Below are 144179 nucleotides of genomic sequence, written 5' to 3'. Positions count from 1 at the left end.
ATAGTCATAAGAAATAAGGAGATAGGGAATAGGGAATAGAAAAGATGAGAAGAATAGAATAGAAAAGATGAGAAGAATAATAGTAATACAGTCCTACTAGGTAGTTTGATAGTCTTGTGGGAATTAGTTGTTTAGCAGAGTGATGGGAAAAACTGGTGTCTAGTTGTCCTGGTGTGCAATGCCATATAGCATTATCTTGAGGGAAGAAGTTGAAACAACTTATATCCAGGATGTGAGTGGTCTCTAGATATTTTCACAGCCCTCTTTCTGGCTTGTGCAGTATGCAGGTCCTCAATTGAAAGCTGGCTGATAGCAATTGTTTTTTCTGCAGTTCTAACTTTTGTTGAAGTCTGCGTCTGCCAAACCAGACAGTTATGAATGACTCAATAATTCCTCTGTATAATTGTATCAGCAGCTCCTTGGATAGTCTGAGCTTTTTGAGTTGGTGCAGGAAGAACATTCTTTGTTGTGCTTTTTTGATGACATTTTTTGATGTTAGGTATCCATTTTATGTCTTGAGCTATTATGGAACCTAGAAACTTAAAGGTCTCTACTGTTGATACTGTGTCTAGCATTGTAAGAGGTGGTAGAATAGAAGGGTGTCTCCTAAAATCTACTATCATTTCTACAGTTTTGAGAGCAATGTAACACTAGAAGATATCAGCTTGTCAAGAACTAGCACTGAAATATTTCAGAATTGTTCAGGGGTGTATGTTATCAAATTTACTGAGAAACTGATTCCAAATATTATTTATATTTAGACTCATATATGATACAGTAGAATTCCCTGAGCAAAAAGAAAGCTTCTTATGATGACAGTCTGAATAATGTTGCCTTGTTTTTGTCATTAGGTTGATTACAGATTATCTTTTCATAATTGTGGTTCTTAATTTGAGCTATGATCTGGATGGTATGGGGATTATTTATGTTGTGAGCACCTTGGACTATATTTAGGAAAAGCAGGGCATGCATTTTAAAAATAAAAATTTTGATGAAAGAATCTAGTAAAAATACTGTTGTGTGTCTTTGCCAAATAAAATGATTTGAAATTTAACAAACAATTTCTGCAATGTATTTATTAAAATATTTTTTATGTGAATGTGTGTGTGTGTGTGGGGGGGGGGTGATTGCAAAATACTGTATGGTCCTATTTCTTTGGTGCCAAACTTTCAAACAGTATCAGCTGTTATTCTATATAAAAAATATACTAGAACATGTTGCTTTAATAAAGAAAACTGAATTAGTCATATCACCAGAATAAAATAACTGTAAAAAAATCCCTTTACCTTCCATGGGGCAATCAAGGGAAAGCGGTCTAGCTCAATATGCTTTGCCTATAAAGATTCCATTCTCAATTCCAATAATTCCAGGTTGTACTGAGAAAGACTTATGTCTATAATTGTGACAAAGCTGCTTCCAGCCAACATAGAACATATGTGGGTGTGATCACGCTCACATGCATGTAAAACAAGGGTGTCAAACTGCTGGCCCACAGGCCGGATGCATCATAGCGAAACTGCACCCACCCCATTGCCGGCAATGGCAAAAAAGTCACGATATGTTGCGACAAGTCATGTGACGTTGCGAGTTTGGCACCCCTGATGTAAAAGGTATATCTAAGAATTGGGTGGTACCATGGATTTCTGACTTTTACTTATCAAGCAGTGACAGCACAAAAGGACTTTCCCTCCTGTAAATCAAACTGTTAAATGAAAAAAATAAAGGGGGAGGAGGATAACCAGGAGTGGATTTTTGTGTAAAAGCCTTGGAAGCTCTGAAATTCCCTCTCTAGAAGCAACCATGAAGGCCTCATCTGTTGTTGCCTGTTCTCTTGAAAGACTGCTTGGTCTAGGATTAAACCAGACCAACCCTGCCGACATTGAGAAAAGCCATTAAGAACTGGCTATTTTAGAAAGGAACCTATAATGATAGGTTCCTCCACTTATATTAAGTAATATTGCCTTGTATTAACAACATCATCCATGTTAATATCTGTCTTTTGACTAGTATTCCATTTTGGGGAAGAAAACTCATATGGGAGTCGAAAATACTATAATCCTTCCATCCTAACTGATATGCACCTCAGGGAAAGATTTTTCTTGAATCTGCTGTTTCATAGGCATATATGTAGAATCTTCATGTACTTCAATTCTATACTTTAGGAAGAGACCTTTTTGTGATTGAGAAATATTTGGTTAAAAAAAATCCTCCTGCAGAGAAAAATGATCTTGTGCAATTATTTGGAATACAATCCATCTCAATGAAAGTCAGTGGGAGTTTCAACCTTGACTTCAAATAGGTGTATACTGCAAGCAGAGTTATTTCACTGTCTGCTGTAGATCAATCCTATACAAATAGCTCAGTAAACTAAAGCCAGCTGTTTGATCAATTGAAACAACTGATGCACTGCATGTGCTTGTGTTAGAAATTTATTTTCAATGACATACACACAGCCATATTGTTTGAGCATCCATACTTCTTATCTAGTTTTTGTTTGGAAATGCATGGAAGAAAATTATGATTTCTGGTCAAAGATCAAGTACAGATAAAAAAAATCTGAAATTAGTTATAGCTATGTTATAAACATATACAATACTATTTTTTACAGTTGCTTTTCTTTTAGGTTATTGTATTTTATCAAGTTCCATCAATATTAACATCTTTAATTGATAAAAATTAAAGCCACTATGTTTCTGACAATCCATTGAACAGTATCCAGATACCAGCATTTTAAATATCAATGTTTAGAGTAGTTAAATAGACTTTTACTTTGGAATTATCATGTCATGAAGTTTTTACATCAGTATTACTTCCATATAGAAAATTACAAATGTATGTGTATTATCAATTGTTACAAATGCATACATACCGGTACTTATTATGCTTCATATATGAGGAGCTTTTATGAACATACATACCAATTAAAATATATGTACTTGTTACTTATGATCTTGTACATTAGAATCATGCAAGCTTAAAATTGACAGAAGAAATTTTCGGATGTTGTGTGAAAACGAACACGGTACCTCTCTACCTCACTGCTAATTAAAATAGCAATGTTCTTTTTTCCTAAATATTTTTGGAAGCATGCACAGTTTGGATGCTGTTGGATGCAATATTCACTCTACCATTGGAAATCGAATGCAGTAGATGTTTTGTTTTTCTCTGATTAATGCCATTTATTTAATCTTTATGATATTATGGTTAGATTGGCTTCTTGGGACTAGAAAGGGAAACGTCTAGTAGACAAAGATTATGGAATGATATGATGGCTTCAGGATATTTGAAGAAATGAGAAAACGCAAGGCAGAAAAAGGGGTTCTAAGTCAAGTGAAGCTCTCTTGGGAAGCCTGGTTATGAAATGGAAGCCTCTCTAGGGACCATATATATAAACAGTCTTTCTCACTATAAACACATTGTTCCACAGCTTTTTTGTCTAATCAATATTAATTTCTATTTATCTTTACATTTTGAATATTATAATATTCAGAGGTTTTTCTGGTCTTCCATGTATAAAGTACATGGAAGACAAGCTAAACCAAAGGTTATGGGGGAATATGTGCAATAATATATATTTTAAAAATAAACTCTGTTTTATTTCTCTCTGTAGCACACCATATTGCTGATTAACCACTGCTTTCATAAACTAGAAGTGGGCCATTTAAACAGTCTCACTGCTGCTTAATGTAGTGTATTGTGATCATTTTTCCTTTCCTACAGCACCTTGCCAATGTTTTGTTTTTATTAGAAATTCACCTATCCTTGTCTGCTGAGGAGAAAAGAAATTACACCATAGAGCCCTGCAGCACATAAAACAGCGGCGATTCCTCAATGAGACGAGCCTGAATGAGAGAAGTCTCTGCCTGCTTGCTCTGTAATGAAATGCATGGCTACAGGAGATAATAATAATTGCAGCAATAGCTCGTTACAGCTCCCCGATGATTTGGTACTGTCAGGAGTGCACTGTCCTCTTGACATCTCAGGAGGTGAGAAGCATCACTGACTGCAGGCTCTGATTGGTGCGGTGAAATATTGCTGGCAAAAATTAAAAGGTCTTGGTGTCAAAATAATTCATGATATGCATATCTTCCATTCTGATGAAACGGCTGATATCCGGATTAGCAAGATAATAAAACTGATCAGGCTACAGTTAAACAATTTAAGTTGGAGGGCTGTTCATTTTGTAGGTGTCACTTGTCAGATCAAGGGGTCAAAGCAGAATGAAAAGCTCTCCCCAGTAACCTTCTGATGATTTCGATCTGGAATGTTCTTCATGATTTGTCCAAAGTTTTCATCACAGCACTGCCTCAGAGCATTACCACAGCAGGCTGCATTCTGACATTCAAATCCCAGGAATGACAGGTTATTAGGAGGAGAGAACTGGCTGTACATACATTAAGCTCCATATCTCTGACCTGTAATTTGAACTGATAGTGATATTGTAATTGAGTGAGTAAAAAGGGAGGATTCTTATTAAAACACAGCAAGATGAAGAAAACGTTTATTTTCCAGAGATTTATAGATTCATAAAATAAGGCTTTTGATGATGATTTATTTTACAATTTTTGAAATGCTGAACTATGTGCTTAGTATTTATTTAGTTGAACAGCTATTTAAAATAACACTGCCTGCCATCTCTTGCCAGCCTGTTCTCCCGAACCTGTACTTGCACAGATGGAAAGATATTTTAGTAATATTGAAGTTCATGTAGTGGAATAGTTCAAAGATTATTGTAATAAAATGTACCTATGGAAAATATTGCTGCCATTTAATGGCCAGGTTGTTCACTATTCCAAATGGTCTTTCTTGGCAATTCCTGTTAGTAACATATTGAGCTTTGAGTCACATTTGCTAGGAGGGAGAATGTGAGAACAAACCTCCTTGATGCCTTTCTATGGACATATGGTGCAAGCAAGAATAGAATGAGATCCACCGCATAATTTATTGGACCATTAATCAGTGTCAGATCTAGGTAGTTTTTTGAGATGGGTATCCTTGGGTAAGTTGCCCCTTTGGTTCATCTGTCTCAAATAAGCAGAGCTACTAATTACCCATGGGTTTGCTCTCAGACTGGACTGGCTGCTGCTCCTCCCTTGCTTCTGTTACTATTTGCCATCCAAGTATACAGCTTAGCAAACTGCAACTTTTTTTCTTCGTAGTGTTTTCCCACAAGCACAGGGGTTAATTTTTATCAGATCAATTGAGTATTGATCCATTGTTTGTGACATGAATTGACTGAACTGCTTGTTACTTGAGCCTGATGTCATGAAATGAGAGAAGATAACTGGCTCAAAGTCATCAAACAGGCTTACATGCCTAAAATGGGACTAGAACTTACAGTCTCTTGGTTTCTAGTCTGGTGCCTTGTCCTCTAGACCAAACTACTTCTTGGCTTAGCAGAATGGAAAGTAAGGGAGATCAATCAGAATAGAGCTGGTAGGGACCTTGGTGGTCTTCTAGTCTAGGGCTTTTCAACTGGTGGTACTGTACCACTCGTAGTACATTAACACTTGGCAGGTGGTACGCAGCCCTGCCTAGCCAAGTGTAGTGGGGGAGGGAAAGAGCCAGCACAGGCAAGGACTTACAGTGAGAGAGTCCTCCGGAGCTGCAGAGTGGCTGGGGCGAGGCAAAGCCCCCAGGCTCACTTCTGGCTTACCCTCCACATGAGAAAGGAGGAGGGGGGGCGGAAACAGGAGAGGCTATAAATGGAGGCAGTTTGGGCGGGATAGGGAGAGAGAAAAAAAGAAGCTACCTTGGGAGGAGGTGGAGTCAGCTCTAGCTGCACCGAAGAGAAACAAGAAGGAGGAGGGTGGGGTGGGGGAGAGGAGAGGAGATCAAGCAGGCCAAGCAGGCCGGCCATGAGCCAATCTACAACTTCTGTGGCAGCCACCTGCGCTGGCAGCAACAAACAGGCAAGAAATGCAGCGGGGGAGGGGTTGCCCTCCACAAGGAATGAAGAAAGGTAGCAATGAAAAAAGGCAGCATCAGCTGGAGGTGAGACATGGAGGGAGAGAGGGAGATGGAGAGTGGAAGGATTCTTATGTGCTTTTGTGACTTTGAAGTTCTGGGATTTGTGTGCAATGTGGGCTTTGTATTCTTAAGGGGTGTTTGGCTGATGGCTGATGGCTGATGGCTGATGTCTGTGTTAGCTTCTATTGCTCTGCTATTGTTAGGTGTAAGTTTTGCTGCAAGGGATTTTGAAGTATTTTGCCTTTACTTATGAATGGAGCCATTTGGGGAGGCTGCCTTAGCCGGCAACCAATACTTACTACATTTTTTTTCTTCCTTAAGTGCCTGCTGCACTCCTTAACTTTCCTTTCTAGCCAGTAGCCAATTCTTAAAGGGGAATGTGCCTTTTTAAGCTAGTTCACTCAGCTGCTTGTCTTTTCTGTCTCTGGAGGCTTTTCCTTGTTTGATGAATATATGGAAGAGAGAAAATGGGGGGGGAGGTTCAAATTCTTCCTTTAGAAGGAGGTGGGCATGAGAAAGAGGGAGGCAGGGAAGGAGAGAGGGAGGGAAGTCCCGCCTTAGCACTTGGCCACCAGCAGCTCTGCCATTGACTTTGCTTGTCAAAAGGTTGCAAAAGGGGATCACATGACCCTGGGACACTGTGACCATCATAAATCAGTTGCCAAGCATCCAAATATAAATCACATGACCTTGGGCATACTGCAATGTCATAAGTGTGAAAAATGGTTATAAGTCATTTCAGTGCAATTGCAACTTTGAACAGGGTTTTTTTTGGTCATCAGGTTTTTGACACCTAGCTAGGTGGTACTCGAATATTGCCATATCCTAAAAGTGGTACAATCGATGAAAAGGTTGAAAAGCCCTGTTCTTGTCCAACCCCCTGCTCAAGTAGGAGATCCTATACCATTTCAGACAAGTGGCTGTCCAGTCTTTTCTTAAAAATCTCTAGTGATGAAGCACCCACAACTTCTAAAGGCAAGCTGTTCCACTGGTTAATTGTTCTCACTGATAAATTCTCCTTAATTTAATGAAGAAAAAGACTAGGGGTAACATGAAAGCAGTGTTCTAATATTTCAGGGGTGACCACAAAGAGGAGGGAGTCAAGCTATTCTCCAAAGCACCTGAAGGCAGGACAAGAAGGAAAACTAATCAAGGAGAGAAGCAACCTAGAACTAAGGAGAAATTTCCTGACAGAACAGTTAATCAGTGGAACAACCTGCCTCCTGAAGGTGTGAATGCTCCAACACTGGAAGTTTTTAAGAACAGATTGGACAACCATTTGTCTGAAATGGTATAGGTTTCCTGCCTGAGCAGCGGTTGGACTAGAAGACCTCCAAGGTTCCTTCCATTATTCTCTTCTCTTCTCTTCTCTTCTCTTCTCTTCTCTTCTCTTCTCTTCTCTTCTCTTCTCTTCTCCTCTCTTCCCTTCCCTTCCCTTCCCTTCCCTTCCCTTCCTTTCCTTTCCTTTCCTTTCCTTTCCTTTCCTTTCCTTTCCTTTCCTTTCCTTTCCTTTCCTTTCCTTTCCTTTCCTTTCCATTCCATTCCATTCCATTCCATTCCATTCCATTCCATTCCATTCCATTCCATGTTGCTTGTCCCCTTGATTAGTTTCCATCCATTGTTTCTTGTCTTTCTTCTGGTGCTTTGGAAAATAAGTTGACCCCCTCTGGCATCCCCTCAAATATTGGAATACTACTACCATGTCACCCCCAGTCCTTCTTTTCTCTAGGCTATCCATATCCAATTCCCAAAAGATATACCCAGAAGATACTCTGCCATTTCTCCTGGACTAATGTACAAGTTATGGAATGTCTGAATACTATATTCAGTCCTATCTTATCTGCTGTTGTTTTATTTAGGGAATAGTTATTTTGGTTTTTTTCTTACTTCTTATCTGAAGAAAACAGATATAAAGAGTACCTCACTTAAATACATTGTCAGTTAAATTATTAGCTTTCAGATTAGTAGCTTATCAAGATGTAAGTCTTTCTTTAATTACTTTGTAGGAAACTGGAATTTTAATGTTAAATATTTCTTACAAATAGAAAACTTGCATTTATAGGTTTTTAAGTAAGGAGTTCATTTAGTGTATTTAAGCCACTTAATTAGATTGTCCAGTTCCTGACTGCACTAATCTTGTCTTTATCTACAAGAAATTCACATGATCCTTCAAGGATTTTCTTGATAGTTCTTCTGAATACAGCTAAAATCCATTTATTTAAAGGGTAATGTTGTTGTTTCATTTGTCAGTTTTAGTGTCTTTTGGTTGTGAATGATTGCACTGTGCCATAAGTACTTTCTGAAAGAACAGTAATGAATGCAATAGTCTAATGAAGCGAAGGATTAGGGGTCAAAGGACAAAAAAAAAAGGAAGGGGACAACCTATTCTCCAAAGCAGTTGAGGGCAAGACAAGAAGTAATACAGTAGGTGGAAACTTATCAAAGAGAAATCCAACCTAGAACTAAGGAGACATTTCCTGAGAAATTAATCAGTGGAATGACTTGCTTTCAGAAGTTGTGAGTGCTCCATCACTGGAAGTTTTAAAGACTCAGACAGCCATTTGTCTGGAATAGTATAGGATCTCCTGCTTGAACAGGGGGTTGGACTAGAAGATCTCTAAGGTTCCTTCCAACTCTGTTATTCTGTGTTCTGTAAAATTTGTGAGATTTTCAAATACATATTGGTCTATTCTGATGCACTTTTCAATGAGAGGTATTTATTCACAGCACATCTGACAACATTTCTAATAAAAAGATAGGGACTTGTAAGTAGACTTTATCCTAAGGACCCACCAACTTGATCGTTACACTGGGCAAGTAAGCAAAGAAAGCTTGCTGATCATAATGAAAGGCTAATCTACATGGTTGAAGACAGTCCTTCAAATTACTCTCTAAATTACTTAAAGCTCTAAATAATGTCATAGGATCACACACAGATTCTAATGTCTGAGCATATGACTGCAGTCTAAATAATTTTGTCCATTACTCAGCAATTGAATTTCCAAAATTTAGGAAATGGTTGAATATAGAAAAATATGTTCAAAATTAAATTGGTCCTGGAAGACAGCTGAATGGATGAAAAATATTGTCCTGTCTTAGCGTTACCTCTGTCTGCTTTTTAACTATGGATTAGTTGTTCATGCAGCCTTTATTAACATGCATCAGAAAAAAAAGTCATTACAATACCTATGTGTGTAAAATTTTATATTCATTTTTGGATAAGATGTGATACAAGGAAAAACATTATCTGATTTTCCAACTCATGCATAAATAATATAGAAATATTTTTATTTGAATAAAATGTGTTAGAAAATTTGATTTCCGAATAACTAGCAACTACAGTCTGAAAATGAAAATAAAGAATGAGAAGCTCATTTATCATCTGGAAACTCCCCAAAATGGAACATGAGCACATAAAGCATTACTTGTGTTAGAGTAATAGATCTGCCAGGACATAATGTTTGCAGTAAAAACAAACAATTGAGACATAACAGAATATCTGATGACAACCATCTTTTTAATATTAGCCATAATTATTGCAGGAGTTATTTAAAAAACATAGTAGCAAATAAATTCTTCTATGAGGCATTTGCTTATCGATGCCACTTAATTATATCAATAATACCTGAACTGAATTGTCTGACAATTTGTTTTTACTGTTTGAAGAATGTAGCACTATTGCTATTAAATTTTTTTATACCGGATGTCTGTTCTGCTGATTATTATGTTTGAATCACTTTTCTGTTTGTATCTTACAGTAATTGTATTCCATTCCATTACTTCTATAAGGGTGCCAAGTCACTTTTTCTCAACTAAATTAAAATACAGAAACAAAACAAAATATAAAAAAGAAGATATTAACAATTTTACCTTTCTATTGCTTTCTTCCTTCATGAGAAATACTTTTACTGGCATTGCAAATCCTATGTAGTTTGTTGGAAAAGCTCTTGCTGTATAAAAATGTATGGAATAAAAACAGATGTATGAAATAGAAAGAGAGTAATAAAATTATTACAGAATGGGGTAAATAATCTTTGTGTCTGCACTTTTTTAAAAATCAGACTCAGAGAATTGCAAGTAACATTGTAATTGGAACATGACAGCAGAAGAAGCACGATCAGTATTACATATTTTATGAATGGGTAGGAGAATTAAGTAAACTAAATACATTAAGCTATTGCAGAGCTGGTGCACCAATTTTGTTTATTTATATATAACACACCTTTCCCCAATGTCACCGATGATTTCTGTCTTGAAACTAAAATTCATTAGCGCAATCAGGATTGGCAGAAATTATGGAAGACAAGCAGTCTTTCAAGTAATCAGGCATTATGCTATGAAAAGCTTGGTAGGTCATGATCAGCACCTTGAATTTCACTCAGAAGCCTATGGGTAGCTAGTGCAGCTCATGGAGTAGGGTGTTATGTGGATATATTGTGATATGTCCAGAACTGCCAATGCTGCTGCATTTTGAACCAACTGCAGTTTTTAAATAGTATTTAAGGGTAACCTCATGTAGAATTCATTGGAATAGCCCAAATGCGAGGTGGCCAAAGTGTGAGTGACCTCTTGGTCCAGATACGGGCAAAATTGGTTCACTAGATAACTTTATGCAAAGGCTTTTCTGGCTGCAGCTGCTAATTATTCAAGCAGGAATTGTGTTCAAGAAGACCAAAAAGACTTCCAATTTGCCTACCACTCCCAAAAGAAAAATGCAACTCCATCAAAGATTACAGATGGGCCATCTCTGGACATTCATTCATTCATTCATTCATTCATTCATTCATTCATTCATTCATTCTATTTATACTGTCTAAATACCCATAGCCAAACAGTCTAATCAAGTTTCTATTGAATTTGTTCTTTCTCATCCAGACATACACAGTTTTGCACAGTGGGATAAGGCTTGACAATAACATCTGGTAGCCCAGGATCGAGTTGTACAGTTAGCTATCAACAGCATACTTGCTGAGTGATATCAACAATCAGTCACATTGCTTTCTTGGATGGGGTAAGAAAAGAGATGTGTATCCTGATTTTGGAAAACTAATAGAATGGGTTTTATTTACCTCCTATGTGGAGCATGAGAGGAAGGGAAGAACAGGTAAATATAGGTTAGTATCTACTAGCAAAAATTATTTTGTGTTCCTTCAGCTGATTATAACAATACGTGCTGGAATTGTAACATTTAGTGGATATCTGCAGTTCACCACCATCTGTAGGCAGAAGTGGATGCCAGAAGGTACCAGCAGATGGAAGATCTAGCCTAACACTCCCCAAGGAAGAACATTAGGGAGGACAGATCTCTACTGGAACTGATGGGAGGGGTTGAAGGGTGATTTGGGATGGCATGAGACCTTAGCTGTAGACCCTATCTTCTAAGGAATTCTGTTGGGTGGGCTCAAGGAGAAGAATGTTTTCTATTGTGGCCCCATCCCTGTGAGATATGCCACCACTGGAGGTAAGAACTGCTTTTGGCCTTCTGGAAGAGTATCAAAACTTGATTTTGCCAGTTGGCCTGGGACCCCGAGGGGGGAGCTCACTGCTGGAGGTGTTGATCAGGGTATGAAGATCTTATCCCTCTTGTCATCTATTTCCTTGGCTCTAGTTTTTATGTAGTTTTTAACATTTTGTTTTATTTTTATCTTTTTACCCTTTGTAAGCCAGTCAGACCCCTTCTTGGATTACTGCCTTGTCGTGGCGAAGGGGCTTGCGTAATTCAATGAAGCTATGAGCTATGCCGTGCAGGGCCACCCAAGACGGAAAGGTCATAGCAGAGAGTTCTGACAAAACGTGATCCACTGGAGAAGGACATGGCAACCCACTCCAGTATCTTTGCCATGAAAACCCCATGGACAGTACCAAAAGGAAAAAAGATATGACGCTGGAAGATGAGCCCCTCAGGTCAGAAGGCATCCAATATGCTACTGGGGAAGAGCAGAGGGCTAGTACTAGTAGCGCCAGAAAGAATGAAGCGACTGGGTCAAAGCCGAAAGGACGCTCAGCTGTGGATGTGTCTGGTGGTGACGCTCAGCTGTGGATGTGTCTGGTGGTGACACTCAGCTGTGGATGTGTCTGGTGGTGATGCTCAGCTGTGGATGTGTCTGGTGGTGAAAGGAAAGTCCGATGCTGTAAAGATTTTTTCTCCATAGCAACCTGGAATGTAAGATCCATGAATCAAGGAAAGCTGGACGTGGTCAAACAAGAGATGACAAGACTGAACATCGACATCTTAGGTATCAGCGAACTAAAATGGACAGGAATGGGTGAATTTAATTCAGATGACCATCAGGTATACTACTGCGGGCAAGAATCCCTCAGAAGAAATGGAGTAGCCTTCATAGTCAATAAAAGAGTAGGAAAAGCAATACTGGGATACAATCCTCAAAATGACAGAATGATCTCAGTTCGAATCCAAGACAAACCATTCAATATCACAGTAGTCCAAGTCTATGCCCCAACCACCAGTGCTGAAGAGGATGAAATTGACCAGTTCTATGAAGCCCTACAGCACCTTATAGAACTAACACCCAAAAATGATGTTCTTATCATCATGGGGGATTGGAATGCTAAAGTAGGAAGCCAAAAGATAAGCAGAATAACAGGCAAGTTTGGCCTTGGAGTACAAAATGAAGCAGGGCACAGGCTGATAGAATTTTGTCAAGAGAATACAATGGTCATAGCAAACACTCTTTTCCAACAACCCAAGAGACGGCTCTACACATGGACATAACCAGACAGTCAACACAGAAATCAGATTGACTATATGCTCTGCAGCCAAAGATGGAGAAGCTCTATACAGTCAGTAAAAACAAGACCAGGAGCTGACTGTGGCTCAGACCATGAGCTTCTCATTGCAAAGTTTAGGCTTAAACTGAAGAAAGTAGGGAAAAGCACTAGGCCACTCAGGTATGAACTAAATCATATCCCTGTTGAATATACAGTAGAGGTGACAAATAGATTTAAGGAATTAGATCTGATAGACAGAGTGCCTGAAGAACTATGGACAGAGGTTCGCAACATTGTACAACAAGTAGCAACCAAAACCATCCCAAAGAAAAAGAAATGCAAGAAAGCAAAATGGCTGTCTGAGGAAGCTTTGCAAATAGCTGAGGAAAGGAGGGAAGCAAAAGGCAAGGGAGAAAAAGAAAGATACGCCCAATTAAATGCAGAATTCCAGAGAATAGCTAGAAGAGATAAGAATGCCTTCTTAAATGAACAGTGCAAAGAAATAAAAGAAAACAATAGAATAGGGAGGACCAGACATCTTTTCAAGAAAATTGGAGAGGTGAAGGGAACGTTTCATGCAAAAATGGGCATGATAAAGGACCAAAATGGCAGGGACCTAACAGAGGCAGAAGAGATTAAGAAGAGGTGGCAAAATTACACAGAAGAACTATACAAGAATGAGCTTAATGTCCCTGATAATCACAATGAGGTGGTCACTGACCTCGAGCCAGACATCCTAGAATGTGAAGTGAAGTGTGTTGCTCAGCTTAGAAAAGCTGAGCAACAACAAAGCTAGTGGAGGTGACAGTATTCCAGCTGAGCTATTCAAAATCTTAAAAGACGATGCAGTAAAAGTGCTACACTCAATTTGCCAGCAAATTTGGAAAACTCAACAGTGGCCACAGGATTGGAAAAGATCAGTTTACATTCCAATTCCAAAGAAAGGCAGTGCCAAAGAATGTTCAAACTATCGCACCATTGCACTCATTTCACATGCTAGTAAAGTTATGCTTAAAATCCTACAAGCTAAACTCCAGCAGTATGTGGATCGAGAACTACCAGAAGTACAGGCAGGATTTCGAAGAGGCAGAGGAACTAGAGATCAAATTGCCAACATACGCTGGATCATGGAGAAAGCTAGAGAGTTCCAGAAAAACATCTACTTCTGCTTCATTGACTATGCTAAAGCCTTTGATTGTGTGGATCATAACAAACTGTGGCAAGTCCTTAAAGAGATGGGCATACCAGACCATCTTATTTGTCTCTTGAGAAACCTATATGCGGGCCAAGAAGCAACAGTGAGAACTGGACACGGAACCACTGATTGGTTCAAAATTGGGAAAGGAGTCTGGCAAGGCTGTATACTGTCACCCTGCCTATTTAACTTATATGCAGAGCACATCATGAGAAAGGCAGGGCTAGATGAATCAAAAGTTGGAATTAAGATTGCCGGGAGAAATATCAACAACCTAAGATATGCAGATGATACCACTCTAATGGCAGAAAGTGAAGAAGAACTAAAGAGCATCTTGTGGGTAAAGAAGGAGAGTGCAAAACCTGGGTTGAAACTTAACATTAAGAAAACCAAGATCATGGCATCCGGCCCTCTCAATTCCTGGCAAATAGATGGGGAAGAAATGGAGGTAGTGACAGATTTTATTTTCGTGGGCTCCAAGATCACTGCAGATGGGGACTGTAGCCAAGAAATTAAAAGACGCTTGCTCCTGGGGAGGAAAGCCATGGCAAATCTAGATAGCACACTAAAATGCAGAGACATCACCCTGTCAACAGTCGCAATGTATGGCAGTGAAAGCTGGATCATAAAAAAGGCTGAGCGCCAAAGAATTGAGGCCTTTGAACTCTGGTGCTGGAGAAGACTCCTGCGAGTCCCTTGGACTGCAAGGCGATCAAACCGGCCAGTCCTAGAGGAGATCAACCCTGACTGCTCTTTAGAAGGCCAGATCCTGAAGCTAAAACTCAAATACTTTGGCCACCTAATGAGAAGAAAGGACTCACTGGAGAAGAGCCTAATGCTGGGAAAGATTGAGGGCAATAGAAGAAGGGGATGACAGAGAATGAGGTGGCTGGATGGAGTCACTGAAGCAGTAGGCGTGAGCTTAAATGGACTCCAGAAGATGGTAGAGGACAGGAAGGCCTGGAGGAACGTTGTCCATAGGGTCGCGATGGGTCGGACACGACTTCGCAGCTAACAACAACAAGCCTCTCAGAATTGTCTTATAGGAAATGGGCAGCATATAAATTTAAATCAATCAATCAATTAATCAATCAATCAATCTCTGTTGGGCGACAATGTTGCTCTCAATTCACACTCATATATCACATGCAACACCCACAGCAGCACAATAATTACTTTTAATTTGTTAGTGTTTTAGGTATTTGTAGAGGAATAGCCATCATTAGAACTCTAAAATCTCTGTCTCATTGTTCTTATTCTGAATAATCGATTTAGCAAGGATTACTCCAAGGCAGACAAAAACTTGCTGGTGTCTAGCCATCTTCCTATCCATTGAATTAAGAGTTTATGCTAGAATCTAAAGTATATTGTTGGAAAGTGTTGAAATCTAGGAAGTGTAACACAAGTTGGTATTCTTTGTCATAGGCTCCGTGTTTTGTCAGCATCTTTTTATTCACTTAAATATTCAGGCTGTTTTCAAGAGGTCTCTCCTTCCCAGATTCTGATCAATGTCTCTGCTCTGACTAATCTTAAGTATGGAACACCTAAACAAACTCTGAGCCATTGGCCTTTTTTTTTCTTTACAGTGACATTTTGCAATCTTGTCTTACTATGATTTATTTACATTCTCCATGTTCCTTGTTTTCTCTTCCTCCCACAGCATTGTTTCTAATGCACACAATAAAAGTTTAGAGACAGAATAAAAATAGTTCTATTTCTCCTAGAAAATATAATGCTACAACTTTTGTAAAAGCCAAAGTATTGGAAAAAGATTCGTACTTTAGGTTTTTGAAATTGTTACTATTGCAACAAATGGGTGTATCAAAAATTGTCTCGACATTAAATTTTAATGAAGGGTATTTTTCTTACCTAATTGAACCAATCATACCAGCCATCTAACTTAAACATGAATTGTAAGCTTCCCAGTGTTGCATGGTAGAGAGATGGGTGGCATACAAATTTAATAAACGAAGAAGTAAATAATAAACATCTTTTATTTGACCAAAGCTTCAGTTGCTCATGTGCAGACACCTGTGTCACTCCCTCATTTAAGTCTCCCCATTGGGCATCAACAAGAACAGTTTGCTCCAACACTGGAAGTTTTTAAGAAGATACTAGACAGCCATTTGTCTGAAATGGTATAGGGTTTCCTGCCTGAGCAGTGGGTTGGACTAGATGACCTCCAAGGTCCCTTTCAATATTATTGTTGCTGTTGCTGTTGCTATTGTTGTTGTTGTTGTTATATTATTATTATTATTATTATTATTATTATTATTATTATTATTATTATTATTATTATTATTATTATTATTATTATTATTATTTATCGCACAGTCAGCCAGATGTTCAGACTGCATATGGCATTTTTGTCTACCTATCGAGTCCTTACCAAGGACCTGGGATAGGCAGATATGGATGTTTGATGGTATTATAGATATTGTCACAGGATGGAAGCAGTTCCTAGTAAGGCCGCCTTTTTCAATTGACTAATGGTGAATTTGTCAATGCCAATGGTGTTCAAGTGGTGCTCCAGTTGTTTTGGGATTGCACCCAAGTCGCCTATTACTATTGATACTACCCTTGCTTGCCTTTGCCACAGTCTTTCTATTTCTATTTGTAGGTCTTTGTATTTTGTTGTCTTCTCCAGTTCTTTCTTGTCTATTCTGCTGTCTCCAGGCACTGCCATGTCCACTATCCAGATTTTTTTGTCTTTCTTATCGACAATTGTTAAGTCCGGGGTGTTATGTTGCAGGTGCTTGTGTTTGAATTCTGAAGTCCCAGAGCAATTTAACTTTATCATTTTCTATGACTTTCTCTATTTTATGATCCCACCAGTTCTTGCTTACAGGCAAATGATATTTCTTGCAGATCTTCCAATGCACCATTGTTGCTACTTTGACATGCCACTGCTTGTAGTCAGTCTGTGCGATCTTCTTGCAGCAGCTTACCAGGTGGTCCACTGTTTCTTCAGCTTCTTTCCATAGGCAGCACTTACTGACTGTTGCTGTCTTCTCATTTTGACTTTGTATGCATTTGTCCTTAAGGCTTGGTCTTGTGCAGCCAGAATTAGTCCCTCGGTCTCTTTCTTCAACGTTCCTGCTCTTAGCCATTGCCAGGTCTTGTTATTATTTAATTTTAATTTAATTTAATAATATTTCTATACCGCCCTTCTCCCGAAGGACTCAGGGCGGTGAACAGGGCAAGAATAAAAATACAAGATTACAAAAGTTAAAAAATAATTAAATACATGCCCATATACTAAAAATACATCTTAAAAACCCCAATTAAATAACAATAATGACCCCCCCAGTCCCCCATCAGGCCAGGCCAGCTTGTTCAAAAAAGTATGTTTTTAGGTCGCGGCGAAAAGAGCGAAGATCGGGCGCCGTCCGGAGCTCAACCGGTAGCTGATTCCATAGCTCCGGGGCGCCCACAGAGAAGGATCTCCCCCTGGGGGCCACCAATCGACATTCTCTGACCGGTGGCACCCTGAGGAGGCCCTCTCTGTGGGAACGCACAGGGCGGAGGGAAGTTGATGCCGGCAGCAGGTGTTCCCTAAGGTACTCCGGACCCCTGCCATGAAGGGCTTTAAACACCATTACTAGTACCTTGAATCTCACCTGGAAGACAACTGGTAACCAATGCAGCTCACGGAGCAGAGGTGTAACATGGGAGTATCGGGAGACTCCCAACACAACTCTCGCGGCTGCATTCTGTACCAGTTGGAGCCTCCGGGTGGTCCTCAAGGGCAGCCCCATGTAGAGAGCGTTGCAGTAGTCTAGTCGAGAGGTCACGAGCGCGTGAGTGACCGTGCATAGATCATCCCGGCTTAGATAGGGCCGCAACTGGCGCACCAGGCGAACCTGGGCGAAAGCCCCCCTAGTCACAGCTCCTATGTGATCTTCCAAGGTGAGCCGTGAATCTAGGAGGACTCCCAAGTTGCGAGCCCTATCTACGGGGGGTAATAGTTCACCCCCCATAGAAAGAGGTGGAATATCCGAATAAACCCGGGATGAAGGTATGCAAAGCCACTCAGTCTTGTCGGGGTTGAGTTGAAGTCTGTTCCTCCCCATCCAGACCCGAACCACCTCCAGGCAACGGGACATCACGTCGAGGGCATCACTGGGGTGGTTTGGGGTCGAAAGGAAAAGCTGGGTATCATCAGCGTACTGATGATACCCAACTCCAAAACCACGAATGATCTCACCCAGCGGTTTCATGTAGATGTTGAACAGGAGAGGCGAGAGGACCGACCCCTGAGGAACTCCACAAACGAGAGACCTCGCGGTCGACCTCTGCCCTCCTGTCAACACCGACTGCGAACGTTCCTGGAGATAGGAGGAGAACCACTGTAAAACCGTGCCTCCCACTCCCAATCCCCTGAGACGCCGCAGCAAGATACCATGGTCGATGGTATCGAAAGCCGCTGAGAGGTCTAATAGGACTAGAACAGAGGAATGTCCCCTGTCCCGAGCCCTCCAGAGATCATTCACCAGCGCGACCAATGCCGTCTCCGTGCTGTACCCGGGCCTGAAACCCGATTGGTACGGGTCTAGATAATCCGCTTCATCCAGGACCAGAGGGAGCTGATGCGCCACCACACTCTCAACAACCTTCGCAAGAAAGCGAAGGTTGGAGACGGGACGAAAGTTGTTCAATACAGCTGGGTCCAAGGCAGGCTTCTTGAGGAGAGGCCTCACCACCGCCTCTTTCAAGACGGCGGGGAAGCTACCCTCGTTCAGAGAAGCCGATATAACTGCCTGGAACCAGCTGCGTGTCCTCTCCCGGGCTGCATAAACCAGCCAGGAAGGGCACGGGTCCAATAAACATGTGGTGGAGCTCAGCCTCCCCATGATCCTGTCCACTTCCTCCGGAGTCACAGAATCAAACTCCTCCCAGGTAATATCGACAAGACCGCCTGCGTCCTGATCGCCAGACTCTGCCCAGTCAGAGTCCAGACCGGTCCGAATCCGAGCGATTTTGCCCGACAGATGTTGGTTAAACTCCTCGGCACGACCCTGCAAGGGTTCTTCCCTCACCTCTTGATTCAGGAGGGAGCGAGTCACCCTAAACAGGGCGGCCGGGCGATTATCTGCGGACGCGATAAGGGTAGCGAAGTGGTTAGACCTCGCCTCCCTTATCGCAGCGAGATAAGACCTAGTATAGGCTCTTAGTCGCAATCGGTCGGATTCGGATCGGCTGGATCTCCAACCGCTCTCTAGGCCCCGTCTTCGACGCTTCATCTCCCGGAGCTCTGCGGAGAACCATGGAGCTCGACGGGATCTGCACCGGGTCAGGGGCCGCAAGGGTACAACTCGGTCAAGAGCCTCAGTGGCTGCCCTTTCCCAGGCTTCCACTAAGGCATCTGCTGAGCTGTGAGCAAGGTAGGCAGGTGGGGACCCCAGCGCCGCCTGGAACCTCTGGGGATCCATTAAGCGTCTGGGGCGGTACCATTTAATTGGTTCCATGCACCCACGGCGGGGGGTGGCAAACGGAAGACCAGCTGCAGGAGATGATGATCGGTCCATGACAGGGGCATAACAATTGGGGAGCCCCCACCAAGATCATCTAACCACCGTCCAGATAAGAAAACTAGGTCAAGGGTGTGGCCTCCCTCATGAGTCGGTCCCGAAATTACTTGCGTCAGGTCCATGGCCGTCATGGAAGCCATGAACTCCCGAGCCAACTCAGATGATCCTCCCAGAGATGGTAGATTGAAGTCCCACAAAACTATAAGTTTCGGGAACTCAATCACCAACCCAGAGAGGACATCGAGAAGCTCAGGCAGGGCTGCTGCTGTGTGACTAGGCGAAAGGTACACCAGCAGCAAGCCCAACTGCGTACCAGGGCCGCATCTCAAAAAGAGAGACTCACACCCGACTATCTGGGGAACGGTGGCCTCCCGCGGACACAAGGTCTCCCTCATAACAACAGCCACACCCCCGCCCCTACCCTGAGCCCGAGGCCGGTGTAGCACCCGGAAACCTGGTGGGCAAAGGTCAACCAGAGGAATCCTGCCCTCTGGGCCCAACCAAGTCTCTGTGATGCAAGCCAGGTCCGCCTGCTCACCCTCGACCAAGTCACGGACGAGAGGAGCTTTATTAGCGACAGACCTGGCATTCAAATACACCAGCCGGAGCTCAGGAGGCTGCACATCCTCACTCCCGGGACCTCGGGGCGGAGCCAGAGGGTCGGAGTGCCTCACCGCTTGTAAGCAGCGGAGAGGCCTTCCCTGAGATCGATACGACCCTCTGCTCCTACACCTGCTGCCATTCCCTAACGTCGTGGAAATAGGTAATCCCACGACCAGCCCTGGGGCCCCAGAGGCAACCGACCCCCGCTCCTCCTCCCTGCGATCTACCTTGGCACTGGCCTGAACAGAGGTTGTTGGACTGCCCCCCTTGTCCAGACAACCAAAAAGAGTACCCTCCCCCCTCCCTAACCCCCTAAAAAATTTAGAAAGAAAACTAACCAGGGGCCTCTTGTTGGGTTTCCGTCAAAGGCCCCTACCCGTGCCCAGCCATCTCTCGGGGTCCCAATAAATGGGCCCTTCCTCGAGATCATAAGCGGCTAGAAAGGCGGGTCGCACCCAGGAAGGGGGAGCACCCCTGAGGGCGAACAAGTCCGTGCAAGAATATTTAAGGGAAGGCATAAGGAGTAGTCCAGATAGAAGGCAGTCCATAGTTGATAGTCAGTCAGTAAGGAGGATCTAACAGAGGATAAATAGGTGTCCCAGACCTCCACCCAGCCGCTGCCACTCAGCTTTCCCAGCTATTTTTTTAATGTACTGGCTATGTAGTGCTTTGTCTTCCCATGCCTCTATTCTGTTTTTCATTTGGTCTTTCTTGTAGGCCAGTTTGGTCACTCCAGTAGTCAGTAAGCCTTCCTGATATACTAATTTCAGTGCATCTTCATCATTGTCCTTCAGATATTTTTCCAAAGCTATTTTTTCTTCTTCAACCATCTGATGTACTTGCAGCATTCCACGTCCACCTATTTGCCTTGGTAGATAGAGTCTGTCAATGTCACTGTGTGGATGAAGGGCATGCTTCATGGTCATTATTTTTCTGGTCTTCCTATCCATTGCTTCAAGTTCTGCTTGAGTCCAGTCTGCTATTCCAGCTGTGTATCTAATGATTGGAATTGCCAAGGTGTTGATTGCTTCACGGTATTTCCTCCATTGAGTTTGGACTTTAAGATCTTCTTCACTCTCTTGATGTATTCACCTCTAATCTTTTTCTTGACTTCATTGTGCTTGATATTGTCAGCTTGAAGGATACCTAAGTATTTGTAGTAATCTTCCTCATCCAGACTCTTAATGTTATTTTGGTGGGGCATCTTGATTCCTTCAGTTTGCATTATTTTTCCTTGTTTGAGAGTAAGTGTGGCACATTTGTCCAAAGCAAACTCTACTGCAATATCTTGTCTATATATACGGACAGTGTTCAGCAGCGATTCTATTTCAGATGATGTTTTTCCATACAGCTTCAGATCATTCATGTAAAGGAGGTAGGATACTCTGGCAGATGTTTTTGATGTTTGATAGCCATGTCCTGAGTTATTCAGTATTGTTGACAGAGGAAACAGTGCAATAACAAATAGTAGTGGTGATAAGGAATCTCCTTGAAATATTCCTCTCTTGATATTAACTTCTCCCAGTCTTTCACCATTGACCCACAACTGTGTCTTCTATTGTGCCATCGGTCTTTGCACAAATTTTCTGATGTTTCTACTGACTCCTGTTATTTCTAGGCACTTGATTATCCAGTCATATGGCAGAGAGTCAAATGCCTTTTTGTTGTCAATCCATGCCATGTTCAGGTTGGTCTTCCTTTTCTTGCAGTTTTCCAAGATCATTTTGTCTATTAGGAGCTGATCTTTTGTTCCTCTGCTATTGGGGCAGTTTCCTTTCTGTTTGGGTAGAAAAAGATTTTCAACTAGATGCTGTTGTGCTTCATCAGCTACCACACCAGTTGTTGTTGTTGTTGTTGTTGTTGTTATTATTATTATTATTATTATTATTATTATTATTATTATTATTATTATTATTATTATTCATTGCACAGTCAGCCAGATGTTCAGACTGGATTTGGCATTTTTGTCTACCTATCGAGTCCTCACCAAGGACCTGGGATAGGCAGATGTAGATGTTTGATAGTATTACAGATATCGTTGCAGGATGGAAGCAATTCCTAGTAAGGCCATCTGTGTAATTGACTAATGGAAAATTTGTCAATCCCAATGGTGTTCAAGTAGTGCTCCAGTTGTTTTGGGATTACACCCAAGGTGCCTATTACTATTGGTACTACCCTTGCTTGCCTTTGCCACAGTCTTTCTATTTCTATTTGTAGGTCTTTGTATTTTGTTATCTTCTCCAGTTCTTTCTCATCTATTCTGCTGTCTCCAGGCACTGCCATGTCCACTATCCAGACTTTTGTGTCTTTCTTATTGACAATTGTTAAGTCCGGGGTGTTATGCCACAGGTGCTTGTCTGTTTGAATTCTGAAGTCCCAGAGCAGTTTAACTTCATCATTTTCTATGACTTTCTCTATTTTATGATCTCACCAATTGTTGTTGTTGTTGTTATTATCATCATCATCATCATCATCATCATCATCATCATCATCATCATCATCATCATCATCATCATCATCATCATCTTGTTTCATGCCCAGGCTGTAATTCTGAATTAAAAGTCTCAATTACCTAGTTCCTAATGAGGTCTTTGTAATTGTAGTCTTCCCATGTTCTGGGGGCAACTTCTGATGATAAAACGAGATGGTTTGCTCTAGCCTAGATTAGGCCTTATTTGTTTACAGCTGGATGAGCTTTATAGATGTCTTATGTTTATCACACAGTGGATAAATTCAGAATTTAACTTTCTTTCTGACTTTAAGCTTTTCTGTTTTTAGTATCTTTTTTTTCTTTGCTTGTGTTTTTTTCACAACAAATATGGTGAAAAATAATAGTGCTGATGTTTTTTTTAAAATGGCAATGAAATTCAGCAATGTAATTGGATACCATTCTAAGTATTGGAGACTGTTTGTCTGTGAATTTCTGACTTTGAATAAATAACCTAACTGGTACTATTGATTATTTCAAAATATAAACTTTATCTCACATTTTTCTTCCCTTAACAGAAGAGATTATGACAAGGTATAAGAAAATAGCTACCCTCTTCTGTTACTTTGGCTGGTCAGTGCATGCTGAAGTCAATGGAGAATTTTGTTTTATTCAAGCCAGCATCAGCTTAGTTATATCGTTCATGTGAATCAGTATCTAGTTTGTTTTAAACTCACTGTTTTCCTAAAATGTAAGAAGTAGAAAATTATTGTAGAATAAGGAACTGAGGATAAGAAAGTTTTGTTGTTTTATATGCAAGATAAAAATATACCTTTAAGGGAGGCATAAATTTGTTCATGCCAGATGCACTAGAATAAGAATAAATCAATATTAAAATAACAAATGTTAAATTGATATATAATTTAAATAAAATTCATCCAATATATCTAAACAAATGGCTATATCTCTGTTTGATACATATTAACTTGCATAATAGGAAAGTGCCATTTTTTCTATAAGTACCATTTTTCAAAAGTTGTTTATTTCCAAAATGTGACTTGCAATGCTTATTAAATTCAAAGATCTATCTTGTTCCCCATGTCAGTCTTTCATTAGGAATGAAATAGTCATGAGAATGCAATGTATTTGATTATGTTCTTAGAGTAAAAGAATATAAATTGGGACAGCATCACTAATTTTCAAGCAGAATAATTTATTTCACAGTATTTAAATGCTGTGATTTTCACAGGCAAGCGCATGCTGCCACATCTATCTTTCCCCAGGACCACCAATCTCTGTCTTGTTCTTTCCTTTTCATCTGCGATGGTGCTGTGTGTGTGTGTGTGTGTGTTTGTGTGTGTATGTGGTTTTCCCCCCCATAAATTCGACAGATGGCCTCTTGATGAATCCTTGATAATACTGTCATGTAAAGCAGCTAAGGCTGGAAATCATCTCACAGCAATTTTTCATTGAAGGGAGAAAATTGAACAGAGGCAAACATTGCTAAGACCCTGACAACAGCTACCAAAACCCACATCTTGTAAATAAAGGGGACTGACTTTCTTTTTAATGCTTTGGTTCAGATGCTGATATCTTTGTAAAGCCTTTTCGTTTTTTTTCACAAGCTGACGGATTGTTAAGTGTTTGGTTGCTTTCATATTTAGAACATTTTTCTAAGCTCTTAATATGTTCATCCCAGGCCTCCTCCCCCTCCTCCTGGCTCTTTGTAATTGTGGATCAGGTGAAGTTTGCTTCCCCTCATTTCAAGGTCATGCACCACTAGGACTATTTTCCTGACTCAGAGGGCACATAATTTCACAGCCGTGTAGTCCTCATTAATCCACCCTGAGTGGGTGCTCAGGAAGTTCCAGATCACAGATTTGTTTTTGTCTTGTTCTCTGATTCAGTGCTTTAGAAAAGTGCTTCAGATTAACCCCCTCTTGCTTGTATTTATATCTTTCTGCATCAGAGTGGAAATAAAGTGATTTCTTTTCTTCTTTCTGACCCTGTTTTGCCTACTTCTGGAACTATGCTGTGCCACTGCAAGCCTTATGGCAGTCATAGAAAGTATGGCTGATTTGCTTGCACCGAGATTGTTGCAATTTTAATGATTGATTTGTCTTGCTTCTTTTTTTCCAGACAGCTGCCTTCTCCTACCAACAGGTTATGCAGTCCAAATTGTATGTGGATAAAGGCAGACCTCTCCATGTCCAAATCTTCTGCCAAACCTGGAGAAAAAAAAATATCGGTAATATATGAATATAGGATATACAGTTGAAAAGTACTTTTACCAATGAAGTACGTTCTACTGGGTGAAAAGAGGCAATTGCATTCTTTAAAGCCATTGTGATGGGCAAATATGCTATCAGTTTTAATCTTTTTGTGATGATACTCATCATTTCACATGATAATCAGGTTAGGGAATAATGAGATGGAATTGGATAGGGGTAGGGAAAAGCCAAACATCATATATTCCTCAAAGAATGCATGAGAAGGATAGACTAGGGTATAATTTCAGTATCATAATATTATAAAATCATCTCAGAATCATAGAGCTGGAAGGTTTGATTGTCTAGTTCACAGGTGTCAAACTCGCCATGTCACGTGACATGTCGTGATGTATCATGACTCTTTTTGCATTGTGGGCAATGGGGTGGGCATGGCTTCGGTATGATGAAATTGGCCCACGGACCGGCAGTTTGACACCCCTGGTCTAGGTCAACCCCATGCTTGGTGCAGAATTTTGGAAGATGGCCATTCAGTCCATTAAAAGTCTCTAGCAAAGGGGAACATACTACTTCATCAGGCAACCTACTCACTGAATCAAGTTCTCACTGTTAGGAAATTTATCCTAATAATTAATCTCAACAAATTTTCCTGTATTTTAAACCCATTCAATCTAGTCCTTCCCTCCAAGGTAAAAGGACAAATTCATTCTGTCTATATATATGACAATCCTTTAGATATCTAAAAACTACTGTTTGCTTTCTGCAGACTAAATCTTACTCAGTTTTTTTTAACTCATAGGATTAAGTTTGTCATTTTTTTCCTTTACATACAGTATTATGCTTCACATCATAGGTTTATTCTATCCAAAAATTACTAACATGGAGGATTATCTCTGTGGCATGATGTCATGTTTTGCATACTGCTTACATTATTGGAATAAGCTTTGTACAGATTTACATGTGTAGACATATGTAATAAGCTTTGTACAGGTTTACATGTGTAGACATTTTGTGATAGTGTTAGTGTTAAAGAAATTATTAAGAACAAGTTAAGTGCAGAAGGCCTGTAGAAAAGCATAAATAGTTTTTTTGTCAACAACATAAAAGTGAAGAAGTATGGTCTAGTACCATTAGATCATATGTAGTTACTGTTGAAAAACAAGAACAAAAACAAGTAAGCAACAGACAATTAGTCTGGTAAACCAAGATTGAAATTCTATGGCTCTGTTTCTCCATATCAGGAAGCTCCTGATATATGGGATTTAGGCCCTATAAGGAAAAACTAGTTGATCGCTTTGCAGTTGCCTTTCAGTAGCCCGGACAAAATGAGTCTAGGAAAATTGACAAGCATTGCTGCAATTGCTACTGTAGCCCAGGGCACAGCACTGTGGACTCATTTCAAATCAACAGAAGTGAATATAATCACAGATTACTTTCAGATTGCTTCTGCAACTTTGAAGAGTAAGTCAGTGAGAATGGAAGTGTTTAGCTTGGGGATAAGAACTGGAGGAAATTTTATACTAGTTACACATATCTTAAGGGCGGTCACATAGAAGATAAGACAGACTTGTTATCTTTTGCTTCAGGGACAGGACAAGAACCAAAGGATGAAAAATATAAGAAAGGATATACCATTGGAAAATTGAAAGAAATGGTTTGGCTTGGAAATACTGGACATATTTAATGAAGGGCTGCATGGTAATTTCTGAGAGGTCTAATCCCCTGATTTAATGATTCTTTAATATGGAAACCTATATCCATCTATCCATCTACAAGTGAGGTGAAGATCTGTCTTGTAACTTCCTAATTTAGATGGTCTAAAAGAGGGATTAGATGGAGTTTCATAGGATGCATCAGCATCTTTTAACCATGTTAGGTTCAAGAATAGTGGCTTTTAGAATGCCAGTTACTAGGTAGAGGAACTTTAAGAGGCAACTGTTGATTTCAAGGCACACCAATAAATATCTTAGAAGTATTCTGGCTGGCCAACCTAAGCTCCTTGATCTAGATAAATATTTTATCTCATCTAGTAGTCTTTTCTGATGTTCATCACTCAGTTTTATGTTCATAGTAACTTTCTCAGATCTAATGACTGATTTATGCTCCAGATCAGTAGTATTCTTACTATTACTAAAATAAACCATATTTGGAAATCTGTAAACAAAATAAAAACTTTTCTGATTAGTTAACTCAAAGGGAGTCTAAAGTGTTTTTTTTGGGGAAAAAAGATTCACACCAAATATGCTCGTGAATGCCTGTTATCTCCTGTCTGATAAAGTACTAGATGATTATGAACATATTGGTATAATTATGAGACAAGATGGCAGTTGCAGAAATAATGTTCAGTCAGTGTGCATGACATTTCCACTCAACTCAGAGCATCTTTCTTTAAAAAAAGAATAGCTTTATTTGCTTTTTTGAGTTTACAGATAAACTTCCCTTAGCTAATCTTTCTTTCAAGAATATGTCTAGCTTTGCTGATTAATTTCTTGGACTATTAGGCTATTAATTTACAATTGCTTTTTGGAACAAAAACAAAAGCATAAATGTTGTTTAGGAATAAGCAAGGGCTCAAATAATCAGACAATCTGAATATAATTTCCAGGATTAATTCTAAAGCAGAATTTGGCTGGACCCCACTTTCCATTAAAATGCTAACTTGATCTATGAATATTGTCTCATATGTAGAATAACTTAATCAGAACACAGACACACAGATGTGTGTATCCCAGGTATATATATATTTCAACAGACAGAAATTTCAAAGACTATGTTGCAACACTACTCTGTACATCCCTTTCACTCTTTGGCATCATACCTTGGTATAATAGTTTGTTTGGCACCCTGGAAAACTCTTTTTAAACGTATTAAAATGCAACTGGTAATGGAAATTCATGATTTTAAATAATCTGCAATTCTATATGGCTAGAGAAATACCAGGTGGAGCCCACGGATCAGGACAAATCTACCTGAAGAGACATCTTGGCATAAAATATTACAGTGAAAAATAAACATTTGGGAAACCTTATGTTTCCCCTTAAATTGTGTTCACTAAAAATTTGGTATGCTACTTTTCCTTAGCTGCAGTTGTGATAGACATCCAGAATATGAATTTTGTAGTAGTGCAGCCTAGAAGTAAAAAAGATTTATTAAAGTCTTATTTCATTATTAGAACATTTCTAATTCCATTATTTATTGCTTTTAGGTTCCATTCCAATATGGATGCTTTCATAGAACCAGTAGAAAAATCAGTAGTGTGGTGAACCAGAAAGCTGTCAAAGGCTATAAGAGAAGCAAGGTACCACAGCCAATTAATATATGAATAATTATGCATTCTCCACTGAGTTGTTTGCTTCAAATGGTACCTTTTCTTAAAGTATTCACTGTATCATTTTCTTTCATTTATTTGATGCTCATAAAGAGTGTTTACAGAAAATTCAAATAGTGTGGCAATTAGAGCCTTGGTGGAGCAGTGGGTTAATGCCTCCTTAAGAAACACCAGCTGCCTGCAATTAGTGCAGGTTCGAGTCCCACCAGGCTCAAGGTTGACTCAGCCTTCCATCCTTCCGAGGTAGGTAAAATGCTACTGCTAAGTTTGTAAGCCGCCCTGAGTCTTCGGAGAAGGGCGGGATATAAATGGAATTAAAAAAAAAAAAAAATGAGGACCCAGATTGTTGGGGGCAATAAGCTGACTTTGTAATAATGCCGCTTGGGGGGGGCAAAAGCCCTAATAAGCAGGCATATACATAGAATGAAGGCTATTGCTAAGCACATTGATTTGTGCTTTAGGTTGTAAGCCGCCCTCAGTCTTCAGAGAAGGGCGGGATATAAATGGGATTAAAAAAAAAACTTTCCCATTGTCCAAACACGCTCCGATCTTGAGCTCTCTTCTAATTTTGTATGTCTTGAGTTGTCTCTTATCTCTTAACAGTATATTTATATCAGAAACCTTCAGACAGACTGCATTTTTCTATAATTTTAAAGATATTTTCCCCCATAACAAATAGTAAAAACAGTTGAATCAAGAGCTAAAAGATAATAAATAATATTGGAAAAAGAAGATAAGGAATTGGACAAACATACAATTTTGTTCAATATTGGTTAACTTAAACACGCCACTGATTCAGATAAGTTGCTGGATTCTCTTGGCTTGTTTTGATTAAATTTCTTTTGGAATCCAAGGTATTATTAGGATAGCTAATTGTGAGTAGGAATTATTTTCTTCATCTACAACAATACCAACATTTATCAAGGAGCTAAACTCCAGCCTGAGCCCATGCTCAAACAATGTAGTTCAAAACTGGCACTAAATCTATACATTGGTGCCTCTCTTTGACTCTTTTACTCAAGTCAAGCATTAATATATCCCTCTCTATCCCTGAGAGCTTCAGCATCCTGTCCCGGTATCTATTTGCAAATTTTGATTTGATTATGTCTGTCTTCCATTTGTCCGAACAACACAGAACCACAACTAAATCAATGGAGAAATGTGCCTTTTCCCAAAATAGGGGCATATGCCTCCTTAAGCAACACCAGCTGCCTGCAATTATTGCAGGTTCGCATCCCACCAGGCTCAAGGTTGACTCAGCCTTCCATCCTTCCGAGGTAGGTAAAATGAGGACCCAGATTGTTGGGGGCAATAAGCTGACTTTGTAATAATGCCGCTTGGGGGTGTGTGTGAAAGCCCTAACAAGCAGGCATATACATAGAATGAAGGCTACTGCTAAGCACATTTGATTTGTGCTTAGATTGTAAGCCGCCCTGAGTCTTCGGAGAAGGGCGGGATATAAATGGGATTAAAATAAATAAATAAATATCAATTGTTCCCCAAAGGAACTATTGAATGCAGTGGAGGGAAGATGGCTGGGTGGTTTTAACAAGTTTTACTGTTAGTAATATGCATATTTCCTGGCAAATGGCAGACAAATGGATGCAATATCTAAACAAAGACATGGGGAAGGCTAGCAAGCTACTTTATTTCCTTTTCATGTACATAGAGGTGAGAAGATTTTTGGGGCTTTAGATGGCACTAAAAACTACTTTCATTTTTTTAGTGATTGGGTGAAGGTGAGCTCTGTGTTTTCAGGGATTGAAGATGGACAGAAATTAAAGGAACTTCAAGTTGGCTTCAGTTGAGAGGATTTGAAGGATGGGAAGTGGAAAAGTTCTTCCCGGTTCTGATGGGTTCTGAGTTGGTCTCATTATCATTTATTTATTGTCAGTATTTGGAAGCCTGTGTGAAGGGATATTTCTGAAACATGATTCCAGATCTTTTAAGAGGAATTCTTTTTATAAGCAACCCTTCCCAGGTGAAATTACAAATAATTCCAGAGCTTTCTTTAGAGGTTAAGGCATAGCTAATAGGTCTTCATCAGTACATATGAAATAATATGTGTCTTGTACATTAGCATCTTAACTTTCTTTTTTACAGTGATGTACAATACAGTAGGTGACTTTAAATGACCTTCTTGTTTCTATCCTCTTTGAAAAAAACCCAATCATCTTCTCTCCAAAATTAAGTCTACACAATATCATCAAAGACAAAAAAAGAATAACACATAGATTTAAATGTTTACTGGTTTGTGTCAGTGTTGGGAAATACAATGAATAATTTATATCAAACTAGTAGAATGTAGCATTTACATAAAATAATACTTTGCAAATATATGGTAAGTACTAATTACTTGCCTTATTTGCCATGACTATGATATTAAATATTCATAAAAATGTGATTATTTCTTTGATTTGGCAGACATTTAAATTTCTCTACAGCTTTTCACACTGCTAATTTTAATCCAGTAAATTATCTGGAAGAAAACAGTATGCAACCTAAAAACTGTTCTAAATTCACTCCCAACACTGAGCACATTATGGACGTAATGATCCATTACAGTCAAACTTCAAGAAGGTTTTGCAAGAAACTCAGAATTAAACCAAGAAATATGGACACTATCATAATTATTTATCAGATATATTCATTAGAATTATATTTTATTTTGTATTCTTTTACAAATGCACAATCATCATACACAAATGCATAATACGCACACACATACATTCATGCGCATACACAAACACACACACAAACACACACACACACAAACACAAATTTGAAAATGCAACCCTTCCTAAAGCTTGAAATGGGGTGTATTTATGCTATAGCGCCTATTATTGATGTTGACTCTGATTCATTCATACTCCACATCTATATCTTTTCTGTCTTTGCACAGTGATAATATTTATGGTATATCATCCTGTCATAACCCTGGGACTGAACTTTTAATGGTATGGAGATGAAGTGTGACTTGGGGTGAATTTAGACCCTGAGAGGGGAAGGGATGGTGCTCTGTAGCTATCTGTTAAAATCGTGCTTTGTAATATATTATGTTGTCCATGGCTGTCCTTTTGTGTAAATGGGCAGACTTTGCCCTAGTAACCACTTAGTCTACAGTGTTTTCAGAATTGTACCCTCCAAAGTTGGAGACATCTGATCTAATTCTTCTTAAAACCCCAGTTAGAAACTACTATTTAGGGACTTACCACTTATAGATTTGGCTCTATTGAACTGTCCTATAAATCATCCTGTCTTTGTATTCCGTTTTGCATGATGACTCAGGTCGTTAGTGACTCACAGTATTGACAATGTGCCTATTACTTAATAACAAGCAATTTATTAACCCATAAACACATTTTACTCTTTTTCTAGGTGGTGAAGGTGCATCTGGCCCTAGCAGCTTTGACTCCAGCCCATAGAGCTGCAAAAATATTGGTTACAAATTGTAATTGGTAATGTGATGAAAGGAGGAAAAAAACCCCTGCAATTGATATGACAAAATCACATTAATCCTTGTTAATATAATTTGATTTCATTTAATTCATATAAAATTAAATGTATATGTATGCTTTAGAGTTTATTCATTCGCTTTTTTCTTTTGGCCTCATTTACTTTTTTGAATGTAGTCCCTGGCACAGTGCCTATGGCAAATATGTCCTTTGTCCTTTAAGCCTTTTCTTAATTTTAGCATGAATAATGGGAGAGAGTAAAGGAAAAGCTTCAATGTGCTTCGAAAGAATGGGTATTTCTGGAAGCATTGCAACATCGTATAAGCTGTTCACAACCAGCCAAACAAGGTATTTCTAGATGAACTGGAACACAAAATCTTCAGCGAGGCAACAAGTTTCTCAGATACGTTCAATGTGAACTCTTAAAATAAACTCATTCAACAGTAATGTGAAGAAAGTTGTAAAGGTTGATTTTGCTGAGATCTTACTCAAGTGCTTGAAAAGTGAAGAATTTAACAGATCCCTTTGTTTCTCTCTCTTAAAAAGGCAGATTTTTTTTTTAAAAAAAGCATTTTCTGGTCTGTTGAAAACATTCTTGTGAGATTGTCGAAAGTAAGAGCAATAAGTGGGCAAACAAGAGAGGGATCGAAGATGATATTCTTAGCATTAAAGAGAAGGTAAAGGAAAATGGCACAGGGGAGATCCAAGAGGTTGATGTGGCACAAAAGTAGATATGTGTCAACCTAAAGATCTAAAACTACTTCTGAGTGATTGATATGATATATAGGACCTACTGGAGACTCTTAATGCTGCTGGTGCCTCAAAAGGCTATTTCCCACAAAGAAAATTAGTAAGATTATCACTCAGCTGCACAGGGATTGCAATTTCAGAGGCAGATTATTATATTGTTATATTATATAACCATTTTGTATTGTCTATGGGTGCATAGAGAATACTTGCGTATTGCAAATTTGATTTTGATTTGGAAATGTAACATACATCCGAGTACTTGGCACACATAAACTACATGTTTTCTCATTGAATTATTGATAATGAGGAACACATAGTAGAAAATGTCAACATTTTGCCTGGCCTGTTAACCAAAAAAGTTGTTATATTAGCTTCATATAGTAAAGGCTCCTTGAAGCAGAGATGGATAATTAATAAATGGCTACTGTCAATGGCATTTGCAGGAGGCTGTTAAGATAGGGTGACAGACAAGATTTGCATCACAACACATCTGCCAACTTGCTTGCTTTGAAAAGCCTTCACCCCCCCCCCTGGAGTACATTGCTGGTTGCTATTAAGTCATGTGAATGAGAGTAGCCTAAGCAGCCTAAGAACCAAGCTATTTATGAGTTGTATGATCTTTAGTGGTGGAACTGGGAACTGAAAAAATTAACAGTTATGTTTGAATACAGGGCAAATGGGATACTTAAGAGATTTATAGATGAAACAAGACAAGGTACAGTGAAGGATGAATGGGTTCTAAAAGATGAGTTATGAGTTTTGCAAATGGAGAAAACCACTACCAGCAAAATGTACATTTTGTTTTGGAAACTCCTGTTGAGTATCACCTATTCATTTGGTTTGCTTTCATTTGTTTCCATTTATTGAACATTTTAAGTGTAAAAATATAGAATAAATGAGCTTTTATCTGTAAGATACTGATCATATCTCTTTTTTATTAATGCATCTAAAAGATTTTTAAATAATAGTTCTTAATATATGATAGAAGAGTCTATTGATGCAGAGTAAAAGGCTAAGAGCTGTTCAGACAAAAATGTATATTTTTTCTTCTTTTACTTTTTCAATTATTGCATCTTTTTCTATCCCAAGAGAACTGTTTGGCAATTTCTTTTTCATTTTGTTACCATGAACTTTCAAATTGCCTCTTACATTTGATGGCTGTGAAAGGAAAATCAAATGCAATTTTTCTGATTTCTGTGTTCTAAATTATGATATTTTTTCCTTCCCCACTTCCTTTCCTATATTTACATTTCAACAGCACTGTGATTTTATAGGTTTTTTATATATATATACATTTTTAAATATAGACCTATCTTAGCCCATCCATAATAAAATTCAATTGACCATTGCAAATTGATATATTCCAGTGTCTCTTGCCCTTTTATGAAGCTGGAATAAATTAATCAGAACATATATGATGAATAGCAGAAATTATGATAATGGTTTTGATTCAGACAGGCCCATTTTAAAGTACCACTGCAGTAATCAATAGGAGAAACTGATTTCAGTGGGGGCATGACTGATCTGAACCCAAACCAATATAGCATTAGAAAAAGCATTAACAAAATTTAGTAAAAAGATTCCAACAACTAAGAAGATCCAGGCATTATCAATTTAATGTTCAGTTTAACAATCTCTGTGAAAATAGTATTAAAAAAAGCTGTCAAACTTGCGACATCACGTAACGTCGCACAACGTATCGAGACAGTTTTGCCATTGCCGGCAATGGGGTGGGCGTGGCTTCTGGATGACGGTCTGGCCTGCAGACCGGCAGTTTGACACCCCTGTACTAGGCCATTCCCAGAGTATACAGTACTTACTTTGTTGTGCTTCAGGTATTAGTCTGCACATATGTGCTGTATGCTCAGAAGCTCCACCTAAATTGAAGAGGCGGATCACAGTGGATTACTACTTATTTAACATTTTGTAAGATGAAAGATACACTCTCCAGTATTTCCCTTTGCATGCAGAGATAGATCACATCACCTGTGATCCTTGAAGGATTATGCCTTCTTTGCATAGGCCGGGTGGTACAAAGTCACAGGAAGGAGGGGGTCTTTTCCTAGAAGCAAAGCGACAACTTGGTGTAAAATGTTTGGTATGCAGTAAGAGAGTCAGAGTGAACCCTCCCTATCCTTTCACAAGGTATATCTAATAATTATGCAGAGTTTTTCTTTAGTCTGGCAAGATTCCTGTCTATAGGTGAGCAACAATAAAGAAATTACTCTGAAGCAACCCCTTGTGTTTTTCTTGGTTCCTTGCCCCGACATTAATCTTGCCAGACTAAAGCACAAATCTTTTATGAAAGCTTAGGGAAGGGCCACCCTGGCTCTCTTCCTTTCAAATGCTCTTACTAGTAATATGCAAAAATAAAGCCTTTTATGAGGCAAAATTGACTAGAATGCCCTTGAAAGAACAAATTTTATCTTCACAGTTCACTTATTTAAATAATGTATCTTTTTTTCTTTTACACTGGGCACTCCAGTTATATATAAAAAGACATTGCTTGTAACAAATTGCTGTATCAGAATAAAATACACAAAGTAAATTAAGTCAATAAGTAAAACAACTTTATATTCTCAAATGCAAAATTGCAGGTTAAAAAAAATGTTCTCAGGCTGCATGCATGTTTTATGTCACACAGATGGTTTTTCAGGTAGAGGGTGCCAAAACAGAAACATCTGCCACAATCTGGAGGGTCTCTAATGTTGATCATAGCCTTCAGGCAGCAAGAAGGCAATCTGTCAGATATCCCAATTCAAGATTGTTTAGCATCTTATCAGTAAATATCAAAACCTTTAAACCTGGTAATAAAGGGCAATTCTTTCAACCATAAAAAGAATGCAAAGTGTTTAGCCCATTTTAAAAATGATTATCTCCACTATCTAATGCACTTGAGTTCTTCCCTTTGTAGCTTTCATATATACTTTAAAAACAACAACAATAAGATTGGTTGCTAAAAGTTTAATCAGGACATTTGAGGTATGCATGCATTTCATAGAACAAGAACAGAAGTGAATTACTGCATAACTGTTCTATGCTGAAATCTTCCTTAATATTTGAAGCTGCTGATTGTCTGGTTGTAAAGTCTGTCTCTTTATTTTCTTTTGGCTCATGTGCAAGTGAAATGCTTGTCTAGTTTCCCCTCCAGTCTGGGTTATGGCCTTACTGTGGGACTGAAACTCCACTGGTTTATTTTGTGGAAGATCTATGGCAGAATTTAGTGCAGCCTGCCTTGTCCTGCTTTCTGCTGGCAGTATTCAATACCACTGTTCACTTATGAGGGTTAGGGAGACTCTGATTTTGGCTGTTCCTGAGTGGACCGTTCCAACTATTCTTGAGAAAGAGGATGTACCCCACAGCAGTAATTCACATCCTTGACATCTTATTTTTCAATTACTGCAATTCATTCTGTATAGTTTGTTTTTTCTACTAGCCTGAGAAAGACCTCTGTAAAACAGAATATTATAGTGACAGAAAAACACCATCATGTTGGATTTTTAGGTCCTTTTTTTGCCTTGAATAGCAAAATATCATCCGAGGCTTTCTGAATATCATGATGAGGTCTTCTGAAGATAATGTTCTTGAAATATGAAGAAGAAGCAAAGTGTGGGGTAAAAATAAAAGTCACTTCTAGGCTATTGTTGTCATTGTTTATATATATTTAATACATTTTTACAGAACCAATCTTGTTTTAATTGCTTACAAAAATGCCATAGCCCACTGTCCAACTTGCAGTATAGTCCTGGTACACCAGAGACATTACGACCTGCTTGGATTTAAATCACTCCTTTATCAGAATGTGATAGCATGCAAGAAAAACCTTAGATGAGCAAGCAGGAAAAAGAACAAAGCAGTGAGGAATAGTTGGCAGCCTGCCTAAAGCACTGAACTGAGAGATGAGCTTTTGACTCTGCTATGTTAAGGAGCAACTGGAATTCTGTTCTCAATCAATGGGAGATAATATCCTAGAATCCCATGACTCTATCTGACATAGGCTGGGACATCAGATTCTCTTGATGCACAAGCTCATAAATATCCTCCTGATTCCCTTCAATAAGCACAAGCTAGAGGTTAATGCTCTAGGGATGTTTGATTCCCTGCTGTTTTAAATAATTTCATGGGAAACCTAATGCAATAGGACACTGGTTTGAAGAGGTTATTATGCTCATCAGATTACCCACTTTCCCCCCATTATTTTCTACCAATTTCCTGGCCTCATCGGTCTTCTCCGTTCATTTACTGCAAATGATTCTTCAAAACGACATTCTGTGGTTGGGTGGAGACAGTATTGGAGAAAACTTAATCCCTAATCAGTGGCCTGTCAATGCTAGTAGTAGTGGGAATCTTTCTTCCACCTTCTGCTTGTGTGGTTGTCCAATTCATTGTGTTTGTTTCATTGAAAACATATTTCCTGTTCCCTGGCAAGGATGTTCAGAGATACAAGTCTAAGTACAGTGATAGAAAATGTAGAATTGCCCAAGGGTGCCAAGAGTCTATTAAGTGCATACAACTCTGGACAGAACAAAACAGGGCATGTTTAAGACATATTAATACTCTGTAGGATAAAAAATAATACATGCTGGCCATTATATCCATTTCTATTCTTGTCGTTTTACTATATACCACTAAATATCTCATTACCATGACCCTTACGTGGACAAATGGTGCATCATGGGGCAACAATTTTTGAACTAAGCTTCCTCAAATAGGCTAATTTACAGAATGTGTCCAAAATCTGGGACCCCCTGACTTGTGAGGGAGTAAAATCTGGAGAGATTGTGGTTGCTTCAGTGCTACTGGCTACTGCTACTGGCTGCTGCTATTGTGGTCACATGATCTTCATTTTCAACATTTATCAGTTTCCCAGCCTCACAATCCCCACTCCCTCCCCCACCCAGCGGTAAGGAATTGACTCATCATGTGTTCCATAAAGAAGTAACAACTTTAAGGTGCATGAAGAAAGGCATGGATATATTTATTGCTTTATCTGCCCTTTCTCTGGCACACAAACATACACATGTATCTATAGCCCATAGAGTTCCTTTCTCTTATATTTCTTTAAAGCAGCACTTTGAGGTAGGTTAGAAAGTGAGCTGCTTTGACTGGAGGTAGGCTAGAAACTGGATCTCTTTGCTGTCAGTCAAATTCATTAGCCATGCTTCCTACATTGAACCTGAGTGCAAACCAGCTCCTCCTTCAGCCACCAGGTAGATAAATCCTGTCCTAGCCCTCTGGAGATCATGTGATCCTATTTTTATTCTGTCTGATAGCTTCCTACAGTGGAGAAGCTGGCAGGGATTCTAAACTGTTTTGAGGTGAGAATGGCAATGTACAACATTATGGTAAACAATAAATTAAAATAAATTATATTACATGGAAAGAGAATGGGGATGTCATGGTCAAGAGATGACACCAAACATCATCAGAATGTGGCAAGCAGGAGGAAAGATGAAGGAACAAAGGAATGAAGGGCTAAACATCTCCAGATTTACAAGGAAAAAAACAGCATGAGGAGACAAAAAAAAGATGGAGGAGAGAGAAGATCAACTTGATAATATGTAATTAAGATTAATAGCAGTGAGAGTTCCTCAACATGACAACACCTCAACAAAATCTCAACAAAAAAAAAGAGCACAGCAAAATTCACCACTTGCACAATGTTGCATTTTTGCTGATCTTAGTACCATGACCAAAGTCTGCCCTCACTATTGTGCATTCCTATTCCCTGGAAAAACCACATCATCTCTTATGGCAGTAACATTGATACCAATGGCAGGGCACATATTCAAGATATCCATCAAACTGAATGAAAATGCTCATTGTAAGATTGAAAAGACCTTGAATACTGCAAATTTGTTTTAACATGTCCTTATATCTTGGTTCAGGGACGCGGTGGCTCAGTGGGTTAGGACGCTGAGCTTGTCGATCAGAAGGTCGGCAGTTTGGCGGGTCGAATCCCGAGTGCCGCGTAACAGAGTGAGCGCCTGTTACTCGTCCCAGCTTCTGCCAACCTAGCAGTTTGAAAGCACGTAAAAATGCAAGTAGAAAAATAGGGACCACTACGGTGGGAAGGTAACAGCGCTCCGTGCGCCTTTGGCGTCTAGTCATGCCGGCCACATGACCACGGAGACGTCCTCGGACAAGCGCTGGCTCTTCGGCTTTGAAACGGAGATGAGCACTGGCCCCTAGAGTCGGAAAACGACTAGCACGCACGTGCGGGGGAACCTTTACCTTTATATCTTGGTTCATCTCAATGAAATTACAAGAAAAGTCAGTTTCACATGTATTAGATGCTTCCCTGGAATGATAGAAGAACATTGTCTCTTCAATGCTGTCAGTAAGGAAGCTAAAGCTTCTCATTTTCCAAGATAATTCCTAAATTCAATTGCCACCATATAAACTGGAATTGAATGTAGAAACTTCCATCATTTTGATAGGGAACTTGGATCTTCCAATTCTTTGCAATGCAATATTGATGATCATAGAAGAATCTCATTTTAGCAAACATAAACATTGGTGTTTTCAAACAGGACTTCATCGTGATTCCAAGACTTATGCTCAGTTTATCAGAAGGAGAAGAAGTCTCTCTTCAGCGAACACAATTACCAAAACAGTCATGCTTTGCTCTTATTATACATAAAGCACAAGGACAACTCATGAAAAATATGCTGATTTATCTGGAGAAACCGGTATTTTGTTAAAGTATGTTGTATTAAGCCAGGGAAACACAATGCAAATATTAGAATATTCTTAAAGAATGGCAGTTCAATCACAAATATTGTCATTCAAAGGATCCTATGTAAAATAAAAAGCATATACATTTGCCTTGCTACACATATTTCTTCTTTAATAAAATATTTTCTTAATTCTGAAACCAAAACAATAGCAGTCTGTCAGTGGGCATTCTGTTTCTCTGTTTAGGTAAGGAAAAATCTCTGAAAGGTGTTTCTATACGGCTATATTATGGCTGGGGGGAGATCGCTGAGTGGGGAGTGGCCTGGCTGTGTGGACCCTGACGTGTGTGGGTCTTGGGTATGTGTGGCAGCTCCACCCCCCTCCACCTGCCTCACCTTACCTTGCAACGGCAACACTGGCCCGCTGGACCCGGGCTGCTGCTTCCCTCCACCTGCCAGACGCTCTCCGAAGCTGCACAGGTCATGGGAGGTGCGCACCACCCAGCCTGCGGGGCGTGTGGGGCACCTCCACCCCCCAAAAATGAGACATTCCCCCAAAATAAGCCCTAACAGGCCTTTTTGGAGCCAAAAAATATATAAGACCGGGTCTTATTTTCGGGGAAACATGGTATATATATATATATATATATAGTACATGTAATCCTGCCTGGACCTTTATGGTCTACAAGTGGAACAAGATGTAGATTTCAAATTAATCTTTGCATCAGCATTATCTTTCAGCAAAAGTGCACTTTTGTACAATCCTTAATTTAATTTTGTGAACATTACTTCTATGCCAACCCCAACTTAAACAAATGCCTTACAAGACAGCTGGTGTTAGTTATGCTCAGTTTTACCATTTTTATAAATCTTAATGAATTGTCTTCACAAAGACAAGAGGGAGACCGTAGGCAAGGTTCACAGAGTTTATTCGGTTCAGCTCCGGGCAGCTGACTGTCAACACAAACCCGGCTTTTATAGGGAACTGTCAAAACGTTACAACCAATCAGATAACAGTGTTTCTCCCGCCGCTTGGGCGGCGGCCAATCAATATACGGCAATCTGACAGCTCGGCGGCTGTCAGGGAATTCCTCTCAGCTGAGCGTTCGGCTCGGTTGGAGGACCTGATCGGGAACTGCCGATTTGACAGCTCCGGCAGCTGTCAAATCTGGCGCGTGCGTGTTTGTTATCGGCAGCCCGTCTGACAGCTGTCATTGAGAATGGCGGCCGGCGAGGCAGTGCGCATGTGCTGTTACTTCCGGCAGCCATTTGACAGCTGTCAACTGTCAAAGTCTGCCGGGCCGGTGTTTCCCTTGCTATTTGGAGGCTCCGGGGTTCTTGATATGAATCACCCCCTTTCCCCCCCCTGAAATGGGTATGTTATTTGTAACAACAGTTGAACTTTTAAAGCAAACATTATTAACGGGGTTTTTGTCTGTCGGCGTGTTTCCCTCCCATTCAAAGTCCGCGAGGTATGCGGGGGTCTTCTAACTCGGCTGGATCGGCGGAGGCAGGGGGTGATTTCTTCTGGTTGTGTTGCCGGTGGGTTTGTTTCCGGAAGGATGTCGGTCGGTGGTTGTAAGTCCCGGGGGGGTGAAGGTTTGTCGGGGTTGGGGGTGCTGGATGGCGCAGGCTCCTCTGGGGTTGGTTGCAGAGTGGGGTTGGGGGGTGACCTGGGTCGAAGCTGGTCTGCGTGTCTGCGTTGTGCTAGCCCCGTCCCCGTGTCCACCGTGTATGATAACGGCCCTGTTTGGTCCAGGATAACCCCCTGGACCCACTTATCCCTTCCCCCATAATCCCGAGACCAGACATTTTGTCCCCGGGAGAAAGTTTTTGGTTGGGCGTTGGAGGCCATTTCGGCTGCTGGTCTGTCTGGGTGGAGTCTGTCGAGTCTTGTCACCAGGCGGCGGCCCCATCGCAGTTCGGCAGGGCTTTTCCCGGTGGAGGAGCAGGGCATAGCGTGGTGGGCCAGGAGGAATTGCGCCAGGTGACGGTGCCAGTTCCCCGTGATGATTCTTTTGAGGGCGTCTTTGGTGGCCCTCACCATAACCTCCGCAAGGCCGTTGGACAATGGGTGGAAGGGAGCCGACGTCGAGTGCCTAATACAATTGCTCCTCGTGAAGATCTGAAAGTCATGAGAAGTAAATTGAGGGCCATTGTCTGATATTATAACGTCGGGGAGGCCGTGTGTTGCGAAGATTCCCCTGAGGGCTTGGATGTTTGCGGTAGTTGTTGTGCTGTGAACCGGGAGAACCTCCAGCCACTTGGAATAACTGTCCACGACTATAAGGAAAACTTGCCCTTGGAAGGGTCCAGCGAAATCAATGTGGATGCGGGACCAGGGGTTTTTTGTGAGTTCCCATTTGTGAATTGGGGCTCTGGGTTGGAGCGGACGGGATTGCTGGCACAAATAGCAGCCAGCAATGTGTTTTTCTATGTCTTGGTCGATGCCCGGCCACCAAATGTAGCTGCGGGCCAAGGCTTTTGTTTTTACGATGCCAGGGTGGCCCTCGTGCAACATATGCAGGACCTTGGGTCTGTGCCTGGGTGGCACAATTACCCTACACCCCCAGAGTATGCATCCCAGGTGAGAGGTTAATTCATTTTGCCAGGAGAAGTATGGCTGGAATTCTGTGCCTGGACAGGAGGATTGCCAACCAGTGTGTACCCACGCTAACACTCTGCTAAGCATTTGGTCTTGGGAGGTTGCAGCGGCGATATCGTTTGCCGTTAGTGGGCATTCCAGGAGCTCCTGAATGGCCAAAATGTTGCTGGCCGGGGCTGGGTCTGGTTCTACGTGGGGTAAGGGAAGCCTGCTGAGGCCGTCAGCGTGACACATTTGGTGTCCCGGCTTGTATATTAGCTGATAGGAATATACTGCGAGGAACGTTGTCCAGCGCAGCATCCTGGGAGACAGAATTTGGGGGGTTTGGCGGTCCCAGGTGAACAATCCTAACAGGGGCTTGTGGTCTGTGTAGATCACGAAGGGGCGGCCATATAGGTAGTCGTGAAATTTTTTTATTCCCGCCACTATTGCTAGGGCTTCCTTATCTATCTGGGCATAATTTCTTTCCGTTTTGGAAAGGGTCCTAGAATAGTAGGCCACCGGGGCTTGAGTGCCGTTACTGTCTAAATGGCTCAAAACTGCTCCGATCCCATATGGGGATGCGTCGCAGGCTATGCAGAGAGGTTTGTCTTCTTTGTAGTGGGAAATGGTGGCGTTGCTGGATAGCATTTGTTTGAGTGATTTGAAACTGTTTTCATGGGCTGTTGTCCACTGCCAGGCTGCCCCTTTATCGAGCAGCCTGTGGAGTGGCTCTGCGATAGTTGCCTTCCCAGGTAGGAAGGCGTGATAAAAATTCAAAAGCCCAAGGAAAGCCTGGAGCTCTGTTTTATTTTTGGGAGTTGGGGCTGCTTTGATAGCAAGGATTTTAGAGTTGGTGGGGTGGATTCCTTGTGAGTCAATTTTGTAGCCTAAAAAATCTGCGGATGGAACGCCTATAGAACATTTTTCTCGTTTGAGTTTCAACCCTGCTTTTCGAAATCTGGATAGTACCTCTTGCAGCCTGGCTGCCAAGTTGTTTTCGGATTCCCCTGCGATGAGTACATCATCGAAATAGGGGCAGACCCCTGGGATTCCCTTTAAGGTTTTTTCCATGACTTCCTGGAAAATACCAGGAGCCACTGAGATTCCAAATTGTAGGCGGTTTACCTTAAAGGCGCCGCGGTGTGTGACAATGGTTTGGGCCTCAGCTGTTTTTTGGGTGACAGGTAGCTGGAGGAACGCATGCGCCAGGTCGAGTTTGGTGAATATTGAGCCAGAACCTATTTCTGAGAGCACGTCCCTAACTGCAGGGACTGGGTATGCATGGGGATTTAATGCGCGGTTTAGGGTCGCTTTATAATCTGCGCATATTCTCACGTCCCCATTAGGCTTGACTGGTGTCACGATGGGTGTTTCCCAGGTTCCCCCATCTGTTGGTTCTAGAACCCCGAGGGCGACTAAACGATCTAGTTCGGCCTCGATTTTTTGTTTTAGTGCGAAGGGGACCCTTCTTGCCTTTATGCGGATGGGACCCACCTCTGGTTTAAGTTTGAGGTCGATGGGGGTGCCAGTATATTTGCCAAGAGTCCCGTCGAAGACATCTGCGAACGCTTGGCAAACGTTTTCCAGAGTTTGGGATTGTATGCGGTTGGTACCCTCCAGGCGGATGCCCAGAGCCTCGAACCAGTCTAAACCGATGAGGCTGGTTCTGGGTGCCTCTGTGATCTGGACTGTTAAGTGCCCTAGGAATTTTTTGAATTCCACTCTCAGTTGTGCCTGTCCCTTTAATTGAATAGCGGCCCCCTGGAAATCTGCGAGGAGTATTTTGGAGGGCTGAAGGGAGATACGGCATCTGCTTTTAAACCCGATTTTTTTGAGAGTGTCCCAGGACATTATTGAGACGGAGGACCCGGAGTCGACCTCCATCTCACAGGGCACCCCTTGAATCTTAACCCAGATTTTAATTTTGGGTTGTAAATGGTGGATGGTCGAGATTTTTTGTTTGGCAAGGATGGAAAACACTGAGGGCTGGGAGGTTTCCTTGGCAGGGAGGGGGGTTTTGGTCCTACCTGCCGGAATTTCCTCAAGCTCATGGAGGGTTTCCCGGTTCAGGCTGCGGCACGCAGAGCGAATGTGCCCGGTCTTCCCACATCCGTGGCATTTTGCATTTCTAAAGCGGCAAGTGGCTCTGGCGTGAGCCCCGCCGCAGCTGGCACATTTCGGTTTGGGGCCGGTGGAAATGGGTCTTTGGCCAGGACCGGCTGGTTTGGATGGCCTACGGGTTCTTCCCTGGTCGGCGCTCATTTTGTTGAAGCGAGACATGATGTCATCGATGCCGGTGCAGGCCTCCGGGTGCTCGCTGTCCAGCTCCCAGGCATGGTGGACTGACCCAGCGCTGCCTCTGAACACAGGGGAGCCTTCGTGGTGGCTGTCTTCGTAGGCCATGATTTCTAATGTGAGTTCAGCGAGGTCCATCGTGGGCTTGGCTACCAATTTCCGCTGGAGCCGTTCGTTAGAGAGCCCGGTGATAACTTGGTCTCTGATGCGGTCTTCCAGGTCGGGAAATTGGCATCTGCGGGCTGCGTGACGTACCCCTGCGATAAAAGCTGTGGATGCTTCACCCGGTTGCTGGCGGCGGCGGGCGAAGTGGAGGCGCCAATACAGCTCGGACTGTCGGGGCATAAAGTGTTTGCTGAGGCGATCGGTCAGCTCAGCATATGGAATGGTCGCGACGGGGTCTGGGCTGCAGAGCCCTACAGCGATGTCGTAGACGGCGGGCCCACTGAGGCACAGGAGGGCTGCAGCTTTGTGGCAGTCCTCCGTTATCTTGTTGATGACGAGGTAGCCCTCAACTTGCCCCCAGTGCGATTCCCATCCCTCGGGATGGCGGACGTCGAATTCTCTGATGTGACCTAAGTTTGCCATGGTCTGGGTCCACAGTACTGTTCAAGCTGCAGAAGGGTTCCTTTGCCCTCAAAAAGCGACTTCAGCAGTGACTTATCAGCGTGAGGGATCGGAACTCCTTCGCGGTGTGAATCAGCTCAGTAGGCAGCTCTGTAGTACCGGGATCCCACCTTCGTCGCCAGGTGAATTGTCTTCACAAAGACAAGAGGGAGACCGTAGGCAAGGTTCACAGAGTTTATTCGGTTCAGCTCCGGGCAGCTGACTGTCAACACAAACCCGGCTTTTATAGGGAACTGTCAAAACGTTACAACCAATCAGATAACAGTGTTTCTCCCGCCGCTTGGGCGGCGGCCAATCAATATACGGCAATCTGACAGCTCGGCGGCTGTCAGGGAATTCCTCTCAGCTGAGCGAGGACCTGATCGGGAACTGCCGATTTGACAGCTCCGGCAGCTGTCAAATCTGGCGCGTGCGTGTTTGTTATCGGCAGCCCGTCTGACAGCTGTCATTGAGAATGGCGGCCAGCGGGGCAGTGCGCATGTGCTGTTACTTCCAGCAGCCATTTGACAGCTGTCAACTGTCAAAGTCTGCCGGGCCGGTGTTTCCCTTGCTGTTTGGAGGCTCCGGGGTTCTTGATATGAATCACTTAATCTTTCTCATTTGTGTGTGTGTGTGTGTGTATGTGAGACATGCACATATGCATTTGCATACGTACCCACCTCGCACACTCTCAGTTTTACATTATATTTTTTGATTTAATGTGTGGCTATAATGTTAGTAAGATTATCAGCAAAGCACCAAGATTCTTTCAGATTCTGAAGAAAGCTCAATAAATCCCACAAGGGGGTTTGGAAGCAAATGAAAAGTGGCAGGAGGAAACTCTCTGAAGTGTAATTGCAAAAGATGGTTATAATTAAATGATCTGAAATTTTTATGAGATATTCCTTCAAGGAGTAGGGACAAGGTAGGCCAATCTAAACAGCCACTCCCAAATGATCTTACTCAGAGGAGAGTGGGTGTTAGTCTCTCCAACAACAGTTTGCCTAAGGACACATTTAACTGGCAACATGATATAAGGGGTGTTCGGCAATTATTCTTGCGGCAATTGCTTTATATAGCACTGTATAGAAAGGTATTTTGCCACCATGAACAATGAGAGTGTCTGCTAGATGGGAGCTTTTGCATTACCTAAGAACGATTTTTTTTAAAAAAATGCATTTTGAAGTTTGAACTAATGATGTGAATGACATTAAATGAGATTGCCAAATACTGGTAATTTACTTTTGTCGTCACATTAACGTGGGCCCACCTGTGATGAATTGGAAACTAAATAAGCACATCAGTTCTAATTAGTGAGTTCATAGGCTGGATTTAGTTAAGCAGCAGCCCAGGTTTTCAAAAAGATCCATATTCACAATATAATTCTCCTATTTATACTTTCTATTTTTTGCTCTTTTTATTATTATTTTTTAAAATTCATTTTTTACTGTAATAATTGGGGGGCAATTTTTCTGTTAACAGGAATTAGTTTGACCCTAACATTCTATTCTACTCGTTCTTAGGGTAGTTGGAAGATATTCAAACACTCAATATTTTTTAAGGAGTCAGATAAGAATACCAGTTCTTGATACATTGACTGATGGTTACATCATTGATAACTGATTGCTTTTAAATATTGCAACTTAATAAGGAAGTAGTATCCTGTTCGTCTAATCTTCCTGGCTATAAAAAACAGGACTAAAAACACATCGGTTTAAATGTTTTTAATGATGTAGCTGCTACAATGACAAAGTTTCTGAAGTTTGTTTATTTGTCTGATGCTTTCACAAGTGAACTGATGCTTAATTTGGATGCAAAAGTGTCAGGAGCTGAGTTTTGCTCCTATAGTAAATATTCATGATGAAAATCTGTTGTCCTCCAGAAAGTCACTGCACTAATGGGTTTGTAATCGGAATATTAAATACCGTATATACTTGAGTATAAGCCGAATTTTTCAGCCCACTTTTTGGGCTGAAAAATTCCACTTCGGCTTATACTCCAGTCAACAAAAAAACTTACCGAGGACTTGTGCGCGGCCGAGGCTTTGGTGCTTCCGGGATCGCGCGCACCTCTCCCAAGCCACCGCCGTCCGAGACCTGCCGAAGTTTGGGGAGGTTTGGGGAGGTGCGCGCGCACCTCCCCAAACCTCCCCAAACGGCAGGTCTCCGTTCCTCCGCGCCCTGCCTGCCTGCTTCTTTCCGCAGCGGAAAGAAGCAGGCAGGCAGGGCGCGGAGGAACGGAGACCTGCCGACGTTTGGGGAGGTTTGGGCGCCTCCCCAAACCTCGGCAGGTCTCCGTTCCTCCTGCCGACGTTTGGGGAGGTTTGGGCGCCTCCCCAAACCTTCCCAGGTCTCCCTTCCTCCGCGCAGACCTGCCGACGTTTGGGGAGGTTTGGGCGCCTCCCCAAACCTCCCCAGGTCTCCGTTCCTCCTGCCGACATTTGGGGAGGTTTGGGCACCTCCCCAAACCTCCCCAGGTCTCCGTTCCTCCGCGCAGACCTGCCGACGTTTGGGGAGGTTTGGGCGCCTCCCCAAACGTCGGCAGGTCTCCGTTCCTCCTGCCGACGTTTGGGGAGGTTTGGGCACCTCCCCAAACCTCCCCAGGTCTCCGTTCCTCCGCGCAGACCTGCCGACGTTTGGGGAGGTTTGGGCGCCTCCCCAAACCTCCCCAGGTCTCCGTTCCTCCTGCCGACGTTTGGGGAGGTTTGGGCACCTCTCCAAACCTCCCCAGGTCTCCGTTCCTCCGCGCAGACCTGCCGACGTTTGGGGAGGTTTGGGCGCCTCCCCAAACGTCGGCAGGTCTCCGTTCCTCCTGCCGACGTTTGGGGAGGTTTGGGCGCCTCCCCAAACCTCCCCAGGTCTCCGTTCCTCCGCGCAGACCTGCCGACGTTTGGGGAGGTTTGGGCGCCTCCCCAAACCTCCCCAGGTCTCCGTTCCTCCTGCCGACGTTTGGGGAGGTTTGGGCGCCTCCCCAAACCTCCCCAGGTCTCCGTTCCTCCGCGCAGACCTGCCGACGTTTGGGGAGGTTTGGGCGCCTCCCCAAACCTCCCCAGGTCTCCGTTCCTCCTGCCGACGTTTGGGGAGGTTTGGGCGCCTCCCCAAACCTCCCCAGGTCTCCGTTCCTCCGCGCAGACCTGCCGACGTTTGGGGAGGTTTGGGGAGGCGCCCAAACCTCCCCAAACGTCGGCAGGTCTGCGCGGAGGAACGGAGACCTGGGGAGGTTTGGGGAGGCGCCCAAACCTCCCCAAACGTCGGCAGGTCTGCGCGGAGGAACGGAGACCTGGGGAGGTTTGGGGAGGCGCCCAAACCTCCCCAAACGTCGGCAGGAGGAACGGAGACCTGCCGACGTTTGGGGAGGTTTGGGGAGGCGCCCAAACCTCCCCAAACGTCGGCAGGTCTGCGTGGAGGAACGGAGACCTGGGGAGGTTTGGGGAGGCGCCCAAACCTCCCCAAACGTCGGCAGGAGGAACGGAGACCTGCCGACGTTTGGGGAGGCGCCCAAACCTCCCCAAACGTCGGCAGGTCTGCGCGGAGGAACGGAGACCTGGGGAGGTTTGGGGAGGCGCCCAAACCTCCCCAAACGTCGGCAGGAGGAACGGAGACCTGCCGACGTTTGGGGAGGTTTGGGGAGGCGCCCAAACCTCCCCAAACGTCGGCAGGTCTGCGCGGAGGAACGGAGACCTGCCGACATTTGGGGAGGTTTGGGGAGGTGCGCGCGCACCTCCCCAAACTTTGGCAGGTCTCCGGACGGCGGCGGCTTGGGAGAGGTACGCGCGATCCTGGAAGCACCGAAGCCTCGGCCGCGCGCAAGTCCTCGGTAAGCTCCGGGCGGTCACTTGCTTCGCGTCTCCTGAGGGAAGGGGGGGCGACTGAAGCGGGTGTGTTTCCTCGCCTGCTGGGCGCCGCGATTTGCCCGGGGAACGCGCGGGCCCCGAATGGCAGCGTGGAGCGAGGAAGCGGACAGCCAGGGCTTCCCCGAGAGCCGCGGCCACACAGGGTATTCCTGTGTATTCAGGCTTGCAAAATGGCGGATCGAGCCTCTGCTGGCGGCAGAGGCTTGCAGAGCGCGGATCCAGCCTCCGCCGGCGGCGGAGGCTTGCAGAGCGCGGATCCAGCCTCCGCCGGCGGATCCAGCCTCCGAGGCATGCAGAACGGCGGATCGGCTTATACTCGAGTCAACAACTTTTCCCAGTTTTTGGGGGTGAAATTGGGGGTCTCGGCTTATACTCGAGTCGGCTTATACTCAAGTATATACGGTATATATAATTTACTGTGAATATTATATTTTTGTTGATTTATATGAATTCCCAAATGTCTTTTTGACTACAGTGAAGTACAAACACAATTCATACATATCTATATCTTTAACATATTTATCTATCTCTGTCTCTGTCTCTATCTATACAAGTAGTCCTCGACTTACAACAGTTCAAACTTACAACAGCCCTGAAAAAAGTGACTTATGACAATTTTTCAAACTTGTAGCATCCCCACAGTCACATGATCAAAATTCAGACACTTGGCAACTGACTCATAGTTATGACAATTGCAGTGTCCCAGGGTCATGTAAGCCCCTTTTATGACCTTCTGACAAGCAAAATCAATGGGGAACCCAGATTCACTTAGCAAATGTGTCACTAAATTACCAACTGCAGTGATTCACTTAACAGCTGTGGCAAGAAAGCTCGTAGAATGAGATAAAATTCACTTAACAAATGTTTCCCTTAGCGACAGAAATGTTGGACTCAATTGTGGTCATAAGTCAAGGATTACCTGTATCTATATCTACAGTGGACTCAGAAAGTATTCAAACCCACTTCACTTTTGTCAATTTTATTACGCTGCAGCCTGATTCTACAGTTGTTGAAATTCATTTTTTTCTCATTAATCTACACACAGTACCCCATAATGACAAAGTGAAAACAGAATTTTAGAAATGTCTGTAAATTTATTAAATGAACTTTAAAAACTGTAGAATCAGGCCGCAGCATAACAAAATTGACAAAAGTGAAGAGGGTCTGAAAACTTTCTGAATGCTGTGTATATCTGTATCTATATAATTTATATGTCTACATCAGGGGTGTCAAACTGCCGACCAGTGGACCGGATGCATCATTGGGAAGCCATGCCCACCCCATTGCCAGCAATGGCAAAAAAGCTTTGATACGTTGTGCGACGTCACGTGACATTGCGAGTTTGACATAGCTGGTCTACATCATTTATTTATAGCTATCTATCTATCTATCTATCTATCTATCTATCTATCTATCTATCTATCATCTATCTATCTATCTATCTATCTATCTATCTATCTATCTATCCACACACATACATGCATACAAACATACTGGGTTTAACAATCACACTTCACCTATCCCAGGGGTCTTCAAACTTGGCCCTTTTGTAACTTGTGGACTTCAACTCCCAGAATTCCTCATCCAGCGTGCCTGGCTGAGGAATTCTGGGAATTGAAGTCCACAAGTCATAAAAGGGCCGAGTTTGAAGACCCTTGACCTATCCCACGGGTCGGCAACCCACGGCTCCGGAGCCGCATGCGGCTCTTTGAGCCGTCTTCTGCGGCTCCCAGCCGCCCGGTGCGCGCGCACCACTCCAAATGGAGAGTGGCACCGCCCGTTTGGAGAGGTGCGCGCGCACCTCCCCGAATGGGGGGAGGTGCGTGCGCACCTCCCCAAACCTTTGGAGAGGTGCGCGCGTACCTCCGCGCGAACGGGCCGCGGCGTCGCTCTTTGAGGAAGCTGCCGCGGCCCGTCTGCAAAGCTGCCGAAAGCGGCAGCTTTGCAGATGGGCCACAGCAGCTTCCTCAAAGAGCGACGCCGTGGCCCGTTCCGAGAGGTGCGCGCGCACCTCCCCGAATGGGCGGAGCTGCGCGCGCACCTCCCCAAACCTTTGGAGAGGTGCGTGCGTACCTCCACGCGAACGGGCCGCGGTGTCGCTCTTTGAGGAAGCTGCCGTGGCCCGTCTGCAAAGCTGCCGAAAGCGGCAGCTTTGCAGATGGGCCACGGCAGCTTCCTCAAAGAGCGACGCCGCGGCCCGTTCCGAGAGGTGCGCGCGCACCTCTCCGAACGACCGGAGCTGCGCGCGCACCTCCCCAAACCTTTGGAGAGGTGCGTGCGTACCTCCGCGCGAACGGGACGCAGTGTCGCTCTTTGAGGAAGCTGCCGCGGCCCGTCTGCAAAGCTGCCGAAAGCGGCAGCTTTGCAGACGGGCCGTCGCCGTCGGGCAACCGGGAACCGGTTCCATCTCACTTTTTTAAAAAATGGCAACCGCGTGCGCATGCGCAAAACGTTTTTTGCGCATGCGCGTGCATGGACACACGCACGCGGCTCCCAGTTTTTTTAATTTGTGATGGAACCGGTTCCCGGTGGCTCTTTTCCTTTTTTAGGTTGCCGACCCCTGACCTATCCCATATTTACCCAGAAGTTCTGACTATGTTTTAAGAAATATAATCTCAATTATATTGAGGGCAATAGAAGAAGGAGACAACGGAGAATGAGGTGGCTGGATGGAGTCACTGAAGCAGTAGGAGTGAGCCTAAATGGACTCCAGAAGATGGTAGAGGACAGGAAGGCCTGGAGGAACATTGTCCATGGGGTCGCGATGGGTCGGACACGACTTTGCAGCTAACAACAACAACGTCAAATAAATATTGCATTTTTTATTCATCTTCACTGTTTTGTTTTCTAAGTTATTGCTAAGCAAGTTGTGAGTTTTTTGTGCAAATATTTTGATCGCTCTTTATAGTGATTCACACCAAAATGGATTGTATGATAATTAATATACTCTCTGTGCATGTATGTGTACACATATAACTTTATTTTATGGAGCTGGAGAAAATGTTCTTGTGGTGTTGTTAAGATGTACTATGATAGCTTTTCCCAATCTTGGCCATTTCACAATCTCCTTCAGAATAAATTAGCAAGGGGTGAAGCAAGGTTAAATAATCTTGCAGCAAATTATGGAGTTCCAACACTTATTAATGTCCAATAAATAGAAATGAAAGTACTTATATATGCTGTCTAACACTATCAAGAAATTTTATTTTAAAATATATTAAAGAAATATCAATTCTCTGAACAGGAATATATCACAATCAGTTTAGTACTCACCACTCTTAGTTTTTCAATTAGAATTTTGAATCATATTCTTGATTAAGAATAAGCAATCAATCATAATTAATTAGTTTAAATGTTCAACCGTTAAAATCATTACCATTAATTAAAATAATTATCTCTATTTTGGCTGCACTTCATTACTACTTCAGTGAATGCCTTACTTAACTGTACATTTTGTAAAGTACAGGTTTGTGGGGAGTAAAACAACATGGCAGTTCCTGTCATTATTTCTATCATAGAGCTTTTAGCACCAAATATCTTCTTAGTCATTTAATTTAGTGTTACTACCCTATTTGGCACAGCATGTGGAAAAATGCCTTTATTTTTCAGAAAAGGAGTACCGTATATACTTGAGTATAAGCCGACTCGAGTATAAGCCGAGACCCCCAATTTCACCCCCAAAAACTGGAAAAAGTTATTGACTCGAGTATAAGCCGATCCGCCGTTCTGCAAGCCTCTGCCGCCAGCAGAGGCTCGATCCGCCATTTTGCAAGCCTGAATACACAGGAATACCCTGTGTGGCCGCGGCTCTCGGGGAAGCCCTGGCTGTCCGCTTCCTCGCTCCACGCTGCCATTCGGGGCCCGCGCGTTACCCGGGCAAATCGCGGCGCCCAGCAGGCGAGGAAACACGCCCGCTCCAGTCGCCCCCCCTTCCCTCAGGAGACGCGAAGCAAGTGACCGCCCGGAGCTTACCGAGGACTTGCGCGCGGCCGAGGCTTCGGTGCTTCCAGGATCGCGCGCACCTCCCCAAACCTCCCCAAACGTCGGCAGGTCTCCGTTCCTCCTGCCGACCTTTGGGGAGGTTTGGGCGCCTCCCCAAACCTCCCCAAACCTTGGCAGGTCTCCGTTCCTCCTGCCGACGTTTGGGGAGGTTTGGGCGCCTCCCCAAACCTCCCCAAACCTCGGCAGGTCTCCGTTCCTCCTGCCGACCTTTGGGGAGGTTTGGGCGCCTCCCCAAACCTCCCCAAACCTCGGCAGGTCTCCGTTCCTCCTGCCGACCTTTGGGGAGGTTTGGGCGCCTCCCCAAACCTCCCCAAACCTCGGCAGGTCTCCGTTCCTCCTGCCGACCTTTGGGGAGGTTTGGGCGCCTCCCCAAACCTCCCCAAACCTCGGCAGGTCTCCGTTCCTCCTGCCGACCTTTGGGGAGGTTTGGGCGCCTCCCCAAACCTCGGCAGGTCTCCGTTCCTCCTGCCGACCTTTGGGGAGGTTTGGGCGCCTCCCCAAACCTCGGCAGGTCTCCGTTCCTCCTGCCGACCTTTGGGGAGGTTTGGGCGCCTCCCCAAACCTCCCCAAACCTCGGCAGGTCTCCGTTCCTCCTGCCGACCTTTGGGGAGGTTTGGGCGCCTCCCCAAACCTCCCCAAACCTCTGCAGGTCTCCGTTCCTCCGCACAGACCTGCCGACCTTTGGGGAGGTTTGGGCGCCTCCCCAAACCTCCCCAAACCTCGGCAGGTCTCCGTTCCTCCTGCCGACCTTTGGGGAGGTTTGGGCGCCTCCCCAAACCTCGGCAGGTCTCCGTTCCTCCTGCCGACCTTTGGGGAGGTTTGGGCGCCTCCCCAAACCTCGGCAGGTCTCCGTTCCTCCGCGCAGACCTGCCGACCTTTGGGGAGGTTTGGGCGCCTCCCCAAACCTCGGCAGGTCTCCGTTCCTCCTGCCGACCTTTGGGGAGGTTTGGGCGCCTCCCCAAACCTCGGCAGGTCTCCGTTCCTCCTGCCGACCTTTGGGGAGGTTTGGGCGCCTCCCCAAACCTCGGCAGGTCTCCGTTCCTCCGCGCAGACCTGCCGACCTTTGGGGAGGTTTGGGCGCCTCCCCAAACCTCCCCAAACCTCGGCAGGTCTCCGTTCTTCCTGCCGACCTTTGGGGAGGTTTGGGCGCCTCCCCAAACCTCGGCAGGTCTCCGTTCCTCCGCGCAGACCTGCCGACCTTTGGGGAGGTTTGGGCGCCTCCCCAAACCTCCCCAAACCTCGGCAGGTCTCCGTTCTTCCTGCCGACCTTTGGGGAGGTTTGGGCGCCTCCCCAAACCTCCCCAAACCTCGGCAGGTCTCCGTTCCTGTTTGGGGAGGTTTGGGCGCCTCCCCAAACCTCCCCAAACCTCGGCAGGTCTCCGTTCCTCCGCGCAGACCTGCCGACGTTTGGGGAGGTTTGGGGAGGCGCCCAAACCTCCCCAAAGGTCGGCAGGAAGAACGGAGACCTGCCGAGGTTTGGGGAGGTTTGGGGAGGCGCCCAAACCTCCCCAAAGGTCGGCAGGTCTGCGCGGAGGAACGGAGACCTGCCGAGGTTTGGGGAGGTTTGGGGAGGCGCCCAAACCTCCCCAAACAGGAACGGAGACCTGCCGAGGTTTGGGGAGGTTTGGGGAGGCGCCCAAACCTCCCCAAAGGTCGGCAGGTCTGCGCGGAGGAACGGAGACCTGCCGAGGTTTGGGGAGGTTTGGGGAGGCGCCCAAACCTCCCCAAACAGGAACGGAGACCTGCCGAGGTTTGGGGAGGTTTGGGGAGGCGCCCAAAAGTCCCCAAACGTCGGCAGGTCTGCGCGGAGGAACGGAGACCTGCCGAGGTTTGGGGAGGTTTGGGGAGGCGCCCAAACCTCCCCAAACAGGAACGGAGACCTGCCGAGGTTTGGGGAGGTTTGGGGAGGCGCCCAAACCTCCCCAAAGGTCGGCAGGAAGAACGGAGACCTGCCGAGGTTTGGGGAGGTTTGGGGAGGCGCCCAAACCTCCCCAAACGTCGGCAGGTCTGCGCGGAGGAACGGAGACCTGCCGAGGTTTGGGGAGGTTTGGGGAGGCGCCCAAACCTCCCCAAACGTTGGCAGGTCTGCGCGGAGGAATGGAGACCTGCCGAGGTTTGGGGACGTTTGGGGAGGCGCCCAAACCTCCCCAAACAGGAACGGAGACCTGCCGAGGTTTGGGGACGTTTGGGGAGGCGCCCAAACCTCCCCAAAGGTCGGCAGGTCTGCGCGGAGGAACGGAGACCTGCCGAGGTTTGGGGAGGTTTGGGGAGGCGCCCAAACCTCCCCAAACAGGAACGGAGACCTGCCGAGGTTTGGGGACGTTTGGGGAGGCGCCCAAACCTCCCCAAAGGTCGGCAGGTCTGCGCGGAGGAACGGAGACCTGCCGAGGTTTGGGGAGGCGCCCAAACCTCCCCAAACAGGAACGGAGACCTGCCGAGGTTTGGGGAGGTTTGGGGAGGCGCCCAAACCTCCCCAAACGTCGGCAGGTCTGCGCGGAGGAACGGAGACCTGCCGAGGTTTGGGGAGGTTTGGGGAGGCGCCCAAACCTCCCCAAACAGGAACGGAGACCTGCCGAGGTTTGTGGAGGTTTGGTGAGGCGCCCAAACCTCCCCAAAGGTCGGCAGGAAGAACGGAGACCTGCCGAGGTTTGGGGAGGTTTGGGGAGGCGCCCAAACCTCCCCAAAGGTCGGCAGGTCTGCGCGGAGGAACGGAGACCTGCCGAGGTTTGGGGAGGTTTGGGGAGGCGCCCAAACCTCCCCAAACAGGAACGGAGACCTGCCGAGGTTTGGGGACGTTTGGGGAGGCGCCCAAACCTCCCCAAAGGTCGGCAGGTCTGTGCGGAGGAACGGAGACCTGCCGAGGTTTGGGGAGGTTTGGGGAGGCGCCCAAACCTCCCCAAACAGGAACGGAGACCTGCCGAGGTTTGGGGAGGTTTGGGGAGGCGCCCAAACCTCCCCAAACGTCGGCAGGTCTGCGCGGAGGAACGGAGACCTGCCGAGGTTTGGGGAGGTTTGGGGAGGCGCCCAAACCTCCCCAAACGTCGGCAGGTCTGCGCGGAGGAACGGAGACCTGCCGAGGTTTGGGGACGTTTGGGGAGGCGCCCAAACCTCCCCAAACAGGAACGGAGACCTGCCGAGGTTTGGGGACGTTTGGGGAGGCGCCCAAACCTCCCCAAAGGTCGGCAGGTCTGCGCGGAGGAACGGAGACCTGCCGAGGTTTGGGGAGGTTTGGGGAGGCGCCCAAACCTCCCCAAACAGGAACGGAGACCTGCCGAGGTTTGGGGACGTTTGGGGAGGCGCCCAAACCTCCCCAAAGGTCGGCAGGTCTGTGCGGAGGAACGGAGACCTGCCGAGGTTTGGGGAGGCGCCCAAACCTCCCCAAACAGGAACGGAGACCTGCCGAGGTTTGGGGAGGTTTGGGGAGGCGCCCAAACCTCCCCAAACGTCGGCAGGTCTGCGCGGAGGAACGGAGACCTGCCGAGGTTTGGGGAGGTTTGGGGAGGCGCCCAAACCTCCCCAAACAGGAACGGAGACCTGCCGAGGTTTGGGGAGGTTTGGGGAGGCGCCCAAACCTCCCCAAAGGTCGGCAGGAAGAACGGAGACCTGCCGAGGTTTGGGGAGGTTTGGGGAGGCGCCCAAACCTCCCCAAACAGGAACGGAGACCTGCCGAGGTTTGGGGAGGTTTGGGGAGGCGCCCAAACCTCCCCAAACGTCGGCAGGTCTGCGCGGAGGAACGGAGACCTGCCGAGGTTTGGGGAGGCGCCCAAACCTCCCCAAAGGTCGGCAGGAGGAACGGAGACCTGCCGAGGTTTGGGGAGGTTTGGGGAGGCGCCCAAACCTCCCCAAAGGTCGGCAGGAGGAACGGAGACCTGCCGAGGTTTGGGGAGGTTTGGGGAGGCGCCCAAACCTCCCCAAAGGTCGGCAGGAGGAACGGAGACCTGCCGAGGTTTGGGGAGGTTTGGGGAGGCGCCCAAACCTCCCCAAACGTCGGCAGGTCTGCGCGGAGGAACGGAGACCTGCCGAGGTTTGGGGAGGCGCCCAAACCTCCCCAAACGTCGGCAAGTCTCCGTTCCTCCGCGCCCTGCCTGCCTGCTTCTTTCCGCTGCGGAAAGAAGCAGGCAGGCAAGGCGCGGAGCTCTGGAGACCTGCCGACGTTTGGGGAGGTTTGGGGAGGTGCGCGCGCACCTCCCCAAACCTCCCCAAACTTCGGCAGGTCTCGGACGGCGGTGGCTTGGGAGAGGTGCGGGCGATCCCGGAAGCACCAAAGCCTCGGCCGTGCACAAGTCCTCGGTAAGTTTTTTTGTTGACTGGAGTATAAGCCGAAGTGGAATTTTTCAGCCCAAAAAGTGGGCTGAAAAATTCGGCTTATACTCAAGTATATACGGTATGAAAAAGAATGTAAAAGAAGATAGGAAGGGAAATGGAATGTGTTTATTATATAAATATATAATACATGTGAATTATTATTTGATAATAAATTTGAAAAATAAATACAAAAATTCTTCTCTATTACACCATGTTTCTTTTTTATACCTATATTGAAAACCTCTTTAGTACCACATACTTAATTTCAAAAGGAAAAACAATATCAACATTTCTTTACAAAGCACTATTTACAATCAGGGCCAACACAAGGCACTTTGTTGTCTGAGGTGAAGGACAAGATGACATCATCCCCACTAAGCTGAATCACGATCAGCACTGAGGGTGGAGTATTTTCTCCAGTGTTTCTAAGGCAGCAGCCCACCTTGGATGATTAGTTTGCAGACAAGGTTTTGTGGTCAGTGTTATGTATTGGGCTCAATGGTAATACCATGTGGGTTGCTGGAGCAGCTAACAGCTCTCCAGCAACCCAGACTACAAGTCTCCAGTGCTGCTATTGGCTGTCCCTAGGTAGCAATGGTTGCTTCAAACCTATTGGCTGCCACCTAGGGGCTAGACTATATATTGTGGCTGGTTACAGCCCAATTCTCAGTTAAGATCTTGCAAGCAATAAACCATGAGTTTTCCTGTACTCATTTGCCTCTTCATTCCTGCGCCAAAGAACCCGCTACATAACACTGGTGACGAAGGTGGGATCCTGATTCCCTGAAAAAGAGTCTCAGAGGGGAAGGCAGTGCATGCCGGAGGGAAAAGGTATTTTCCCCCTCCCTCAAGGTTGGCTAGCAAGCTACGCTAGCGACCTCGTGCTCAGCGGACTCATTCTCTGAGCCTGGAAGCAGGATTGGAAGAAATTGCAGGAACCAGCAAGAAACAGAATGCCGAAGGTCAGAAGACTTCAAGAATTTGATGTGAGGCAACCAGAAGAATGGCCATCTTATTTGTCCCAGGTAGAAAACTACTTCCGGGCAAACCAAATCGTGGAAGAAGGCCTCAAGACCACAACGCTACTCTGCCTCTGTGGCCCAGCAACCTTTGATTTGGCCAAGAACCTCTTCGCTCTGACACCAATAGAATCGGTCTCTTACATGGACCTCAGGAAGAAGTTAACCAAACATTTCCACCCCAAGATGTCTGAAATGGCCTGGCATTTCAAGTTTAACCAGAGAGTGCAGCAAACCGGTGAATCAGCTTCAGAATTCATCGTGGGCCTGAGGCAGGCCATACGTCTTTGCAAATTTTCGAACTTAGAAGAGAGACTACAAGATTGGCTCGTTTGCGGCCTAAGGAACCAAATGCTTCAACAAAGACTCTTTGCCAGACCGAATGTAATGTTTTCAGAAGCACAAGACAAAGTTTTGGCTGACGAAGCAGCCGGGGGTGCAGTTCAAGCAGTCTAGCCCGCCAAAATGACAAAGCATGTAGAAACGGTCCACCACGAGGATGCCAAACATGCCGAAAGTCCTCCGAGGAGGAAGAACCAGAAATCAACAAACTTCAAAAGCAGCCCAATGCACAACACCGCAACAGCCAGCAGCAAGAGAACACTTACAAGGCAGTTCTCTTACCTAGATGTAAAGGGTACGGTAGCAGCCATTTTCATGCCGATTGCAGATTCTGGTCAGCCACGTGCTGAGCCTGCGGCCAGACAGGCCACATCGCAGTGGTTTGCAGAGCCCGTCAGAGGGACCGGCCACCCAAACACCAGTTGGAAAAACTGACTAGGAGAGGTACTGGGGCCAGGGTCCGTTTAGTGTGGGGTTTTTCAGAAACCGTAGAGGCGTGTGCCGCACTGGGGCCCGACGCCCCCTCAAACCTAAACTCAGACTCCTGTAGAGCTACAAGGAGTTCCTTGGAAAATGGAATTGGACTCTGGCTCCATTATTTCTCAAGACACTTTTGATTTTGTGTGTAGGCGCAGTAACAATTAGGCCAAACTGAGGCCCTCAGACATAATTCTAACTGACTTTCAAAATGCTCAAATTAAAGTTAAGGTAGAAGCCACCTTGAATGTAAAATTTAAGGGGTTTTATGGGCACCTGGATGTCATAGTAGTAGGGGGCCAGAGAACGAGTATCATTGGACTCTATTGGTTTGATGCCTTAGGTATTCAGATTACTGGTATCAACCGGACACAAACTGCAAACCTCTCATCAGTATGTGAGGACTATGCTGATGTTTTTGATTCTGCCCTAGGAACATACACAGGCCCGCCTATCTCATTCAAGCTAGACCCCAACGTAGTTCCAATTAGGGTTAAGCCTCGAAGCATCCCTTTTGCCTTAAAACATAAAATTGATTCTGAACTTGACAAGCTTGTAGAACAGGGCGTTTTACAGCCAGTTGATGGGGGGGGGGAGTGGGAAACTCCTATAGTCACCCCACTTAAAGCCAACGGGGAAATTCGCATTTGTGCTGATTATAAATGCACTCTAAATAAAGCCCTCAAACAACATGCGTACCCAGTTCCAGTGGTCAACCACATTTTAGCCTCCTTGCAAGGGGGTACTATTTTTGCTAAACTTGATTTAGCACAGGCCTATCAGCAATTGCCAGTTGATGAGGCCACAGCTGCGGCTCAGATGATCCTGACTCACAGGGGGGCTTTCAAAGTTAAACACATACAGTTTGGAGTCAGTGTTGCCCCAGGCATTTTCCAGGGAATAATGGAACACACACTTAAGGGCATTCAGGGCGTCTGCCCTTATTTTGATGATGTTCTTATTGCTGGAGAATCCCCAGAAGTGTTAGCCATCAGGCTCAGAGCTGTTTTACAGAGGTTTCGTGAAGCAGGCCTCAAATTAAAAAAGAGCAAGTGTAGTATTGGGGTTCCTTCAACAGAATTCTTGGGATTCAGAATTGATGCTAATGGCATTCACTCTGCTGAATCTAAAGTGAAGGCCATTAAAATGGCTCCTAGGCCCAAATCCAAAGGTGAGCTACAAGCATTCTTGGGTCTCCTTAACTTCTATCACACCTTTCTACTTCATAAGGCAGCATTAGCAGAGCCTTTGCACAGGCTTTTAGATAAGAAAGCTCCATGGAAATGGACTAATTTACATGAAAAAAGTTTCCAGGACTTAAAAGCACCATTGTCAGAAAAGTCCACTGTAACCCATTACAAAGTATCTAAACCAGTATGTCTTGCATGTGATGCATCTTCCTATGGGGTGGGGGCAGTTTTAAGTCACTTAAAAAAGAATGGAACACAGGTTCCTATAGCATTCTACTCAAGGACGTTGTCCTCTGCTGAGTGCAACTATGCTCAGATTGACAAAGAAGCCCTAGCCATTGTTGCTGGAATTAAAAAATTCCATGACTATTTATATGATAGGGACATCATGGTCTTTACAGACCACAAGCCACTGTTGGGACTTTTCACAAAAGACAAACAAACCCCCCACATACTGTCCCCAAGAATGTTGAGATGGTCTATTTTTCTTTCTGCACACAATTTTAAATTGATTCACAAACCGGGCAAAGAAATGGGCCATGCTGATGGCCTCAGCAGACTACCACTGCCACTAATGGAACCAGATCCAGCCCCTGCTGCCAGAATTCTGTCCATACAGGACCTGCCTGAATTTCCCCTCCATGCTGGGAACATTGCTGCTGAAACAGTTACAGATAGAACACTTAGTAGAGTACTTTCATGGGTATACACAGGGTGGTTGGATAAAAGCCCAGGTTCTGAATTTCAGAATTATTTTGTCAGAAGACATGAGCTTTCTGCCCAAAAGGGTGCATTTTATGGGGAAACAGAGTCATAATTCCCACTTCCCTAATAGCATCACAGACTTTTTCCATATTTTAAATAAAAAAGTTGGTATTTCAGAGTAAGCACTGTTGTTTGTGGTGCCCTAATTACTTTGAATTGTTATTTTTAAAATCTGGAAACAGCATTGCTACAGACCTTAGGGACAATTTCAAGCATTTAAGGAGCCACTATGATATAGTGGTTGTGGAGTGGAAGTGAAAAAAATATACTCTCAGCCACAGTAATTCATTGGGTAAATATGGATCAACATGCCCTCTTACCCAACCCATCTCACAGATTTGTTTTGATAAAATAAGAGAGATCCTTCAAGCAACCCTTGGAGGAAAGATGAAATATAAATCTGAATTAATGATTTAAATTAATCAAGAGAATGAGCAGCCAATGGTAACAAAGAAACTTACCTTTCTGCTCGGAAAATAATGCAGCAAAAATGGGTCTTAAATATCTCTGAAGGTTGCATTCTTCATCCAAGTTATGACATGTAGTCCCTTACAAAGAAATGGTATGGTATGCATTGCATAAAAAATACAGGTATTTCTCAGTTTACAACAGTTCACTTAGTGAACTGTTACAACAGCACTGGAACAGCAACTGATGACTGTTTTTCACACTTACGACTGCTGTAGCATTCCCATGGTCACATGATCAAAATTCAGTTGCTTGGCCACAGACTTGCATTTATGACAGTTGCAGTGTCCCTGGGACATGTAATCACCTTTTGCAAACTTCTGACAAGCAAAGTCAATGGGGAAGCCATATTCACTTAACAACCATGTTACTAATTTAACAGCTACAGGAATTCACTTAACAACTGTGGCAAGAAAAGTCATAAAATGGGGCAAAACTCACTTAACAAATGTCTCACTTAGCAACAGAAATTTTGGGCTCCATTGTGGACATAGGTTGAGGATTAGCTGTAGAATATTTTAATCATGCATAAACTATTAAGGGATAGATTACCATCCAGTTAAACTACTATAAAGCCCTCTGGTCAGAAACTTCAATTGATTTAAAATGCATGTGCTTCCTGGCTTGCAGTCCTGGGAGCATATAAACTTAGGTTTATAGATTGATAGCTCATTGGTTTCTATCTGGGTACAATTTTCAGTGGTTGTTTTGACTTATAAAGCCTTTTATGTTTGGTACATGCATACCCTGCAGATCACCCATTCCAACCAATATCAGCTGCATCTGTTGGAACAATAAGAAAAAAACCTGAGCATGTTGTATATTTTTGAGAGGTTTGTGGGGCTGAAACAAGATGTTTGTGGCAGCACAATGCTGTAGAACAGGTTCCTAGAAAATATTAAGGTAGCCTTAGAAAATCTGAGCAACAACAAAGCTAGTGGAGGTGACAGTATTCCAGCTGAGCTATTCAAAATCTTAAAAAACGATGCAGTAAAAGTGCTCCACTCAATTTGCCAGCAAATTTGGAAAACTCAACAGTGGCCACAGGATTGGAAAAGATCAGTTTACATTCCAATTCCAAAGAAAGGCAGTGCCAAAGAATGTTCAAACTATCGCACCATTGAACTCATTTCGCATGCTAGTAAAATTATGCTTTAAATCCTACAAGCTAGACTTCAGCAGTATGTAGATCGAGAACTACCAGAAGTACAGGCAGGATTTTGAAGAGGCAGATGAACTAGAGATCAAATTGCCAACATACACTGGATCATGGAGAAAGCTAGAGAGTTCCAGAAAAACATCTACTTCTGCTTCATTGACTATGCTAAAGCCTTTGATTGTGTGGATCATAACAAACTGTGGCAAGTCCTTAAAGAGATGGGCATACCAGACCATCTTATTTGTCTCTTGAGAAACCTATATGCGGGCCAAGAAGCAACAGTGAGAACTGGACACGGAACCACTGATTGGTTCAAAATTGGGAAAGGAGTCCGGCAAGGCTGTATACTGTTGCCTTGCCTATTTAACTTATATGCAGAGCACATCATGAGAAAGGCAGGGCTAGATGAATCAAAAGTTGGAATTAAGATTGCCGGAAGAAATATCAACAACCTAAGATATGCAGATGATACCACTCTAATGGCAGAAAGTGAAGAGGAACTAAAGAGCCTCTTGTTGTGAGTGAAGAAGGAGAGTGCAAAACTTGGGTTGAAACTAAATATTAAGAAAACCAAGATCATGGCATCCGGCCCTCTCAATTCCTGGCAAATAGATGGGGAAGAAATGGAGGTAGTGACAGATTTTATTTTCCTGGGCTCCAAGATCACTGCAGATGGGGACTGTAGCCAAGAAATTAAAAGACGCTTGCTCCTCGGGAGGAAAGCCATGGCAAATCTAGAGAACACACTAAAAAGCAGAGACATCACCCTGTCAACAAAAGTGCGTATAGTCAAGGCTATGGTCTTCCCAGTTGCAATGTATGGCAGTGAAAGCTGGACCATAAAAAAGGCTGAGCGCCAAAGAATTGAGACCTTTGAACTCTAGTGCTGGAGAAGACTCCTGCAAGTCCCTTGGACGGCAAGGCGATCAAACCGGTCAGTCCTAGAGGAGATCAACCCTGACTGCTCTTTAGAAGGCCAGATCCTGAAGCTAAAACTCAAATACTTTGGCCACCTAATGAGAAGGAAGGACTCACTGGAGAAGAGCCTAATGCTGGGAAAGATTGAGGGCAATAGAAGAAGGGGACGACAGAGAATGAGGTGGCTGGATGGAGTCACTGAAGCAGTAGGCGTGAGCTTAAATGGACTCCAGAAGATGGTAGAGGACAGGAAGGCCTGGAGGAACGTTGTCCATAGGGTCCCGATGGGTTGGACACGACTTCGCAACTAACAACAACAGCAAAGCCTTTTCCTGGCTGATCTTTTGGAAATTGTTGAAGATGGAATTCTTCAAAGTTCAGAGTGGATAGCATCAGAGTTTATATTTGATGCTATCTTTTCTTTCCTCTTTCCTTTTTATTGATTTATTTTTGTTGGTTTTAGTTCAATTGTGGCTTTAATAATTGTTTTTTGTCAGTTTAGGTTACATTTAAATTTGGACATTTTAAATTGTTTTATTTATATCCTTGTAAGCTGCCAAGTGTAATTTTGATTGCAGTGTGGGAAATATATTGAATAATAGACAATTATGACTACTATAGCATTTTATAATCAGGCTGAATATATTTAATTTTGAATATGCAACTGTTATTGGGAAAGGTATAGAACAATTGTCTCTAAATTGTCCTGATCAGGTTTCTGTTGCTGGTGCTACATGACTACTTTGGTTGAAGAAAGATTAGGCCCAGTACACAATTCTTATCTAGAACTGCTGACTGCTGCTTTTCTTCAGTTGCTAATTACTTGTTATAATTGTTTCTCAAGAGACTAGATAAGAGTTATTATAGCATATAGGACATACAGTTATACTATATCCCTTCTTCACAAAGGGCCTGTTTTCAGATCAAGAGAACAGGGGCTAGCATGTTGTAGTAACATCCGAACTAGACCAATCTTGTATGGAATTAAGCTAACTTTATCCAGTTCAGCCATGTTGAAAGATCAAAGCCTCCATTGTGAGTCCACCAAGAACAAGATTTGGAGGGAAAGAGCAGCTGAAAAATTAAGCATCCCCATTACAGAACTCATTGTCAAGGCTTGGTGAAATTAAACATACCTGCCCAATATTGATTGACTGTAGTATCTCAGTCATGCTTACTGCTGCCTGCCTGGTCAATGTGGAGGAGGCCAGTAATGTCATGGAGATACCAGGCACCCTAGATGGAGGAGAGTAAAGGGGGACATGACATTTCCAAAACAGCAATTTTTGATGTGGTTAGCTGCCAAAACTACCAGTAAGAATATTTAATGCGGTATGTTCTTGATTAGCTTTTATGTTGTTGAAAGAGTCCTACTGTTCTTTTTGTTGTTGCATTTAAAACCATTTTTATTATTAACCATTTTGGACAAAAATTGCATTTCATAGATTTTTCATATATTTTGTATTTAGACAACCTTCTTTTACAATAGTAGAATCATTTTAGTATTTTGCAAGGCACTTTTCATGTTTTTTTAAAATATGCACATGAGAGGCAAGTAATTTGTAACACTGAAGCAGGAAAGAAAATAAGTGGGTGGACACTTACTGGAGTGACTAGAACATTTTGTGCAGCAATGTGTTGCTGAATTCACAATTCATGAACAAATACTATAATTAACATATTGCCATTATCAATCAGTACAACTGAATGCAGAATTATAATATCTGACAGAGAAGCATGGTCTTGTATAGAGTCCAGTCCCAGCAAGTACAATATGGCAGTGTTACCAAATGACCATTATCGAGAGAAGAACTTGGCATTCTGGGTGTGAGCCTTCTTTCTCTAAAGCCACTTGGTTTCTATTGATTCCACTGGCCTCCATTCAATTTAAGTTGGCATGTGCTGTTGCTTAGCAACAGTATGCAATCTACTTTTGTACTATCCCATGGAAATGCTGCTTGTCTGGAACATGACATTCAGCAGTATGGCTCAATTAAAAACATTTTTTAAAGGACACTTTCCACTTCTACCACTTCGATAGCTAAGCAATCTTCAGGTAGAAATTGTATTGTCATTGTATCCTGGAATGACCCTCATATGCAAAAGAGGTAAGCCAAGATCTTTTCTTGAAATCTTCCAGTGATTCAGCTTAATGTTTGTGGCCTAAGAATATTAGTCTAATCTTCCTCTACCTCATTTTCTCAAGAGATGATGAAGTTCTATCATTCACAATCACATGATTATTTCCAACAGCATCATGTCCAAAACATTAAGAGACAGGAACTGAAGTGAGAAATTAGCTTGGAAAAATTGGATTCTATCTGGAATTACATAGTAATTCTTACACATTCATCACCTAGAAAGGTCTTCCCCAACCCATTTTACCTTCACATATAATACATTTCAGTTCCTATATATGACTGAAGTTGTTATGTCTGGGAGGTCTATAGCATGAGTGTCAAACTCGATCATGTTACTTGACATATCATGACATATTGTGATTTTTTTGCTTTTGCAGAGCTGGGTTGGACATGGCCTCTGCATGATGCACCCAGCCCATGGGCTGCCACTTTGACACCCCTGGTCTATAGCTTTGAGTTTTAAACAATATACTAAAAGTTATTGATATTATGTTGTTTGTTTCTCTTATGTTCAAAGCAAGCTGTTTTTCTCTATTGGCTGTCAACATGCCAACAGTTGTTACACTAGTTAACCAAGACAATTTGCACTTACTCTTGTTCATAGCTGATTTAATAAAAGTTAACTATGTAGTCATAATTAAAATGCTGTAGCTATACTAATTTCATTTCTTCACTGCTTGAATGATTTTTTTTATTGCTACCAATTTTTTTAAAAATAAATCCTAAACATTTTCATATGTATCATTCAATATTTGATTTGGTAGTGTTGGATTCTTGGTGCTCTCTGAATTCATCTTCCAACATAACAGATATTCACACAAGTTCATTAACAAAAATCTAATGGCACAACAGATTGCAACAGAACTAATCCCAAGTGAAACGTATAAAAGCATAATGCTCCTGTACATCAAAAACATCTCAAAATAAACAAGAGATTGCTATAACCACTCAACCTGATTGTAGCACATAAATCAATAAAGTTCTTCCAAAACTTCTTAAACAAATCCAGAGGTCTAATAACCAAAGAAATAAAAAAACAGGTCATCTATAACAGACAGGGACAATAGTCACTATGTAAGATAGACAACTAAAGTAAAGATTGTATCCATGAACACCAATTGGCTGTCAGAAGACATGATGAAAACAACTTAATCTTACGACATGTTGAGTTTCAACTAGGAAGGTGTTGACATTTTAGAACAGGCCAAATCAAAAACTGCTAAGGAATTCCTGAAGGTTTCGTGTTGGATAAATCAGTGATCAACTGCCACTTTGAGATTTACATATTGTTTGAAAAACCAAATTGAAAGTCTAGGAAGGAAATGAACAGTCTAGAACACATCCCCTCCAGCAGCAAACATTCAGTACATTCAGGAAGCAACACCAATCAGGGAAAAAGGAGTATTCAAATCAGGAATAAAGCCACACCTTCACCAAAACTGGCAGGGCAAATTACCATATCTAAACAGCCAGCAAACCTCACTCTCCCTTACACGTTGATAATGTTACATAGTTAAATAATGAAATGTCTGCAAGAAAACAAGCTCAGAGAGCTTAATGAACCCAATATTTCAACCCTGGATTAACTCTCTTCTATTGGAATTTGTGGAGTGCCATGTATCAAGTTTGGTATGTGCAATCATTTTTATCCTGAAATGTGATTAATTAAATATTTTATTAGGTAATAAGGATAAATAAATTTCTGCTACATTATATTGGTCAATATTATGTAGTACTTAGAACAGGAATCAGAGAATGATGGTCTCTGGCTTCAAAAATTAGTCAGCATAACATAAGGTAAAGGTAAAGGTTCCCCCGCACATGCGTGCTAGTCGTTTCCGACTCTAGGGGCTGGTGCTCATCTCCGTTTCAAAGCCGAAGAGCCAGCGCTTGTCCGAGGACGTCTCTGTGGTCATGTGGCCGGCATGACTAGATGCCAAAGGTGCACGGAACGCTGTTACCTTCCCACCGTAGCGGTCCCTATTTTGCTACTTGCATTTTTACGTGCTTTCGAACTGCTAGGTTGGCAGAAGCTGGGACGAGTAACAGGCGCTCACTCTGTTATGTGACACTCGGGATTCGACCCGCCAAACTGCCGACCTTCTGATCGACAAACTCAGTGTCCTAACCCACTGAGCCACCGCGTCCCTTGCATAACATATATGTGTTAAATAGATTTTGATGCACTTAGAATTGGCTACTGCAACTGTATGATTTACCCTTCTATAGATACATTATCTAAATATATACCAAGTAATAAAACTTGTTAAGAAGCCCATGTGCTTATTCTATCACTGATGAAAGCAGTGTTAATTCATAAACCCCTAACTGACTCATAAAGTCTTTCGTTATGAGTAGGTTAATCCTAACAGCTGTTCTGCCACATTCCATGTGTTTAAGCTACCAGACTAGTGTTAATAGATTGTTCATTGTTGTACATTTGGTAAATATTTTGTATTTTTAGATTATAAATAAAAACAATTTTTATTTGACAATAATGAAATTTTAAACTGGATATCTAGTACAGAAAGATTTAATAATTTGATAAGAGCAGAATATTTCTGTTCTTACCAATTGAGCAGCTAAGATATTAAAATCATCATAATCTAAACAAATTGAAATTCTGTCTCTGGAAATCAGGCCACTGATTTAGAGGCTGCCAGAAAGGGGTTTGGGTGCTGTGTGCAGTTTGATGGCAATTCTTGGTACAGAAAATGCTTGGCTGGATGATTAATTTAAATTAATTAATTTAATCTGGCACAATTCAGATATATTGGACAATTATTTTCATTTTGTCGCCTCTTCTCCGCGAGCTGCATTGGCTTCCAGTTGCCCTCCGGGTGAGATTCAAGGTGCTGGTGATGACCTATAAAGCCCTAAATGGCATGGGTCCAGATTATCTCAGGGAGCACCTGCTGCCAGCATCAGCCTCCCATCGTCCTGTGTGCTCCCACAGGGAGGGCCTCCTTAGGGTTCTGCCGGCGGGTGATTCCAAGGGGGAGGGCATTCTCTGTGGGCGCGCCTGCCCTATGGAATGAACTGCCGATGGAACTTCGGACTGCCCCGGACCTTCACTCATTTCGCCGGGACCTGAAAACTTGGTTATTTGATCTTTCTGGCCTGGACTGAGGGGGTTTTAATTTAATTTTAAATTTTAATTTGTTTTAATCGTGGGCTAGTCTTAATTTAATTCTATTTTAATTCTATTTATTTGTATTGTTTAATTCGCCCTGTAAACCGCCCTGAGACCTTCGGGAATAGGGCGGTATATAAAATAAATAAATAAATAAATAAATAAATAAATAAATAAATAAATAAATAAATTTTCTTCTTATCGATCAATAAGGGCGTTCTCTGTGGGTGCGCCTGACCTTTGGAACCGTTTACCGGTTGAGCTCCGGATGGCTCCCGACCTTCGCTCCTTCCGACGTGATCTAAAAACCTATTTGTTTGAACAAGCCGGCCTGGTCTGATGGGTTTGGGGTTTTAATTATTGTTTTTAAGTAATTTATTTATTGTATTTGGGCACTATGGTTTAATCTGTTTTTAATTTTTGTATTTTGGTATTTTTGGTATTTATTGACACAAGCGCCCTGTTCACTGCCCTGAGTCCTTCGGGAGAAGGGCGGTATACAAATTAAATTAAATTAAATAAATAAATAATACTATGAGGTTTCCCATCTCTTCTGTACTTAGAGTAACCTGTACTTGCAGTAGCTTGGACCATAACATCTAAGAAGGTGAGGGGGGAGGAGGAAAGGTGGAGAAATATTAACTATTAATATTAACATCACTGTCCTCTTCCATATTGACCAGGCAGGCAGCAGTGGGAATGGATCTTTTCCTCCTTGCATCTAACATGTTGCAATATTCTACTCATATTGTCTCCAATTTATACTTGAGGCAAAATTAGTGATTTAATTTGGTCATTTAAGAAGCCAACAAATCATAGTATAATCATGGAACAGCCTAAGACCTATTGGCCTCTTTAATGTAGCATGGAAATTGCCCCTCTCTTTTAAGCAGTGTGTTCCATGGATACTCTGCTCTGAGCAGCAGGAAAGCCTGATTCTTTCACTAGGTTTTTGAGCTGGACTTTGACTTGGTGATCTGGATCAGCTTAAATAGCAGCTGACCAGCAATAATGATGGGGCTGCAATTTCATAGTCCAATCTCTGGCCATGCCTGCCAACTTTTGTTCAGGAAGCTCTTAGGCCCATGGATCTAGTGCTCCTCTGCAAGAGTGCCAAACCTTTGTTCAAAGCCAGACTGAAGAAACAGTTGACTGAAATGGTAGGGTTGCACCATGAAATAGCAGAGAGAAAGCCAGCTAACAGAACTTCTTTCCCTGAGCTTCTCAGCTGTTCTTTGGATGGTTACTTGTTCAGGTTGATTCAGAATTCTGAGCTGGACATTGGTTCAGAGACCAGTTGGATGAAGAACCTCCTCCACCAATCACCTACCTTCTCTCCTAACCTAGACAGCTGATCCACAGCCTGGAAGAGGTGTGGTGGAAACAGAGCATGACTTCTGTTAGTTGACTAAAACTGTAGTAGTGCCATAATAGACAGATGTTTTTTCCACTAATTGGTGATGTGAAGAAGGAGGGAGAAGCCAGTCATCTCTGTATAAGAAATGATGACACTATTATTTGGTTGCAAATTGTAACAAAGAGTATTGGAACTGGCAATGGAGGCAACAAAATCCAAGCTGTTTAGTTTTTTGCTGGCTCACATATGGGAGGAGAGCACTTGAAATAAACCATGGAAAAAAAGCCTTACCTTAGGACATGGACATACAATTTAAAGCAATGAAATTGTATGATATGAGGCAATAGTTTTGAATTATCAGCATTTTGTATAGCATTGCATATAGTGTCATGCATGTGGAAAATTGTTTTGCTACCTGGACTGGATTAAAAATTGATAATTTAATAGAGCTAACAAAAACAAAACTTGGTTTCTTAACACTTTCTCATCATAATCAGATTTATCTTTCTTTTTTACATTTTCATGCTTGTAAGGACAAGAGTTGTAATGATTTACTGTAATTAAATCTCCTACTTGCTTTATCATGACATATCTAAACTATACATTTTCTCTTTCTTGCTGTCTAGAAAATGATCGAGATGATAAAGAGGAAAGATATTGCCAGAGTATCACACGAATTCCTGAAGGCATATTAATCTCAAAGTAATCTGAAAAAACATTAAAATTAATCTCAGTATCTAATAAAACACCAAGTCTTTTTACTGAAGCACCATAGATAGGTTTTTTTTTAAAATGGGAGTAACTACTGTTGGAGAAATACTTTCATACTATTTTCATTATAACATTAAATGAGCAAACAAAATATCACTCTCACAGTCTTCTCTAATCTGGCACAATTCAGATATATTGGACAATTATTTTCATTTTGTCAATTTTAGGATAAAAAAATCTGAAGGCCGTTAAATCTAGGGATGACTGTTAGCAAGGGCACATTATGACTTTTGTGGGCCCTAGTATTTTTGTCTTTGAGGGTCCCTCTCACCATAAAAGTAATAATCTAAAAATCATAGTTTGTGTGATTTTAAATGTACTCTTCATATTTTAACAGGAAATAGGAAATGATACATTATTTGTCAATAGCAACTATGTGAACTGTCAACATTACTAAATGCTAGTAATCCTGCTATGCTATAGGATACAAATAAGAAAATTATTTTTATATTCACATTTTCTGAATTTCTTGCCTAGGTTTACTAAAACACATTGAGGCAGTCTGCTTATTGTGTCCAAAGGTTAAGTTAGTCCTGGTTGTTAGCAGGCTTATTTAGTCAGATAAAGTTATCTTCTTCCCTGAAGATCTGCTGTATCCATTCCTATATTTTGCTTAACCATCTAATAGTTTCTTTTTTAGCATTATGACACATCTCTTCCTTCGTCTGTCTCTTTATAACTGACATTCCTTTATGTACAAAATGATCATCTGGTTACATTCTATGATCGTTTCATCTATGAGTAAGATGGCGCAACTCTGTTGTCTTGTATTGCTCTGCTCCACAGTTCTGTCTGTTGATTGTTTAGGAGAGTTAAGTTATGGAAAAGGCTGAGAAGAGTCTCTATAGGAAGAGGCAATGCCACCAGCCTGAAGTGTCCTCACAAGGTCTTCCAGGCTACACAGCTGTGCCAGTGCTAAATACTGCAATGTGTGTCACAACTTCTCAGGCTGGAAGATCTTCAGTCAGTACTGAGAAGAGCGGCATCAGCATTACAAATCATTTTGTTACGGTTAATCTATACTTTGAGCAAGGGAATTGCATCACTTGCATGGCACAAATCTTTATGTTGAAGTAAATCTAAGGTGCTAAATTGCAGAGATCTAAAAGTCCTTCTCCTTGCCTTTTTTGGAGGCTATATTCTTATTGCTAAGAATATTTAGGTTATTTTAGTTGGATATCCAACAAAACTCTGTTGCATTTCCATCAACACTTCCTTTTCTGCCCAGAAACTGTTCTCATGCATTAATGAGTACCCACAGACTATTTGGGGAGTACTATGGATTTGATAACAGTAATTAATTCTACATCTAGATTGATTGATAGACTCCATAGCTGTCTTGTAAATTCCTTATAAACAAGTAGTCCTCTGATGTCCTGAGAGATGTTTGTGTTTCATATCTCAGAGATAAATCTAAAGATATACATTTCATATCTTTGCATTTATATATAGACTGAAATTCAAATCACTGAATGGCTATTAGAATTACTGTTCTGATGTTTACTGCATAGATGTGAATGCATTTACAGTTTTCAATTCTAATAGCTATTCAATAGTTTCTAATTGACTAAATATGACAAAAATACCATGCATTTTTTAAAATAACCAGTCTTATAGAACATCTACCAGAATAATTCAGTTTAAGTGTAACGTAGAAATGTTGACTACAGAATCATCAGGATTATGGTTCTATTCTGTCTTGAAAGAAATGCCTTTGTTTGCATGAAAAAAGTGCCACATTGATTCTATTTCCAGCTAGAGCTAGGAAAGTTCTCTTAAAAGCTGAAAAAACAACAATTGGCATTAAACTAGGAAGTTTGAATGTCTGACTCACTATAAGTGGCTTTGGTTTTTATGTGCTATTAGACGAACATCAAGTAGTACATATGCATAAAATAATGAGATTACTGTGCCTAATTGTTTGTTGAGCTGGGACTATTGTAACTTCAGGTTGATGCAAACAGCAATGACTATCATGCAGATGTGCAGGAAGTATTGCCAATTCATATCTATAATTAAGGTAAGTTCTCTAGTTTTCCTTTGCAGAAAGAAAAGACATCACTTATAAACAAGAATCAGATAATTAATAAACAGCTCATCACATCCTCTGGGTTCATGCATTACTGAGGGAATTATAATTATAATGATTCAGGTGACATAAGGTACTGAGTATGATAAACATTCTGGTGTACAAATTCATCAGCGTTAAAAAATATACTTTTTTTTGCAACGTTTCTAATTGAGAATAGCTACTAAATCAAAGTGCAACCAGGCAGCAATTGTAACAAGTCATTATTACATTTTGTACCTTTAAGTGCAACTTGATGAGACATTTTGGGATATTTATGTCTTCCCAAAAGTCAATCAAGCTTCTTATTTCCCAGTGGGATTTCAAAAGTACACTTAGTGCTAAATCAACAGATTTCTGCATATTGCTAAAACAAGTCAGTGTGGCAGTCACAGGAGATAAAAGAGAACAGTATGTTGCTTCCTTTAAGAGTTGTGCAAGAAGACATTTCAGGATTCTTGGTCCTATTGAACAGGTTACATAATCAACAAAAATATTCTTTTACTTAATTTTGTATATAACAACAAACAAAATCTATGGATTTTTCAGAATGAAAGTTCCACAACTTCTATTTAGCCAAAACTAACTGCAATTTAATGCACAGGATTAGAATGGAGAGCTGTGGAATAAAGGATTGTGACTGGGTTTATTCACTAGATTAAATCATTCATTAATACATTCATTCAATTTTTATGGATGTCCATCAATCAATCAGTGAATTACAGTTAAAAAAATCTAGTTAAAAATTAATAATGTTTCAAACAATAAAGCAGTAAAACCATAAAAACTCTAAAATATTCACATTAAATATACATAGGAGCAGACTATAACATGGCTTATTTGGTTTTAGCTCACAGCTATTGTGGTTTGTAAGCTAATCCTATTGTATAATGCCAGCTGATTATGGTTTACTCATGAAACTATGGTTAGGCAAAAACTATACTGAAGTGTAAAAAAACCTGCTTTTTTACTATTTTGGAATAGTAGACAACAACACAGTCTTTTTTCAAATGGATTTCTTTCATGATGCAAATTATTTGGGACATCTCAACATAAATACCAAGTTTATGTGAGTGCCAAATTTTGTTTAACATGCATTGTAGATTTTTTAACTTAGGTGTCCATATAGTTGCCTGAACTAGCGGCAACAAGAACATAACAATTTCAGAGGAGCATGAAAACTCAAATATCTTATTCCATTCATTATGCTAAGACATAATGTGTGTTACTTTGTATTTTGTTTACGCAAATTCACCCATTTTACACAGTATGCAATATACTGTGTAAAATGATGGTTTATTGCATTTTACATGAATCTAATCATCTGAAATTTATTCATTATATAAACAATAAAAATAGGTCAATCTTCAGGATGGATGTACAATGATCTAGCTAGTTATATGGGGACTTTGGAGACAGCTTTTGATGTGGGCCTTTAATCCACTGCTCATTTTTTTCATATGCTGAAGAATATGGACAATAAGCACAAGCCCAAATGTAAACCAGTTTGCAGTCTCCTCAAAGAAAACCAAGAAACCAGGAATTTGATCTGGGTATTTGTACACCGTGCCAATTATGTTGCATTATGTGGTTAAAGCACCCAGAGTGCAGTCAGCACAACAAGCTTGGATGCCAAACCTTTCTGCTAGGTCTAACAGATGACCTGAGCCACAACAACTGTCTTCCTCTGAATGGCTCCTGGGTGTATGTTACAGCAGACTCTTTTCTATTATTGTGCCAAAAAGTTTTCCCTCATTCCAAAAATATCCTCCCCGACCCAGGGTAGACTTAAAAACTCACTAGCGCTCTAATGAAAGGCAGTCCATGCTCCCTGTCATGTCAAAAATGGTGCAGTGGGAGAAGTCGACATGATTTCATGGCTAATGATTCACTCACTAATATCAATGTGAGCTGCAGTGAAGATAACCAAGTTGAGCTGCCTTAGATCAAATGATTCAATTAGGCCAGCTGTCCCTATTTGTCATGGCTCAACTCGCTTTCAAATTACCTTTCCAAAGTGCCTACGTGCCTTAGTTTAGAACTTAACAGCTCAACTCTTTTTTTAAAGTATCTTTTTAATTTTACGCTAGTAATAGAAATGATTCAACCAAAATATGAAATTTGCCAAGTATTTTCACAACCATAAATGTTTGGGGACATGTCACTATGGTATTCATTCATTGAGCCATCATCCCATTCCTTTGGAATAAAGTCTTATTGAGTTAACTAGAACTTCTAATTTTTCATTAGAGGTGTGTAGGTTTTTTAAACTGGCTGACCTGGACTGAGGATGGGGTTTTTTAATATTGTTTTAATTTATTGGTTTTAGTAATTAATTACGGGGCTTTGTAATTTAATTCTTTTTTAATATTTGTATTACTGTTTTTTTATAGCTGTTTTATTGTTGTGAGCTGCCCTGAGTCCTTCGGGAGATAGGGCGGCATATAAGTCCCATAAATAAATAAAATAAAATAAATAAATTAATCTTTATTTTTTTTTAATCCCATTTATATCCCACCCTTCTCTGAAGACTCAGGGCTGCTTACAATCTAAGAAGCACAAATCAATGTGCTTAGCAATAGCCTTCATTCTATGTATATGCCTGCTTATTAGGGCTTTCGGGGGGGGCCCCAAGCGGCATTATTACAAAGTCAGCTTATTGCCCCCAACAATCTGGGTCCTCATTTTACCTACCTCGGAAGGATGGAAGGCTGAGTCAACCTTGAGCCTGGTGGGACTCGAACCTGCACTAATTGCAGGCAGCTGGTTTTACTTAAGGAGGCATTAGCCCACTGCTCCACCAAGGCTTTATTACTCTATTACTCTATTACTTCCCTTCCCCTCCTTATAAGGGCCTGGGATACTTTTTAAACATCAGATTGGATTATGAAAAAAATCCATTTTAATTTTCAGTATATTGAAATAAAGATGATTAATTTCATTGTTTAAAATAATAACAATAATAAAAATCTGTTGTTATACCAATTAGGATTCTAGCCCTCAGAGTGATACCCAAAGGACATCCCTGATATCTGGAAATATTGAATTTATCAGACCTGAACACCCTAATTTTACAAAAAAGCATCCACTTTGGAATTGTCTATATTCTTAGATGCTACCTTATTAATTCTTAGGTTCTTGGTTAGGACCTGAATGATTAAGTTTCCACCAATCTTAGACTGTGATTCTAACTGCATATTACTCACACATAATATCTGAAACAAAGCAATCCTTTCTGATTTCACTAGAACAGGATTATTGCCAGTTTGAGCCAGTCCTTAATTTTAGAGATCATTTAAGGAAACTTGCTCTTTCCATGGAGCAGAAATTAATAGTTTTACTTTTAATAATCACAGCAACTAGACAAGAAGCTAACATTTAAACCAAAACTAGAATAGCTCAATTCCATGTGGCTGTTAAGTATTGTTAAGACACCAGACTAGAAACCAGGGTGGAGACCATGACTTCAAATCCTGTCTTAGCCATAAAAGCCAACTGGGTGATCTTGGTGACCTTGATTCTCTCTCAGCCAGAGTTCTTTTTGTGGAGTAAATAGGAAGAGGAAGGTGTATTGGATTTGTTTGCCATCTTGAGTTATTTGTAAAATTATAAAGACAGGATACACACAAACAAGTAAACAAACAAACAAATATTGAAACTTTAAAAGTTTTGATGTGGGATATGCCAGCTACTTATGGTACTTATTCTTGAAAATAGTGATAGACCATTCCATCTATTTCATTTTTCTCTACACTTTTCATGGTATTAACTACAAGTATTGTTTTAAGGGGAATATTTCACTTTTTGTAATTTTGATTAAAATATCAAGTTAATTTCATGGTCTGAAATCAGCATAAAAATAGAATTTTTACACACTCTTTTTGGAAGACATATACTTTGAAGACATTTTTCCCATTTTTGTGCTTTTAATGTGCGTTTTTTCTGAGGAAGACGGGAGGTTCAAAAATGTGAAAATAAAAATTATTTTCCCCCAACATTTGCTCGTATATGGGATCTCCTATACACTAGACAAATCATATGTTGTTGTTGTTACTTGCGAAGTCGTGTCTGACCCATTGCAACCCCATGGACAATTTTCCTCCAGGCCTTCCTGTCCTCTACCATCTTCTGGAGTCTATTTAAGCTCACATCTACTGCTTCAGTGACTCCATCCAGCCATCTCATTCTCTGTCGTCCCCTTTTTCTATTGCCCTCAATCTTTCCCAGCATTAGACTCTTCTCCAGTGAGTCCTTCCTTCTCATTAGGTGGCCAAAGTATTTGAGTTTCAACTTCAGGATCTGGCCTCCTAAAGAGCAGTTAGGATTGAATGCCTTGCAGTCCAAGGGACTCGCAGGAGTCTTCTCCAGCACCATAGTTCAAAGGCTTCAATTCTTTGGTGCTCAGCCTTTCTTACGGTCCAACTTTCACAGCCATACATTGCAACTGGGAAAACCATGGCCTTGACCATTCACGCTTTTGTTGGCAGGGTAATGACTCTGCTTTTTAGTATGCTGTCTAGATTTGCCATAGCTTTTCTCCCCAGGAGCAAGAGTCTTTTAATTTCTTGGCTGCAGTCCCCATCTGCAGTGATCTTGGAGCCCAGGAAAATAAAATCTGTCACTACCTCCATTTCTTCCATTTGACAGGAATTGAGAGGGCCGGATGCCATGATCTTGGTTTTTTTAATGTTGAGTTTCAAGCCCACTTTTGCACTCTCCTTCTTCATCCGCATCAAGAGGCTCTTTAGTTCTTCTTCACTTTCTGCCATTAGAGTGGTATCATCTGCATATCTTGTTGATATTTCTCCCGGTAATCTTAATTCCAACTTTTGATTCATCTAGCCCTGCCTTTCACATGATGTGCTCTGCATATAAGTTAAATAGGCAGGGTGACAGTAAACAGCCTTGCTGGACCCACTTGAGATGTGGGTGCTAGAGATTTGGGAAGATTGCTGGGATTTTTGAAAACCTTTAAACAAATCACAGTTGAGTGACAAGTAAATAAGATGACATCTTGGAATGAGGGTCAGCAAGATTTTAAAGCTAAGTAGTGGGTTAGCTTCAGTGGGTTAGGACGCTGAGCTTGTCGATCAGAAGGTCGGCAGTTTGGTGGGTCGAATCCCGAGTGCCACATAACAGAGTGAGCGCCTGTTACTCGTCCCAGCTTCTGCCAACCTAGCAGTTCGAAAGCATGTAAAAATGCAAGTAGAAAAAAAGGAACCACTACAGTGGGAAGGTAACAGCGTTCCATGCGCCTTTGGCGTCTAGTCATGCCGGCCACATGACCACGGAGACGTCCTCAGACAAGCGCTGGCTCTTCGGCTTTGAAACGGAGATGAGCACCGGCCCCTAGAGTCAGAAATGACTAGCACGCATGTGCGGGGGAACCTTTACCTTTACCTTTAGTGGAGCCCTGAAAAATTTATTTCTTAAAGAGGAAGCCAAAGGGTAAACCAAAAGTTCTTCCTAGTATTGTAAAGAGTGACAAATTAATTATTATGATAAATCCAATCTAAGTAGTTAATCCAATTCTGAAGCAAAGGACTGATGACATTCAAATTTCTTGCATAGATATTTGATTTTTTTTATTAAATTTATAGATTACATTTCTCTGTCCCTTTAATGTAATTTAAGAAGTGCTGAAAAAAATGTTTTCCCCTCTTATTTTTAGGTAGTCTTACAACTGAGAATTTAGAAGTGCTAGATAAATGTTATTTTCATATTTTAGCATATTTTTCACTATATCTGAGCAAAACATCCTGTAAAATAAGCAAAGACCAGTGGGTAGATGACTGATGTTACAGGTTTTGTAATATCACTCTGGCACATTGGTGGTGCTCTCTGCTCTAAAAATCCTTCAGATGACTAATAATGCCTCACACAACATTTCTGTTTAGTGATAAGATTTTCTGATTGCAATGCCAAGCAAAGCTTACTATTGTTCCTTGATGGGGTGGCAGGTAGACGAATTATCTTCTCATTTTCATTGTGGAAGAGTCAGGATTTGTTAATTTTATTTTCATTTAATGAATGTTGATTGGCTGAATGCTAAGTATTGGTTAGTGCTAGATGAACAGAAAATGCTTGTGTCATGGGACAAGTATTAATCCAGAATTTAAAGTGCTATGTCTAATACATTTCTAAATACATGGCTAATACATTTTTTTTAAAAAAAATATTTGGATCATTTTCAGTTCATCTTCTGCTATAATTAGAATCCCACAGCTGCTGTACTTTTTAGCAATTGAGTTTGTCCTGTAAGGTGGACAACCAGCTTGAATCACTAGGAAGCCAATATGCGCTGTGAATCAGTCTATAGCCAACAATGACAACTGTGCTTTTAATTCCTTAATTCTCCTTTGTAAGAGCTTTCTTTAACCTGATGCTTGCTGGAGGGATTAGAATGTTATTAACAGCATTCCACCTGTGCTCTATGGGAATTTGAGATAATTGTGTACACTCCCAATGGTATAACTCACAGCTTCATTGAGATATGCAAGTCCCTTAATCACTACAAGATAATGGTCCATGAAAGAGGAATGGACATGTTAGCTTTCTTCTGATACCTGAGAAGATGTCACCAGAAAAAAGGAAAGGAAAGGAAAGGAAAGGAAAGGAAAGGAAAGGAAAGGAAAGGAAGAAAGAAAGAAAGAAAGAAAGAAAGAAAGAAAGAAAGAAAGAAAGAAAGAAAGAAAGAAAGAACTCAGTATTCTGATTGTTGCATTCATTGTTAAACCATTCATGATGACCCCAGTAACCTAGGTATTACTTAATGGTGCCACCTCTTGTACTTGTTTCACCAGTGCAATGTTTTAAAGATAAAACTATTTTTACACTGTATTTTGTTTGCCACCTTGCTTCTGCTGCTTAAATTTGTTTTAGCAGAGATAAACAGGTAGTTTCAGCAGCTCTTAATCTTTTGCTTAAATTATTTATGGGGCATGAGCAGCAACATACCACAATTGAATAATTAATCAGATAACTCCAAACTAAATTTCAAAGATCCCATCTTGAAACTCCAGTTACATCTCAAATGTTGTACTTATTAGAAGCAAGGATGCCAAGAATACAGGTGAGAGATTAGAATGGTAGTTATTTCTATCAGGGCTCACTTCATTAATATTACTAGATGAATTATAAGTCCACTTGAAAAACAGAAGTAATGAAGAAGTTAGCTACCTATGAATTTATAACAGAATGCCTGTTTTTGTTAGAATATCATTAGGGTAGATAACTGCCTTGTTTGTTATGGTACCTGCCCTGTGGAGCAGCCTCCCCCAGAGATCTTTATTGTTCCCACCCTGATGATGGTCAGAGATTTGTGAAAAACTGGCTATTATCCCAGTCTTGGGCAGGATGGGTGTTGAGCCCTGTAGGATGTTATCTTCGTTAAGTATATGTCTTTTTTGGATAGGTATGATATATATTTTTTATTAATAGTGTTTTCTTTTCTATTCTAAGCTGCCCAACATATTTGGAATCTGGTGGCCTCTAAATTGTACAAATGAACAGATAGATAAAGAGCTGTGGCAAAGACTGCGAGACATGGAATATCAGAATGTTGGTAACAGATTATTTATTTATTTATTTATTTTAATTCCATTTATATCCCGCCCTTCTCCGAAGACTCAGGGCGGCTTACAAACTTAGCAGTAGCCTTCATTCTATGTATATGCCTGCTTATTAGGGCTTTCACACACACCCCAAGTGGCATTATTACAAAGTCAGCTTAATTGCCCCCAACAATCTGGGTCCTCATTTTACCTATATAGCAGATTATATCTGCTAAACTACACATTATTTGCCATCACTTTCCCTTTCTGGAGTTAAGTGTAATGATCTTCATGTCTATGGAGTTTCTCAGTCATCCAGGTCATGGTTGTCCCAAAGTGCTTTTTCAAAAGGCAACTAGACTTTCTTTGTTTTCCTTGAAGACATTTTGCTTCTGATCCAAGGAGCTTCTTCAATTCTGACTGAAGAGCAGAGAATGGAATGATTTATATTCCTTACAGTCAGCTGGTTGTTAGCACTCTTTCTGAGAGTTGTTGAGGCCACTTTGAGGCTTATGTGTGCCCTCTGGATCACCTGAATAATCTTCCTTTCATAGTTTTGCAAACATTCCTTTGTTGGAACATATTTTGTTCCTGTCAATCGAGTGAAATTGAAGTTATTCAACCCGCATTATTATATTGTTTTTTTCTACAAAGACCCCAATGAAGAATATTTTACACACAAAATAAGGATACATCTAAGGATATCTGATGAGTTTTCAATCAAATGTTTCTTCTCTCATACAGACCAATAGGTTTCTGCTGCAATTGCTAAGTTCAATGTAGCTGCAGTGGGAATCCACAGGTAGGTAACACAGATGAACTGAAAATGTTAATTGTATCACAGTATATTTTATAGTTCATGTTTCATTATATCTGATCTATGATCATAAATAAACACATACATAGAACAAACTCTTTCCATATTTTTACAAATCCATTAGTGTAGTTTAATTTTAATCATTTCATTATATTATTTCATTTTATATTCTATTTTCATTTCTTAGTTTAAAGACTTAGTCTTAATATTAAGACCTTTTATATAAAGATATTGAATGAATTACAGTATTACAATAAACATTATATTAATTATTATAGTATTGTGTTGGTACTGTCCACCTTTAAGTATATTTCTATCATAAATGGCTGCAATTATTATTGATATTATTTTACATTGGTCTACAAATGAAATAAAGATTTGATTTGATTTGAAATAAAACTCATTCCCCTGCTTCATTACTTAAAACAAAAGTTTCAGCCAGTAACTTTAGACATAGCTCAAGATCAGAGCATTTTCATCAGAATAATAGATTTCCTTTAGACAGCAGAAATGAGTGCTTATCTCCAACTCCCTGGAAACAGTCCTCTGCTTTAAATTAGTTTATCATTGGCAGGGGGAGCTACTGTCCTATTTAAGAAGCACCAATCCTGGTTGGCCATATGGAAGCAATTGCATTGTTCTTTCAGATCTATATTGGAATTGTTGATTCTAGTGGTATAATGATGCTCCTCTTGTCTTGTCAGGATGTAACCCTTTGCAAACAATTTCCCCACTTTGAACCATAAGAAGCAACATACTCCTCCCTGAAAAACTGAAACTTGACAGTTTTGCATTTAGTTTCTCATCTGTATAACTAGGGCTTGAGGACTGCTAATGGGGTGTATTATGCCATATAAATCTTTGCCTGCAAATGCTATGCAAAGCAGAAGTGAAAAGTGTAACAACATGAAAAATATGAAAACCTTAGAGATATTTAATATGAAAAAAGGAGAATCAACAAATGTGTGCCAGTTTAGCTGTTGCCTCAGGGTTAATTTCTTGATGGGGTAGGGATTCAGTTGTCAAGGTGCCTGAGTAGACTTATGATCATCATGATGATTGGCTATGGATTCAATATCTTTTTCCCTATAAAAAGTCAATAAACAGGAAAGGTCAAGTTTATTCAAACAAATTGACCACACAGTTTGGCAAATATGCAGGCAGACTCGTTAACTCAATTCACATCTTTTGTGTCAAGTTCCTAACATACTATACATCTGTAAAAATGCATTGATTTGTACTGTTGACATAATGTACTGTTTCTCTAAGGATTTTTTATATATCTGATAATAAAATATGATACATTTTCTGTGGAGTTGAACTTTTATTATTTATTTAGTCTATTAGAAGAGTAATAGTCAATGGAGAAACAACAAAACAAACTAGGATAAGGCAAGTTTATGCATCTAACAAGATGAAATACAAATCAACATCCATCTCAACATTTTGCATATTGACTTCAACACCAATAACAAGTTTTGGAAAAACCCAAAATTAAATTAATATTGAAAATCATTTCAAGTCCCCTAAATGGTAGAACAATTTTTCTGCTTCGGATGAGAATATAACTTTTAAGATGAGCTACATACAGTACTCTAATTACAAAATGTAAAAATTTACTGAACAACCAGACAAAATTCATCATTAGAAGTCCTTTGTAGCTCTATTTGTCACCATCTCAAACTTTATACAAGGAGCAAATAACAAGACAAGGACATTGTATCCTTTAAGATTTCAGTTTATAAAATTCCTTGTCATACCATCATGGGCTGATAAAGCCTGAATTAAAACACATGCTGTCAGTCTTCCTACTCTATTATTATTAAAATTTTTCTCATAGACAAAGCTTCTGAAAAGATGAATATGACAGTATTCTTAGAAAAAGAGAGAAGGAAATGGATATCAAGGAAATGGAAGCATGGGTTTTATTTTCACATAGACCCTCAATTTTAAAGTTGAGTGTTGGTCTGCAGTTCAAATGAACTGAATTCACTAACTTAAATATTAATCACATATGCATTTAAATCAGATATAGTTGAAAGATTAACTGAGCCAAATGAGGATATGCAATAGAATGTTGACTCATATTGCCTACAATATTTTAATTGTACACATAGGAAATATGAATGTCACAGTCATTTTTGCAAATATATATAGCATGTAACTAGACTCAGAGCCAAATTTCTTAAGCATGAAAAGTCTTATAAAACATATGATACTAAGAAAAAGCTTTCTTCCCTTAGCTCATGCTATGGGTGTACTTGAAATAGCCCTTTCCTACAACAGATGTTCCTTGTGCACAGGCATCTGGAGAATCCCATGATGATACACTATGCATCATAACATAATTGTACAAGTGACTCTAATAAAGTAATTTGTGTCACTCATGTCATGTCACAAATAACATACAGTACAGAATTCAAGTCATTTGTACGATGTCATCATGCATGTGATTTTACATATTCCCCATCCGTCAACTAATCCCCTGTCTCAAAGCCACAATAGGAGAGGACAGTTCCAAGATTTGATAGGACTCTAATGTGAACAAAAAAGAATAATCCTATTCCATACATTATTGCTCAATCCTAATAGGGCTTTTCTGCACCTTTTTAAGAGACTACATATGACATGTAGAATGCACTTAATGTGTGAGTGAGTTTGATTATTAGGGTATAGAATACATGAATAGAGGTGGTGAAGAGGATGGTGTGGCAGGGACCATGTACGACTGTTACCATAGCAGAGCTGAAGGTCAAGACAGTAAATAGCAAGTGTTATGGATTTTCTTTATTTATTTGCTGAATTCTACTCAATGACTCAATGGGTTTGTCTGTCCAATATATGGAGTAATTTGGGAGCAACTTTTGCATGTGTATAGCCAAATTTCCATAGTTTCATGGGTCAGATGGTAAAAAACATTTTACAAATTGGAAAATTGGATTATGCTTTCAGGTCTGAAAATCTGATCTACATTTTTATTTAGTGCAGCTGAACTCTTTTTTTTTTATTTGGAACCACTTCTACTGCTATTTTCCATTATAATTTGTCAAAATGGAAATTAGAGGGTTCCCCCCCCCTCACTCCTCTTTCTTTCTTTCTTTCTTTCTTTCTTTCTTTCTTTCTTTCTTTCTTTCTTTCTTCCTTCCTTCCTTCCTTCCTTCCTTCCTTCCTTCCTTCCTTCCTTCCTTCCTTCCTTCCTTCCTTTCTTTCTTTCTTTCTTTCTTTCTTTCTTTCTTTCTTTCTTTCTTTCTTTCTTTCTTTCTCTGAAAAAATGGAAGCAAAGGTGTTCAATACATACTTACCTTTTCCCTGGAGGTATCTGCCTGTCATACTAAGTTACATGGGGAGGATGCTTCAGGATTACCTTACCTTAAATTTTGCCATCTGATGGGACCTTGGAGAATGCCTTCTTGGTAACCATCACAATCCTTTGGAACAGCCTCCCACAAGAGATCAGAGTTACACCTATTTAGACTTTTGGAGGGCTGTGAAGACCTGGATCTTCCCCCCAAACATTGGAGTATGATGGTGGGGGGGGGGGTGAGCTGTGAGGAAGTTTGGTTTGGCATCTTGAGGAAATGTATGTTTTTAATTATATTTTCTGGATCGTTGTGAGCCATTGTATAAGATAGTCAGCTATGTAAATTCACTGAATAAAATAAATAAGATGTAAATAATATTCTGTAGGAATTTAATAAAACTTCTGAGAGAATCCTAGGATAACAAATTTATGCCTCAATATATTTGCATTGTCTTTGAATGAAGGCAGTTCTGCTTGTTTCTGCCTCTTTCTCGATTTATAGATATTGGCAATAAAGAGATGGAAATGAAAAACAACAACTTCTTATAAACATTTGAAGAATTTCCAGTCCCTACTGGTGCAAGTGTCAAATAAATTTTCTGAATGTTCCAACTCAATTAACTCTGTTAGAATTTTTAGTTTGGAGAAGGCTGAATATTTGAAATAGTGAATGCCGTCATATTAAGGAGTTAACAGGCAAATTATAAACTTCTCATATTCCACAAATGCAGTGCACATGTGCAACAGAAAAAAAGGAAAGATTATAGGTGTCAGCTGTGCTACCATATGTTGCTCTGGCAGAGGCACAACACAATGGTGACAATTTCTGTTTTATTGAATGAAGGCCTTTTGATTCCTGTATGTTCAGAGCAACTACTGAATGTTTTCTGCGGTTAGTTTTCAACATTTCCTTCCACATTTTCTCTAGCTACAGACTAACCTAGCCTTTGCTTATTTAAGGCAGTGTTTTTCAACATTGACAACTTTAAGATTTTGAATTTTACCATGTTGGCTGAGGAATTCTGGGAGTTGAAGTCCAAATATCTTAAAGTTGCTAAAGTTCAGGAATACTGATCTAAAGAACTCTGCTAAAATATATTCAAAAGTGATCTCACAGAATTCTTTTGAGGCAGCAGCTCTAACTATCCTTCTCTATCCTACTTCTATATTTTGCTTAAAATCCAAATTTCTTGAAAAAAATCCATGATTAATGAGGCTGTCATTAATTTTAAGACATGGTTTTGGGATAGGTTTATGAAAGCTTGGTTCAGGTAATAAAAGAGTTGATTTATGTATTTATTTTTTATTTATGTAATCATTTTATACTACTTATTCCCAAAAATGTTAAGTGGTTTATAGTCATAAATCATCTCTGCCCTCTGATTTCTTCTTGGCCAAATTTTGTTCTGTAAGTGGATTGTAAACACATTAATTTTGAAATATTAATTTAAAATGATTTGACTGGATCACTTTGGCTTTCTGAATTGAGTTGGGTTCTTAATGGCTCTGAATTATTTTGTTTTCATATTGATATACAAAATTGAACTGATCTGAATTGATGCTTTGAATCAAAATGTCCATCTGAATCAATTGTATAACTTAATTTGAATAAGTGAATAAATGAATAATTCAAATAAGTCCAGAGACTATCTGAACGCTCTATTATTATTTTTTATGTTTTCTTTGGTTATTTTTCATCTGTCCAACAATTTTCCAATATTTATAGTTCTCAGATAGTCAGGAATTTTTATGAGAAAGAAAATGCATTATGTCTAGTTCTGACATTCTTGCACTTCCCTTTTTCTTAGTTTATTGCCTGTGGTTATTGGAAGAAGCCAGCAGGATTTGTCAGAAACAGGTAGCGAGAAATAAAACTTATTGGGGTTTTTTTCTGACAATGTGACTAGATAAATGGACCAAACAATTGCTGTGGATGTTGTGTACTTAAGACTTTAGTAAGTTATTTGATAAAGTAGTTCATAGCTCTCTTTTCGATAAGCTGGGAAATATGGGATGGATAGTCTCACTATCAGATAGATTAGCAGTTTGCTGATCATTTGTAGCCAATGTTAGTCTATGTCCATATGGAGGAAGATTTGGGGTACTTCAGGGTTCTGTCCTGAGCCCAGCACATTTCAACATCTTAGATCTTAGATGAGGGTAGAGAAGGGATGCTCATATAATTTGTGGATTATACAAAACTGGGAAAGGGGAGGGATTGCTAGGATTTCACGTCTATAGCATTGGACTCTATTCAAATGCTCATTGGTGAGAAATGTAAAGTTCTGCACTTGGTAAAAAGAAACAGAAGGATAGATACAAGTTGGGTAATACCTTGCTTAGTAGTAATAGCATTTATGACAAGGATTTCGGAGTCTTGGTAAGCCACAGATTAAACATGAACCACCAATGTGCCATAGCTACCAAAAAACCAATGTGATCTTGGGTTGTGTTGAGTAGTACTTGAGTAGTGCTATCACTTCCTGTATAGTACTATCACAGGAAGTGATAGTATTATATGGTGCATTGGTCAGAATGCACCTGGAATACTGAGTTACAGAGTGCAACTATAGTCACCATAATACAAAAAGGAACTGGAAATTGTGCAGAGAAGAATGAAAGGGTGGTAAAAGGATTGGAGACTCAATCCTACAAAAAGTGGTTAATAACCAGATATGCTTAGTTTAAAGAAGAGAAAGCTAAGAGAGATATGATAGCAGTCTTCCCATATCTGAAAGTTCTTGATAGCCTTCCAAAAAGCTAAAAGGGTTGAGGTCCACTGAATCGCTAGAGGGAGGGAAGCCACAGAAAAGATATGCTTCCCAGGTCCCACTAAATGACAGGATTTCAGAGAAGGGATCTGGAGCATGCCTTTCCTATTGGATCTAGTGGCCTGGGCAATTATTCTTAGGAAGAAGCAGTTATGTAAATAACCACAAGGGGGCAGAATGCAGTACTGGTATTAAATATCACCTTTCCCAAGAGTGGTTCACCCCCTGTCTCAAACCATACCCTCCAATGCCCATCACCACTGCAGTGCTCTCCCCTACCATCTCCTCCTCCTCCAATCTGGCTTTCCTCTCCCCCAATCTCCCATCTCCAAAGACACATCCAACCTATACAAATACAATAAATAATAAAAAAAATTAAACTAGATGGACAAACTCTGTTGAGGTTCCGGCACTTCTGTAACATCCTCAGCACCTCCACCTGAGCAGGCTCTCTATCCAAATATTTCATCCAAACATTCTTTCACACAACTCTCCAGCACTCAAACCCAAATTTTCCCCTACCCTCTCACACACTCCTAAAAGGACTGGGTGGCAGCACATCCAGCCCCCCGCCATCTCTCCCACAAGGAAAGCAAGAAGGCCCCAACCACAGCAGCTCCCACTCCAACTACCAACCGTATAAAAGCTCCTCGCTCCTAAAAATGCTAAGCAAATCCACAGTCATTAACTGAATGCCACAGTCTAGGCAAAGTAGTGATTTGCTATAGGTCTGGTTTTGCTGAAAACTGGAAGTAACTGCCAGTTTTTGGCAAAACCTTTGTAAAACTCAGTCGCATGATTGTGGGATGCTGCAAATGGCTATAAATACCGTAAGGCTTGCTTGCTAGGGTCCCTAATTGTGGTCACATGACTGTGGGGAGAAACCTGATTGCTGGAACTTCAAATCTGGGTTGTAAGTAGCCCTTAGGTTGGTCTGTCTAAACCAGGGGTGTCAAACTGCTGGCCCATGGCCTGGATGCATCATGCCAAAACCGCACCCACCCCATTGCCGGCAATGGAAAAAAAGTTGCGTTATGTCACGACACATCACGTGACATTGCTAGTTTGACACCCCTGGTCTAAACAATGGTCATTGACTCGCCATTAGTTAAGGATTATCTGTATTTATTACATCCTTATTTTAGTCATCATTTCCTGAAGAGCAAACATTCTTCCCTGGAAGACTTTTTCAGAATATTCATTTTAGTTATTGGTGTTGCTGTCTCTCTATATGTATCAGATCAATTAAAACTGATCATGTCATTGTAGCAGAGGGCAAAATACTAATAGAGCTGCATAATTCCAGGGTTTCCTGTCACATTCATTTTCAGTTCTAAAATTTACTTGTTTTACTGCCACATAGAAAAGAGGCTTTAATTGGAATCTCCCTAATGAGTTCAGATCTTTGACTAATTACTTTTTCCTGAATTTGAGCCATCTAATTTGGGACAAAATTCCTGCTAAATAGTTGGGACTTTATTAATAGCCATATCTCAGGTAACTTCCTTGGTCCTTTACTGAACTAATTAAATTCATCATTAGACTGAAGTAATTTTTTAAAATTAAAGCTGTAAGGTACAATCTAGTAAATGTTAATCACAACTAAATCTGCAGACTTTAATGAAAGTGAAAAGTAATATAGTTAAAGTTCATTAACATAAAATCCAGCATTCATTTACCTAGATGTTAGACCCACTGTGTTTTGTTGGTTTTTATTATAGATAGCATAAGAGCACAATTTCGTAAGATTACATTTTATTCATGACTATGTTTTCTGGTTTGATTGTTTTGTTTAAAAGCCATGATGGTATCAACAGGAATGGTAGAATACTTGCAACACGGAAATACTGCAAATTGATATTCTGTTCACATAATTCACAACACACTTTCATAACCTATATTTTTAGTCTTAGCATTATCTCAAGAAATAATTTGATTTTTTTATCTCTGAAAACATATACTTAAAACAAGCTGACTTTTCTTCACAGAAATGAAGCATATAATTGTGGAGTATTTATTCCATTTTTTATAGTCAGGCTTGAGGGTCTGTCAGCATTTTTTCTAAATTATTTGTTTGATTAGTTTCCATTTTACCTTTATTTTCAAGTCCCATTCCTTGCCATTTCCCTTTCCTAGGCTCATAATCTAAGAAACATTTTTCAAAAATTAAAGTTTAGGAGATAACCAGAACAGTAAACAATAATGTCTATGGAGATTCTCAGTCATCCAGGTCATGGTTGTCCCAAAGGTGTTGTTTTCAAAAGGCAACTAAAGAAGACTGAAGAAGCTTCTTGGATGAGAAGTGAAAGGTCTTCAAGGAAAAAGAAAGATAGTCCAGTTGCCTTTTGAAAAAAAAACACCTTCGGGACAGTAAACAATAACATATAATTGTAGACATAAACTTTTAAAGGAGTAATAAATAATTTTATTAGAGGTATTTTAATTTACAAAGTAGATTTTCAGTACACCTTCAAACAGTGGAATATCTTTCATCAATCCAGGATCAGAGGATAGATCTCTTAATGAGTTTCAGGCAGGAAACACATTCCATTGACACTGAAATTGGTGTTTCTTTTATATCATTAGAGAATAGACTTGTTGTGTCCGGTGCCGCGACAGATGACTCGGAGACAGGGTTATGGTTAGTCTGCTTTATTACACTCCACGTGGCTGAACTGGCCTTGCTTGCCCGGGTTGCCCTTATATGCCCGGCATCGTCCAGATGCTAGCCAACCCGCTGGCCCCGATCTCCCGCCTTGCCATGGTCACCCAACCCGGTGACCAGGAATTCCCGCCGACCAGGTGGGCCAATCAGGTGGCAGTACAGGTGCCTACAGAACACCCCTACCCCCAATTGTAAGCTAATCTATACCTTGTTGTTCATACACCCCCCCCTGATTCACTCTCTTATATAATCCCTTAGGTATGCTGGAGGCCTGTGTGCCCTGACAGGGTATCTACCTGGAGGACTGTCTGGCCTCGCCTCCCTTCCCTGGACTGGCCTTGTTGACACTGGCTGCTCCCCCCTCTGCTGATGACCCGCTGGCTGCGAGATTTTGGTGAGTTCTCTTGGCACTGTCTCATTGACTGGATCTGATGACCTTGGTCCAGTTGTGTTAGTCCCTGGTGATCCGGTCTCTGGAGATCCGGCTATGCCCGCAGTGTTAGGCTGGGGTGTCCGAGCTGGGAGTGGTTCAAAGTGTGTGTTACTCTGCTGCTGCTGTGTCTCTCTGGCTGCCTGAGGGGTATTCTCGGGAGCCCTTTTCCTGAGTTGATCAATGTGTCTCCTGACCTGGCATTCCCCTTCCCCTTCTATGATGTACGATAGCGGTCCCAGCCTGTCCACAACCACTCCCTGTGTCCACTTGTCCCCCTGGCCGTAGTTCCTGGCCCACACTAAATCCCCTATGTTCAATGATCTGGCTGTGTAGTCTTGTTCTGTTTTGACCGTTGCCCTATCTGGGTGGAGTCTATCTAATTTGGTTGTGAGTCTCCTACCCCACCTCATTTCTGCTGGGCTTTTTCCCGTCACTGTGCACGGTGTTGTGTGTTGTGCCAGCAAGAACTGAGCCAGTCTCTGGTGCCAGTCACCTACAATGATCCTGCGTAGTGCTTCTTTGGTTGACCTCACGTTCCTCTCTGCCAATCCGTTGCTGGAGGGGTGTAAGGGTGCTGATGTTGCATGTCTAATCCAGTTGGCCTTGAGGAAGTCCTGAAATTCAGTAGAGGTGAATTGAGGCCCATTGTCTGATACAATTATGTCAGGTAACCCATGAGTGGCAAAGAGTCCCCTCAGCACCTGTAATAGTAAACCTCCCAGCCTCTGGAAAAAGGTCCATTTCTTCAATAGCCAAGGTAAGCACAGGAAAAAATATTATAGAATGGAATTTACCTTTGAGAAAGTGTGAAACAACCCATAAGCATATGGATTCTGAAGGCTTTGAGGTTCCTCAGTGTTTATTGACCTCTTCCTAGTTAAAAAGTATTCATCCATTTGTATTATTTGATGACTGCAAACTTGTGACAATTGCATACATGAAATTACTATGACAGAAATGTCAACTATCTCAAATGCTACTCTTGGTAATTCTAAGTTTTGTATGGTAATATTTTGGGAAATGTTCACAGAGAAGGATCTGTTTAAACCTAGAACCTATATAGTTTTGTCCTCCTAGTGATAGCATCTGGAATAGTAGCAGCATCTTCTCTTCTTCATGTTATCTCTACATTATTTTTCCTCAGTTAAATTATTTGGCAGATTTTTCAAAGAAATTTCAGTTGCCTACATTTTTATGCCTTTCAGTATTCAGAATTCAAATTGATATTTAAGCTGACAGGTATTAAATTTCGTGGACAGGTAACAGTTGAGTAATCTGAGGAAGAAGAAATTGTATGCCAACATGGCATAATCAAATAATTTTCCCCATGGCTGATATTGAAGGAACTTCTTGTGATAGGGATGTTCAGTATCTAAAATCCAGTATCTTTGTGCATTTAGTATTAAGTTGACTACTGTACTGGAAGAGCTGGTTCCATAACAATGCCTTAATCTTTGCCCTTTTCGATATTTCAAGTTTTATTTTTAAAAAATAACAAATATGTCAATTATTTTTTCATTCATTATAGTCACTGCACACTGAAGTTTAGTGCTTCAGTTCAATCTGTATTATTTACATCCAAAGAAAGTAATAAACAAATATTGATGGAAGCATAAAGGTAAAGGTAAAGGTTCCCCCGCACATGCGTGCTAGTCGTTTCCGACTCTAGGGGCCGGTGCTCATCTCTGTTTCAAAGCCGAAGAGCCAGTGCTTGTCCGAGGACGTCTCCGTGGTCATGTGGCCGGCATGACTAGACACCAAAGGCGCACGGAACGCTGTTACCTTCCCACCGTAGTGGTCCCTATTTTTCTACTTGCATTTTTAAAAGGGCCAACTGCCCATAGTAGTTGAGTACACAGTGGATATCAACCAGAGGACAAAAAAAGCAAGCCAGAGATTATTCTAAATTTGTTTTTCTGATTATAAGGGCAGATAAATATATGACAAGACCTGCAACAGGGGGTTCCCAAACTCTTCAACCTTACTGACCCCTTCATGAAGTTTTAGATTGCTCAATAACTCTCAAATGTTATTAAAATAATAAATACTACTTTAACTAGTAGTACTATGAATAACAATACAAACAACAATGAGCCTTTGGATAGCTCCACTGAGACTTGGAGGGTTGACATTGACTACTTTGGGGAACTCAATAATGGCTTTTGGAGAAGCTGCACGGTGCTACTGTGTAGCCAGCAGAGATCTTTAGCTTTTTTCATGATAAACCTTGAATTATAAATAGCGTTAACCAAATGTACCAAGTCTGTTGCAGCTGACTAAGGAGAAAATGATTTACTTTCATATTTTAGAAAGTAAATCTGAGATTAAAGTCTAAAAAATTAAGTAGAAGTCTGTAGTTTAATACATTTTGAAAGAAATGGACGTAACACATTTTGGAGGTCAGCAATAATTGTTGGAGATCACAAATCCATTTGGTGATTTCTAATTAGAGATCTAAAGGGGGCGAAATGAATCTGTAATGTTTTTCTAACTTCCTGGTTTCTTTTGTTTTATATTCAGGAATCTAAACTATGGGTTCTAATTTGCATCAGCAAACAAAGCTCCTGCTGCTAACCATCCTTAGGAGGAAAGCTCTCACAGCATGAAACAATAATCATATTTATATTGGTGAGTGAAATGCACTCCCCCTCCAAAAAGCTTAATTGAATAGTTCTTATTAACTGATAGGATTATATTGTAGACATGAATATTTGGAATAACAGTAAAAAGTCAACTCTGAGAATATGCAGAATATTTTATCTTGAAAGTTCAACAGCCAATTCAGATGAAACTTTAGATCTGATATCAATTGGTAACTATGTTAACACATGCAAAATTATCTCTTAATATTGAACTAACTGACCAATAGTGAACATGGATGGCATACTCACTACTGAATATATGTTCATTCATGAACATGAGAATATTTGCTTTTAATATTTTGGTTCAAAGGGAGGGAGGGTGTTGGTCCAATTGTCTTCATCCAAATGGAAGCATTTCCTAGATTAAATCTTCAGTCTATCAATCATCAACAAAAGAATTTTTATGCAAAAGCAGAAGCAATTCTGTGATCGATTATATTGGTGTTGCTTCAGGTGATATAATGATTCTATACTAGTAAATGACCATGAATCACCTGCCTAATGTTCTATCTTTCGGCATGATTAAGGAACTATTTTCTATGCGTCTATTAATCATTGCCATTTCAGAACTGCCCATCATTAGCTTCACATCCTGGTTATTACTTACTTTAAAATGAGGACAACATTTATGTTACAGTATATGTCTGTGTAATACTTAGTAATCCTGAGCCTTGATTCCTGAAGTTAGATTAAAAACTTAAGCATACTCCATTCTTAATGACTTTATGGACATATCTAAGAGGTTGCTAACAGAAGAGATGCACATGAAATTAGGGAAAATAACTTTCCTTTTGTTGAAATTATGTAGGACAAAGAATTACTGCTACTCAGTAGCCCTGTTTTATCTTATACGTATATATTTGTTATATGTGTAATTGGAAGAAAAGAGAATGTGTCCAGTGCCTTGGCAACCTCAGCATCAACTATTTTCTTATTCTATCATAACTCTCTAGTGTTATGGAATGAATCCTTCCCCAGCAGGGTTACCAAGGTGGACTTTTCTAAATAAAAGCATGGCCCTTCCTTATTTTATCTTTAGAAAATTGGTAATTGTGTGTCCTTACTATTCTTTGCGGGGTCCTTGGCGCTCTCTGGGCTTGGTTATTTTCTTGCAGACATTTCATTACCCAAACTAGGTAACATTTCAACCCTGAGCTACAAATATTTTGCTTTATAGTTACTATTCTATATTTGCACGACTGTGACATCAGTCATAGTTGTCTTCATTTCTTTTTCAACACCTGATTTTACACAAAACTGTATTCTTTAGTTTTTTCAGGATAGAACAATTATTTCTTGACACTAGTGAAAAGATATTTCATAGTCTTCTTTTCCAAAATAAAATCTTTTTTTCAGATTGATATTTTTCTGATAGCAACTAAATATTAAAGTCATATAATTTTAGTTCACTATTGCTTTCTATCAATAATGTCTTTAGGGATAAGGTCCTTGTTACTAGAAAATGTTCTATGAGGAAAGTTAGTACTTCAGTTTCACATGTATCCTTTCTATTTATTTTTAATTTCAATAATAATTATTATCCAACAATGAGAGATACAATGAAGATTGTTGTTGTTGTTAGCTGCGAAGTCGTTTCCGACCCATCACGACACTATGGACAACGTTCCTCCAGGCCTACCTGTCCTCTACCATCTTCTGGAGTCCATTTAAGCTCACGCTTACTGCTTCAGTGACTCCATCCAGCCACCTCATTCTCTGTCGTCCCTTTCTTCTCTTGCCCTCAATCTTTCCCAGCATTAGGCTCTTCTCCAGTGAGTCCTTCCTTCTCATTAGGTGGCCAAAGTATTTGAGTTTCAACTTCAGAATCTGGCCTTCTAAAGAGCAGTGAAGATACAATAAGTTAAAATTATAGGTAGCCCTTGTTTAGTGAGTGCCTCATTTAGTGATTGTTGAAAAGACAAATCTTTATATTTATGATCTTTGCTGGTTTGTAAAGCAAGGAAAAGCTGAAGTAAGATAATAAGAACTGATATGTTTTCCCTTTCACTTAACAACTGACTGGCTAGTTCCAGTTGTTTTCACTAAAGGAGGACTTCCCGTACAAAATGACAACTTTGTCAGTGTCAAGAATTGTGCATGAACTAACTTTGTTCTTTGTAGAGTCTGGGAATTGGAATGAAAACAGCCCCTGATATTGAGATACTGGATATCTAAAAAAGAGCTTTAAAGGGTAACCTATAATCCCAGAGTAAAGTGACATTTTTTATGCTACAAACTTCATATACTGCAACCATAATAATTGATTGTCATGAACAATGATTTACAAAAAAAAGTGGATGAAGGACTCTTATTTCAAATAAAAGACAAGATTTATTTATTTATTTATTTGATTTGGAGGTTATACAACTCCTGAATGCCTCTCAAGCTTACACCTAAAAATAAAAAAAAATTCCTAAACAACCTAATTATCCTGATAAAATGTACATCAAACATACTATCAGAGTTTCACAGTCAGCCAACTATAAGGCCTGAGAAAACAGGCAAGTTTTTACTGACAACTGTAGCATCATCAGGGTGAATATTCATGGATTTCTAGGGAGATATCATGGCACCATGATAGGGAAGGTATTCTTCTTGGGTCCTGGTAGATAATTTTTTTTAAAACTGGGGAAACTGGAGCATATTACTTTAAAGAAATCTTGAACTAAAATTAAAATGGACTTCTTAAACCACATCATTTTTGTGTATTTGTATTTTGAAACAGAATTAACAGAACTACTTTAGAAGATTCTAGAATTACTCCAGAATCAATGATGATCAAAATAACAAAAGCAAAGAGTCTTTTGGCATTTAAATATTAAAAAATGTGTTTTTATATAAACATTGTGGATTAAGTTATACTTTATCAGGTACACAGTGTACAGTTCCAACAGGGGTGTCAAACTGCCAGCCCGCAGGCCAGATGCGTCATGACACAACCACGCCCAACCCATTGCCGGCAATGGGGAAAAAGCTCCGAAACGTCACGTGACATCATCTGACGTCGCTAGTTTGACATGTCTGAGTTATGAGAAAGAATCTTTTTCTCTTTGTTGTTGATTAAAAAAGAAATTAAGAAATAAGCAAGAAAGGGAGACTGTTTGTCCCAAATGGGTAAGTAACAAGAAAGGTTAGCTTCAAAAGAGAAATATAAAGTGAATAAAAGTCAAAAAATTTAAACTGAGAAAAAAATCCAACTCATGAGTAAGAAAGAGGTAAATGGGACAAAACCCGAAGCTTTTATCTCAGCCAGCTTCTTGAACTCAGAACAGTTTCTGTGTTTTAAAAGAAACTACCTATATGTTATGTTCATTGTAAGAAATTTTGAAAATCTGAAAGTTGCACAGATTTGGTTGGCAATAATTAATTGAATAAACACATCTATAAATAATTTTGAGATTGGTTTCCGAGAAGATATTACCCTTGTGAAACAGTTGTTCTCCAAACATTCCACCAGTTTATGGTGGATTTCTGAATCCATTCTAGTCTGAGACTAATAAAGTCATTGTTCCTGATGATATAAGAAGCTGGAGGAAATGTTCTTTTCTTCTCAGGACCATAGTATATTGGTAAAAAGTCAAATTGTTTCTCAGCTTTTTTTTAATTTGTTGGAATTCTTAACTAAACCTTAATCAGGAGAATACTATTGAGGCAATTCTTGAAGTCCATCATGTAGGTAATTAAGTCAAGGGCAGGAAGCCGTCTCAATAGCATGACTGACTCAAGGAGTTATTTTCCAAGAAATGGGCTCATCTACTGCAGCAGTCATGGGGTTCTCAGCATTTGACTGAAGCTAAAAACTTCATTACATTTCCCCCCAAATTTTATTAGCTATACAGACCTTTGATAAAACACACAGAATTCCATTTTTTTAGGCAAACACATTTCTCCAATAGGAGTTAATAAGGATTATTTTGGCTTATTTATTTTTTTATATATATTTTTAATCCCATTTATATCCTGCCCTTCTCCGAAGACTCAGGGTGGCTTACAATTTTAAAGCACAAATCAATGTGCTTAGCAATATATAAAGCCAAGTTCATTTCAGCAATTTCCCATTCATCTCTGAAATCATGACCTGATTGTTAAACCTGTCTTGTTCTTTTCCCTGTATTCAAGATAGAGAAGTCAACAAGCATGTATACTGTACTTGCAGATTATAATGTGTGCTTATATTAAGTGAACTACTCTATTTCTAACCCCATCAACTTCCTAATTTAGAGTTAAGAAAGGACTTACAAATAAGAGTAGCAATTTTGTCATTCTTAGTCAATCTGGCAGCTGGTTTTCCTTTGCCTGATTAAAAAATAATAAATCTTCTCTTCTGTTTTCTTCTATTTTCTTTTGGCATCCTGCCATGCCTCTTCGTGCTGCTTTCCAGTGTCTCCTCTGTTGCCACTTCAATGACATTTTAGCCTGTTCTTTTATTTACTAAGAAGAAGTGTCCTAGGATAATCTAAACTAACAGTTCCTCTCAGCATCAAAGCTAGCACACGACACTTGTTTCAGTTTCAGCAAGGAAGTCTTGGATGGATGATGAGACAGCAGGAAAAAAAATGGCTAAAAACAATCTTACTAACGATAGTCTCTGGGTGTATAAGAATTAGAAGCCCAGAGTTATCAGTCATGGTATTTCCAATAAACATTTTGGCTAAAAAAATCTAGGAATTGTACTCTCAGTGTATCTGGACAACATCAGGTGAGAGAAGGCTGATTTGCTGCTATTCCTCCCCTGCCCCAACCCTTTTGAATTTAGGCAAACCAGGACCCTCTAAAGTCAGATTCATCTATTGGCAGGGCTTCTTTATTATCACTGTTGATGGTGCTTTGTCAGTTGTAGCCAAGCAAAGGCAGAAGATTTGAGCAGTCACACTGATCCATGATAGGTCATCATATGGCTATGGCTCAATACTACTCAGCAATAGATCAGCAATAAACCAATCACATCTCTCAAACTGTAAATTGTCCTGTGTCAGTCCTGTGAATTTGAAAGCTGCTTTTCAGATTAACAGCATGTAAGATAGATGGGTAGATGGATATACATACGGACAGACACAGACAGACTATAATAGAGAACTTCTATGGAAAGAATCATTAGGCATGTTGTGGTAGATCCATAAACACACATAGCTAATTCTATCCATTTTAAAATTTATTACAGTTATATCTTTGTTCCCCACCCTATAATTAAACACATTCCAAAAATGAAATAATTTTTTTCCACAGAGAAGCATATTTTTTACTAAGATACTATGAGATGATAATGAACACTCTATTCATGGCTTCCAATCTGCAGCAACCATCTTATAGGTAAACCATCTCTTGAACACTCCATATAAATTTACTTTGAACCATTGTTGTATGCAAACCTTTAAAACTAAATTAAACTGAAATTGTAACATGGATCAAGAATAACCCAGTAGCAAGTCTTTCTTATTCCAAAGTACCCATTTTCTATTTTCTAGAATCATGCTCATCTGCATTCTGAGACAGAATGAAAAAAAAAACACGGCAAAGTAAAGTCAGCAACAATTATTTTAGTACCATTAGTATAATTTTAATTAATATCCCATACAAGTGCCATGGACTCTTCAGACAGAAAAAATGCCTTGATCTTTGCAACAATCCTTTATTTTCCTGAAACAAGCTCAGGGAGATTGTGAGAGGGAGAGATGGGAGAGAAGTGAAGGAAATCCTTCCTTAGGTAACCTCAGAAAAGAAGAACTTTGTGCATTATGCAGCCCAGGCCATGCCAAAATGCAATTTGGAGATTGTCCAGGACTTCATTGGAAAGTAATGGTTTTCACTGAACTGAGTTATGACCAGCTGTTTACAGACAGTCTGTGACATACTGATAGAGCAGAACACCGTATGTTGCTTTCCAAATCAAATGATACAAGAAGTGTGACAGAGTGGAGAAACATCTGTCATTAGCAATTTTCAGCACGCTTCACTAATTCTGGACAAAATACGCGTAATGAACTTACCGCAGGAAACTTCAAATACTACTACTGCTGAAACCAGGATATAAACAGCTACTTCCCTTAATGGTGTCTAATTTAATTCATTTGCAGGAAGAAACAAACAAAGTGGCTTATTTGCTTTTGATCATGGGTGAGCAAGCACTGGTGCTGATCACAACAATATAATTTTTATTCAAGTTATTTTTTAAGCATCAGTGTCAACCTTCATTCATGCTCAAACACAATTTATAAATTGGTTGCCCAGAAACATAGGCTTATTCTTAGCCAAGGTATGACAAAAGGAGGAATTTATCCACATTTCCCCTCCAGGTTTTTTGGTTATCATGTCTTTAAATTATCATTCATTATGTCAGGCTTTGGAAAAAGACTTGCAAAACAGCAACAGATATCAAAGGTGCAGGAGGGTCAAAGAAACAGATCCATCCAATCCTTTCTATGCAGTTGAGATTAAATCTGGTGGGCCATAATCAGCTATATAGTCTTTACAGTTAATTCTCCGTTGTTGTTGGAAGTCTTTCTCTCCCTCAATATAAGACAGGTGAGCAGGTCATTGGGGAAAAAAATATCAGCATGACCACTTGCCCTGAAAATGTATCTCAAGAGTTATTGAACAAGCAAAGAAATGTTTCATGACCAGCATCAAAATCAGTAAAATGGCACTACAATCATGTTATGTTAGATTAATATTTAGGAGAAGGGTTCTTTAAGTGTTAGTCATTCATATTCTGAAAAAATCCAGTTGAGAAAAAAATATTTGCACTGATAACAACATTTTGTCTTGTTCTTAATGAGCTACAATTTGCATATCTATTGTCTTTTAGTGGCTTCCCTGAATGACAAAACAAGAAATTTTAAATCTTTCAATAAACAATGCAGCACAATCTTCCTTTCCTCTCTTCTTCCCTCCCTCCCTCCCTCCCTCCTTCCTTCCATTTTCCCTCTCTTCCTTCCTGAAATAATGCTAAAGCTTAACAGAACACTGCTATTATCCGATGGACTACTTTTGGTGTATTATTTTACTTAATTGACAGAAAGTGCCTGCCTCATTTAAAGTATAGATAATATAGAAAAATGTATGAAATTGTTAGGATTAAGTTGTTATTGGCAGAAGTGAAAGAAGTGAAAATGATGGCTAGTTATGCTGTTTATCTGAAGTTTCAACTAATGTTCACAAAGAGCCATAAGAGAAAATGTAGAGGCTAGATTTAGTTCATCCATTGAAGTTCTACCTGGGGGACTGACTTTGGAATGTATCCCAGACCAGAGAGACTGGAAACCATTCAGAATTGATGACTGTAAAATGAGTGTTGGGGGGTCTTTGAGTAGCTGCATAATTACAAAATTATTCACATTTTTAAAAAGCATGCTAATCCAGAAAGCATTAGCTTTTTGGGATAAGTTGAACTGAGGCTCTACAAATTCATAACAGCCTGCTAGCACCCAAAAGTAAAAACTGGAGAGGAAAGATAGGTGGTGAGAAAACTCACCGGTACATTGGATCTGAATAATAAAATAATCAGACCTAAGCAATTCATGAACACTAGCACTATTCTTTACATAAACAGTAAATGTTTAGATTTTCCTGTTCACTGACTAACAGCACACATATCATAAACACTAAGCTGTTAGAGTACGTTTCTTGTGTTGATTCACTTCTAACAGTTGTTAGTGTGAAGACAGGAAAAGAAAAGTGGGTGTAATGAGACCATGTGCAGTATGCTGTGAAAACAGAGGCCCTTACTTGGCATAATGGGTTGCACCATAAGGGCCATAAAATTGTGCATGTGTTAGTATCATTTTAATTATTACGGGTGCCACATGTTAAGCAGAATAGCGGAACTACTAAAACAGCTTCAGAATCCTTACTGCTGATTGCTGCATTTAATTACAAATAGGAACATTTGGAGATAGGTCACCATAAAAACCCTTCTGTTGTCAAATGAGCTCAAATCTGATTTTTGTAATTATGCTCTTATATCATGAATCCTGTTGAATAACTGTAGGGAATAAAATTTTAACAAGTGCTGATTAAATGTAGCTACATCTTGTTTTCTAAGATTATTTATGAATGTTCTTTGCAACTTAAATCAAAGTGCCCTCATAGTTGTTTTTCTATTGGTCAGTACAGATAATTCACATTTTATGCAAATACGCTGAATAATTTTACATGACATGAAATATTGGTCTGTCTCCCTACATGGAGAATAAAAGTCGTGGAGTTTCAATTATTCATTTTGTTTGCTTACAAACTCTCTGCAACATTCCCAGTACTGTTGCTATAGAACTATATGTTATCCACAATAATATGATAATTATTTTTTTCTAAGGCTGAGTTTTAATCTAAGAAATGATATCTTTTATTGAACTTTCTTTTTTATCATAACAATATGTTATTGCCAATACATCAGTAACAAATGTAAAAGCAAAATAAACATGCTGAATATATCAAGTCTTTAGGTAAATGTGACACAATCCTTTGCTTCTAGGGAAATAGATACAAATTGCACTTATTTACTTCAATCTTTCATTTTTAGTCTCCTATTTTAAATGTAAAATTTCTAAAGGAAACATTTGGTAGGTTAGATGATGCTGATGATCATCACCTCTTGAATATGCAAATGAAAAATGCTATAACTGTGTTGAATCATGTAGGCAAAGGTTCTATGGAATTATACATTGTGCTAATCATAAACCGAGGTTTGGAAATCACAACTGGATTGTGGTTGCTAAGTCAGAATCAAACAAATTACTTCCTGATAAGCCTGAACCAAGCCATTTTGTGTGTGCGCATGTTTGTGTGCGCATTTCTCCTAAGTTTTTGAGAAAAAAATATAGGCACTTCCTTTTTCTGAATCTCTTTCCAAAACTGAGCAATCTTTTCCTTCCATTCTCCTAAGAAGTTGAAGAAATCTCTTATTTTCCCATTTCTGCCTTATTCCTCTTTGTTGAGTCTTGCATTTTTTTTTAAAAAAACTCCCAATGTGATCTACAATATAACAAACACAAAGTTAGATGACTGTGATAAAATCCTCTTCTTGAGTCCTTGAGCCAGCAGCAAATTTGCAGGTATAAGTGGGCAGTTCTCTATTCCATCTCAATGAGGCCAGGTGGTGTACTTACTATTTTAATACTAGGATAGCAATTTGTGGTCAAGGATAGCAATTTGTGGAGACTTCTGGCTTGAGCACGACTTTGTAAAGTGCTGTTCAGAGATTACCTGGGCAGATGACTAAGTTATCTGTAGAAGACAGCTATTTACTTGATGAATCACCTTGTCCTCTAGAACAAGTCCATCCTATTCATTTTTTTTTAAAAAAAATTTAATTTAATTTTTATACCGCCCTTCTCCCGAAGGACTCAGGGCGGTGTACAGGGCAATACAATAAAATACAATATATAAAAATTTAAAAAATATTAAATACAATAGCCCAATTTAATAAATTACAAAATGTTAAAATACCCCTAAACCCATCAGACCAGGCCGGCTTGTTCAAATAAATATGTTTTTAGGTCACGTCGGAAGGAGCGAAGGCCGGGAGCCGTCCGGAGCTCCACCGGTAAACGGTTCCACAGGTCTGGCGCGCCCACAGAGAATGCCCTCCCCCTGGGGGCCGCCAGTCGACACTCTTTCACCGACGGCACCCTAAGGAGGCCCTCTCTGTGGGAGCGCACTGGACGAAGGGAAGTTGATGCCGGCAGCAGATGTTCCCGTAAGTAACCCGGACCCATGCCATTTAGGGCTTTATAGGTCATAACCAGCACCTTGAATCTTACCCGGAGGACAACTGGAAGCCAATGCAGCTCACGGAGTAGAGGTGTTACATGGGAGTATCGGGAAACTCCCACCACCACTCGCGCGGCTGCATTCTGCACCAGCTGGAGCCTCCGAGTAGTCCTCAAGGGCAGCCCCATGTAGAGAGCATTGCAGTAGTCCAAACGGGAGGTCACGAGTGCATGAGGGACTGTGCGCAAGGCATCCCGGTCTAGATAGGGCCGCAACTGACGCACCAGGCGAACCTGAGCGAAGGCCCCCCTAGTCACAGCTCCTATATGATCATCCAAGGAGAGCTGTGAATCTAGGAGGACACCCAAGTTACGAGCCCTATCTACGGGGGGTAATATCTCACGCCCCATAATTAACGGTGGAATATTCTGAATTTCCCGAGACGCCGGCACACACAGCCACTCAGTCTTGTCAGGGTTGAGCCGAAGCCTGTTCCTCCCCATCCAGACCCGGACCGCCTCCAGGCAACGGGACATCACAGAGAGGGCATCACTGGGGTGGTTTGGGGTGGAGATAAAAGGCTGGGTATCATCAGCATATTGATGATACCCAACCCCAAAACCACGAATGATCTCACCCAGCGGCTTCATATAGATGTTGAACAGGAGAGGCGAGAGGACCGACCCCTGAGGCACTCCAGAAACAAGAGGCCTCGAGGCCGACCTCTGCCCTCCTGCCAACACCGACTGCGAACGTCCCAAGAGGTAGGAGGAGAACCACCGTAAAACGGTGCCTCCCACTCCCAACCCCCGAAGACGCCGCAGTAAGATACCATGGTCGATGGTATCAAAAGCCGCTGAGAGGTCTAATAGGACTAGGACAGAGGAGCAACCCCTGTCCCGAGCCCGCCAGAGATCATTCACCAGCGCGACCAATGCCGTCTCCGTGCTGTACCCGGGCCTGAAGCCCGATTGGTACGGGTCTAGATAATCAGCTTCCTCCAGGAACAGAGGGAGCTGCTGCGCCACCACACTCTCAACAACATTCGCAAGAAAGCGAAGGTTGGAGACTGGTCGAAAGTTGTTTAAAACATCTGGGTCCAGGGCAGGCTTCTTGAGGAGGGGTCTCACCACCGCCTCCTTCAAGGCGGTGGGAAAACTACCCTCATTCAGAGAAGCAGTTATCACTGCCTGGAGCCAGCCTCGTGTCCCCTCCCGAGCCGAATAAACCAGCCAGGAGGGGCACGGGTCCAATAAACAGGTGGTGGAGCTCTTCCGGAGTCACAGGGTCGAACGCCTCCCAGATGACATCGACAAGATCACCCATGTTCTCACCATCAGACTCTGCCCAGTCGGAGGCCAGACCGGTCCGGATCTGAGCGATTTTGTCCGACAGATGCTGGCTAAACCCCTCGGCACGACCCTGCAAGGGCTCCTCCCTCACCTCCTGATTCAGGAGGGAGCGAGTCACCCTAAACAGGGTGGCCGGGCGATTATCTGCGGACGCGATGAGGGCAGCAAAGTAGTTTGACCTCGCTATCCTCAGCGCCGCGAGGTAAGACCTTGTGAAGGACCTTAGTCGCAATCGGTCAGATTCAGACCGGCTAGACCTCCAACAGCTCTCTAGGCCCCATCTCTGACGCTTCATCTCCCGGAGCTCCGCGGAGAACCACGGAGCCCACTGGGATCTGCACCGGGTCAGGGGCCGCATGGGTACAACTTGGTTGAGTGCCTCAGTGGCTGCCTTTTCCCAGGCTTCCACTAGGGCCTCGACCGAGCTGTGAACTAAGGCAGCAGGTGGGGACCCAAGGGCCGCCTGGAACCGCTCAGGGTCCATTAGGCACCTGGGGCGGAACCATCTAGTTGGTTCAACAGCCCCACGGCGGGGATTGGCAAAATGGAAGACCAGCCGCAGGAGATGATGATCGGTCCATGACAGGGGCGCAACAATTGGAGAGCCCCCACCCAGATCATCCAACCACCGGCCAGATAGAAAAATCAAATCGAGCGTGTGACCCCCCCCATGAGTCGGGCCCTGAATTACTTGCGTCAGGTCCATGGCCGTCATGGAAGCCATGAACTCCCGAGCTAAGTCAGATGATCCCCCCAGGGATGGCAGATTGAAGTCACCCAAGATTATAAATCTGGGGAACTCAATCACCAACCCCGAGAGGATATCGAGAAGCTCAGGCAGGGCTGCTGCTATGCGACTAGGCGAAAGGTACACAAGCAGCAAGCCCAACTGAGCCCTAGGGTTCACATCTCATGAGGAGAGACTCACACCCGGCTATTTGGACAACGGTGGCCTCCCGCGGACATAAGGTCTCCCTCACGACTACCGCCACACCCCCTCCCCTACCCTGAGCCCGAGGCCGGTGCAGCACCCGGAAGCCTGGTGGGCAAATATCAACCAGGGGGACACCTCCCTCTGGGCCCAACCAGGTTTCCGTGATGCAAGCAAGGTCCGCACGCTCCTCCTCAACCAGATCACGGATGAGCGGAGCCTTATTAAGTACGGACCTGGCATTAAAATACACAAGCCTGAGCTCAGGTGGCTGCTCATCCCTGTTCCCGGGACCACGGGACGAAACCAGAGGGTCGGAGCGCATCACCGCTTGAAGACAGCAGGGACGCACTCCCAGGTACTGATACGGCCCTCTGTTCGAGCATCTGCTGCCATTCCCTAACGTCGTGGGAATAGGTATTCCCACACCCCGCTCCGGGGGCCCGGAGGCAACCCGCCCAAGCCCCGTCCGACCGTGATCTATTCCAGGCCTGGCCTGACCAGCGAATGGTGGACACCCCCCAAAGTCTGACCAAGAACGCAAACCCTCCCCCCTCCCTAACCCTATAAAATATCTAGATAAGAAACAAATCAGGAGCCTCTTCTTAAATTTATACAAGGGGCTCCTGTCCCTACCCAACCATCTCTCAGGGTTCCAATAATTGGGCCCGTCATCAAGAGGAGAAATAGAAAAACAGGCAGGTCGCACCCAGGAAGGGGGGGTACCCCTGAGAGCGAGTAAATCTGTGCTGGAATAGTGAAAACAAACCATAATTGTCCATGAGGGTCCAGCAGAGGCAGACCCATAATTAAAAGGAGGATCTTAAATCAGAGGGTAAATAAATGTCCAGACCGCCTAACCAACTCCACTGCCACTCGAGTTGGTAACCTCTGAGCAGGTCGGCCACCATCCTCTCACGATGGCCGCAGGCCTGCACCAGGAAGCGGAATGGAAGATACATCCAGGGTAAGGCAATATGGATCAAATTGTAGAAGGCTTAATTTCAAAATTCATTTTATGTATACCTTTACTCAAAGTAAAATTATATTCAGTGGAGTTATAAAATCTTTCTATTTGCCATACTTCCTTCTAAAAATTACATCCAAAATTTTTGCAGCCATGTCATGACTTCAAAACCCCAATTAGCCTCTTATTTTGTTGTTGTTAGTTGTGAAGTCGTGTCCGACCCATCGCGACCCCATGGACAACGTTCCTCCAGGCCTTCCTGTCCTCTACCATCTTCTGTAGTCCATTTAAGCTCACGCCTACTGCTTCAGTGACTCCATCCAGCCACCTCATTCTCTGTCATCCCCTTCTTCTCTTGCCCTCAATCTTTCCCAGCATTAGGCTCTTCGGTGAGTCCTTCCTTCTCATTAGGTGGCCAAAGTAGCCTCTTATTTAGAGCCAATCAAAAACCAGTTTCGTGACATGAGAATGCAATTTTGCATCTAGGCTGTCTTGTAAAGAGATCAGTTGCATATATTAGCCACAAGCATCATCACCTCTCAATGAATAAACCTCATTAGTGACTTCCAGAATGTAGAAAGGAAGTCCACTAATATTTTGTCGCCTATAACACTATGCTCTCTCTGAAGAATTCTAGTATTTGTGGAGATGGATGAGTGCTAAGATTTGTTTTTAGCTAATATTTGCAGAAATACATCATCTTCAATGCAATAACTCTGCAGTCATTTTTCTTTTAAAGTTAGTTCTGTCCTGACAGTGAGGAAAATTAACCAGTGTGATAGCTTGCCCCCAGAAATTGTGGGCGCTCCATCACTGGAGATTTTTAAAAAGAGGCTAGACAGTCACTTGTCCGAGATGGTATAGGTTCTCTTACTTGAGCAGGGGGCTGGACTAGAAGGCCTCTAAGGTCCCTTCCAGCTCTATTCTATTCTATTTAGCAGCATGACTAAAACCATTGACCAATGCCAGAAATAGCAAGTCTGTGATAACTACTATACAGTTTACAATAGCCCATTCTGCAATACAATAGCACAATAGCTTTTTTGTCCATTGAAAATATAGGAGACAAAAATAATTTTACTTCTTGAGCTGCAAGAGACAATGAATGGTCTGCTCACATTAACAATCAGCAAAGGATGAATTTATTCAGCATTGTCACTTTATGTCTTTCTCAACTTTATCTGTAAATGCATTTCTTGGTAACACCAATAGCATGACAGGAAATAGAGAACTGGCAGATTCTTATATTTCCCCTCTTTTTGGGCTTTTCCCAAAAAATTAGTTGTGCTGATGATGGAAGAAATATTGGAGTAGATAATGCATAAGATAGCATCGATGCTAAAGCAGCTTATGATAGAATTACCCAAGAGAATAATTTGTGCATTGAAGAGGGAACAGATGTCAATAGAGACAGCTTGTCTGGTTGTTTGGATGCCTGTTTGAAACATGCATAGAAGGAAAAGGATTTTCAGGCAGTCTGTTTTTGAAGTTCCATGTGGCCTGTCCTAATTGTTTGCTAAAGAGAGGTGACATTTTGTTGTAAAATACACTTAAATATAGACGATCCAGGACTTTTATTGGATTTATCTAGTATCTCTCTATACACAGAGAATGTTTAGCCTTTTCCCTGTTGGAGGGTAAGAAAAAGGGACAGGAACTTTCCAGATGTGTACATACAGTTCTTTTCTATCACAGTGATACTTACAGTGATACTTAATATATTCTGGCCTTAATTTAACTTACACACACACACACACACACACACACACACACACACACACACACACACACACACACATGTGTCTGTGTGTATGTATGTTTGTGTGTATGTCTACTATATGTGTATTCTATACACACACACACACACACACTACACACAGACAAACACACACACACACATTTTACAATGTCTTACCCATTTTACTTTGCACGGCTTCTTTCTGTCCTTTCACTTTTGAACTCACTTCTACTTAGAAAAAGCAAAGAGGGTTTTGGTTTCTTGGATTCCAGTATCTTTGTCCAGCTGTGCTTCATGATATCAGCTCTGTTCTCCAAAACCTCCAGTTCCTTCTACCAGCCGGTTCATTTAGCAGATTTCTCTCTTAAAACTTGCTTCCTGCTGGTTCTCCAATTGCAGAACCTTCTTTAATATACACAATATTGCCTTTCCATGCCACACAAAGACAATGTCTGTCTATGTCTGTCTGTCTGTTTGTCTATCTGTCTATCTCCCTATTATCTATCTTAGTTACAAGGATCTGTTGTAGACAATCTGTACATGATTGTCCTCCTTCTGAAATTGTGGGATCATATCAATATGACAAACTTAACATGTAGTCCTCAATGGAACTATATCTACATGGAAGGAAGGAAGCAGTGGGGTAGGTCAAAGTTCTGTTTTATACTCAGTACTCTTCAACATCTTCATAAACAATTTAGATGAAGGAATAGAAGGGGAACTCATTATATTTGTAGACAATACTACACTGGCAGGAATATCCAACACTCCAGAAGATAGGCTCAAGAGCCAGATGGATCTCGACAGACTTGAACACTGGGTTCCATCTAACAAAATGAAATTCAGTGTAGAGAAAAGCAAGGTTTTATAGTTAGGCAAGAAAAATCAAATGTACAGGTACAGATTAGATGGGACCTGGCTCAATAGCAGTAACTTTGAAACAGATCCTGGAGTCCTAATGGGAAAAAAAATCACTTAAATATGAGCCAGCAGTGTGTGGCAGCAGCCAAAAAAGCCAACACAATCCTTGGTTACATTAACAGACAGAATCAAGATCACATGAAGTATTAGTAGGGCTTATAAAGCCTTAGTAAAACCATACTTGGAATACTGCATACAGTTTTGATCACCTTATTATAAAAATGATGTAGAGACTCTGGAAAAAAGTGCAGAAAAGAGCAACAAAGATGATTAGGGGGTTGGAGGCTAAAACATATGAAGAACAGTTGTAGGAACTGAGTTTGTCTAGTCTAGTGAAAAGAAGTAGAGGTGACGTGATAGTAGTCTTCCAATATTTGAGAGGCTGCCACGAAAAAGAGGGGCTAAATCTATTTTCCAAAGCACCAGAAGGTAAGACAAGAAACAATGGATGGAAACTAATCAAGGAAAGAAGCAACCTAGAACTAAGGAGAAATGTCTTAACACTGGGAACAATTAACCAATGGAACAGCTTGCCTTCAGAAGTTTTGGGTGAAGGCTTTTAAGAAAAGACTGGACTGCCATTAATCTAGAATTGTATATGGTCTGCTGCTTGAGCAGGGAGTTGTCACTAGAAGATCTCCAAGGTCCCTTCCAACTCTGTTATTCTGTTATTCTAATGCAAATTTTAGCATATACCCAGAGTGCCTTGGGTCACACAGTGCCTTCTTTTGGTTGTCTTCTTTTGGCAAGCATTCCTGAACAGGGATAGTCTGGTTAGAGTGGTTCATTCTCTGATGCTCTGTTGTTGGATTACACTTATGTAGTTGCTAAGGCTTCCCTTGATGACAACAGCATGGAGGTTTCCTACTGGAGAAGGTGCTTGCAAACTGTTGTTATAATGTTACAATATTGTATATTATTATTATAATATTAAATTATTATTAATTTAAAATTATTTTTAAAACCTATATTGGTACTAAGTCCAATTTCAAGATGTTGATCCTTGGTTTGGGGTTCAAAGCTTGAAATTGTTTTTCATACACAAATTGCCAAGGTTTTTGAAATCTTCATTTAAAGGTATACAGTTATAAAACAACAAGGAGATGACCCCTTCTCTGGTGGCATCTGACTGTAGAAATTCTCCCTAAAAAGGTAATCATGTAATCTACTTTACATTTTTTTAAACAGATAGATAGTAAGCTAAAATATTTATATTCTTCTGACATTTCAGTTTGAAAATTTCTTTGATTTGTACTTTAATTGTTACCTCTGTTATAATTAAGGTTATGGTTTATTGTATATTCAGGTATTCTATAATATATTTACATTTTTTTGGCCTATCTTTCAGTTTAGCTTGGCTATCATAATCCCTGGGGAGTTAAAATAATAGTTTTGTGATTGATGTGTGCCTAGAGAATAATGCACAGTATCTCAAATTATTTGAGAAAAAACAAGACGCATGCAATACATTAATGAAGCCTCAGAGCTAACTCTCAGTTGCTCTGTTATAGATGTGGTATACCTGATATGAGCATATCATGAGGAAAATATGTTCTTATACATTCATAAAAAGTGAAGCCCACTGAAGGATCTCGTTCTGATTACACAGAATTGGGCTGAACATCTCGTGATGAGCATGTAGCTACAAATAATTATTTAATCATTTCAATGTCATGATAAATTGTATTAATCCATGCTTTTGGTTTAATTTTATGAGTATATTCATTTCTGTGTAAAGAAATTTGCACACTATATATCATTCTACCTTTTTTATTTCTTACTGCACAGTTTCTGTTCATTGCAAGTGTAAAAAGAAAGGAGGAGACTTTACAGACATAAATGGCCTGAATATTAAAAGTTTGGAGACATTTCAGATGTGTAAAGGTATTATTCTCACATGTACTTATTTGCTGGAGTGTGTGAAAAACAGCAACTTCTGAAAGTGAGAAATAGAATGATATGTAGATGTATGCAGGAAATCACATGTAAACACGTACACAAATTTTGTCCTTGGGATGATGAATGCCAAAGATGAAGGATTGGCAGTAGGGGGAGAAATATTCTCATATAGTGAAGGGGGAATATCAGTGTTAATTGTTTTTATCAAATATTTTGATTTTAGATATAATATGCTGAAAACCTAAATCTGCAATGGGAGATTACACATTAAATTATTTTGACGGTATAAGGTTCCAACCCAGCATTGTGGGCAGCAGTTCAGAATATGTTTTAACTTTTATTGGGTCAGATGATTTTGACTAATTCTTTCTGTGCCAAATTCATAATCCTTCATGGAACCCCATCTTCAGCAGTAAGAGCTGTGGTGATGCAGTGGTTAAAATGCAGTACTGCAGGTGAATTCACTGCTCACTCCAAGAGTTCAATTCTGAGTGAGTCAAGGTTGACTCAGCCTTCCATCCTTCTGAGGTCGGTAAAGTATTGGGGGCAATATACTGACTCTGTAAAACTGTTTAGAGGGGGCTGTAAAGCACTGTGGCATGATATATGAGTCTAATTGTTATTGCTATTGCTATTAGCATTACATGTCAGCATGTTGAGGAAGACAAACTCGTTGAAAAAATACCTTGGTGGCAAAGGAATGAAGAAGTGTAGGGGTTAAGTTTTGGATTCAGAGATTACCAGGTTATGCCTTTTCAATGGATGACAAGATCATAATGGTGATTTTGATCGAGAAAAATATTTGTTGCAAATATAGAAACTTCTTAATGTTGTCTAGACCATTTTTAATGGTTCTTGTTTTGTAATAACAAGATAAGAATGGCTTTATGGCAGTGGCCAAAGGCCATTTCTAGCCAAACATCTGGGCTCTCATAATGGCCCTACGGATAAGCCTGATCAAGATCGGGAAGTTGAAGTGTTTTACTTTTCCCATCTTAGCTCAGAAATGTTTGTTACTGGCATATCTATGTACCTCATTTTTTAAAATGTTAGTATGAGCCTTTTCCAAGACCTTTTTGTCTCCTGAATATCATATCCATCCATTATCATATCTCAACGTTATCTGTATCCCTTTTAGTGCATCTATATTCTCCTGAACCAAATGTTGTCACATGTTGGCTTTCCCTCAGGGATCAGTTATCCATCCCTTTGGTACAGGTTTAGGTTGTGCAGAGTTTTCTGATGTTTAATAAATTCAAGTTGCTCTGCCTGGAACCATTTTCATACCCATGCCTATTTTGTTGGCCCGTGAGCATAGAACTGGTAATTCTGAACTTCAGCATGATACTGAACAGTCTACATTTGCCTTAGAAGTGGTTGACTACATTTCTCAAAGTAATTGGTGTCAATGAAGAACCCTGCTGCCTCCTCTCCACCACTGTTGAGTGGCTTATCTGGATGGCATGTGACATCTACAACAATTTTACCAGATAGAGATTTTTAATGGTTGACTCACTCACAACCAAAAGCTTTCTGCCTCCCCTACTTCAGAGAAGCATCCTAGTTGCAAAAGGATGTAAGTTTATTATCCAAGGATTGGGTACCTCCTATTAGAATATCTCGTTTATCTTCAAAATGATGCCCTTCTTTAATACTCCTCTTTTCCTAATAGTGAGGAAGTGCCCCTAAGAGAAGGACAAACATATTACAAACTGGAAGATCTTTGTTGTTCTATAAGCATCTTCAGCAATCTTCAGTTCAAAGCTACAGTACATATTCTGTCCCTGAGATCCAGGAGCAAACTCAGAGAACACAAATCTGCAGTTTTTGGCACACAGGGATATATCTCTGACATTCTATGCAGTAAACTGAGAAGCACCCTCCCTGCTGACTTTCCATCAACTTGTTTTTTTAAAAAAAATATTTAGAAACAATTTCAAATAAAGTTATCTCCTGTATTACACTGTTATAAAGTATGGAACTCCCACTTCCTCACATATATGCTAACTTTATCTAAACACATATTGACACAAAGCAAGCTGAGCTATTTCTGACAGGGAAACCAGCCACAAACTAGGTCTGTCCAAGAGTCATTGTAGAGCTTAGACACAGTAGGACTTATCTCACAATGTATTGGTTTCCAATGCTAATTTGCTTGGGCTTTAACAGCATGCATTCTATATTAAATGGTATCTCATTCTAAAAGTGGCTTGGATAGGAAATATTCCAACCACTTTCAACACCTGTTTTATTTTAGAGTCAATTACATTATGCATTTTAGACAAAAACCCTACATGCATGTCTGAAGATTCATTGGACTTTGCACCTGAGTTTTGCTGATAGGGAACACAGCTCATGGGCTACCTCTACTCCTAGGTCACATGATTAAAATGTGATTGTAAATCAGTGAATTACAATGCCATTTTTTTTTAAAAAAGCAGTAAAATAGGTCTACCAAGTTTCCAATAGACTTAATAGTAAAGGTAAAGTTTCCCCCGCACATGCGTGCTAGTCGTTTCCGACTCTAGGGCCCGGTGCTCATCTCCGTTTCAAAGCCGAAGAGCCAGTGCTTGTCCGAGGACGTCTCTGTGGTCATGTGGCCGGCATGACTAGACGCCAAAGGCGCACGGAACGCTGTTACCTTCCCACCGTAGTGGTCCCTATTGTTCTACTTGCATTTTTCCGTGCTTTCGAACTGCTAGGTTGGCAGAAGCTGGGACGAGTAACAGGCGCTCAACTCTGTTACGCGGCACTCGGGATTCGACCCGCAAAACTGCCGACCTTCTGATCGACAAGCTCAGCGTCCTAACCCACTGAGCCACCGTGTCCCTAATAGACTTAATATGTCTATTCTAATAAACTCTTTCAGTCCCGGAAACTCTCCTCCTAACATCACCCTGGGAGCTAATATTGTGCTGAAGCTATTGAATTGCATGTTTCTAAAAAAAAAAAAAAGCATTCCTCATCAAATAAGAATCATAGCCTTACTTAATAACTTGTCCCAGAAGAATTCAGAAATACAAAGAAACCCACTTCCCAAAAGTCAATTTCTTTGAAATGAAAGACTCACCGTTACATCATATACAAAATGTATCAAATACAATAAGGTAAACTTTGGATAAACCAGGCTTTGTGCATATGGGGCATCTATGAGAGGTTTTGCAGAAGACACTGAGACTTGGTTTCTCTTCTGATCCACAAGCAGTGCTGGAATTGTCTTGACAGTACAGTACTCCAGTTGGTGGGACAGCATAATTAGCCATGTGAGAACAGGAGACCCATTTGGAATTGTTTGGGTGCAATGGAGTGAACTTCATGGAATTTTTAAAACTCATTTAGTTAGGAAGAAAAAAAAAACATGTTCTTACATTCTTTCATATAAACAGGTTATACTCCTCCTCTTCTTATGCATATAATAATGGAATATTATTTTAAAATTTCTACCATTGTGCCAGATTGAATGAAAGGAGGTTTTTTCCTTTAAGATAGGAGTAGGAAGATAAATGGTTAAGAAGGTTAAATGTTTAACAGAGAAGAAGAACAAAGGAATTGGAGGGATGGGGACAGAATAAAAGGAGCAATTAGTGGTCCTTTTCCTATCTACTCACTCATTCAAAGGGAGGTTTTTTTAAAAAATATGTCAGGGGATCAATTGTTCCAGTCAGCCAACCTGAAGAGTTAAATTTAACTCATAAGAGACCCAGTCAATCTTGTTGTAAGAATGTCAAAACTCACTCAAGTGACCTGTTTGGCTGAGTTAAAACTTGTAAGAAACATAGCTGAAGTCTCTTGTAAGAGGTGCTGAATAAAGAGGGCTGTAATGTATTGGGATTTTACTTGAACTGTTCACGTGTCTGTTTGAATGCTGCTTATGGTTGCTCAATGGTGTGTCTGTGTAAGGTCACTGACTAAGCCAGACTTGCTGTCTCCAAGAAGATCATTGGATGATTTTGGGCAGGAATGGGTTCCTTTAAATCTATTGGCCACCACCTATTGGCCAACCATATAAGTAGCTGCGCAGCAGCCTCTGTTTCAGTTCTCTTTGCCTGAATAAAGCATGTTCCTGTTTGCAACCTTCCGTCTCACTTATTGCCTGCAAAGAACTGGCTACATAACAAGGCCTATTACAGAAGTGACTGTCAAAATCTGGTAGCACAGACACTGACCAGAAGCAGTGGCCAAGCTCTGATCAAGGCAAAGAAACCTGCCAGTATTCTGCTGGTCTAAAGTTTACCAGGCATTTCTTTGCGAAAGTGGACAGGGGTTTTGCGTTCCCAAATTACTGATTTTTGAGTCTTTGTAATTGTGTGCTGCTATAACCAGATATAAAATATTTTTTTTCTGGCTTACTACCTCACTTTGTTAAGCATGTTATGGTATTGGGCCAGTAAATATAAAATAATTAATTTCAGATAACTCAAATAAACTTTGACAGGTTGGCCAGGTTCCCTTGATATGCATGACCCAGTTAATCACTAACCAAATCAAATCTCCCGATAGCAAGTTCTGGCAATATATTAACTGGGTCAGAAATCTCATTTTGGAAATTTAGTGGCCCCTGCTAATTTTCTCCACAAAGTTCTTACAAACTCTTACAGCAGAAAGGACTAGAAAAGTTTAGAACTGCAAGGTCTCTTTCTCTGTGGTTTGGCTAGCTCTATAGCTGATCAGGCTGCCAGAAACCTGTCAGTGAGTTCTATAATGGAGACCTGATTCTTCAGGCCACACTATAGCTCCAGTTGTTTTTCTTAGAGGATTGAATAGGCAGAGATGGGCAACTATTCCACTTTAGCTGGATTTTGATGTTTCCTTGACTGGCGAAGGGCATCATCATCACCACCACCTCCCATTATCATCATCAACAACAATACAAATGCTTTCTCTATGGAGTGTCCTGCAGCTGGTTAGGTTTAAGTGTTTATCCAATACGCTAATTCCATTCATGATTAATTAGCACACATCTTTGTTTTAAGGAATGTGAATTTTAGGGATCACAGAAACATGTTTTCTGAGCTGCTGCCCCCTCCCTTCTTTGCAGAGCATTCGTCTCCAGATTACATTGTCTCCAAACCTAATGAATTTTTAAAAAGCCATTAAAATCTGGCTTTGTTGGAAATATTGAGAATAGATTGGTGATGAGGGAAACCTTCCTGTTTTCAGTTGGGATATTTTGGTTATTTCTTTGAGGAATGATTTTTTGGTCCTGTTGTAAACCATTTTGCTGGATTGAGTAATATGTAAACTGTACTAGGTCAGTATGTGCAGTAAGAAAATATCAAAACACATTTTCTAGTTTGTCTTTTATAGGTCATAAATAAAAAGTACTGTTTCGTCACTGATATTATTTCAGACATATACACATTCAGCAAGCCAATAAGTCATTAGAATAAAATATTCCTTCCCCAAAATCTTTGTTATATGTTTTCACTCTTTGAAGCAAGCTAAAGGATGCTAGTTAGATGCTTCTGGAGAGAACTATTTGCTTGCTAAGACTGCTCATCATAGCAATCTCCCACCCCAGGACCACAACACAACCAGGCCTAGGCAAGATGTCAGTGAAAGACAGGAATGGTGCTAAATTCATTCCACGGGGAGACTAATGGAAGATTAACCTAGACTAATGGAACTTGGGTTATTTCTGAATCTGTCCTGTTTTGCTCTACTATATTAAAGACGTATTAAATGATGTTTGTTGAAAACTGGTATGCATTGCCCAAGATTTTAAATATTTCTGATTCCTCTTTTCTACAATTCTTGACAGAATATAAATAAGACAATACCCACTATACCACTTTATTTAATGACCTTTTAACTATCTGGGTTCTGGGCTCTTTTTTTGGCACGCATTAACAAAATTACTTTATAAAGAATCACACACTTTGCAGGGAAATAGACATGAGAAATAAAAAGAGGGTCCCCCCCCAAAGATAATCTTACTGGTGAAGAAATTCTGGCTGTGGTCTTTTTTGACTGGCCAGTTGGCAAACCTTGTGATAAGTAGCCTCGCAGTTACATTATTTTATTGTTTAACCATGTGTTGGTCTATGTCAACACAGATTGTCAGAGTCATAGAATTTTATTGGACAATGTGAAAACTCATTTGCACATTTTATTGCAGTCCATCATTGCCTCCATTCACAGTCCAGAGGCCTTTCATTGTTGTGAATAACAACTGGGAACAATTTCTGGCTATGGTCAATATAGAGGTTGCAGTTTTCTACTGACAGGTGTTCTTTGTTAATTGCTTCCATTAGTTTCTCTTTATTGCAAGGCTTCATCACCCGATGAATGTAGTGCTTCAACAGATACCAAACTAGATCAGCTATTGTTTGTGGCAGGATAATCATACCTCTTTAGTGAATCCTCAAGTCAAATACAGGGTACTTGTGCAACAAAATATGACTAACTGAAAAGCTGTATTTCATTCTGAAAAACCTAGTAGTGCATAGAAGAGAGAGTACATAAAAATGGAGAATTTTCAGTGTCTTCAAGTGGGCAGATAGAATAAAGCTTTGTTATAATCAGAGGAAAAGAAACACATTGTAGCAAGAATTTACAGAATACATCAGTTTACAATACATCAGGAGAGTTTATCTTTAATAAGGAATGCCAATAAAGATCCCATTGGTCCCTGTAAATAATTGATTCTAGGAGTTACTGTCAGACTCAAGGTGTCAAGAATAATACAAGAAATTACTTCAGAGTAGTTTATTGTATGTCTGTGTATAGAAAGATTTTTTTTCTAGACCAAAGCACTTACCTGCATAACTATGAAATATATCCTGTAAACTGCTGAAGGGAAGAAGGTCTGCCTTCACCCTTTTCCTGCATACCAAAGAGTCTAATCTATAAGCTATTCTTCAAACAATAGAAGATTGGAACTCTAAGGTGTTATTGAAGTAACATCCTTGATCTGTGAATAATAAACATTCCAGCTATGCATGCATAATTTCATCATAACAAAATCCTTTACATATAAGTTCCAAACTGCCATAAAAGCAACAGCATCAAACGCTAAGGAGAGGATCTGGAAGCCTACAAATACAATTTGTCCAAGTCATCTCAAACATAATGATGGAAAAAATGTTGCAAAACTGCTCTCTGGATCTATTGCTCTGAAAACTAGTTTTCAAAACTCTTAGAAGATATTTTTATTAATAAACATCTTTGAATCTTATCCCATTCCATATGCCTATACAATATGAAAACCTTTCTGTAAACATAAACCTCATTCATATTCCCAGTCAAGCTATGAAATAACTGGAGACTGTGACTAATGTCCCTTCCAGCCCTTTATGTTGAACTAGAACTTTCAATATTCCCAGCTACTACATATTTCTGGAAAATTCTGGAAATTATAATGCAGCAAATCTGGAAGATTGCAGATTGGAAGATGCTGGTTTATCTTCCCCAAATGATTTTTTTCCTTTCTGCTTTCTCTTGGTTACTTATTTTCTTGAATCCTGCATTCTGCATTCTGCTCCATTGAAAGATGTGTAAAATAGGGATCAACTTTACATGAAATAATTTACTGGATTCTTATGCTATGACCATTTAACAATTCTCAGCTCATTATAATATTTGGAAAACAGTGGTCCCCGTGTGAGGAACTAGTACTTGTGGGAATCAGAGGACTAGTGATTTGAGATTTCATCCATACCAGTAGCATTCTTGTGGAAGCAGTTGTAACTTGTTTCTTCCTTTCATATCTAAAAGCTACAATTAACTTATAATTCTGAAAGATCAAAAATCATCAGGTCTCCTTGGTTTGCTTGATGTCGGGTGCTGATTATTGTTTTGCTGCATTGGGGACAGCTATGCTACATTTGCTACTGCTTTCTGCCTCCTGTGCTGCCACCTGCCAGAGCCAGACCTGCAAATCCAAATGCTGTGTGGCATAACTAGAGCGGGTGAGGCAAGGCTTCCCTGTGAAGGTGGAGTATATTGGCATCGTGGAACAATCCATTGTCAGTTTCCAATGTGGCTGGCACCCAGAAGCAAAGCAGGAGGCATTTAGGCCATGGACTGAAAGCCAAGTCATATTTTAGCTATATGCTGTCCCCCAAAGTTCATTATATGGTCATGCGTCAGATAGTGAAAAAACCTTTTCAAGGTAAAATCTACTCCAGTTATTTAGCTGCTGGGGAATGTAATTATCAGGCTATGAAAGAATGTAGACTGTAATACCATGAGTGATCAATCTTGTTGTAATCACTGTTACATTCAGAATTCAATTTATCAGGTATTTGAAAGGTATGATGTTAGATGTAGTGCCAAATCAGCAAGCTAAAGAATTCTGTCAAAAGTGCAATTTGGTGCTAAGATTCAGAAATATGAATACAACCATTGTGAAATTCACTTTTTATTGACACAAAAGAGGCTGTGACCCATTTATTTTCAGGTTAACTTGATCATAGTATTTGAACAATGTAATATCTTAAACAAAAATAAAATAAAATTTACATGATAACATGAATGAAGTATCTTTGATCAAAAGATTCTAAGTTTTAAAAATAAAATATTTTGTATTTATATTGGTGTAATGGTTAACACTTCAGGCTAGAAACTGGGAGACAGTAATTTCTAGTCCTGTCTTAGGCCTAAAGCCTGTCTTAGGCCTAAAGCCAACTGGGTTACTTTGGGCCAGTCACTTTCTCTCAGCCTAGGAAGGAAGCACTTTTGAAACCACTTCTGAAAAACCTTGACAAGAAAACTGTAGAGACTTTATTGACTGATTGATAGCATTTATATAGCATAGACTTGTCTCTGAAAGTCAGATACAATTGAATGGAATAAAAATCTGCAATTTTCTATTAAGCTCATGATTTAAGTAAGCTTCTACATTTAGGCAAGAAAAACCCAATGCACAGGTACAGTACAGGTGGTACCTTGTTCATTGGTAGTAACTGAGAGGGATCTCGGAGTCCTAGTGGACAATCACTTAAATATCAGCCAGCAGTGTGCTGCAGCTGCCAAAAAAGCCAACACAGTGCTAGACTGCATTAACAGAGGGATAGAATCAAGATAACGTGAAGTGTTAATACCACTTTACAATGCCTTGGTAAGGCCACATGTGGAATTCTGCATCCAGTTTTGGTCACCACAATGTAAAAAAGATGTTGAGACTCCATAAAGAGTACAGAGAAGAGCAAGAAAGATAATTAGGGAACTGGAGGCTAAAACATATGAAGAACGGTTGCTGGAATTGGGTATGTCTAGTTTAATGAAGAGAAGGACAAGGGGTGACATGATAACAGTGTTCCAATATCTCAGGGGTTATCACAAAGAAGAGGAAGTCAAGCTATTCTCTAAAGCATCCGAAGGCAGGACAAGAAGCAATGGATGGAAACTAATCAAAGAGATAAGTAACCTAGAACTAAGGAAAAATTTCCTGACAGTTAGAACAATTAATCAGTGGAACACCTGCCTCCAGAAGTTGTGAATGCTCCAATACTGGAAGTTTTTAAAAAGAGACTGGACAACCTTTTGTCTGAAATGGTATGGGGTATCCTGTCTGAGCAGGGGGTTGGACTGGAAGACCTTCAAGATCCCTTCTAACTCTATTATTATTGTTGTTATTGTTATTTTGCACTTCTGCAACTCAAACAATAGAATTCTTCATTAATTTCTTTTAGAATTAAAAATACAATGCTGCCTTTAACATATTAAAATTCTATTGAAAAAGAGTTCATGAAAACAATGTTAAATTTTCAGTTTGACGAATTAAGATATACTTCAAAACTCTTTTGAAAAAGGTTTTAAATCAACGGGATTTCACTTCCAACAGGTGCAGAGTAATTTCCTATTATTAACATAACCCACATTGAAACCATACGTTATATTCTTCCCTCTTATCTTGATCAACAAGATGGAACATCCAGAACAGGCTAAATTTCTATGGTGGGCTAGGATTCTCTTCATTGTGGCTTGTATGAGCCATGTAGGATGCAGCAATTTTGTTTGTCATGGAATATCCCCTGTATTGATTTTACCCCTAACTGTGGTTCATTAGAGATTTTATATTTATATTTGTTAGTTTTATTTTTTGTCACAATCAACTTAAATTATGTATTGATTTGAGACAGTATGTAAATGGCAGAATATATAAATTAATTCCTTCTTTATAGGACCAATTCTCATCTGCTTTTTGATAAAACCTTGTAGAAAAAGGACAATCCATTTTAAACTATTATGGATGATTACATCAAGATTCATTGCATGCCATATTTTATACCTGTCTTTTGCTAGAGCATTCCACATAAACCCACACAAATTAAGTGAATGAAGTTGTAGAAATAAGATATAATACTGTAAATGGACCAGGAATCTCATTTTTAGAGCATTCTTTTTCTAAAGGGTAAGGAAAATAAAGTTTGTGAAGGGTTCTTGTACTCTCTGAGCTTGCTTGTTTTTTGCTGATGTTTCATTACCCAAACTAGATGGCATCATTGGTGCTAGCTAGATGTAAGCCCTGAGTTACAAATATTGTACACTGTAAATAAAGTTTGCTTTTCAAGTAATGTCTGTGCAGCTCTATCAAAACCAGAAAGATTAATTTAAAAATGAAATCAGAAAAAATACAGTATCTCGGCTTCAGATATGGTATGTTGGAATATATTTCTTATGTTTACAATAAGTTTAAATTGTAAAATGATGAAAGATTATATACGCAGTGGTAATGTCATTTTATAAAGCCTGGTTACTGCCATTATAAACAAACGAGCACATCGCTAGCAAAACCCATGTAAAGAAAGACATATATTTATGTATAGAAAACATATATATATATAGAAAAGATAAAATGCCCATTTAAGGAGACATCTGTTTTAATTCTAAGATAAGGAGACATCTGTTTCAACTATAAATAAGGAGGCATCTGTTCTAGCTCTAGATAAGGAAACATCTATTTGTAATAAGCTATCGCATTCCATTCCATTCATAATGATTGGCCAACTCTTTAAACTAAATCAAATCTACAAAAAAGGGAGACTGGAAACAGTCCATTGTGCCAGCACCCAATGTCACTTTATAACTTTGGGTTGGATAAATATATAATTACAGGAAAGGAGGTGTCTGATCTTTCTGATAATGATAAAGGAGAAAGTAATGAAACATATATTTCTGATAGGGAAAGGTTATCTATCAATTTTAGTTTCTTATTCATTATTATAGTTTTCAACTGTCACATTTTATATCTGTGTAAGCTTTTTTTATACAGTGGGTGCATTTTCTGTTGGTATTTCTGCAAATATATTTATTTTTGTTTTGCCTATTTGTCTAAAAGTTTAGGAACTTTTATGCTTGTTGCAATAGTTTTTCAAGTTATGTACATTTTTATATATTTTCTGAATTTTTTTAAATGAGAGAACTGTATTGCAAAATTTAAAGAATTTTTGAATTTGAGGGTTCCTTGGTGCTTTCTGAGCTTTGCTGTTTTCTTGCAGGATTTCACTACCCAAACTAGATAAAAGTTTGTATAATAAAAAATCTCCAAGAAAACAACCGAGTTCAGGGAGCACCAAGAACATTTCATTTCAACCCTAAGCTGCAAATATTCTTTTCAAAATGAATTTCAAAGGTCGGCATATTGTATATAACAAAGTTCATGTCTTAAAGTGTAAATTTAGATCATATCCCATTAAAATATGAACTAAAGGCATTTCTAGATCATCCCAAGTTTCAATAGATTTTTTTAAAAAAATAATGGAGTACCAGTGTTAAAAGGATTTTGGCACCAACATGTTGAAAAGTATGATACAACATGTAAATAGTAATCATTTCAATTATATTTCCCATCAGTTATGAAAAAGAAGTTAACTGAATACTAAAGGACGTCAACACAAAAGCCAATTGGTAATTTTTTTTTGAACTACAGTTCTCAAATTCCTCAAAGAGTGTAAAAGGGGAGAAAAAAAAGAGCAGGGAAGTTGGTTGTAAAAAGCAATCCATGAAGGTAAAAATATTTGTGTTTAATCATGCCTGTTGGTTCAGAAAGCAGAAGAGAATCGTCCCTAAACAAATACACTGCAGGGGAACAGTTGGGTATTCAAGGCGGCGGCAACAATCTAGCTATTTTCTTTGTGCAGAACCAGAAGAAAATGCCAAGATTATCTGTGTTAATAGAAACAATTCAATGGCTCAAAGTATGAATTCCTGGGTCAGAAAGTCTCCCATGTAACCTGCTGAGTAACTGCTATATCATCTTAATCTGAATGGTTGGTGCTTCAGTACAAAACAGAAAAAAGATAGCTTTGTAATTGCAGCAGGCATGTTTGAAACTGCCCTCTGCCATACTGCACACAGGCTCAGCACAACTCCCCCCCCCCACACAACATTTGTAATAAAATGACTCAGGCTCAGACTAATCTGCGCAGAAGCAAGTGCTGCAAAGCTGGCTGATGCCATTGCCAGCAGGGAAGTAAATGATCACTTCTGGTGCACACAATGGACTCTGGCTTAGCTTTGGTTGAGTCTACAGCCGAGCAACAGATGCAGAAAATAGGATGGAGCTGGTCTGGGAGGGAAGCAGGTTGAAAAATGGGGATAAGTTAAAAGAGGAAAACAGGGGGTGGGGGGACATGGTGTTTGGAACACCTCTTAGAAAGTCAGCAGCAATTTGATCTCTCCTGCTTTTAAAGAGGTGGTGAGGTGTGCATTGTTTATTTTATTTTTTGTGTGTGGCTGCATTGGGGTTTTTTTGTATATTCTTTCCTCCTGTTCCTGGTTGTGTGTGGTTTGATATTCAAATGAATCTGTCAGGATCCAGAGTCTGGTGCTCAGGCCTGATGACATTGATTTGTGAGCATAATGCTCAACTACGGGATGTGTGACAGATAAATTTTATCAAAATTAAGGCACAATTAAACATTTCATCTTCCTAATTACTGGCTGTAGATTCAGCCTGATGACCATGTGCTGTAAGAAATCAGCGACCATTACACATTTTAATGGAGCACAGCTGTCTTACAGCTTGGTAATATTTGCACAGTGCCACAGAACTGTAATTTATGATAAAAAGAAAAAATGTGTATTGGCTCTCTTTTGCCAAAATAGATTAAGGATTCATATACTTTAATGAGATTTGGACCTAGTCTTGGATTATCATTATAAATGATTTATGTGCATATTGGTGGACTCCTGTAGTTTTGAGTTGATTTGTATTTTGGTCGACCAGTATGTAATTCTGCTTTGCCTTGTATGCCAATGTTTAGACTTTCTCCTTGTTCTCCTTGATCCCCATTCCCCTGAGATCCTGGGGAAAAGGAAAGCACAAAGGTCAAGAAACAGTGGGAGATGCCATGAAGGCATCTTCCTTTGATGCAGTCTCAGCTCTTTGGAGGACACAGTGAGAAATTATGAGGAATTACTGAGCAGCATAAGCCGAATGTAAGAGCAAGCAATGCCTTCCATCTGGATTATACCTGCCTGGAAAAAGTATTACACATCTTGTCCACTATATAAGACGACTGAAGCAGATAATATGGTAAGAAGGAAGACCCAACATTTAGGAGCTTTCCAGATGCTGTACCTGTGAGAAAATCGAAAAAATGGGAAATTTCAACATGGCTTAGTAATTGAGAATTGATCCTTTATACAGGTTGCTTGCACAGGATTCTTGGTTCTATGGACATCTGTAAAATACCCGGTTCTAGCCTAACTGCAGATCTGCCCTGTTAAAGCAGAGAGACTGACGTGGAAAGGCAGGGCCAAAGGATCCATCTTTGTTTCACATGTTCTCTTTAGGAATGCCCAAAGATGCTTTTACTTGTAAGTAATATATCTATAGTTACATTTCTAAATTAGGAATGAGAAAGCAAGATGTAAAGTTGACTATCCATCTTCTGTATGATATATTCCATGTGTTTTTTATCTTTATTTTATATTTAAAATTTTTAGATTCAAATAGGTATTATATAGTTTATGTTTGCTTTCATCATGGCTGAAATCAAAATGTATAGAACGTAGATGGGTAAAAGAAGAAAAGGAAGCTATGTTAGAATGTTACTGGTAAGAAAAATTCTGCACAAGTCTGGCTTGTTTCAGTGCTCATATGCTGGAATGTTTCATACTATACCAGGTTGCATATGCTTGCACACTAATTCTCAATTGCCGTATGCAGTTTGTGACAACCATCTGCTAAGACCTCCCTTAGAGTTCGTTCTCCCACTCACCCAGCTGAAATGAAAATATGGACCAGAAAGAGACAGAGAGAGAGAGAGAGAGAGAGAGAGAGAGAGAGAGAGAGAGAGAGAGAGAGAGAGAGAGAGAGAGAGAGAGAGAGAGAGAGAGAGAGAGAGAGAGAGAGAGAGAGAGAGAGAGTGAGAGAGAGAGAGAGAGAGTGTTTTCTGGGCTTTGGTTTTTGTTTTTTTGATAGGGATACTGATTTATCAACAGAAGTGCCTTAGTTCTTAAACCTTAGTGTGAATAGATCCACACAAAAATAAGGACATTATACTTGATGGTGTTGCAGTATAGCCAATTTATTGTATTCCTCTAGCATTGATCTGAAATTGATAAAAGCTTTATATTCTCTCTCTTCTCTCTCTCTCTCTCTCTCTCTCTCTCTCTCTCTCTCTCTCTCTCTCTCTCTCTCTCTCTCTCTCTCTCTCTCTCTCTCACACACACACACACACACACACACACACACATCTACCTATCATATATGCTGCCCATCTCATCTAGAGGCTACTATACACAGCTTACAATCATAAAAAGAACTATAAGATAAAACATTAAAACAATAAATATTAATACTAAAATTGAGTTAAAATCGAGAAGGGAAGGAAGCTAGCAAAATGCACATGGGCAGGAAGATTCAAGGTGCTGGTAATGACCTATAAAGCTCTAAATGGCTTGGGTCCGGATTATCTAACGGAACACCTGCTGCCGGCATCAACTTCCCATCGTCCTGTGCGCTCCCACAGGGATGGCCTTCTCAGGGTGCCGGCGGTTAAGGAGTGCCAGCGGGTGATCCCCAGGGGGAGGGCATTCTCTGTGGGCGCACCTGCCCTTTGGAATGATTTACCGGTGGAACTTCGGACCGCCCCCGATCGGTGTTCATTTCGCCGGGATCTGAAAACCTGGTTTTTTGATCTATCAGGCCTGGACTGAAGGGGTTTTAGCTTTTAATATTGTTTTAATTGTTGGACTTAAGTAATTTAATCTATTTTAATTTATACTATTTTTATATTGTATTTTATGCTGCCCTGTAAACCGCCCTGAGTCCTTCGGGAATAGGGCGGTATAAAAATTTAATTAAATAAATAAAAATAAATAAGTAAGGTCTTATCCTAATACATTAACCACCTCCAGAATGACATACCCCCATTGGCGGTTGGCAGAGTCAGGTCTTTAGGCTCTTTTGGAAGGCCAAAAGGGTTAGGATTAGGGAGGGGGAGGCACAATCCTCCAGATGATGAGAGCCATGGTAGAAAAGGCCATTTTGCCTTTTCTGGCCACCCTACCAGCCAGAATTTCTTGACCGATGGGATCTACAGCATTCCCCTTGCGCTGGTGTGGGTGGGACAGTCCAATCCCATTGGGGAGAGACACTTTCCCAAACAATTGGGACCCATGCCAGATTATATAGTCTTGCAGAAAGATGACTAGAGATAAACAGGCTTTTTCTGCTGTAGCCCCTGTCTTCTGGAATATTCTCCCCTTGGAAATTAGAATGACCCCAATACTGTTGCCTTTTCACTAAAAACCTGGCTATGTAACCAGGCCTGGAGCTCAGAATGTGTTAAGAGCCCTGTTACTTGACTTTACTGTTAGTTGATTGATCGTGGCTGCTGTTTGTATTTATTTATTTTGTGGATGTTTTTATTCTTTTAATGTTTTTAAAATTGTTTTAATTGTTTTATAATTTTAGAATTGTAAGCAATCCAGAGTCACTTTGTTGAACTGGGCAGCTATTTAAAAAAACACAAATAAATGAATAAATAGCCCCCCATTATTCTATTACTGATATTATTGGTTATGTTGTTTATTTTATTATGATTCATCACAGTCAGTCAGATGTTCAGATTGGATTTGGCATTTTTGCCCAACTATCAATTCCTTCCCAAGTAATGAAATTTATTAAGGACACTTATTCCAAAAGAAACTGGGTGGTTTATAAGATTCAAATATACAATTAAAATAGTTAAAGACATGACAGCAAAAAATGATAGGCCAAACTAAATAACCATAGCAATAACAAAAAAATCTGCGAGAACATACTAATCAAAGCCTGCAAACAGAAGCAGTGTTAGAAAAGATGTATTTCTTTGGTCCCACAAGATGACAAGGTTTAATTGAGAGGACCAAAATGATTGGAGATAGTCCTATGGATAACCAAGCCCTATCGCTACAGCTACCATGGTGTAGAAGCTGTGGTGGCATAGTGGTTAGAATGCAGTATTACAGGTTAACTCTGCTCACTGCACGGAGTTTAATTTTTTTGATCCTGACTGGTTCAAGGTTGACTAAGTTTCCATCTTTCCGAGGTCAGTAAAATGAGAACCAGATAGTTGGGGCCAATATGCTGACACTGTAAACCGCTTAGAGGATGCTGTAAAGCACTGTGAAATTTAAATCCTAAGTGCTATTGCTATCTACTAAATATTACCAGGACTGGATTGTAATATGCATATGCCTAACTCTGGCAATTTTTGGCCATGACAGAGTGAAGATGACTGGAATTTCAGAGCCAGGGAGAGAATATTGCCTAAGAACTCTCCTCATTAATAGAATCATTCAACGGGAGACAATTCTTAGGAAACTTTAGAAGTCCAATTCTTTCTATTGCATGAGTCTTCATATGACTCAAGATCTGTGGTATAATATTCATTTTTTTCAAGAGGGACTATTCATTTTCTTGTGTGAAGATGCGAGAAAAATTGATTATTTGTCTCAATCATCAGATCAGAGAGATAATGGTTGTAGCTTTTCCAATTGGATAAAAGTGAATAGAGATAAGAAATCCAGATACAGATAGTCCTTGACTTACAACTATTCATTCAAAATAGCACAAAAAGTGACTTATGACCATTTTTCATGCTTATGATCATTGTAGCATCCCCATGGTTATGTAAACAAAATTCAGATGCTTGGCAACTGGCATGTATTTATGATGGCTGCAGTGTTCCAGGGTCATGTGATCACCTTTTGCAAACTTGTGACAGCAAAAGGTAATGGGGAAGCCAGATTCACTTAATAATCATGTTACTAACTTAACAACTGGTCTGTTTCACTTACAACTGTGGAAGAAAGGTCATAAAATGGGGCAAAACTCACTTAACAACTGTCTTGCTTAGCAATGGAAATTTTGGGCTCAGTTGTGGTCGTAAGTCAAGGACTATCTACATTGCCAAATTATACCTTAGATTAAGGATAACATTTTTAAGGAAGCTTTATTTTTACTTTTCATCTTTCTTAACAGGACAGTGTGATAGATCATTTTTAATGTTCCAGATGGTAAACTAAAACTAAGAAACACTGGTTTGGCTAAGATCTAATAATATTCTTTTAAATCTAGGATTAAATGTAATTCATGTTTTCAATAATAGTATGATTATACTTTAATATGTTTTCGCCAGCTGGATCAGTTGCTTAAGTCTTCAAAATCTTTCTCCTGACTTGTGTTTCCTATTCATAACTTATTATATAGTATTATATAAAATGCTTTGTTTTAAAACATTATATTAGTAATGCAGTAACTGCTTTTTAGGCATTTATTATATTTATGGTTTTAAGGAAGAAAGTTGATAGACTTGGCAGGATTTGCTTAATCAACATTAACCCCAGGGTGTTGGAAACATTTGGTACAAGTACGCACAATTTATGTGGGCATGTTCTCCCAGGTTTCTTACAGAAAAATAGATGCCTTCTTGTAAAATATCTACCCAGCATTGTATTTTTCTTCACTTTAAAGAAAGGAGCCGGGGAGGGGGGAGGTTTGCCCCCAAAGAGCTGCTTTCTTTGTTTATTTGTATGAGCAAGTACTTGCAGTCAAATTGTAGCAATGCTATTGCAATTGTGTCTTCTTGGAATATGTATTTTCTGAGACAAGCATTGATATGTACTATGTTTTATTGAAGGGATCATATGCATTTCATATATATTTATTAATTCAGGATCTTTCATGTGTGCCCTTAAATGAATTCTCAAAATATAAGGGTGGAGACATTCGGAATTTTAAAAAAATGTTGCATGAAGTTTCAAAATGGCTGCTTCGATATGTATGAGCAAGCAGGTCAAAAACAAATCCTAATGCATTCTTAGAACTATGCAAAGTTTTGAAGTTCAGTAAAGTTTCATGCAAAGCAACCTTTGAAAAACAATGTGCCCCACTCCATAGTTCTAAAAGGGAAATGCTATATTGCTTCTGAGGTTTTTGTTTCTAGTAATTAGAAGACACCTCTGTAAAGACACAAAAACCTTTTCATAGATTTCCAGATGGCTTTTGGATGTGCTGGAAGTACTTCTGTAGATGCCCAACATGTGTTGGTCAATGGAACAGCTGGGTGAAGCTATGAAGTGATATAAAGGGCTTCAGTGAGGCAGATCTCATTGCATTGTTCTTTACAATATTGTTTTTGTCCTTAATTATATAAATATGTTGTTTTTGAGGCATGTGCAATAAAAACTTGACAAATTCAAGATCTACTTTACTGGATTCAATATTTATCTATATGGTCCCTTTTGCTCTCTTTGTTCTCTGCTTTCCCACACAAACCCATTATTTTTTCTTCATGCTCTTTTTCTTTTCCTTTCTTTTTTTTTTGATCCTCATCCCATCCTTTGGTTTCCGCCTTGGTTGCTCTAATGTCTTCCTGATGCTTCTGGCAATGCTTGATTGCTGCACTGTCAAACTTTAGTTCTGATCCTAGCATCCTAGGTCCACTCTTCAAGCTCCGCATGTGGGACACATTTATTTGTAAAGGAATGTCAACGTATATGTAATTGCAAGATGGTAGATTGCCTGCCTGTAGGATATCCTTGATCACTCAGAGTGTCTACTTGTAAAGAAATATTATTCCTGGAATTCTTTTGCAAGCAATACGTCCTAATACACAGGTGTCAAACTTGCTGCATCACATGATGTGTTGCGACGTATCACAACTTTTTTCCATTGCCAGAGCTGGGGTGGCGCAGCATTTGAATGATGCAACTGGCCCCTGGGCCAGCAGTTTGACACCCCTGTCCTAATGTGTGAATACCAGAAGAGCAAAGTATGATATGTGTGTAGAATGCAAACTGCAGCCTTGTCCTGTTCCAACATGGTGCTGCAATTTATGCGAATGACAGTATTTGTCCTTTGAATACAAGAGAAGCTGATTTCTCTCATACTTTAAACAATATTTAATCCCTTTTGAAACTTTGTGCCAGTACTGCAACTTTGCTATTACCATACTGTATACTAACATGTATTCACTATGTTAGTATGCCTTTGAATTTCCCCAGTGAAAGGGAATTTTTAGTACAAAGTTGAGCCATATCCACTAGAGTTAGCTCAAGAATAAGATATGCCCGTTGGACACACAATAATGTAAACTTATTATAAAGGAGAGATGTTTCAATTATAAATTCACTGTCTTGATATACAATCATACCCAAGCAATTTACTTTGTAACTTCTAAGCAAGTTAGATACAAATTATGCTCTACAAGTTATTAACCTAGAACAGGGGTAGGCAACCTCGGCTCTTTTATGACTCATGGACTTCAACTCCCAGAATTCCTGAGTCAGCATAGCTATGCTGACTCAGGAATTCTGGGAGTTGAAGTCCATGAGTCATAAAAGAGCCGAGGTTGCCTACCCCTGACCTAGAAAAAAGGCTGATTGTTCAGCTGACAAATTCTGCTGTTGTACTATATAAGTTTAGGAGAGATAAATTATAGGCATAAGAAAAAGAGGATCACATCTTATAAAATTTAGAACTGCCTTGACTGAAGCCTTTATTAGAACCCAGACACTTGTTCACTGTTGCATTTTACTGATAGCATTTTATATAAATAAGTTAAATTGTTTGGGTCAATGTATGCTTTTATATGGGGATTTTGTTGTGGTGTTTACAATGAGATATAATGGCTTTTCAGTGTACCATAAGCACAGTTGTGACCACAGGCTCACTTGTGTCATTTTGTGTGCAGTAATGAAGCCTGATGAGTGCTCTGCTGCTTGCAGATAGCCGGCTGTTGTCCTAAAAATGTAAACCATTGCCTTGGGCCATGGAATCACGAATAGCAAAGGACAGTGGTGCAGGCAGGACTCCCCACGGCTCATCCTCACTTTAGCACACAAGAACTGGAATGCACATTCCTTGTACATAAGGATACTTGCTGCCGAATGGGCAAAGCAATTACGAGAAAGCCAATTTGGAAAAAAAAATAGAATAATGCTGAGATAACATGTACAGTAGGGATGCAGAAAGGTACTTTATTGATTTTGTTTATTGATTCACTTTAGAACAGGCAGAGAGATTCTTTTATAAAAAAATAAAAATCTATATATCTATCTGTCTTTCATTTATATCATCTGTCTATAATCTTTTAGATTGTAATACCAAATAGCTGGCCTGACTTACAGTTGATTTTTATATATTATATTAATATTTGCTAGACCTTCAAGGTAGTCCAGAGAAGAAGCACACCAAAAGTACTAGTTCTCTCTTTATTATATGTTAACAGAGTCTTGCAAGTTTCTTTCCTCCTTTCCTTTTATTCTCTTGAGAACTAGGGAGGATCCCTTCTAAAATATTTTCTACATTGTCCCCATTCTGTGGGCTGAGATATCTTTTACAGATTGGTTGTCCAGTCTGTGGCTGTCCCTTCTGCTTCCTAAGGTCAGTTCCATTCTCACATATCATTACAAGATACCATTAAAACATTGCCTGGCTTGAAAATCTGTAGAAGTGGAAAGCTAGGCTTGGTTGAGAGGGAATGATTAATTTAAATGATCACTTGAACTTTTGTTTCACTGATCCAATCCCGATAGCTTAAGTAAAATAGTACACTGGCTGTCTGGCAGGAAATGCAGTAGAATTGAACCGTTGGGTTCTTGATGTTCATGAAGTTCTTTTGGTTCCTTGTGCCTAATACCTTATGATCACAAGCTTAACTATCTCTAGATAGATAACTTCATGTCCCCTCTTTATTGGTCAGTCACTTTGCATTTTGTCTATAATGTTACTGTTCTAAGGCCAGTTCCTTTAGCCTTTCTTCCTAAGTACATTCTCAGAGTATATGCTGCTGGATTCTTCTCCTGCTAGGATAAAGAGTTTGCATATTTCTGTGATATACCTACTGTGTTATAGTTAGAAAATCTGCTTCACTAATCCTTGCTCAGACTAGATTCCTACTCTCAGGAAACTCATATGTAGAGTTAAAATGTTTCAATCTCCAACAGGGTTATGAGCCTAGATCTGGAGTCAGGTCTATGGTCTGTAAACCGTATAACACATAACAGATGTGATGTAAAATTTAAAGATAATCATTGTTATGTGACTGAGAATGGAATATTGCTTATGAAAATCCTTTATCTGGATTAAACTGTGTAGAAGAGAAAGCAAGGACAGCAAAGAACTGCAACCGCAAAAATTGTGTAACTAGTGAATGGGACACAGAGTTTCAGATGCTATTTGTAAATTGGAAGTTTTAAATAAAAGATTAAAATTATGACCATGTATAAATGCATAAGTCCAGGTGTTCAAGTTGTATGAACATCAAAAGCAATGTGCCAATGAATATGAAGAGAGAAGGAGACAAAGAAGAATCTAGATTCAGTGTTGTGACATTTGTTGGCCAATGCATGTCACCACATTGAGTGAAAACAAACATATATTCCTATCCATAGATAATTACATAAGATAAACATTTTGCTACTTGTTCAGTGAAATGGGTCAACTTTATAAAAATGAACATGTGGCTTTATTAGAAATTATTTTAGGAAAGCTTCAAGTACAGTACTACACATAGACAATGGGGTGATTGCTAATCTGAGGTTACTTCTTTTTGCTTTTCTTCTTCAGTCATATTCTTAGAGAATAAATGCTCTTTATTGCTTGTCTTTACAGTATGCATTAGCTAGATGCTAGAATTTGCCCATCTTATTTCTGTTATTATAAAACTTGCTTTGGTCTGGTTAGATTTCTGTCTCAAGAATACTCTTATGTACAAATAGAAGATTTTAGTCTCCAACAATTATAAAATATCAGAAGATTTTAAAAATAAGGCAAAATTTGCTTCAAAATTGCTATTTGCTTTTAAGAGAAAAAAATTATTTGAAGCTATGATTGAAAAGTTGATTTTTTTTATTTGAAAACAATATTCTGAAAGATGTTCAATATCTACAGAAAATATCTGTTATTTAAGGGAGTAGGGACATTTGTATTTAGCAACTGAAACAATAAAGAGTATTTAAGGTATGTCAAAAATTAATATATTTATTGTCTCATATTCACAACTCATTTCCCAAATGCATCTTGTCTCTGAATTGTATCCCATGCACTATATGGAATTATTGGTCATCAGGCATGAACCATATACATATGTATGTGTGTGTGTATACAGTGTATATATATATATATGCTTCTCCCAGAAGAAGGAAGCTAAAGCCTGATGATGATGGATGGGACTCCGTCGAAACGTTGCGCCCACACCTCTAGTTCTACGCGGGGAAAAACCCGAAAAACCAAGGATCCACATACAGGCACCCGCGAAAACCTCAGAAAACATATATATATATATATATATATATACACACACACACACACACACACACACACACACACACACACACATATACATATATACATATACATATATATATATATATATACATACACACATACACACATGCACACACACACACACACACATATATATATATATGTAAATGCTTGTTAACTATTTAGCAATCTAAAATTTACACACACACACACATACACACACACACACACACACATATGTGTGTGTGTGTGTTTCCTGAGGTTTTCGCGGGTGTTTGTATGTAGATCTTTGGTCATTTGGGTTTTTCCCCCCACGTAGAATTGGAGGTATCAGGGCAACGTTTCGACGAAATCTCATCTGTCATCCTCAGTCACTGGTGTGACTACAGCCTGTTGATGGCCTTGGGTTAGGCTGAAACAGGAAATAAGATTTGCCCTGTGTTTGGGGCCTAGCAAGGTATTCTAAATACTTAACAAACACTTAACACATATCTCCCTTGCTTCTCAGCTAACAAAGAGAGAAAGAGCCTGTGGCCTAAGGGTTAGAACAATTGCCTAATGTGCAATCAGCTCAGGTTCGAATCTCAGAAGGGTATGGCTGACTGATGAGAACAAATGAGTTTGAAATAGCTATATTAGTCTCCCTTTAATTCTTTGTTAGCAATCCAAAAATTTACACACACACACACACACACACACACACACACACACACACATGTATATTCATGTTAGCACTGTTGATATTATCTAATTTGGATGATGAAACATCTGCAAGAAAATATCCACGTTCAGAGAGCACCAAAGACCCCTCATTTTTATGTTCATATAAAACAAACATGTAAAAGATAATACTTGAATACAATCTATAATAGTTTGCCAATATATATTTTAAAGCATGCACAATCTTTTAAAGTAAGAGTAAGCTTCTTAGCATCTGTGATTTTTTTTAAAAAAAGATTATGGCATTGATGGTTAATGGAATAATCAGGCAAGAGACACATAAACTCTACAGCAAGGCTTTGAGGATTTTCAAAGTTTCTTTTCGTGACTTTCCAGGCTGTGAACAGTGCCAACTTAATGCAGTATTAACACACTATTTTAGGCATACATAATGCAACATGCTTGTAGTCTTGGGACAGAAGCTATTTCTATGGATACAGTATGCTGAACAGACACAGATCAAAGAAAACCAAAATAGTTCATTCTGTGCTGTCAAGGAAACAAGCTGCTCTATCTGTTTAAAAGACTTTGCTGAAATAAAATGGAAGCAACAGCCATGAAGACAGGATAAAGTCAGTGTTGTAGAGAACATGAAGTCTCTGTGTTCAGTTTGTTTCACTATAATGCTACTCTGGACTTGATTGTTGTCAAATGTCAACTCTGTATATGAGTGGCATCCATAGCCAACTGAATATACACACATGCTCTGTTGATTTGACTAGTACCCATAGTCACAACCATCCCTTTCATTTGTCACTTCTGGAAAACCTTTTCGAATGTTCTAATACTTCTTTGGAGCATATATAGATAGCCTGGACTTATGTCGACAGCAGTTTGGTCTAGTGGTTAAGGCATCAGGAGATTATGAATTCTAGTCCCACTTTAGGCATATAACCTAGCTACTGTAAGTGACTTTGGACCAGTCACTTTCTCTCAGTCCAACTCACCTCAGAGGGTGGTGGCTGTGGGGAATATAGGAGGAGGATGGAGTACTAGATTTGTTCACCACCTTGAGTGATTTATCAAAAAATGATAAATAATAAATAAATAGGGATGATATTTTTTTTGTTAAGCAGGGTGATTGTTAAGTGAGCATCACATGACCACACCCAATTTTATGATTTTGTTTGCCATGGTTGTTAAGAAAATCACTATGGTTATTAAGTGAGATATAACGTGACCACAACTTGCAACCTTCCTTGCTGGCTTCCCCACTCACTTTGCTTGTCAAGGTTGCAAATGGTGGTCATGTGACTGTGGGACACTGTGACAGTCATGTATGTGCAATAGATGCCAAGGGTCTGAATCACTATGACTATTGGGACATTGCAATGGTCATAAGTATGAGGATTGATCATAAGTCACTTTTTTCAGTGTTATTGTAACTATGAACAGTTGTTAAATGAATCATCATTAGTTGAAGACTACCTGTAAGTGATAATATGTCTTTTTTAATCTCTCAGTTAATATAACATTACAAATAAATACAGCTCTCTGATAGGTAGTAATACTATTCTATAATACAACAGCACAATTAATATCATACTTTGGCAGTGATTAAATCCTATTTAACTACAGATTGGGAGGAGATGTGTTACTTGCACTTGTCACTTGCCTTAAACTATATTTGTCTATATTGACTAGGAATTCTGGAAATTATTACCCCATAATTTTGGATGGTAGCAGATAGGAAAACATCATATTAAATGCATCTTTGTATACATAATGGATGGTGACAAATAGGCTTATGCACAGAGCTAATAGAGTGAGAATATAAAATCTGCTCTGCTCTTCTCCAGAGTCAAAATCCAGAGGGGATCTTGATCAAATTCATAACTTGCCTTTCCAGTAAAAACTGAGTCCCAGAAGTTAATAACATACAGAATTATGAATGATGCAAAAATTGTAAATAAAACAAAAATGAATTAACTAAAAACACAACAATATTAGATAACATTCCAGCTATCTAAAATCCATTTTAGGAAGTGATTCAGCTTAAAAATAAAAACTGAGCAATTGTCTTCCCAGCCAGTGTGAGAATTTCAAGAAACTTGCATCCCTTGTCAGGGGCACCTGGAGCCAGAAAATGGCTGTTGAAAACGCCCCCGTGAGTTCATGTCAAACATGGTTCCAAGGTACTATAGAAGATGTAGTATGTCCAATAATCTGGTTTTATGTAAATCAAACCTAACCTTCTTTGACCTATGTTCAGAAACACACTAGTAACACCAATTTTTACAAAGCTTTTATTTTGGAAATGACAATTTGGATACTTTAAAGCAATTGGAATGGCCAGAAGCTTATTACAAAATCAATAAATGTTTGAAGAATGGCTATAGGTTTTAATATCTTCTCTCTCTCCATACATTTTCTCTTGTAATCAATATATTTATATTGTATTCATTGCTGTGAGCCCCTTGGAAAAATATTAAAGATCTTATTTAAAAATCAGCATGAAAATTAATTTTTAGAGACAATAGCTCCTTAGAATCAATTAAGAACAATCTACACCACAGCATGGGTTAATAGTGGAATAATGTGTTCCATTTTGCTTTTTCTACTCTATATAATAGCTTCTTGTTTATGACAAATCTGTCTTATCACTGAGTGTTTTTTGCTCAGTGGATCTGAACTTAATAATTTCTATGTGTGAAATCATTTATGTAAAAAAAAACCTCCTCTATTTTTCTAATAGTTTCTGCTCTTTACTACACAACAGCTTGGTCACACTAGGTATGTCTTGTTGAAAGTATGTCCATAAATATGTCCCTTGCAGCACAGAACAGCTTGCTAAATTGGCAATATTCAGCAATGTGCCTCCAAAAGTTTGTTTCAGATGTGATCATCCAACTGTAGGACAAAAGTTGCTATAACTTTTCTTCTCTTTTCAATCAATATTAAGATTTTACTGTGTTATAGATATCTAGTTCTCTCTTTCCTTCTCTCTCTCTCTCTCATCTAAAGTATCTATCATCTATCTATCAATCTATCTATCTATCATCTATCTATCATCTATCTATCTATCTATCTATCTATCTATCTATCTATCTATCTATCTATCTATCTATCTATCTATCTATCTATCTATCTATCTATCTATCTATCTATCTATCTACCTACCTACCTACCTACCTACCTACCTACCTACCTACCTACCTACCTATCTATCTATCTATCTATCTATCTATCTATCTATCTATCTATCTATCTATCTAATCATCTCTATCATCTTTATTTTTGGCTTATTTCTGCTGTTAGGAGGATGTTTTTAGATTCATTCCCTTTTTTACTTCATTAAAGATATGACCATAGGGAAGAAATATTTAAACACTGAAAATATGATCTCAGTTCACTCACCATTCTTAAAACTGGTAGAAAATGTACTGCTTTATTATTAAGTCTTAATATCCACCCAGAACTCAATTATTCTTTCTTATATGTTTCATACCATGGTATTTTTAACAGAGACGTTCCACAGCAATGCTATATATCTCAGCTTCCTTTTGCCACCATCAGTCCACTGTCTGCGCTATTGTAAATATGTTTTCCCAAACCATGTAGTAAAACCTTGGTAATAGGAAATGTGAATTCCTACTTTTAAAAATTAACACTTTAACCACAAAAACAAATTTGCTCTTTTTTTACATGTTTCTGTACAGTCAGGTCTTTCTGAATTTAGTGGCTATTTCTGAATATACTTATATAAGATTGTGCTGAAACTAAGTATGTAATACTTAAAATACTTATAATGGAATGGGGAATGACCCAAAGAATCGATTATAATATCTGTCCTTTTTTGTGACTTAATTTCTTTAGCTACATTCAAGTAATGGGATACAATGATAGTAAAATAATCCATCACTACTTTTTCCTATAGTAGATCTCATTATTCCTCTGGGCACATTCCTTGGAATAAATTAAAAGGATCCATAGAAAATAATTCTGCTTTGATTTCCCCCCCCCCCAATGATTGCCAAAAGCTGTTTGCAAGGATAGTACAGAATGTTTACAGATGCCTTAGGAAGAAAACAGCAGAATGTGGAACTAATTGTGTTTATTCAAGATAATTATGAAACACAAATGACCATTACTTACAACAAGTCCCCTGACAACTAGACTTTGGCTCATGGGACTGAGATCACACTAGGTAGATAAAGGCCTTGATAATCAGCTACACTATCTGTGTGCGTGAAGTGATATGATCCCAAACCATGTCTTAGAATATTTTAAGCAGATGTTGTACAAAGAAAAAACAGTGCTTTGCAGACAATGTTAAAAGCAAACTTGTTTTCTTCTAGACTAATAAAGCAGTACATTCTGTCACATATTAAGTAGGCTGCCAATGAAGGGCAAAGTCTGTATTTTATAGTGTTAAAAAAAGAATTAGAATCTAAGTGACAAAATCAGGCCAAAAAAAGGGTAATCCAGCAGATACAATTCTTTAGGTCTTACCAGTTCCTCATGTCAAAAATATGAAATTAAAAAATATTGGATAGCTTCTTCTATAATATGCAGAAATGTAGGTAAAGTGACCAGTATGCTCAAGCTGCTTACAGGTACAATACTTATACTACAAACCCTTAGTTGCTTTCATCCAAAACTGAGCAGATTTGAGAGGATCTGTTCAGTCTAAGACAGTATATATTTGAGATATTGTGGAGGCTTCCATCTGGTTTGGGGATGTCCTGATAATGTGGGCCAACTGCTGAGTAAATGGCACAAGTAGATTCTGATTTGTGACTAAGAATATAAGGGGAGCCAAGATGGATTAGATCAAAGGTCTTTCTAGTCCATCATTCTGTTCCCACAGTGGCCAACCAGCTGCTTTCAGAATCCCTTGTACAGGACATAAAGCCAACAGCATTCATATCCTCATGTTCCCCAACAACTGGAATTCAGAAACATTCTGTTTGGAAGGGGAGATATAATCATCTACTGATATCTTCCATGAAATTTTCTAACTCTTTATTCCTGAAACTATTGTAAATCATTACAACTACTATTTACTTGCTTACTCACATACATACCACAGTATCTTCTAGATTAGGGGTCCCCAACCCTGAGTCCATGGACCAGTACTGGGCCGCGGCATGCCAGCAACCGTTCTGCACAAACAAGCAAAGCTCCATCCCTGAGATGCGGGCAGCACACAAAACCACACACCCTCTGATCCATGGAAAAACCTCTCTCCATGGAATGGGCCCAAAAGGTTCTAGATACCTGCACAAGCATGTATTCCTTGTAGCATTAAAAAAAACAACCCAAAGAGCTGGATGCTTATTTACCTCTTGCATTGTAGTAGTAGGCTTGTAGTGCAACACAGCTGGCAACATCTGCTTATGCAAACAGTCACAGCAATATTAGATTCCATTACATGATTTCTGAGTTATAATGGTGGATTATACAGTATATAAAATATTAGTTATTAGCTTGCATCTATGACTTATAGACCATTTCTACCATTTTAATACTACTATTGTTATAGTATTATTTTAATACTACTATTATATTTTAATGAATTGCTCAATGTTACAGGCTCTGAAAAGCCACTTCATCCATTAATAAATCAGCAACTGATCTCCAGCTGAGGAATTTAAATACGATGTAATGCCTGATATTTATATTGGAAGAATTTCACTCATCCAACTATACCAGCACCGTCTTATTTTGAGACTCTGAAGGCTTGTTTTCATTGGGACATGCCACCACCACATTCTCTCTCTTTCTTTCAAGCTAAAGAGATAGGACCAAAGCTATTCTTATTAATATACTTTCATCTTTCTGTTACTAAAAGAAAGAAAAAACACAGGAAAAAATACAGTTGAATATTGGGCTTAAGAAAAGACTTAACTTTCAGGAGGAAGTATCAACAACAATAAAATGCCTAGTCTCCAAAATGGAGACCAAGCCTTGGTCAAAATAACTGTGAAAGAACTGAACAAGACTTTCAGCATATCCAAGATAAACTCTAATGTAGTCTAACTAATTATTTACTGTATCTATAAATCTCAGGGCACTAGATTTCCTTCCAAATATTCTGGAAGATTTATATTCTCTAAATTGAACTGTGTCTAAGTGCATTAGATGACCCCAAAGAGATAAAATTACTCTATGTCTCTTTGCTGCCATGTAGTAGTGATATACATTCTTGGAACCCACATACAGGACCTTAATAGTGCAGATAGTCCTCGACTAATGACACAATTGAACCCCAAATTTATGTTACTAAATGGGACAGTTGTTAAGTGAATATTTCCCCTCTTTACAACATTTGTTGCCACAGATGTTAAGTGAATCACCACAGTTGTTAAGTTAGTAACATAGTTGTTAAGTGAATCTTGCTTCCCCATCATCTTTTGCTGTCACAAGTTTTCAAAAGGTGATCACATGACCCCAGGACACTGCAACCATCATAAATATGAGTCAGTTGCCAAGTATCTCAATTTTGATCATGCGACCATGAGAATGCTGCAATGGTGATAAGTGTGAAAAAAGGTCATAAGTCACTTTTCCCAGCGCCATTGTAGCTTGGAATGTGGTAAATTGAGAACTACCTGTCCTAATGTATACTCTAATAACATTTAAATCTGTAAAGGCAACTGCCATTTGCCTTGGACTGGAGAACTGAATGCTGGCACACCCATTTATCAGGAGTCTAGGGTCAATGGAAGTCTTTACTTTTTGTCTCATGTAAACAACATGATGATACATTGGACACCAACTACTGGCTGTTGTTTCACTGACTGTTGCCAGAAAAAACAATCAGTTTTAATTGATAGTTGCTCTGCAACTGGAGATTCACAGTCCTCTTTAATAGAAAGTAATGAGGGCTATTGAACATCCAATGTACTACATTTGAAGCAATCTGATGGATCTATCCTTATATAGATATACTTCCTAAACACTAAAGTTAATCAGTCAAAGTAGAATTCCATTCACGACACTAAAATTAATCAGTTGAAATATAAACTTACTCAAGGCACAAAAATTAATTAGTTAAAAGATAGTGTGTTAGATTCTCCTGTGAACCCTTAGTTTCAATGGATATAATGCACAGTAAATAACTTTTTCCTTGACTGTCCTTGATATGGTAAAATCAGATAACAATAATTTTATATCTTATAAAAAGGGTTCAAATGAATATTCTGTTCCTGGAGTTTTCAGAGAGCTCTGGAGGACTTAAAAAAGCTTTGAAGAGAACTGAAGGGCAACATCACCTCATTTATCAATTGATTATCAACATTTACCAAAGATATTCAGACAAGAACAATATTAATTTAGGCTGGGCAATTCTGTCCTTGACAGATTCACTCTCTTCTTTCTTTTGGTCTCCACTCCCTTACTGCCTTGTCTTTTTAATTTGTAAGCCATACAGCAGTTTTTTTTAACTGATGCTAGCTATTATGGGAAAGTGTAATTGTTTAGCAAAGTAGTTATTGTTTTTTTAAGTGTAATCCTAGCTTAAAGCTATGCTTCTGTAGCTGATGATTACAAAAAATTCTCAACTTTGATGCAGCTACTGATTATGATGGTATCGCAACGGTGTGCTGCTGAATCCTTGAATCTGGGTAACTGGTTTATTATCTTAAGTTCAGCATTGTCCAGAAGAAATGGGAAAATTAGAAGAGAAAGAATAAGAAAGGTGGGTGGTACATTAATTATATCCAGAACTTATTTTTCCCTTCTGACAAAATCCCACCAATCTTTTATTGCAGGTTAAGGGAGTAAAATTGCTGCTGTAACTAAATATTTAACTCAATAGACAGCCCAATGGTTTCTCATTTCCTCATTCTTAAGGTACTCAAGTGGAACAATGCTAGCTTTGAAACTAATCCTGATGAAATGCTATAATACCAAGAACATAATGAATGCACCTTGTGAGTTTTTTTATTTAAATGTTTCTGTGCTGTATTTCATGGAAGCTGACACCAACAGAGTGTCTACCAACATGTGGATATTCAAAACTTAATGGAATGCAATGAAACACAAGTATTAAACAATCAAAAGAAAATAAATCCAAGTGGCCAAGTTAGAAGTTGCATACATTTAAATGCCTGGTGAATAAAGGTATTTGAATTTGATAGTAAAATGTCTATAAAGAGGCTCATAATTTAGGGAATGCATTCCCAAACTGGGATAAGTCCACTGGAAAGCCATCTTTATAAGTGAGCAGTACTCTGTTCAATAAATAAATATTTCTACAACAAATTGTATTTTCTGCTCCCGTGTTTACATATAAAAGTGCAGCAAAGAAGAAAACTTTGATAAATGAGTACTCTGCACAAACTCCCAAGGCTAATGACAAACACAGATGAACAAAACATTATATTTTGCAGGGAGCATGTTTGATACCATGTTGTATAAGATGCTTATGGATACATGCTTAACTGTGCAAAGGTGATAACAAAATTAGCATGGGCTTCTGGCACAATGGATTTAATAAAATTTAGCTGATGAAGGAATCTGCCATGCTGGTTTGGAATTTTGGAAGCTGTAGTCCAAATATACTGGGAAAGCACCAGATTATGCAATATAATCTTTTACTAAACCAGGTTAAAATATTGTGAATATGAAATGAGCTTTCTAAAAACTGACTTTCTGGGGAAAGAGATTTTATCTGTTTCTCTTGATATAAACCCAATTTTAACTGGCTCCCATCAAATGGGTTATAGTTGGTATTTAAGTTTGTTTTTTTTAAAAATATGCACCACCAAATTATGTATTTAATTTATTCTATAATTTAATACTGGGAACCTGGAGAGAATTATTATCTTACAGCACTGTCCAAAACCTGGCCAAACAGTTCTTGCTTGATTTTATTTGGATTCAAATTTTTGAAAAAGCTGCAATGTGTGTGTTAGGAATTCATTTCTTACTTCGGGAAATGAGGCAGCTTGGATCTAGGGCTAGGCCCAAACAAGTTATCAAGTACTTTTAAAAACAGATGTATTAGTGGCTGTGTACTGTATTTATTCTGTCTACATAGGGGAGAGAAACTATGGACAAACACTATCAAGATAGTGATCACCAGCTTCTATCATGCTTTGCAACAAGTGCACTGATTGTCACAAATGTGCTGGAAAGTGGTAGTGCAGCATTACGATAATGTTGTAGCTTATTAAGTGAACCCTTAAAAATGGTGCTAGAAGATTCAGTGCTGGATCTACATATTCCCCTAAACTAGAACTATCCTCTGGATCATCATTAGATGGCATTAATTGTCAGATCTTTCTGTATTTCTTCGTTGTCACCTAGTGGTCATTGAGATTTTTGCAGTCCACCTGGTAGTCCTGAATAAACAGTAACTGCTCTAATAATTATGTTTTGCCAATTATAGTTCATCGCTCTTTGAGCCAGCCACTACTGCTTGTTTAACAAAGTAAACTTAAGGCAAAATTAGAGCCAACTGAGTTGCAAGAGGAGGGTTTTAATAGTCTTCTGAAAGGAAGAGGTATATTTAAGGAACTCCTATTTTGTTCTGCACTCCTTTCAGTGATAGTGACTTAAACATCTTTTAATGTAATATGCTTTTTAATATAACTGCAGGTTGGGTTTCTATGGCAATTGGGACTAGAATTGTAATTGCTAAGAGATATGGTTATAAAGCATGATGTCATATAACTGCATCACTTACTAATGGCAATTTTGGTAGTGCTGGTTACCATTGTTAAGCAAAGACTACATGGGTTATTAAGCAAGGACCTCACCTGATTGTAACTTCTGACTTCCTGTGGGCTTTCCCATTGACTTTTCTTGTGGCAAGTCAGCAGAGAACATTAGAAATTGCAATCACAAAACTATGGGATACTGCAATATCAAGAATTTCAAAGACTGGTAGTAAGTTTTACTTGTCCAGCATCATCACATTTGAATGGTAGCTGAAAAACTGTCCATAACTGTTGGTTTGCTTTGAGGATAAAAAAGAATATGTTTGTTTTCCAGTTGTGGCCATTCCTAGAAGAATATAATTTGTTTGTTGTTAAACATACCTGAGTTACCCTCACATTGGACAATTCTGATTCATATACTTCTGTGGTTGCTTATTATTTAGTGTAGAAAAATTCATGCAGCAATTATAGAAGAAAGTCAGAATGAGGATGTTATCGTTATGTCACAGGTTTATGCAAAGTTCTCTTTTAAAATTTGGTACAAAATATTTTTAAGATATCCTTTCTTTCTTATCAAAGTCCTCCTATAGCAGAGTCCTAAAAAGAGGCTTTGCTCAACTTTCCTTCCTTGAATGATGTTAGATTGATGGACATGAGGAGTATGACTTTCCTGGCTGCTGCTGAAGCTTTCTTTCTTTCTTTCTTTCTTTCTTTCTTTCTTTCTTTCTTTCTTTCTTTCTTTCTTTCTTTCTTTCTTTCTTTCTTTCTTTCTTTCTCCTCCTCCTCCTCCTCCTCCTCCTCCTCCTCCTTCCTAAGAAAGTCTACTATGCTGCCTTCTTTAATACTATAAATGTCTGCATTTTATAGGGTGACACATATCTATAATTGCAAGAACAGTGTATTTTGGATACTGGTAAATTTTTCTCTTTCTCTGAAGCTCCAATTCATACTACAACTAAAACTATAGCAGTTATTACAGAAACTAAAAGTACAACTCTAATATTGATATTGATCAACTGGTTTGATCTTGATCAACTGGGTATTAGATTATAAAAATGACACTTGGAGGTTTAATTCCTGCCTAGGAATTTT

The sequence above is a fragment of the Vipera berus genome, assembly GCF_964194415.1.
Source record: "Vipera berus genome assembly, chromosome: 3".
Classification (NCBI taxonomy): Eukaryota; Metazoa; Chordata; class Lepidosauria; order Squamata; family Viperidae; genus Vipera; species Vipera berus.
This window is presented reverse-complemented; position numbering follows the sequence as displayed.